Genomic DNA, 131983 nt, shown 5'->3' on the forward strand with positions numbered 1-131983 from the left:
CTTATGATATCATTGCCTCTCTTGCATGTGTGACTTATGATGACACAGAACAGTGAGGCACATACACCTTTTATTCATCACTGCTTCCCATTTACTCAGCACCTTGCCTTACTCATTAATCCTCCCTTTTCACCCATCATCTTAAACTCATCGATATATTCTCTTCACTCATTGTGCTTTTCTTATTTTTTTTTTCTTTGCCTTCATATCTTGTCTATACCTCTTAGTGTTTCCCCTCAGTCAACATCTTCGCCCTCGCTCATCATCACTCCCCATCCTGTCTCATCTCATTCTTCCCTTCATTTTCCCCTCATTTTCTGTCTTTTGCCTCACTCACCGCATCTCTCATACATTGCTTCCCCATTGTACACATCCTCTCAATCACTCTCACACACTCTTCGTCTCAATAGCAGCTTCTTTCGTGCATTCACTACTTTCTCTTATCATATATCCTATACTCACATGTCCTTACACGCTGTTATCTTTCCCCTTTGTGTTATCTTACAAACCTCATCTTCCTTTGGCTTGATCGGTGTCATCTTCCACTCACTATCTTACCCCTAGTGTCTTCCCTACACTTATCTTCATTATCTCCCTTAACAAATCTATTTTTCCCCTCACTATCTCCTCCTCACTATCATCCCCTCCTGCCAATTACACCACCAAACGAGGTCTTTTCCTGTCATTATGTCGTTACCCTTAAATTGGTCTCATGTTTGTTATCTCTAATTTCCAGGGCTTATCTCCCCACCTTCCCAAAATGGAGCGACCAACAAAATTTCAGTATTACTTTCTCCTTATTCATTGGCTCTCTCTCTCTCGCTCTCTCTCTCTCTCTCTCTCTCTCTCTCTCTCTCTCTCTCTCTCTCTCTCTCTCTCTCTCTCTCCTCTTATGAGCTAGTAGGTGGTGGGGCACACACAGAAGTGGAATGACCTAGTGGAAGATGCAGTTCGTCCAGAGTCTGCGTGCGAATCAAACCACTGTTACTGATACCGTCACAGAACATCTGTTACTGATACCGTCACAGGACCACAGTTACTGATACCGTCACAGTACCACTGTTACTGATACCGTCACAGAACATCTGTTACTGATACCGTCACAGGACCAGAGTTACTGATACCGTCACAGGACCACAGTTACTGATACCGTCACAGGACCACTGTTACTGATACCGTCACAGAACAGCTGTTACTAACACCGTCACAGGAACAATGTTACTAACACCGTCACAGGAACACTGTTACTAACACCGTCACAGAACCGCTGTTACTGATACCGTCACAGAACCACTGGTACTGATACCGTCACAGGAACACTGTTACTGATACCGTCACAGGAACACTGTTACTAACACCGTCACAGAACCACTGTTACTGATACCGTCACAGGAACACTGTTACTAACACCGTCACAGAACCACAGTTACCAATACCGTCACAGAACCACTGTTACTGGCAAACTTGCAAATGAATAGCAAAACTGGAATAAATGAAGTGAAAGTCTCACACATTGCAACGTATATCACCCTCCACTCCCTTCTCCCCAGGGAGACTATAGACAAACGTACATGCCATTTAATCCGAATTCGAATGTAAGAAGGAACGCTTGATGAATTTTTTTTTTCTTTTGTTCTCGAATGTTTCTCTTACAAGGAAATTCAAGTAGTGAATAAACTACGTTTCACGTCTAAGCACAGTTCCCTTGGTCTAGCAGTAGCTTTCCCAACGCTTTCCACATTTCAACTTTTTTTCCCCCCTTCCTTGCAAAATATTTGGTGCATGACCAGAATTCTCGGTAGATATGCGATATATCGTTCGTCTGAGATCTAGGCATATTTATTTTTGCTATTCGTTAATTTTCTCGAGTTTCTTCTATACGTGAGGTCCAACATGCTGGAGAATTACTTCTCCTTGGGTATATATGACGAGTTAAACTGATCGAAAAGCAAGGAATGGATGAGGAAAATATATGAGAATGTGAGGGTTTGAATGATACATAAGTGGTTTGCATTTTCCCGAAGAATGAAATAAAAATGACCCATTGATTCCAAACTGTTCAGTATCTATTTTTCTTGAAGAAATGACCAATTGATTTTCAATCAATTCAGTATCTACTTCCTTTTTCTCTTTTTTTTGATCATCTACAACGTCTTCATTCAGAAGGTATGGGCATTTTTCCCCCCCTTTCCCATGATCCCTTCTCTAAGAACCTCCAACAGCCTCAGCTTCAAAGGATGCGCTACAATCAGTAGCAGGGGAAAGGATGGACGTCCCTAGAATGAGGGGGGGGGAAAAAAAAGTTCTTTGATGAGATGGCAAACCCGAGACACACATCTTTAGCCGAGGCAGGTAATGGTGTTACCGGACTCTGCCTGCACGTAGTCTCGTTGAAGAATCTTCGCTACATCAGAGTCCAACCTCGTCCTTCGAAGCTGAAGGAACCGCGTAAAGAGTCATCCAAGCATTTCCCATTCTCAGATTTCCCGTATCACAAATAAGGCAAAAATATGTCCATCCAGGGTCGTCAAATGTCACGTCTGGTATATAATCAGCTTCAATTAACTCTTTGCTTTGAAGTCAGACAAACTGGATCACTATGTTAATGTGAAAGAATCATTTCTAACCTGATTTTCCTTTGAAGGTGCTGGCAGCCTTATGGGCAAAAGGGACATATATAATGAAGAGAGATCTCGATACTCAAGGTTCATACAGTTACCGTCATACACCGATATTCCGTCACACACCGATATTCTCTGACAAGACGTCGAAATACGTAATATCAGGGAATATCTTTTTAAGGTGAGTAGGGTTTTAGATATGTTTGTGACCGGCTGGGTTGATTATTAAGGGCAATATCACCTGTAATGAATTCTTGGGCTGGGTTCTGTCACCCGTCTATCTGTCTGTCTGTATGTCTGTTTGTATAGATAGATAGTTGTTGCTGAAGTCACACATGGTGAGGTTGTATCACTGGAAGTACAGCTTCATCAAAGAGATTTCACATTCCGAAGGAGTCAATATGTCTCTGCTACTGGAAGTAGCAAAACTTTAGAAATTGCCTCTTACTCTCACCCTACACACACACACACACACACACACACACACACACACACACACACACAATAATCTGTGCCCAGAAAATGTCCAGAACCTTACAAACTACCAACCACTGGAGCATCTACCATGCTCGAATGATGATTGAGGATATATATAATTCACTACCATGGTATATTTTCATATCATTACAGAATGTATTGTCACACAAAGAGACAAAAAAAAAAAAAAAAAATGGGTTCTCAAAGCACTGTGTACGTGGATGGTCATTATTCAGTTAACCTAGCGTTATGTCGTTAGTACACCAGTTACGAATGTCCATTAAAAATGATAAACTTGTTTGGGAAAAAATATGACGAGAAAGAAAAAAATGCCCATTTAATTGTTTTTCAGCTTGTTAAATTTTGCAGGATTTCGCTTGCAATGTGTCGTTTTTTTCCCCTCCCTTCTCTCTTTCATCTCTACTGCTTCAGTCATCCTTACTGCCTCTATGTCTCTTTCGTCGTGTTATCCTTTCTTGCTACTCTTCTCATCCGTTTTCACTCTGTGCCTAATATTATATAAGTGTCGATGGTGCAGTTTCGAAAAAGGATAATAATCTCATCTTTCCTAACCTCTCATCCTTGTAAAGATAGTGTTTACAGTTTCTCCTTCACTCCTCTTCCTAACAGACAAGGTTTTCCGCCGTTCCTTCGTTCTAGGGTTTACTGACTCCAATCTTAAAGGTTAAACGTTTCCAAAAAATTTCCATTTTCTTGTCGTTGATCCATTTCACTCGGGTTTCTACGAATGGGCCCTCACAGAAAAATAAAAAAACACATTTACAAAGTCTTACAATATCTATTGTAATTGTTCACCGTTTCCCGCGTCACCGAATAGGCGACACGGGAAATGGAAAGATAAACAATAGATTCATTTGCGCACATCTACTCTCTAGCTGTCACGCAAAATACACCGATGCCAGAGCACCCTACATTCAGTCCAACCTATGGACCTCTCCGTGGTTTCCCTTGACTGCTTCATGTCCCCTGGCTCAGCTCAGTGACGCGGTAATCGGTCGGCAGTCAACCCAGCTGTTCATCCTTTTCTATAGATTGTTCGATGAAATGAGTACCTGACTTGTGCTATTGTGTATACACACATACATGCATATATATATATATATATATATATATATATATATATATATATATATATATATATATATATATATATATATATATATACTATTCCATACTAATAAATAAGTAGATCAAAAAGGAAGAAAAACAAAGGATGGAACCGGATTTCTATTCTGTTAATATCGGCGTAAAGCCTTTCGCACACACATTAATAACAGGAGACAAGAACAGACGGGTCTGTATGCGCTGGTCTGTGTGCTGGCTTTACTCGGTCTGTAACTTCATAAAACCATTATCGCTTCGAACCCGTTAAGCCTTTGTGGAGTACATTCATCATATAACGTTTACTCTGTTGATGGAAAATAATGGTAAATATTTTCCTATATAACATAGGGATTCTTGTATTAAATGTGTATTTACCATGGAAAAAAAAAAAAGAATGATAGTTACGAGATACTGTTCAATGTTGTATTGTAAATACCTTTTATTTTTTTTCTGTACAGGAATACGGGCCAGCATCCATCATTACCGTAATGATATAAAGGGAGCACTAAAGCCTCTCTCTCTCTCTCTCTCTCTCTCTCTCTCTCTCTCTCTCTCTCTCTCTCTCTCTCTCTCTGTCCTCTTACATCCACAGTTTCCATGACATAATGACTCAAATTTTTCCTTCCTCCTTCTCTTCCTTCTTCACCCACCCCCTTTCCATCCACTGCTCCTCATTGCCTGCCTCGCCCACCCTACCATACAGTATGGCTCACCCTCCTCTCTCCAGCAGGTAGGTAGGTAGGTAAGAAGGACGGGGGTAAGCAGGCATCACCCGCAACCTTTCCTGCCTCCCACACATCCGGCGGTGATCTTAGACCTGCTTACGCATGAAGACGCCCACCTGCCTGCCTCCCACACACCCGGCGGTGATCTTAGACCTGCCTACCCCATGAAGACGCCCACCTGCCTGCCTCCCACACACCCGGCGGTGATCTTAGACCTGCCTACCCCATGAAGACGCCCACCTGCCTGCCTCCCACACACCCGGCGGTGATCTTAGACCTGCCTACCCCATGAAGACGCCCACCTTCTTGCCTCCCACACACCCGGCGGTGATCTTAGACCTGCCTACCCCATGAAGACGCCCACCTGCCTTAAAGATGCACACAACATCGGCTCATTTCCTGTGTCTCTCCCGTCATACACTTGTCACTCAACCTGTCGTATGCCACTCTCACAACAACATCTCTCACCCTGGCTGCTGCACACCTCTCACAACACCAAAGATATCTACAATGGTCTTTTCTCACATATTTTCTTTTTCCTCTATTTCGAACGTCTTCAGTCGTACCCTTCACTCTTTCAATTAGGGAGATTTGGAAAAAGGGCAGCGATGTCTGGCTTTGGATGAATATATGAAGCAAGGGAGTAATGAGTAATGAGTAATGAGTGATGAATGGTATTCACTGAACATTTAGACACAATTTCTTGATACATTTGTGCCACATGACGCGCTGTTTCTATCAGGCGTACACCATCATTAGTCAGTGTGTTTCAGTTTCATGTGTTTGTATGTTAAATAAGGTGCATTTGGTGTGCTGGTCTGCGTCTAGATGTCGGCTTGTGTGAATGGTTGTGTGTGTGTGTGTGTGTGTGTGGATAGATAGATAGATAGATAGATAGATAGATAGAGAGAGAGAGAGAGAGAGAGAGAGAGAGAGAGAGAGAGAGAGAGAGAGAGAGAGAGAGAGAGAGAGAGAGAGAGAGAGAGAGAGAGAGAGAGAGAATTAGAAATAACAGACATGTGTAACACAATATCGAGACGAATAATGGTGGAATAAGAACAAAAAGAAGCAAAAGAGGATTCTTAAAAAGATGGAGTAATCGCATTACGGTTAATTGAATAAGGGGGAGACAAAAATGATGTAAGGGTAAAGATGGAAGAAAGGAAAGATCTTGATTAATGAAGATTACATAGAGACAGTTAGTCAGAGGGGGATGAAAAAATAAAAAGAAAGATGTGTGATGATAACATGGTGGGCAGGTGAGAGAAGGCAGGATGAAGGAAGAAGGAAGGGATAACCAATAAACTCTTATCTTATCCTTTAACACTTTGCACTTTATTTCCTATAGCTAGACTTACATCCCCTCTCCTCTCCACTATAAGACTCGTATTCCCTCTTCTCCCCACTACAGTACTCTTAGCTCCTCTCCTCCCCACTACAGTACTCTTAGCTCCTCTCTTCCCCACAATAAGACTCATATCCCTCTCCTTCCCACTATAATACTCTTGGCCCCTCTCCTCCCCACTATAAGACTCGTATTGCCTCTCCTCCCCACTATAAGACTCATATCCCTCTCCTCCCCACTATAATACTCTTCGCCCCTCTCCTCCCCACTATAAGACTCATAGCCCCTCTCCTCCCCACTATAGACTCGTATCCCTCTCCTCCCCACTATAATACTCTCGGCCTCTCTCCTTCCCACCAGCATACATCCATCCTCTTTCCTCCCCACTACCAGACATCCATTCCCTATCCTTCCTGCTACCATACTCTCACCTCTCCTTCCCACTACCATATTTCCATTTATCTCAACAGCTAGTACCAGCTGTAGCGTGTGACACAGACAGTGTCTCAAGCACTAGTTGTAGCGCGGGGGTACGCTGTGACACAGGTAAACCACATATCGAAGCTAAGGTATCATCTAACTCTTCAACAACTGACCCAAATGATCATCCTCGAACAGCCAAACTGTCGAATACTCTCCCTTCGTTTGTCTTTCCTCGACTGCCTTTATATAACTTCTCCACCTTTAAGATTTGGGTCTGCATGCACACGAGAGGAGCTCAAAGGTGAGTCCTTCTTACGTTCGTTTCTCCTTTTACCTGTCGTCTAACTTTTCGTCCGAGATGGCCATCAGTGGGGGATGACTTTACCTTCGCACTGTTAGCCATGAGAAAAAGATACTAGAAGATATAGGCGTTGTGATTTAGTTCCAGTCTTTCGTTAGCACATCATTAATGCTGTGTGCTCTGCAACCCTCTCTAGATCTATGGGGCTTAACATCCTACGAAAATGTCCCTGGAAAACGTTATAAATATTACCCGTTAAACCCATAAGAGCCGTAGCGCTACCCTCAATATTAAAACCAACTTATGGGGAGAGTTTTTAAGTTTTATCATCATGATAGACTCAACATATAAGCAATATAAATTCCTTCTGTGGCCAGTCCTGACCTAAGCTTAATTTTGACTTTACCCTCGATAACTCAGAAGAGTCTTACTGTTAGAGATACACTTAAACTTCTTTTGAATAAGTTCTTCATCAGCTTCTTCAATCTAAGCTTTAATCATTTGGTCTTTATTGTTCTCATTTTCTTTGGCCACACCCTACTCAAATAGATCACATTTTCATTACTTTGCCATTAATGCTGGACGCCCTTAGACCTTTGCTCCTGTTTCTACCCACTACTTCTTTTTTTTTGCGTTTGAAAGGCACTTTCCTCTTCCCATTACCCGGGTGCAATACTGTCTGACATGCAGATGACACCAATCTTCATACGACCCACATGTCGCTCGGCTCATTATCCTCGACTCTCATCATCCTGCCGACCGCAAATACGTGGCTGCCACATTCACTACCTACATATCTCGTGCCCATTAAGCTGGAGGGATGCTATAGCCTTGCAGACCCTCCTCCCGCGTAACTCTTCTGCTGTTGTCCTTACCCCACTCCGATGTGCACGATCTTTCTTGGAAGCAGAATAACCCTGATGTAGTTTCCTTCTTTTCTTTTTATGACTTTCCTCCCTGTCATTCTTCCTTCGAGCTATTCCCTCTGTATTAAGAGCAATCCCCTCTCATACAGCGATCACTCACCCCTTCATCTATGAAGGCGCGTACCATCGTTCTTCGCCATCTTCAGATACCCTCTCCCTCTTCATATCCTTCTATGATTACTCTTTCTTTCCTTATTCCATCACGTATTTCGCTACGAACACTTCGATGACATGGAACAGATGTATTTCCGACCCTCTGAAGATTCGGTAGTCCCCAGCCCGTGCTAGCGAAGTAGTCCAAAACCTGAGACATATGAACGTTATCTCTGCCTTTTATCTTCCATTCCTTTCATCTCTTGACGGTGAAACTCTCTGCTTTTATATACCATTTCCTTCCTGCTTATTGCCTGAAGCTTTTGTGTAGAAGCTTAGCCCTTATCTCAGATGCAGTGGGAGGAAAATAAATATATAAAGCTCGGGGTAAAATGGAGTCACAGTGTCGTATCACTGAATATCTAGTCGATCTCTCATCTACTGTCCACTGGAAGAGAAAAAGGGGGAAAAAGACCAGCTCACACAGAAAACGCGGCTGCCACGTAAAATTACTAACCTTTTTTTCTTTTTTTCTTTTTTTCTACAGTGGACTGAAATACATTTTTTTCAAATGCTTCTGGACGATAATAGACAACGTTAGGGATAGCATCAGTAGGTGAAAATGATGTTTGAAGTTAATGCTACTATGCTGAGAGAGTGAGTGTTAGGATGAAGAGGATTGTGGATGTGAAAGGTACTACAAGCGTATTTACATCAACGATTAACTATAAATGAAACAATGAAGGACCATGATGGTGAACGGTGTACTTGTAAACATTGCATGTACTCAGTGATCAAATCTCGTAAATGTTATGTTAGATCTCACACATCTGCCTTCTTAGCATGAGGTTAAAGAGGCTTACGTGTTAATAACTTGAACTAAAGAGAGGGGGGGGCATGAAAATCCAAGAGATGTACGGTATGAACGAACGGGTAGAGGCGTCATGATAATAGATTTCTCGAGAATACTGGGTGTGAGTCACCATTCCAGACACCCAAGGCGTGTAATAATCACCACAAAAGGACAGACTATATAGGAGCTGTATGTGAAGCGAGCGTACAGCATATACATATTACCAGAGGATTATATGGGGGTCTACAGTAACATCTATGCTAGGCTGTTGGCAACGTAAAGTCTGCTGAGAGGGTCCTTAAGCACACTGCTCTCTTTGAGGTTGAGTTTCTCGTCTTCCTTCCGAAAATATAGACAATATAGACTTCTGATATAAGGCGGGATGCACAAGATCGCTTGTGAGAAGTTGTCAGAGAGTAATAACCTGTAACGATTTGGTGTACATTACAAGATATTAGGAAGCTCTACCATGTCTCGTACATTTCTTCCTGAAACTGTAGGTACTGTTAAGATCTCATTTAAGAAAATTTCGTACGTCATTTGAGTATTCTTAATTATCATTCTGGGAGTTGAAAACGTCTATTTCATCAATGTTTTCATCTGATTGTTGTTGATCATTTCGGATAACAGAGTAGCTGAAATTTTTGCTATTGCATTGTTGATTTGATGATTCGATTTGATTACCATCAATATAGAAATGCTCTACAAGTGTTGACAATGAATACGTGACATATGTTAATTTACTTGTAGCTCTTCTGTTTGTAAGGGGAATATATATACATATATATATATTAAATAAGACATTAATTTTTGACCTCATAGTGGGAATAAGCTGCGTCAAATCACATTTCTAAACTGAGAAAGACACTGTGTTGTAAATCGATACAAATGACAGGAATAATCAATGTTGATATACACACGATATGATAATAGCGTATCTATGAAATTCCCACCGCGTCATGTAGTCACAAGTTCTCAACTTCCTGTGAGAGCAATTTCATGCATTCTTCAAAGGAAAAAAAGCAAAACTCTTCCTGTCTCCCTGGAACATGAAGATAAACTGAGTGATATTTGAGATATTGAAAGCCTCTCACATAAGTAACTTATAGATATCAGACATTTATTCACCCAATGATGATTCAACTCTATGGAAACGCTCATCAGTCTTCGACGAAAGTGCTGAAAATTCTAAATCCTCGTCTACATTATCCATTCCTTTGATGGGATTACCCATGACGATTACGTCAAAGAGAAAGGCAAAGACAAACTAGTAAAGTCTATACTCCGGGAAATCCTCTTGTGGAAACGTTCTTCTCTCATATCCAGAAAATCGGAAATGTGTTATGCGTATATGGCTGGGATGAGGGGGTCGCAGCGGGAGCCGTGAAGCTAAACTCACCTCCTGCTGAAAGAAGCCGCTACTCTTGAAGTGGTCTTTGCATAGGAGATATGATGGTTTGTGGTGATAGGATAGAAGCAGTGACGGAAGCGGTAGCATTTACGTTTGATATGGAGACGAAATGTTTTATGTTGATGTGAATGAAATGGGCAAACATATGACCAGAGAAAATTTATATTACCTTCTCCACGACCATGTGTATATAGGTATGATACAATTGCGCAAAACACATCAAAAATGATATCGCCTCTATACGGTCTATCTATCCGTCTATGTACGTATGTATCTATCTAATTACCAGCTCAATCTGCTTATAATTGGGCCCAAATAGTCCTCATCTATTCCTTTAAGGTGAGGTTTTATTTTACGTTTGATCCTCGTATTCTGGTCAGAAAAAAAATATCCAGTGAGATCAAATCTATGGTGACCAAAGGCAGGGTTATGTAGAGTCTGTCATACCATTTTCCTTCATGTAAAATATAATCATTTGACGACAAGGTGATGATGTCATATTTTTCGTATATTTCGCACAACTAAATAACTTTTATTTACGCCTTTTTTTTCCTTTTCTTTTTTAGATTTTTGGAAATATTATCGTCAGGCTTCACGACCCTGTAGGCGTGATCTACTACCTTGAATGTGTTGGGTTATGGCAAGAGCCAGGTCATGAATTAATGTTCTGGTTTGGATGACTGATCTCCCAGATTGGCAAGTTCATTAGCCCCGAGCGTGAGAGGGAATGACTGACATGCATATAACCTCATCAAACAGCGACGAACTGGACCATCCCGCATGTAGAGTTCCATAGACGACAGGGTTCGAGCGGCAGTTAGAGAGAGAGAGAGAGAGAGAGAGAGAGAGAGAGAGAGAGAGAGAGAGAGAGAGAGAGAGAGAGAGAGAGAGAGAGAGAGAGATCACGAGGGGTCGGTATGAATGGTACACGCTTCATCGTTGAGAACCCTGTGGAAAGAGATTTTGGTTTATATGTGTTCCACATACAGAGGAGTTCAAACACCAACAGACCACTGACTGGGTCCTTTCGAGGCTGTCATTAGGGTCTTTTCAAGGGTTATGATGTAGGTATAATGACAAGATTAAGTGGGTTTTAGTGCAAATTGTATGACATTACATGGTCGGCTGGGTTTTAGGCGGATCACAGGGTAGAATGTAACAGATGGTTGACATGTTACATGCGACTGTGTGACATGATATCTTGATACTACTGATAATATCGTTGCTATGATAATCTCCTGATGATAAAGAGTGGTTGTTAACGAGTCCATACAAGTAGCAACAACAGTATAAACCAATCATATGAGGGTGAGGGATCTCTCTCTCTCTCTCTTGCCCTCCAGAAAAATGAGGAACGTCAATATGATTTGACTTATGGTATCTGGGGCACGACAAGAGATGAGAGATAACAACAATATCATTGAGGAATTAGGGTCAATGGTCTTCTAGAAAGCCAGCAGGTCACCACCCTGTTCCACCCTTTCCCCCTGGATGGTTACCATTTTTGGTGGGTGACCAGCACCACAGCTGTGGCAGGCCAAGACGGCAACAGCTTTGCAACTCGGTGACAGATGCCCCAGGGGCGTCCATGCCCAGGGATCATGTCCCAACCATTCACAGGGATAATGAGCCTACCCACGGATATGTACTGCGTCAGCGGAGAGGCAAGACTTAAGGTAACTAAGGGTTTCTAAAGCAATTCCTTAGTCATATGTATTAATCCTTAAAGTATGTAGTTACCTGATATGACTCAGTGATGTATGCTAATTAAGACGATTGGCATGACCCTATTACCTTACGAAGGAGCAAAAACACAATATTACGGAAATCTGCTGAATAGCTTTTCTCATGAGATCGCCAAATAACAAATGTGGGATATCTCTTACACTCAGCCAGATAAGAAATAGCAACTCATACCGTTCCCTTGTCCCGTGGCTCTGCACCTGTTAAGAGAGTACAACACACTCCCATCTGGTGGGTCTACGCTACATCCCCACCAGATAAGAGGCAAGAACGCTAATCTAGTCCCTGCTCAACTTAACCAGATAAGGAACAGTAAAAAGAAAATAAGGCTTTTTAGGTTTCCGCTGTACTCAGCGTAAAACAGACTGCAACATAGATAAAGACTTTTCTGCTCCCCAGATGACAAAGAGAAAGAAAGCAAATCTAATTTAGGAAGTTCTTCTCCAGCATAAACAAATTCAGGGCAATCATTACGCCTCAGGAGATAAGAGATAACAACTTTAATTTAAGGTTTCTCCAGCCACTGCCACAGACATGGAACAGAATGAGTTATTTTAGGGCCTCTCCAGCAGTCTGGCAGATACGAGGCTTGACATTATCCTGATGGGCAGCACCTGGGGTTGTGTCAGCCACCACCACACTGGGCAGGAACTGGGCCTGTGTCAGGAGGACAGTGTCAGCCACCACCACACCGGGCATTAACTGGGGAGCTATGTCAGGAGGACAGTGTCAGCCACCACTGGGCAGTAACTGAGGACTGTGTCAGGAGGACAGTGTCACTCACCACTGGGTAGTAACTGAGGACTGTGTCAGGAGGACAGTGTCAGCCACCACTGAGCAGTAACTGGGGAGCTGTATCAGGAGGACAGTGTATATAGCCCACCATAAGCATAACCTTTAACAAGGTCGTTGGTCTTTATCAAGAGAGAGTAAGGAGACCCTCATGCCACAGCTATCCTTCCCTCACAACATTACCTCCCAAACTGCCGCTCTTTCATGCTCGCTTAAACAGTTTTGACACTTGTATAACCTTGAGGATCCCAGGGTTACATTATCACAACGATCATGTCACCATTCAGACGTTGTATTTGCATATAGATATCCAAGGTAAGCTTTGGCTATGAATAAATATACTACAGTCGTAATGTTACGTCTTCAAGTAGCGTGTAAGTTTTCAGCATAATTCTGCTGGAATTAGAGGCGTTATGGTGATCACGAAGGTGGCGTAAACATTACATGGAGCAGCTGCTTCCTGGTGAGGTTAACGAGACATTACGTGGACGTTTTATTACTGGTGCTGAACTTATGACTGAGTCGTCCAGGTGAGGCATTCTCACATCTCTCTCTCTCTCTCTCTCTCTCTCTCTCTCTCTCTCTCTCTCTCTCTCTCTCTCTCTCTCTCTCTCTCTCTTAATAAGTAAGTACTCTTACCTTCCCCCCCTCTCTCTCTCTCTCTCTCTCCATTTTCACAGAAAATCATGTAACGTCTCCTTTCAGCCATTTGCATATGAAGTAGGAGTTGTTGTCATTATGAGATAAAAAGTGATGTCCTTAGCTTAAATTAGTAGCACTCACGTGTATAGGGGTAAGAGTTTTCATGGAAGGTGTAACTGCTTCCTTTGTCTTTTCAATGTACACCAGAGTTGGGTGCTGTTGGTTTTGTGTTTTTCGTCGTGTATAGGTAGGGATGTGTCACACCTGCTGTTTGCTTTCCATAAATCAAGGTCTGCGACTGTGATGTTCAGGGTTCGGGTTATTTCTGTGATCACTATTCGATGGTGACTGGTCTACTTTGAGCATTATTCATTTCTCCAACCAAATCCTTGCTTGCCTCTTTCGCCTATGTCTTAAAAACCCAGACTTTTCCCTCCACTTGGAAGCATGCCTTGGTGCAGCCCATGGCTACGAAAGGAGACCGTTCTCGACCCTCTGGCTATTGGAAATATCTATTGTTTTCAAGAGCACATACGCATCAGCTGCTACTATCTATTCGCTGACATCAATACAGCATTTGATTGATAGCTCGGTAGCCGTAGATGTTTCTGTTTCCTTATACTTGGCTTCTATTTTAATATCAATTATATGACGCTATACTCGTATTCGAATGTTTAAAGAAAATTGAAATTCTATCGTTTGGTCGCTAATAGTCATTTCTGTTTAGGGAAGCATCAGCCATCATTGTTTCTCTTGAGAGAGGTTGGGAATCATAGTTGTTCACGTGTAACAACAAAGTATCAATCCAACACTAATTAGCAAGATTTATCAATTTAGTCGTTAAAGACCACATACACTTTCCATGATAGAATTTCACACGACGAACGAGTGTTAAGGTTTCTTTAATAGATATTACGTCAGATTTATGAAAACCGTCGGTCATACTCTACATCAAATACAAACTCATAACTCTATAACTCTAAATAGAAAAAAAAAAAGAGCAGAGACTCATTTAATCCTACACATAAAGTACGAGGTTAATCAAATCCTATGCGTTAAGTCCGAAGTTAATCAAATCCTATGCGAAGTGGAAGACCTAAGTATTTAAAAAGACATCCAATAGACTCTTACCACAGCAAGACTTTCTAATTATAGATACTCAGCACATAATTATCGTCCGTCTGGACAATAGATTCTCATCGCCGTGGAGACGCCGTACGTGACCCAAAGTGTGAGAGGGCAAGCAAACTTCCTTTTGATGGCATTTTAATAGTTTTGTGTCAGCATTTTTCACCGGAGGGCGTGTGAGCACCATTAGCGAAGCCTCGGCACTGCCGGATTAGCACGCCCCATCGCTCTCCTGAGACTCTCTTGTGATGTCGTGTGAAACATGATGGTCGTCTTCTGATCCAGCAATAGTGAGGTGGGGGTTCGATAGGTAAGAAAGGTGTAGGATGAACGCATCCAGAGGTTGTTGATACGCTGACCTGCTCCTACACAGGAGAGGTGGTTAACGAAGGTATGAACTGACTTGCTTCTTCACAGGAGGGGTGGTTAACGAAGGTATGAAATGACTTGCTTCTTCACAGGAGAGAGGGTGGTTAACGAAGGTATGAACTGACTTGCTTCTTCACAGGAGGGGTGGTTAACGAAGGTATGAACTGACTTGCTTCTTCGCGGGAGAGAGAGTGGTTAACGAAGGTATGAACCGACTTGCTTCTTCACAGGAGAGAGGGTGGTTAACGAAGGTATAAGCTGATCTGCTCCTACACAGTAGAGAGGGTGGTTAACGAAGGTATAAGCTGACCTGCTCCTTCACAGGAGAGGTGATTAACGAAGGGGAAAATTAATGAGGAGTCTGTTTGTTCCAAAGTGCTCAGATTAGCTTTCCCAGTTCTCCAATACCAGTGGCTGATGTCAGCCTGTTTCAGTGTCTATAGCTTTTCAAGCTAGTTCGCTATCTTCGTAGTAAGTTCATATTGAATGGTTCTAGTTACATACCGGGGTTTCCTATTGGAGAAGTTCCAGATTGGGCAAATGGGAACGTGCTGGATCAATTTCAATCTGAGACAATCAAAGAATTCATAATGAACTCTTGGTATCCAATCTCCTTTTTCTCACGGCCGGCCAAAGAGATATTGATGACATGGATGCCAATAATAATGACCTATACATATATATACATATACGTACCTATATACTCGTCCTCATGCATGTATGTGTGTGTGTGTGTGTGTGTGTGTGTGTTACCTACATGGGGGGGTTACATCGCCGGCGAAAAAAAAAAGAAAGTCACTTTCGGGAAGGTTGCATCATCATTATGGGATGGTGGGGGAAAAAAAAAACCCTAGACAGACAGACTCGTCAGGAGACCTCGCTCCTGCTGACGCCGTCATTATGCGCTCCTGTGTGGAGTGCAGTCTCGAAAACTGCAGGAGCATCATGAAATGGCTCCTGGAGCTGCATAAAGCAACGGTTATATACACTTTGTTCGTATATATATATATATATATATATATATATACATATATGTGTGTGTGTGTGTTTGTGTATGTGTGTGTGTGTGTGTGTGTGTGTGTGTGTGTGTGTGTGTGTGTGTGTGTGTGTGTGTGTACGTCGTGAGAGCAATACATGGGAGTGGAACTGTTTCAAGTAACTTATCCTTTCCCCATTAATGGAGTTCTGTATCAAGACCATTTTCCCCCACTGCAGTGTGGGAATCATCTGAAGAAGACTTGCAATTTAACCAGGCAACAGGCACCATTATCTAAAAAAAAAAAAAAAAAAAAAAAATAGAAAAATATGATATTACGTGGTAGGGTGGGGTGATTAGAGTTGCTTAATGATACATGTTCTTTCTATAAAGCCATTTTAGGGTTGAACTCAGTGATAACTCTTCTTAAATTAAAAAAAAAGAGAAAAAAAAAATGTAGAGCTATAAGTTCTCATCTGCCATGCACTCCTTCTAATCACAAAGTGGATTGGACTTCGTGATTGGCGTTCGGTGGGGGGCAGCATCTCAGGACGATATGATTAACGAGGGTCCGTAACGAACTGCTCCCAGGTGGAGAATGGACTATATTGACACTCACCTCCTCCTACCTCCCACATCTAGGTAGATCTAGCTGGGTCTCCATTTCACATTTAGGTAGATCTAGCTGGGTCTCCATTTCACATTTAGGTAGATCTAGCTGGGTCTCCATTTTACAACTAGGTAGATCTAGCTGGGTCTCCATTTCACATTTAGGTAGATCTAGCTGGGTCTCCATTTCACATCTAGGTAGATCTTGCTGGGTCTCCATTTCACAACTAGGTAGATCTAGCTGGGTCTCCATTTCACATTTAGGTAGATCTAGCTGGGTCTCCATTTCACATCTAGGTAGATCTAGCTGGGTCTCCATTTCACATTTAGGTAGATCTAGCTGGGTCCCCATTTCACAACTAAGTAGATCTAGCTGGGTCTCCATTTCACATTTAGGTAGATCTAGCTGGGTCTCCATTTCACATCTAGGTAGATTTAGCTGGGTCTCCATTTCACATCTAGGTAGATCTAGCTGGGTCTCCATTTCACATCTAGGTAGATCTAGCTGGGTCTCCATTTCACAGTTTCGGTGTCGGGAATAATGGCTTTCCTCTAAGGTACAGTAGAAAGTCAGGGGGTCGTCTTAAAAAGAAAACGGAATTGAGATCACTCTATGTAAGGGTATACTCAGCAGACTTTACACACGTTCGTGTAATTCCAACGTATTGGCGTACGTACAAAACGTGTGGAGCGAGCGTACTGCGTAAGTTTCACCCCACCCTCCCCCGAGGCGGGCGTATTGCGTAAGTTGCCTCCCAGGCAGGGCTGTCGGGAGAGAGAGAGAGAGAGAGAGAGAGAGAGAGAGAGAGAGAGAGAGAGAGAGAGAGAGAGAGAGAGAGAGAGTGAAATGGATAGAGCGGGAGAGACAAGTCCAAAACCCAGCCACATAAACACACTGTCGTATTTCACCGTGAACACCCAACCACTGCCGACCATAAATTTCTGCCTTCCCCGTTCCCAGTGACTGGATATGCAAATACCAGTTCTCTTTGTGATAGAAAATGGGGGAGAGAAAAAAAAGATTACATGCAATACGCCATAGATACTCCGTTTGCAGGATTATATATGAATGTATATATTTTTTCCCCGTTCCATTGAACGTCCGTCTTGATCATACGTCCTCGAGACACTATCTTAAATACCTCCTCACACCCACCGGATTCTTTAGAAATTATCTCTATTTCCGCTTACTTGCGTTTCTCTGTTTCTTGAGGAATTATCTTAATTTCCGCTTACTTGCGTTGCTCTGTTTCTTGATTTCCATCGCCATTCTTCCATATATATATCTTATATTCTCCGTCTTTAGTGCTTTATCTCTTTGTGATTCATCTCTCTCTCTCTCTCACTCTCTCTCTCTCTCTCTCTCTCTCTCTCTCTCTCTCTCTCTCTCTCTCGAATAGAATTACCATCTGCTCTTTTTTTTTCTCTCTCTCTCTTTCTTGCCTTGTTTCTATGCAAATATGTTTAATCTGTTCAAGGATGTTGTGGTGGGAGAGGTCTTGGAGTGAGGAGCAGCCTTGCAGCCTGTTGCGAGTGGGGGATACTTGGAAGGAATGCCAATTACTGTTTGCTGATGATACAGCGCTGGTGGAAGATTCGAGTGAGAAACTGCAGAAGCTGGTGTGTGAGTTTGGGAGAAAGAAATTCGAGAGTAAATGTGAATAAAAGCAGTGCAAAGACAGGTGAGTTGGGATGTTGAGTTTGAATGGAAATAAAAAAGAGTGACATGTTTTAGACACTTGAAAGCAGTCATGGGAGTGAATGGAACCATTGGAGCTCAGGTGAGTCATACGGTGGGTGAGGAGGCGAAGGTTCTGGGAGCACTGAGAATGTGTGGAATGAGAGATTACTATTTGGAAGGGCGAAGATGGTTATTCATGGAAGCGTAATAGTTCCAACGGTGTCACACCGATTCAAAAAAAAGGGCTATAGATGAGAACATACAAAAGAGGGTTAATATGTTGGAAATGAAATGTGTGAGGACAGGATGTGGTGTTAAGATGGTTGATAGAATACGTCATAAAATGTTAGCAGAAAGTTGTGGTAATCAGACAAGCATGATTGAAAGAGATGAAGAGGGTGCGCTGTAATGGTTTGGACAAGTGGCGAGAATGAGTGAGGAAAGGTTGACAAAGAGGACAAAGTGGAGGGGACGAGGAGAAGAGGGAGAGCTAATGAATATGAAAGGATGGTGTGAATGAGGATTAGAGTGCTCAGTGGTCTGAAAATGCAGTAGAGTGAAAAGTATTCGCTGGATCAAGTGAATTGGAGGGATGTGGTATACAGGGGGCGACTTGCTTTCAGTGGACTAAACCAGTGCAAACGAAACAGTAGGGGAAAACCCCGGAGAGGTCGGTAGGGGGTCTGGGTTGTGGGTAGGGGGGGCTGTGATATCAGCGCATTACACATGACAACTAAGAAAAGATGTGACCGAATAAGGCTATTTCTTCATCTGTTCCTGTCGCTTGTCGCTAACATGGGAAACTGCGAATAAGTATGAAAGAGACAGAATATATATATATATATATATATATATATATATATATATATATATATATATATATATATATATATATATATATATATATAGATAGATAGATAGATATATATGTAACTGACTGATAGCACAAAATTAACTAATGCAGCGTTAGAAAACGCTCTTTAAACGCCTGGAAACGCTGGGGGAGGGGAAAAAAGGACGGTGATTACGAGGTTGCAGAGGAATTAAGCTTTCATCAAAAAGCCATTACCTCTATCAACGGATAGGCTTACCTCAAAATCCCTCTGGTAAATCTACCCGATTGAGGTCGAAAATCAGGACGTAAACACTGCTTTCATCACACGTGGGTAGCGTGGCCGAGCGGTCTAAGGCGCTGGATTTAGGCTCCAGTCTCCCAGGAGGCGTGGGTTCGAATCCCACCGCTGCCAGAACCTTTTTATAAAAGGTCGTTATGGACGGCGAGATACGTTACTGATTGCGGATTACAGACCCTCGGATACAAAGCCTCGGTCGGTTAGAGCAGTATGCTACGGAGATGAAGGGGACGACTCTCTTTCACTCTCCTTAGTTGATCCCGGTGTTAACATGCCTCACGAGTGGCTGAGGTAAGGAGGAACAGGTCTCGGTACATTACCCCTGGATCTCTGAGTCTGGGACGCTGGCACTCGTCTGGTGTGGAAAGCTGAGAGATAGAGAGAAAGTATCCAGCACCATTCCAGTGTGATGCAGTGCTTCCAGCAAATGATTTGCCCATCTATCATCGCCATCAAGTTACTCCTACGGTAGATCATAAGAGTCTTGGTAATAATTTACTCATCTACCATCGTCAAGTCACTCCTACGGCAGATTATAAGAGTTTTGCTCAATGTGCTAATCATATAAGCTGTAAGAGTTTGGGTTGACTGTCGATCATATATGAGAGAGGGGTAGAGATAGTAGGACGCCAACCTTAGCTGCAAGTTAACTGCTCGGTGGTTGAGGTCATGGTGGGTAGAATACACGTAATGTTTTTGAGGATTAATAGGGAATAGGAGAATGAACATTGAGCGAGCGAGAGAGAGAGAGAGAGAGAGAGAGAGAGAGAGAGAGAGAGAGAGAGAGAGAGAGAGAGAGAGAGAGAGAGAGAGAGAGAGAGAGAGAGAGAGAGAGAGTGACAAACGAACTGTCAAAAACCTGAGTCAGGAAATGTGATTTCCATGAATATTGGATGTACAGTAATGCCTGCAATGTTTCAGAATGGAATAAGATTTGAGGTGTTACCAGAAAGCATTTCTATACGTCATTCTATCTATCTATCTACAAATATATATATATATATATATATATATATATATATATATATATATATATATATATATATATATATATATATATATATACGTTGATGGGATGTCCTATGATAGGGTGTTGGATTGCTCGCGACGACTCAGTCAACACGAAGAGCAATGGTGGAAAATCGCTGTTGAGGAAGACATGTGAAAATAATATCTACCAGACGGAGCGACCCAGCGTAAAGATAATCGAAAGGAGAGGAAGAGGAGCCGTCGATGATAAAGCAAGGATTGGGCCCAGACACTCACTTGAATAGAACAAAGGCGTTAGGAACCGTACTTTTAAGAGGAGGGCAGATATAAACGTTCGTAGAAGCGCTGAGGGGTGCAACTTGGATGAAAAGTAAACTTGATCTTTCGAGGGTGTTCAAATACTGTAGAGAGATGAGATATACCGAGGGAAGGAACTTTTTCGAAGTAGACCATGCATGACGATAGCAAGAAGAGACAGATGGTTGGTCGTAGGTGACTGGAAGAACAAGAGTTAAAAGAAGTTCAGAGTGGTGTAGACTGGAACACCAGAATGTTTAGACTGCTCACACACAAGGATGCTAATCAAAGACACTGAAGGAATATCTGAGGGAGACTAAGTACGAAGGCGATAATAGATGCATTAAAGAAAGATATGGTAATGAGCTTCAGTTAAGTGGGGTGGAGGAGGAGGAGGGAGGGAAATTAATTCGATAAAAGAGATGAAATATGGTAATGCATTTAGAGTAGCGTTGGAGAACTGAGAGGTGTTGACTGATGGAGTAGGAGGAGAGGCTAGGAGTTCAACTCCAGGGTTGTGTGTGTATGTAGCCCACACACTCTAAGCCACACCATACCGATCACCACAGTCAGTAGCGTAAGTGAAAGTAAAAGGAACTTCTTGCACATTCTTGTGTATGAGGTCCAGGGGACTTCATGCAGAAGACATGAATTTGGGATTTATTTAAGTCCCGTAAGGAAAAAAGAGTGCTAAACTCAAGGCATAATGACTCCACACATATAGGCGCAAATGAGACTTCGGGTTGGCATAGACACATGCAAGCGATTAAGGCGAAATATATACGATGAGTATATGCAAATGATCATTAATATGGATACAGCTCTTGAAATATACATACCAGGAATAAGAACCAAGTAAAAGAATCTTTCTCTATGTAGATAACAGTATTTAATTTCACTTGTTGATGATTATTCCTATGTTACGTAGATAATCTCAGATTACATGGATTATAAGCTACATGTTTACAGCCAATATATTCTACACTTTGACATTAATAGGAGCTTGTTTGACTTCGGGGCTAGTGACATACGAGGCTACAGTCGCCCACCATAAAACCCTCACAGTTAATGAAAACTACACAACAGTAACTTTAACGACTTTATTCGTTAACTACCAATAAACCCTATATACAAAGGAGGTACATCTAGTAAGCACACTGATGATGTTATACGTTCGTGAAAATGACTCCAATTCAGCCGAAAGAGGGAGCGCAAACTGCCCACAAACATCATAGACACATAGTAAATACATCATAGTCAATACATATATACTAAAAGGGATCGTATTTATATGTTATCAACATTGATAACGCGGTTGATGATTAAACATTATCACTGTCATCAGTGGCGATGAAGATGTGGGGACTCATAGCATTCTCTACCACTGATGAAGATTGTTGCCACTGATGAAGATGGTGACAAGGGAACTGATGATAATGGGGACTACTGATGATTGGTAAGGTCAGGGTGATTCTTCTGCCTCTCTCTCTCTCTCTCTCTCTCTCTCTCTCTCTCTCTCTCTCTCTCTCTCTCTCTCTCTCTCTCTCTCTCTCTCTCTCTCAGGCTAATGATGGTTGTGTTTAATTCCTCCTCCTCCCCCTTGGATCAGCAGAATATCCTCTATCTCTCTCTCTGCCATTCCTCTCTGTCTCTCTCTTTTCCTCCTTCTTCTCCTCGTCTTCCTCCCGTTCCTCCTTACTCTTAGCCAATTTTCATCTGTTCTTTTTCCCCTGCTGCCTCCTTTTATCCCTCACACCATCACCTTCCCCCTCGTCCTCCTTAATTAAACCAACAGTGTCATGTGAAAATGTGGAGAGTCTTCTCTCTCGTGGACATGATGTGAGGGAAGGTATATACACACTCGTCGTGAGAATGGACGGCAGCCAATCCACACACATTCCCACCCCAGCTCACTAGAGGCATGACACACATTTTCCTGATCTATCTTTAGTCCTTAGATGAACGTGGTGTTTAATGAGAAGCAATGATATATATATATATATATATATATATATATATGTGTGTGTGTTTATGGGCTACTATGACAGTCATTTGTTTTCTACTGCCTGACTCTCTAATGTAACAGTATCCAGTGTGTGCCAAAGGACAGTGTTATACAATCTCTCAAACTATCACATATACTCAGCCAATTCCTTGTAAGAATTCATGGTTTACCTTTCCTCTGAATAGGCTTTGTGGACTTAGTGAGTGTATATATCATATATCCTAGAAGAATACGGTACCGATAAGATAAAGAGTTTTATACGATAGAGAATTGGGGAAAAGTTATGGTCATGTGACTATTCTACCATCTTGCCTCGGTGAAACTGACAGAATAAAGAAGTTAAAGAGAAGGAATTGCACAACCTTCTGTTGGGTGATTTTTATAACCACTTCTTATCTAAAGAAATCAAAGGTGAGGCATTACGTAACGTTCTGTTAAGTGATCTTTATAACCACTTCTTATCATCTTTCTCAGAATGTTAGTGTACCTTGCCGCAGCGGAAGGCTCTTGACGCAATTATGTGAAATGTCTGGTTAATTTTTTTTGTCTACGCGAGGCAATTGCTCCCTAAGAGACGAGGGATGTAGCATTTACTATTACGAAGACTGGGGAAGACGCCAGCAGCGATGTACGGGCTTTAACGAGAGTGAAGGAGCAACAAGAACAGTGATTCGCAAGGTGAGCTTCTTTTCTTTGTCTTTAATATCTGTTTTCCTCCCTTACTACTCTTAAGAAGTAAGACCCTTCAAATGTCTCTATGTCTGGTTGACAATCTTTCTGTTTTCTGGGCAGCCAATCAGCGTGGCGCAGTGTGCCTTGTAGAATTGTGAGACGAGGGGAACTGTGGTGGCTGCTGGGGTGGTGGTGGGCGGGAGGTGGTGAGGGCGGCCCTCCCAGGCACAAAGCCTAGCCCAAGTTATGGCAACCTCCACGTTGCCATTCTTCTGCTGCGCCGTCTGCTCACGTCATCGTAATATCTGGTTCGATATTCATTCCCAAGATCTCCCTGTCTGGTTAGGACGTTTGCATTGGTGGTCTGGTCGAACTTTCAGTTCTGTGCTCCTGTGTGATTTCCTTTGATACGACCCCTCTTAGAGACGTTGCTGGGCAGTCCGTCTTGAGCCTTTCTGGGAGTCAAAAAAGACGAGGAACACATCTAAGGGATTTCAGAATGCGAAGCGCCATATGATGTAGATTTTATTACCCGAGAATGACCGAGAATCGACCCCATGGAATGAGGAGGGGCACTTCTATAGAACCTAACTTTGAGAGAGAACTTTTTTTGGGTGAAAATAATACTATGAACACCAACTTCACAGCGATCGTCATTACCATCGCCAAAACCACCGTCGTTTTTTGATGTCCAGCAATATAACAACTCAACGCCATTATCATCTACAAACTTTCATACGTAGACGACTAGCAAAGGTCCAATTTCCCTCATAGACTTTCCAGTAACTTTGATCATTTCAAATGTCTTCGTGGTGAAATTTTCACTTCCCTCGTAATCCAGCACTTGGGTTTTTTTTTTTTTTTCACAAGTTCCTTATACTTCATATTAATTTCTTGCTACTTTCTCGGTAATTCTTTTCTCCTAATCTCTGGAAGCCCGTGTTCATAATGTGATAAGAGTTTTTGAGCTAACTGAACCCAAAATTACTAATCGACTTTTGATTTACGTTACTCGTTTCAGTACTAATTCACAAACGAGAATCACATGAGCATGATTGATGGAAAATATATGTACCGAACCATGCAGAATAGTCGTGGACCACGTCGCGGGCTGAGAATAGTCGTGGAGGAGGTTGTGAGCTGGCAATAGTCGTCGTGGACCAGGTCGTGAGCTGGCAATATTGCAAGTGTTTGAAGACAAGACCTTCCATGTTTACCCTCAGCCAACTCAGCTGGTGTCGTCCCCATGCAACTTTTTCCCTTTGACCTGAGCATCTTATATTGATTTCCAAAGTCGTTTGAAAACTTTAACGTGTGTGTGTGTGTGTGTGTGTGTGTGTGTGTGTGTGTGTGTGTGTGTGTGTGTGTGTGTGTGTGTGTGCAAGTAACAACATCGCTCTCAAGACTATGTCTCTCCAGACAACCCTGTCATCTCCTTACTCACTCACTCGTCCAGACTCACATCACAACACTCCTACTCTCGTTGAGACTCACCTCACCTGTGGCCAACACACATGGCTGTCAATCGTTCTCTCTTGTGTCTATGATCATTTCACCCATACACCACACACACACACACACACACACACACACACACACACACACACACACACACACACTTTTGGTTGTCTCTTTATCCTCCCCCTCACACGTAGCCATCCCCGGTCCACATATCCACGTATTAAGCTTTTCTGATGTATTATAGGATCAAGCATTCTGAGAATTTAAAGGAAATGATAAAGCAAAAGCCAAAGGTGACCATCAGTGATACATTTCTCTTTTCGAGTAATGAAGCTTCGTGCAAATGGCTTGCCTCTGAACATCTTACTTTCCAGTGAACAGCATAGGCGGAATGCCCGTCAGCCAATGTCAGCTCTTGTGTATTTGAAAACCTTTCTTGTATACCTGTCTACCTAACTACATGCGAGTACCTACGACGGTAATATGCGTTGATGCAGGGTTCGTTGCGTAGTGCCGGCTATCACAGTCAATACGTCTCGTCGTCAGAAATGTACCCTGAAATACAATAGTCAGAGAGAGAGAGAGAGAGAGAGAGAGAGAGAGAGAGAGAGAGAGAGAGAGAGAGAGAGAGAGAGAGAGAGAGAGAGAATGGTTCAACATAAAATATTCTCGTTACACACAGTCGTATAAACTATTGTACAGGCAACAGAGTCAAACAATTTACCTCACTACCTTCTATACGTTGCTAGTCTTATTTGCTTTCTCTCTCTCTCTCTCTCTCTCTCTCTCTCTCTCTCTCTCTCTCTCTCTCTCTCTCTCTCTCTCTACCTAACCTCCTCTTCCTCTTGTGCTATATTTTCCCGGAGTCTACGTAGACAATTCTTACTCAGTAAGAGTTGTCACTGCACAAAATTATCCTCAGGAGAGTATGCAGTTTGCAAAGGGCCGTCTAGTGACACACACACACACACACACACACACACTAAACATCTTTAATATTGGGGCTGACATCTCTCAGCATTGCTGGTGGAATGTGTTCTCTGCTCAATAATTCATTCATGGTATTGCTCTGAATATCTTGCTGCAACAGTATGCATTGAGGTCCGGAATACGTCCGTTTTCAAATTTCTCCATGAACACATGAGGACTGGACCAATCATTCCAGTTAACTGTACTGAAAATATCTAATTTTTCTTCCCAAAAGCCTCAAATCCAACGCAATTCATAACGTAAATTCACTTTGTTTGAACGAAGGCTTATCGTTATAACAGGGAACGTTCTCTAGTTCAGACGGTAACAGTCAGTTCCTTCTTCGTAATGAGGCAGTACACGTCACACACACGTGTGTGTGTGTATAAACTCCTCCTCCGTCTGAGTCAATAGGGAGGTCAGAAGCAAGGGCAATCATCTTCATGTGATACCGCCTCTGTGCCTCAGGGTTAAAAGCGACTACGTCGGGAGGCCAGTGCGAGGTATCGAGCAGGCCAGCTTGCGCGTGGGTGGATTGCGTGCATTGCTTCCGCCTCGCGCGGTTAATGGGGCAAAACACAGGAGAGTGTGACTTTACGTGACCTCCTGCGGCCGCCGGAGTTTGGAAGGGTATGCTAATAACAGCACACGGAGCGTGATGGATGGTAAGCTTTGCTACATAGCTTTTCGAGGGCGCACAACAGAGCCTCACGGAGGGGGGAAAACTGGGGCCCGAAGTTCGAGGAATGACTGACACGAAGGAAAAAATAAAAAGAATAATGGCTTCACAGACAATTACTTTGCCATTGGAATCTGAGTCGCTGGTAAGAGGTTAATGCCTCGTAACATCGATTTAACCCAAGGCTCTTATACGATGAACGCACGAGAGGCTAACTGTCCCATCTAAGTATGTATATACTTTGGAGGCGAACTTAAAAATCCTTCCGAGATTCATTCAGGTAGACGCGCTGTTGTCCCCCCCCCCCCCCTTCTCTCTGTCTCTCTGTCTCTGTCTCTCTCTCTCTCTCTCTCTCTCTCTCTCTCTCTCTCTCTCTCTCTCTCTCTCTCTCTCTCTCTCCCCACCCTTGATGACTGTCACGTTACCTTTCACTCGACGTGGACACGACAAGGGGCACACTGTAGCTCATGCCAAGCCATCTACTTTAAAAAAGAAAAAGAGAACATCCACCTACACCTCCTGCCACACGCCGATACCACTGACCTCATGATATATGCAGGTAAAGCAGTAGCTTGTACGTTTGTTACGTGGAATCTGTTGCACATAAGACCTATACTCGGACATGGTCATTGTAGCGGGAACATACGTGCTAACAAGATGGCATTCGGGTCTATCTTAATCTCGAAGCCAAACGACAGACTGATATCTATTCATGGAAACAGGACCAATTAGCCATCCAATTATGGTTCCTACATTCGCACGAGATCTGGAGGGGTGGGGTATTGTACTGAATGAGATAGAAGTTAATAGTCTAAAATCTACATTTATGAAATACAATCATCACTTAGGGATGCATATAACAGTGTTCACAGTGTCTTAATTTGCCTACGATTACAATCGGAAAGACGAACTCCAGAGCAGTGATGCAGGGTAGCACTTTGGGGAAGCTGACTTGCAGTGTTAGTGAGCGACGACAGCCTTTAGCTTGGCACTGTCTGATGACCGTCACTGCCTCAGAGCTTAGATGTAAGGCTAATGACCTCTGGAACATCCCACATGTCCCAGGATATTCGCCGCCGTCAGTACTTGTGTGTGTAGACTTCGACGAGACGCGAGTATTCTTATCATCTGGTCCTATGAATAGATTCATGTTATGAACTGAAGTACCACTGGAGACAAGGTAGTGATGTGAGGTTACCATGATGCGAAATGGATCCAAGATATTGTTCTAAAATGAATGTATTTCTCCCCCTCTCTTTCTTAGGCAATTTAGCGAGCTTTGTTTGAACCAAACACTGATTTCTCTCTACCAGGGTCGTACAGCCGTACTCAGAGAGTTAAGGTTAAGTCACTAGCCATCCTGACGAAGATTTCAAGCTTAAATATTCATAGTTAGGTCATGATGATATAAGATTTTATTTCAATGTACACATAAACGCTAACGATGGGTTTACATCACCATAAAAAAAATGTTTTGAGTCCTCTGATTTACTTATGAGTCTAGTTTTGATAGACGAGGCTAAGGGATGAGTCTCATATCAGAGATCATACAGAAAAAGGGAATTTGCTACTTTTACAGTACGAGATGGGAGCTCTGTGCTCGAATACGTGTGTGTGTGTGTGTGTGTGTGTGTGTGTGTGTGTGTGTGTGTGTGTGTGTGTGTGTGTATGGTCTTCAGCAAAAAGGACCCTGAGGAAATTAGAGATTATATATACAGAAAGAGAACTCGCCATAAATCGACCTTACACATACAGCAGATCACCAACCTTGCATATAGAGTCTGTGTATAACAGAGCTTTTCCAGACCAGACCTTACACAGAGTCTGGGGATAGAGCAACCACTGAGTTGCAACTGACAACTGATGCACCTTGCAAGCTAAGTGTCACAGACTTGGGTAACTCCAGACACTAATGTAGTCTTAAGGGCGTCGTAGAAGCTGTCATTATGACCCCTTCCCCCAGGCTCTGCTTACGTAGAATGACCTCTAAGCTGCTGTTTCTCTCCTATACTGTTGTCATTACGGTGTTACAAGGGTGATATACGACACCATAATGACTCTATTTACTCGGAAGATGAACTAATACGACTACCCTCTGCTTCTACGTTCGTATATGGACGCTGTTTTATATTGTTATGAGTCTGAACTCGAGTTTATATATATATATATATATATATATATATATATATATATATATATATATATATATATATATATATACATATGACTTTTTCATACATATTCATTTCCCTCGCGAGCGAGGTAGCGTTAAGAACAGAGGACTGAGCCTTAGAGGGAATATCTTCACTTGGCCCCCTTCTCTGTTCCTTCTCTTGGAAAATTAAAAACGAGAGGGGAGGATTTCCAGCCCCTCGCTCCCTCCCCTTTTTGAGTCCCTTTATAATGTATATATATATATATATATATATATATATATATATATATATATATATATATATATGTGTGTGTGTGTGTGTGTGTGTGTGTGTATATGTATGTGTATGACTGGTACGGTGTACTTTCAGTATTGCTGCAGGGAGAACAATAGTATTTTAAGGTGAAATTCTGTGAAACACTATCCGCTGGGACTGCATCCTCGCCTAAGGAACATGTCACTCCAGGATGTCTGGTTGAGGTTACAACACTCGACCTTCTATTCTGGTTCACCCGCTGAGGTGGCTAGCCAGCCAGCGGAAGAGCAGTGCCTTGGTGTACATGAGTTGATCAACGTTAGGGGGGGAAAGTGCCATTTTCATTTCTTTTTTTTTTTTTGTAGAAGAATGCTGGTCTTAATGATTGATTATAAGTGTTTTGTATGTCTTTTTGGTACGTTTTATTGATCCAGTTGGGTGATACAGCTATGGGGGATATTGTTTTGTATTAGGTTGATGGAAGATAGTTAGCGCAATACGAGTGAAGACTCTATGGACATTTGGTCTCTAAGAGTAAATTATTTATTACATAGGAATAGTTTATGTTTGACGTGTTCACTTATCATGTTGATTACTTCAACGTTTCATTTTCTGTATCTGATGAGGGATCAGACGCCAAGAAAAAATCTAAAGGCTTTTCTAATGCCAATTTCTTTTTTTTTCTTTCTTTCTTCTTAGGTTCAGATGGTTTGCCAGGCAAGAAGTGAACCTAAGATTAATACTGATGTGCTAAATTGCCCCCATCACAAGCTTATTCATTCTCGGCCTGTGTGTGAGACACATAGGATACATAATGGGCTGACAAATGTTTTCGTGTCTCTCTGTCAGAGAGAGAGAGAGAGAGAGAGAGAGAGAGAGAGAGAGAGAGAGAGAGAGAGAGAGAGAGAGAGAGAGAGAGAGAGAGAGAGAGAGAGAGCTGGGTAATTGTCTCGTGCCCGACGTGAACGTGAGGTAACCGGATCTGGGTTCATCTCGGTATGATCTTGAGGGACAATGGCTGCCGGGGGCAGGGAGGGAAGGAGGGAAGGATAGATGGCAGGAGGAGGAGGAGGAGGAGGAGGAGGAGGAGGAGGAGGAGGAGGAGGAGGAGGAGGCTTCCCTGTCAATACACCCACCACAGCCTCCCCCTGCCATCTCCCTCCTCCTCCCTCCCTGTCGGAGCTCCTGGTCAAGGACTCTGCGTGGTTCCCCAACAATGGAGGAGACACTTTGATCAAACTGGGAAGAAAAGAAGAAAAAGTCGGAGGGGGGATGTATTGTCACACGACCATAAATTCGTAAGTGATGTCTTTTTCCATTCCTTTGTTTCTTCACTTTCATCACGAACGTTTCTTATTTCTTGGTGTTTCACTCGTGCCAGGAGAGAGAGAGAGAGAGAGAGAGAGAGAGAGAGAGAGAGAGAGAGAGAGAGAGAGAGAGAGAGAGAGAGAGAGAGAGAGAGAGAGAGAGAGAGAGAAAGAATTCAGATTACCTGAGAGAGAGCATGTTTGATTAGAGAGGTAAGAAAACAGATGTTACCCTACAGGGATAAGTACATATATATATATACATATAGGAGTCTATATGTTAGACTCCTATATATACATATAGGAGTCTAACAAGATAAAAGTATATAGCGAGGTCTCGTAAGATGATAAATTTGCTTGCCCTTCTTGTTTTTTTTTCTGCTTAACCTCTAAAGACATAATGGACAAACTGTCGTGTAAGCTTCTTGGCTGGCATGGTCGAGTGCATAGCGAATGATCATTTCGTTGTGAAGAAGCTTAGCGAAGCTGTGAAGAAACTGTGGCGAATAATATGAGAGAGTGTAGTCTCGAATACGAGGAAGTGCGATGATGAGGTGAACATACTTATGTGGGAACATGAGGAGGTGTGATGATGAGTAGAACATCCTCATGTGGGAACGTGAGGAGGTATGATGATGAGGTGAATATCCTAGTGTGAGAAACATGAGTATTTGTTAACAAACTAGTGTGGAAACGTGAGAAAGTAGGTTGGTAAGGTGATCAAACTTTACCGCTATACTTTCTACGTTGTAATAGAATGGTCAACTGGGTGTAGGTTTTTCAATAAGATTTATGCACAGACATACACACACATATATCTCTTTCAACATTCATCTGCTGCAAAAATGGCCCATGTTTCTATGGTGACGAGATGTGTCATATCAACTGTTGATGAAAGAATATTTGACTGTTATATTTTTTTCTTGCATTTCCCCTGATGATGTGATTATTATACGAAAATGCACTTGGGAACTTATCGCATTTCATTTCCCCATAGACTCAGAGAAATATAAATAAATAAAAAAAAAAAAAAAAATATATATATATATATATATATATATATATATATATATATATATATATATATATATATATATATATATATATAAAGTTGCAGTGGTCGACGGGAAGAAGGAGAAATCTCGCTATGGAAATACGACTCATCACAGTAACGCGTATGAAGCTGGAGGAGGAGGGTGTTTTTTTTTTTTCTTCTCGTGTCGTCTTTCCGCTTCACCTCCACAATCTACCTCACTTACCACTTGATGATACTTTCTTCCGCAACGCGAAGCTATGAGGCTCATCAAGACCCCCGTGCGTTTCTTGTGGTAATGGGTCAATACCCCCAGCAGGTGGTCTATACATAGCACGAACGCCCGACACAGGCCGCAGGGAACTAACTCACGCGCGAGCTGAACGCATCGAAAGGTTCCGCGAATGCAGCCGGAGAGTGCTGGCAACGCGGCATTGTCGTGTTCTCATTACTTTGTGGAATACGTAAGTGGCCCTGCAGCTGCCACCACTGCTGCTGGTGCTGCTGGTGCTGGTGCAGCTTCTGCTGCCTGTACGGTGCCGCATACTGTCATAGTCCGCGGATGAGATTCACTTTTTTTTTTCTCTTCTTTTCCTTATCGTCGACCGGCACAAGTCATGGGGGTAGGTCGACACGGCAGCGTGACTGAAGCAAATGCCATCATACAAGTGCTCGTGTTATTACCAGAACCTCGACAAAATTCCAAAGTTTTATTTCATTCTAGGATAGACATCTTGTATATCTCTAATCTATTCTTGGCTTTAGTATAAGTGTCCTGGAGATCATACTACTACCAATATGACGGAAGGAAAAAAAATATGTATGGAGGAGATATCAGTATCTCTGATGTTCTGAGGAACTGCTGCTGGTGGAGGGAAGTGGGGCTACAAATGGATGTTGTACCCCTTTCGCCAGCGGTCGAGAAACCTGCTAATGTTATGGATCAATTAAAAGAAAGTTACAAGAAAGAGTTACGGGAACAGTTCTCGATAAAGTATTTCATAGATTTTCCATAACTTTTCAGCAATATCTCATATAGGAAGTTTAAGATTGGATTTTAGTCATTATTTATAGGTGCCATTAGTGGTAATAATGTAAATAAAGTATGCTCTTTCATCTCCCTGAAACAGTGGCATGGCACAGAGCGTAACTGACAACACGGGATTCAATATCAAACCGTGCAGAGGAAATTGCACAGCGCTTACAATACCTTTCACGTTTAAATCTGTTAAAAATCCAATTAATTTCCCGTTAACAGCGGGCGTTTAGGCGGCTACAGCTACACAGCAGGTGCCTTTCAAACTCACGACTAACGTACCTACGTATACCAACCATAGCAGACATCGCTGTATGTACGAGTGCATATCTATCATAGGGCAACGGGGGCCGCTAAGTATACGACTACACATCTATCATATAGCAGGAGCTCAGGTCTCTATATTGAGTCCACGAAGGGGACGATGACTGGATGATTTGATGATGTGTGCTACCATGTTCCCCTCCTGCTCGGTTCGTCGTCCAGAGTGACAACGATTTACTGAGTAAATAACCTAGAGATGCTGGGGGGACTAGTGACGGCAGTAAGGCTGGACGCGAGGTTCATGTGGAATAATCATGTGCCTGATTTGGTTGAGGGTGATTGCGGTTGAAGGTGATGTGATCCGGATCTAGAGGTAAGAGTGTTTCTCGAATTGGACTCTTCATTTTGTGTGTATTCAGTTTAGCTACTGGTAAGGTTGTGGCTAATACTGCTTGGTCTCTTATTCCATTAGCTACCAGTGACCTAAGTCCTGAACGAAGACGAATGAGATCTTAAGGATGATCAACGTTTTGGTGTTGTAAGCCAAACCATTATAGAGGAACAACACGACTCTGTCTAATAAATTCACGTTTCCTCAACACAAATTATCTAATTTCCTAAGATATCCTAAGGTGTACACAGCTTCAAATGAGATGACGTATGTGTTTTGATTAACAAAAGAAAAAAAAAAGCTTGTAAAACTTCATTCCCTGAAAAGGAGATTATTCATTTGTTTATCCATGTTCAGTTGCAATCAGGATTAGATGTTATCAATGGATGGAGACTTGTGCACAGGACATTGTCATTAACAAGACCTAAAAGCATTGTATACGAAGGTGAGACAGCAATCACACAAGCACGTCGTCGGATACCTCATCGGCAGAAGGGGTATATGTATGACTGCGTATGGAGCTGCAGGAGTGTGTGTGTGTGTGTGTGTGTGTGTGTGTGTGTGTGTGTGTGTGTGTGTGTGTGTGTGATCCTCCTCAGCGTGTGGAGTACTCGACTGAAATTGCTCCCATTCGCGACGCGGATTGGATTTCGACTGCGCATTACTATCTGAGATTAGCTTTTGGGAGCACATACACACACACACACTCAAACATGAGCTAAGGAAGGGAGTTGTTAGGTGACCCTGTGCGATTTGGGTGAGTGTGGCCATTGGTGTGCTGGTAATGATGCAGGTGGGAGCTTAACTGTGAACTCGCTTGTTGGTTCATTAAACCATTACCTGCATATTATCGCCTCATGACACTGCGTCAGGATTGCCAGTTTGATACTGCGGTATTGTGTCAGAATTGGTCGTTAGATTAGTTTCCTCTATTTTTACACTTCAGGGGAAAATGAAGTGTGCTTCTTTTGAGCGATTTCTTTCATCCCCTCAAGTCCAATTGGCTTCTTTGTTCTGAAAAAGCCTGGTGGGTGGGGAAAAAAAAAGAGGAAACTCCTTTTCTGATGAGAGTTAGATTTTATAGGAGTTATACGCTCCAGAGTCTGGGAATCGAGAGAACATGATTTAGTTCCATTCTATTCTATTTTTTTTTTCCTTTTGCCCTGCGTCACTTCTCTGTGGTGGACATACCTCATAATCAGCTACTGCTGGGGTGATCCATATTTTTCTTAGTCTCTTTTATATATGCCTATTGCACTTGCGACCTTCACTTACGACCAGCACTTGCATATACGTACACGCAAGTCGTACAGTTGAATAAATCTGCTATGGCAGATAACTTAGTCTTTTACGACGGGTCGTAATTTCCTCTTTCACACTCTCGTAAATACGTATACATACGATCTTGGATACAGTGTTTCATCATCATGGCGATAATGGTGGTGATGTAGTGAGTGGTGTCAGTTGCTATGGTGATGGTGTCAGTAATATTGAGGTTATGTCGGTAGTTATCATAGTCGTGATGGCGTGGTGGTCGTGTGGCGTTAGGGATAGTGTATGGTGGTGGTTGTGGCGGTGCTATGGTCGAACACAGCACCAGTGGCTGGGACATGGTAGTGGCGGCGTGGTGAGTACCACAATAAGTGCTCGGGATGTGGTAGTGTGTGGCATGATTGTGGTAGGTGATGTTTGCAGCATGTTTGGTGGTAGTGGTAGTGGTGAAGGTGGTATAAGCGCCCACCTCGAGAGCCTTAGCTACCCAGTGGTGATGGCAGTGGGGAGGGGAGGGAGCAGCTAACGTGCAACAGTTCTGCGACGTCAGCAGTGGGCCCGGCACCTTGCATTGCTCGATAACTTCCCACTGGAACATTATGGAAACCTAATACGAGGATGGCGTGTGTGTGTGTGTGTGTGTGTGTGTGTGTGTGTGTGTGTGTGTGTGTGTGTGTGTGTGTGTGTTGCCACCTGACGCTCCCGTCCCTTAAGCTCTGGCAACTGGGGTTAGCTGGTCACACACACACAAACACACACAGAGACACAGGCAAACACACACAGACACACACACACACACACACACACAGACACAGGCAAACACACCCAGACACATACACACACACACACAGACACTGGCAAACACACCCAGACACACACACACACACACACACACACACACACACACACACACAGGCAAACACACCCAGACACACACACACACACACTAGGCTATACGGAGGAGAGCCGAGGTGTTTCCCTACCTGATGGTTCCTCGTGGTGTAGACAGCGGCAGCAACCCTGTACTCGAGCTTTTCATGCACCCATAAGGAGGACACTGAGAGAGGTTGGTATGTTAATACCACCAGCCATGGCCGATTTTGGATCAAATACTCTAATACAATATAACATAAGACCTGTTTGATATAAACTTTCTTATATGACATCCGGGAGCGTACAAAACCATGGGTCTACAAGAGCCAGGTACGGACCTGCTTAATAAGGGAATCAGACTACTTGTATACATTCACAGTAGGATCGTACACAGTCATGGGTTAACTGGGTAAGTAGGTATGACACTTAAGTCGTCCCAAGTCAATGAGGTACACAGATGGAAGTGTACAAAGTGTAGTGGAGGAGTGAGGAATCCTCCAGAGATGGTGACTTATTCTCCTTAGAAGGTGTATATACCAAGAGGACATCCAGGGCATGCTTCTACCCAAGGTTAAGCTTGCGTGGGTTCGAATCCTCCCCTGGCTTAAGCAAGTGTGCATGAACAGCTAACAACAGTCTCTTGGCGGCACAGGAAATTGTGAAGTATTCACCACCATTACTGATGAGGCCAGAGAAGATTAGACCAGCCAAACCCTCCTCCTCCTCCTCCTCCTCCTCTGCTCCGCCTGGGGTCATGACCTCACTCAACGACCAGTGACCTGACCTGCAGCCGGCTAGCCAGTCTCATCTCTCCAACCCTGAAGTACAGAACTCTGTATTATCTATTCACCTAACATATTGTGATTACTTTTAAACATGTAACAAATGCACGTTTTGATTATAATGTATTTAGTGTGGAATATTTGAAATAATTATATACCACTGAAGATACCTCTTTGAAGGTGAGACCTCGAAATGATATGAATAATTTCAGTGAAACTGTGTTCGAACGCTTACCCCTTGGTACAATAGTGATAAGAACATAAGAGAACTCGAGAAAGAAGATAAATAATTGTGAATATGTTGTCGAGTGTGCAATACCACACACACACACACACACACACACACGTGTGTATATATATATATATATATATATATATATATATATATATATATATATATATATATATATATATATATATATATATATATATAAACTCCTGCAATTAGTCATTTCCCCTCATCTTCATCTCCTTCCCTTCGAAAGTGAAGGTTTGGTTGGATATGAACACGTGTGTTTTCAGTGAGAGCGAATCATGCTGACACATCTAATTTTAGGCCAGGCTTCTGATGGTTGCTGTAAATGTCAAGATCTTCCCCGAGGTCGTCGTGCAACATCTTGGAGGGCTACGTTAAATGTCACAGCTTGGGATGACCTTGGCAGAGTATTATAGACCTGCAGTGCGCGTTTCAGACTCCAGACACACTCAAGCAGAACTTTCTTCGAGCTGAAGCGGACATTAGAGCTTTGTAGAGGTTATGCATAACACTGAAGAGCTCCATCAGGTTCAGTAGATTTCTCGAGGTCGAGTGGAACATTTCACAGAACTGGAGGTGGAACGTCAGAGCTTCGTCAGGGTTGAGGCAGACCAGTGAAGATGTGACCGCTGCTTTGATGGACACAGGCCATCAAGCGTTCAGTGGTAGTAGGTCGGCAAGAGGTTTACAGGGGCTTGGAGGCGGAGGAGGAGGACGAGGAGGAGGAGGAGGAGGATGGGGAAGAAGTTAGAGTAGGAGCAAGTAGGCTCGGAAGGTAGCGGTGAGGAGATGATAAAAGAGGAGAAAAGAAAAGAAGTGGTTAGAAGGAAGAGACAAATCAGTGAAAGAGTTAAAAGATGGAGGTACAAAATGATCTAAGTATCATGACAAAGAAACAAGACTACAGCGAATAGGAATAATGGAAAGGTAGAAGAGAAAGAAAAGTACAAGAATGGGTGAAGTATGACCGAGGGGAGGGTTACAGTACAGGAGGCGAAGAAGAACAAGTGGAGATTGGAAGAAAGCGAAGAGTGAGGAGGAAGTTCAGGAGGACAGAAGATAAGGTTATATTGCAAAGCGAAAGAATCTTGCTAGTAAGGATGATACTCGTGTAGCAATAGACGAAATTGTAGAAGTGAGGATGGTTGAAGAATACTAGAAGACAAACACACTAACAGGAATAATAACAATCAGAAGTGATACAGTATCCTATCATCTCCAACCTTAACTACACTATCATAATTGATCCTGCAAATATTTTCAGACAATACTAACGTGGTATTCGATCTCCTTATACATACGGAAGTACTAAAATTACACCAACAGTAACGGGATGAACAGGAAATCAAACAGATTGAGTGAACATCACGAACAACAAAGTTAACAAGGGTTATGAAGGGTTTATGATTCCCAGCGGTGAACACAGCAAAGAATGTGGATGACAGCAGCACCCACAGCTGGCAGGACGGCGTTATGCCGCGGAGGAACTCTGTGAGTGTCAATAATATCCACGGTGATATATAAATGGGACAGCTTGAGCAGCTTGACCACTCCAGCAATAGAAGCAAGCCGCTAGTGGAACATTGTCCTTGGGCTTCAAACAGCCTGACGATGCAATAACCTGGACCATTGTGATCACACGACCCAGCGAGCCACACCAGCTCCTCTTGACTCTATCAGTATAGTCCATAGCATGAATTCCCCACGAAGGAAATTATATGGTCATCTGAGTCTCTTCACATTATAATCTTTGATTAGGATGTACTTTGTTGTAGAGTGTGTTTACAACGCTCATAGTGGGCTAGAGGGAGATGACAAGTGAATTTTGTAAGATGAAACACGATATTTGATGAAGGGAAAAAAAATCTGTGTTCTGGTGTTCAGTTAACTCCTTTTCTGTGCAGGAGGTCTACGACCACTGGACAGGAAAAGAGAGAGAGAGAGAGAGAGAGAGAGAGAGAGAGAGAGAGAGAGAGAGAGAGAGAGAGAGAGAGAGAGAGAGAGAGAGCGAAGATTTAACACTTCTTTCACTACTTGCTTCAACCCTGTCTCTATCTACGACACCTCTTTCCTCCACTGGTGGCCCTTCCTCACTTTACTTAGCTTTATCATTCTGTGTTCTACTAGTCTTGGATACTCCTCTGGTTAGGCTGTACCTTTAGCTTGCATAGAATTAGATCCATTTGGAAAGCCATACCAAAGGCGCTATAGCACTGGCAAGTCTGAAACGTCAGGTGAGTCACTCTTCACTGGAATAGTAGTGAATATTCCAGCCCCTACTGGGTCTCTGGAACGATGAATATTCCAGCAGTTCCTACTGGGTCTCTGGAATGATGAATATTCCAGTTCCTACTGGGTCTCATTGAAGAGTGAGATCAGACGTTATATAAAATTCCTTGATTTATGTGATGTTCCTGTGTGATTCAGGGAGCTCACTTGTTTGATTTAGAATGCTCAAGTGTCTTATTTAGATGATGGAGGTGTTCGGATTAGATGACGCAAGTGTGTGGTGTGTTTGTGACGCAAAGAGTAATTCCGATGGCCCAAATACGAGATCTAGACTGTTTGAATAAGGCAATTAAGTGACCTAAATATAGGATTTACGAGACCCCGGTTTATGACCCTACACAATGCAAAAGTGTGACTGTAATGGCCAAAGGATATAATTTATATGGCCAGAGAATGATAATGAAACGAAGCAAAGGTGGAATTTAAATGACCCCCCTTTTGTGTAACTTCCATTTTCTTTGTTGTTCATACCATTTTCGACGCAGTCTTATGGTTGTTCGCATGACGGGTTTGTTGCTGGCCAAGCAAGGCAAAAAAATTCCAGGTTGACTCGTTTGACATGATGACCTTGGAGCATATGATGTTCAGCAAGAGCTCCAACCTAGACTCAGGAGGTGAAGGAATGGCATATCTTCCCTTAATCATCCCTCATTTACCGCACTGCTAGAGGACTTACAGCATGAGGAACTCCTGACTCTCTCTCTCTCTCTCTCTCTCTCTCTCTCTCTCTCTCTCTCTCTCTCTCTCTCTCTCTCTCTCTATGAGAGATGAGCTGCCCGTGGAACACCAGTATGATGCACGGTGCATCAGGAGCGAACAAATGCTGAGCCATAGATCACATATCTAAAAGCAACCAACTTTGTAAACGATTTCTCTTAAGTCTTTTCTATACAACGTTTTACATTATGCATCTTGTATTCATTCCGTCACCGATCTCCCGCTGCTTGGAGGCATTTTATGAATACGCGATGAACAATGAGGAGATAATCACCAATCGAAACTATGTGGTTACTATTCACTGCGGGGCGGAGGGACGTATATATGTGCACGTAAGTTCAACCTTGTCGCCATAGTGTTCTGGTCTTTCTGGCTTGTATAACAGTGGCGTATAAGGTCGGACGTCTGGGTCTCAAGATGGAGATCACACAATAGGGTCATTTAGATGACACATTCGCCCACGACATATACACACACACATATACATATGGGGTCATTATAATGACTCTCTTGTATTTGTGTGGGTCTTAAATCCAGGGTCTTTTAGATTACATATTCAGGTCGTCTACATCCCGTTATTTGGACCATCTAAATCTCGTATTTAGACCAACTAAATCACAATTTCTTTTTTTCTTCTTCCATCACCAACGCACGAAAGTCATCTAATCCACACACGCCCTCTCCATCACCCCCAATCACACACTCGAGTCACGTAAATCACACCACTGGCCTCACGTGAAATACACAGTGGCACCACATACATCAAGCCGCGAAGATTTAGTTTAACTCGTCAGGGTCAACCCAATGGATTATAACGAGGAGACGGAATGCTCCACACATTCCGTTAAGCAACGACATCACCTGACATTCCCAAAACTTGTGTGCGTTAAGAGCACCTCAACTTTGGCTTCTCGTAAATGGAGCCGAGCCAGAGGAGTAGCCCAGAGTAGAAGACCACAGAACAATGGAATTAAGTCAGGAGAGAGAGAGAGAGAGAGAGAGAGAGAGAGAGAGAGAGAGAGAGAGAGAGAGAGAGAGAGAGAGAGCTGAAACATACTGACCGAATCATGTCTTCACTCCCTCTCGGATTCCCTTTGCCCTCCGGCACAACCATTACAATACTCCTCGATCTTATGAACTGAAAAACAAAATCTATAGATTCCAGTAAACATATTCCCTTCAGAAGCGGTAAGTATCTTTTTTCAACCTTAGATCTTTTTTTTTCGTCTCCGTCACTCTTTGGTTTACTTAGAGCATCGTAAACACACTCTACCCTTTGTGTATGGCAGACAATATCGTCATAGATTATAGGTTAAAGAGACGCAAAAAGTATAATTTCCTCTATAGAGAATTCATGTTATGGGGTTAAAGTGATGGAAGGCAGAAAATATTGAATCATAAGGAGAATGAGTATGGCTTTCTAGGGTCGTATCATCACAATGGCCCAGGTTATTGCATCGCCAGGCAGCTTGTAGGTCAAAGGAGAATGTTCCTATGGTCGCTGCATCTGTTGCTAGAGGGTCCCTATCTATGTACCCCTTGCGGATATCACTGACTCTCAGTAGTTCTTCCACTGCGTACGCCACCGTCCTGCCAACTCTTGGTGCTGGCGTCATTCATGTTCTTGCTGTAGTCACAGCTGGGAATCATAACCCTAACAGCGTTTAGAATTCTGTTGTTGACCTTGCTGTTCGTGATGCCACTTTTATACGTTTATTCCCTGTTTCTGTCGGTATTGATCATCATTTATAGAGTTTGGTTATCTATATAGGCTGAATAAACGCGTTAGTATTGTATGAATATATCTACAGGATCAAATACGACACTGTAGATAGGTCAGATGCTGTTTTAATTCGTCTGTGGCTTTTGTGATCATTCCTCTTAGTGTTTTTGTCCCTGTTATTCTTCGACCATTCCATTTTGCTTCTGTTGCTATATCAGTATCTCCCTTACTGTCAATGCCCTTCCCTTTTATACCCTTTATCTTGTGTCCTCCTTTAACCTCATCCCCCCCTCTTTTTACGCTGCTCCTTATCCTTTGTATTCCTTCGTCTCTTCTTTGTGGTCACCCCGTTTGTCGCACACCACTTATTCTAGTAACTTATTTCCCCAAGTTATTTTTTTTGTCGTTCTCTCTCTTAAACATAAACGCATTTACTTGCTTTGTTTCATAGATTTTGGTCTTACCTTTACTTCTTACATTCTTCTACTAACTTATCTATTCCCTCTCTTCTTTTTCCATCACCTTTACCAACTCCATTGCTACCTCCCAGTTTTCAAGCTTCCTTCCCCCTTCTTCCTCCTCCTCCCCCTCCTAGCCACAGATGCGCCTGTAAACCTTATGTGGGACTCCTTCTGCCTAACCCTGACGAAACTTTGACGTTCACTGCAGCTGTAAAACTGTAGTGAAGCGCTCGCCAACGTTATGCATAACGTACATGAAGTTCTAAATGTTCATTGCGGATCGTCAATATTCTGCTTGATCTTGTGAGTTTCAACGCTTTCAAGAATTTTTGATGTTCATTATACTTTCTTATCCCCTGCGTCAATTGACCCCCCGGGAAAAAAAGAAAGAACTTTCATTGCAGTTGTTCAGCGTTCTGCATGGCTCTGAGGAAGTTCTTGAACACACTGCAGGTCTACAGTATTCTGCATAAGCTTGACAGATCTCCGACATTTAGTGCAGCCTTCCAAGATATAGCATGACCCCGAAGAAGCTCTGACATTCACTGTAACTACCAGGCTCTCATAAGATTATGACAAGAATAATCTGCTCTTACTTAGAACCAACAAGATCATTCATATCCCGACCTTCACCTCCGAAGGGAAAAAGAGAGTGAGGTGAATGGATGAAGATGAAGGGAAGTAATTAATGGCGAGAAGATATGCACACGTATATTCACACACACGTATTAATCAGTAGCTGAAATATACAGGCACCTGCTCCTCCAAGCAACATATACAATCTTGTGGTATTCAATCATTGGCACTTGAAGGATTACAATATTAGGTAACGTCGTTTGCTGATGGGCAGTGATGCAATGTCGGATGAACCGTTATAAAAACACGAGATCATTATACCTTTTAGAGAAGAATCCTCGACCAGAGAGCGACATCCCTCCATGAGCAACATGCCCAAAACAGATGACTTTCATAGCGTGAGGCAGAGCGACTTGACTAACGTAGAATACTATAATTGCTTAGAGTGTAGCTTATCCTCTGAGCTCAGATGATTACCAGGGGTGGAGGAGGAGGAGGAGGTTGCTGCTGGAGTTGTCTAAGACGAGGTAACTTTTGACCGACCATATCATGCAAGGGACGTGGGGTGGCGAGTGACGCAGGCGATGGCCATGTTATACGGTCACCAGGGATAAAGTTTGTAAAGAGCGAACACGAAGACTTTTTACATCAACTTTATCACACGTATTTGCTTCATACTTCTGCAGTATCTAACCTCAAGGGAAATCTTGTGTATCATCCTATGTGTTTCATGGCTTTCGTTTAAGTTTCCTCACTATAACTTCTCCCATTCAGCACCACACAATCTCCCATCCTTTCATAACCATACTACATACTACCTAACTTCCCTCTACAACACCGTCATTCACCTCAACGCTTACAAGACATCGGACAAAAATGGACGAACGTCCGGCAAAGAAACTTGAAAGACTATTCACGACAAATCCTGAGACATATTAATACCTCAAGACACATTAATACCTCACCAAGTCTCTCTCACCATCATTCTTTCATTTCGTCCACTACGCTATCACTATATCCCCACGCCCTACCTCTCACCAGCATCAACAATACCGCTATTCGAGAGACCATTATCACCCTTCTCGGGCATCGCACTATCATCCTTCAGTGCCCAGCAAATGATAACATCTTCCTCCCTCTCATCACCAGGCAATTACCCTTGTTCTTCACCACAACGGTACCAATACTAATAACACCGTAACTCACCAGCACACCAACTCCCCACTTCACCACGCAACGCCTTAACTCACCAGCACACCAACTCCCCACTTCACCACGCAACGCCTTAACTCACCAGCACACCAACTCCCCACTTCACCACGCAACACATTGACTCACCAGCACACCATACATCCTCTACCCACTTCACTAAACCATCACACCATACGTTCAGTGCCAGTTAAGCCGTCCCCCAGCGTTCTCATTACCAACCATAATCCCCATTTCTATTTAGCTTTTAGCAACTAGTTGGATCATTAATTTTTCATCCCCTCTTGGCAATCATCTCCAAATCCTCCCAACCCTCATTAAGTTGCGCCATCTTTTCTTTTTCCTTTGTCGTTTAATGAGAGTCTTGCTGTGCACCACCGCTAATGCTAAAGTTCATAACGAAACATCATTTTGATAACTGTTGGGAAATTATCCCAACATTGTCTTAGACAATGTGGTCACTGTCTCTTTCTCCATTCTCTGTCAAACTGTGGCTGTTTGCCTGTCATTGTATGTCTGGTAGTGCGTGATAGGCAACCAGGGAGGTATAATAACGGGACGACCTACCTATCTGAATATCGTGAGGGTTATTGACGGGTTAACCCCACAAGGGTTTTCGACTTTCATTGTACATTCTTATGTCATAATTGGCCATAAAAGGCTTTTTCATTGTATGTTAAAGCTTTCTGCATGGCCCTAACGAAACTCTCACGATCCCCCCTCCCTACATCTCTACAACATTCTTGCATGAGTCTGCCAAAGCTCTGACATCGAGTACAACTCTCCAAGATTTTTATGCATGACTTCGAAGCTTCAGCCACCTGGCTGGGCTAACATTAGATGAGTAAGGGAGGAATTTGCTCTCACTGAGAACCAACAGATCGTTCACGTCCCAACCTTCACCACTGAAGGGAAAGACATGAAGGTGAAATGGATGAAGATGATGGAATACGACTAATGACAAGAACAGACGCGAATTTATATATGTATATATATATGCACTTATATACATCACTGGCTGAAGCATACAGGGAAATGCCCGTCCCAGAAACACACTTATGTAACGTATTGTGGCCGTCGGTCAACAGGCCTTGATGGATCACTGTGTTAGGTCTATGGCTGTTCTACGATGATTCAACACTGGATGAATTATGATGGCAACACGAGATCGCAGAAGACTTCTAGGCTACAGAGAGACAGTGACGCCTCAAGAAGAACAACTTGCCAGGGACAGAAGACTTACATAACGCGACGTAGAGCGAGTCGATTAATAATAGCACACGATGATTACATCGAGGATAGCTTATCATCTGAACTCATGTGATTACCAAAGGAGGGAGAGGAGAAAGTTCCCGGAGTTGGCTAAGACGGGGTGACTTCCGGCTAACTAAATTAAGGTAGAGACGCGGGCGTCTGGTGAGGGAGGCGATAACCACGATATAGTCCTTGTGCTTAAAGTCTTGTCAAGATGGAATTTGAAGTCTTGTTACTAAGCACTTTTACACCAGTAAAATGATCACTTTTTTTCTTTAATTTCTAATCTCAAATTCTTTTTTAGATAAAGAGGGCCTTACGTATTATCATATGTGATTCTTAATTTTTTCCACTACATATTTGATCGTCGTTGCCACGTTAGCAAGGTAGCGCCAGGAACAGAAGAAGAAGAAAGGCCACATCCGCTCACATCCATTCTCTAGATGTTAATGTGTAATGTACCCTATCCACATCAACCAGGCCCACACAGACCTTTCCATATGTTTTTTTTTTCTTACCCCGGACGCTTCACATGCTCTGTTTTAGTCCACTGACAGCACGTCATAATGTAGGTGTATGATTTCTAAATTGCCCCTCATCACCCCTCCTCATTCGCCACCTCGCAATTGCCCTCATATTACCCAACTTCCCTCTAGACTCTCACACCATCCTCACTCCTCATCAACCTCTCTAACATCACCAGCCAATCACTCCTGCTCTTAACCATCACGACACTACCATCACACCACTAACACCTCACTCAACTCAACTGCACACTGTACGCCCCTCAATCTCACTCCACCACATCATCACCTCATCCACTAACCAACCACCGGTTTATGATGACTCCCACCGTTCTCATTTTCAATCATAATCCTCGTCTCTATTTCGCTTTTAGCAACTAATTGAAGCAATCATATTTTTTTCCCCTCTCTTAGTCATCATCATCTCCATCTTTCACATCCCTCGTTAGGTCGCATATATCTTTTTCTAGCTGTGATCGCTGTTGTGAATCAACCTATGATGTTAGCGTTCATACTGGAAATATGATTGTGATAACTATGTGGAGAGTTTTAAAGGTTGTTTTAGAGAACATAGACTCTTTGTCACAATGCTTCTCTGTCTTTATGTCACCCTCCTCCTCTGTCTGTCTGTTTACTGCATCCTCTTTCTGCCTCTGTCTCTGGTAGGTAGGAGGTGGTGGGCAGTCACCGACCAGGGAGGTATATCTATCGGCACTACCCGGCGTGAGGGTCAGTGACGGCTGCGCAGTGAGCCAGCACCTCAGTGGGTGTTAGTTTTCATTCCTTTGATCAAAGAAGTTGTCAATGTTCATCTTACGATGATAGAAAATACAGTTTGAGCTGGTAATAGTTATTGAAAATAACGTTTCCCTTTGACTCAGATAGAAAGTTAAGTTCCCTAGCCTCGAGGATTTCCCAGAATTGAATTATAAAGGCAGTTCCCCCAGTGTTGAAATTCAGCGTGGTTACTGGTGTGGTGACTAGAGGTGATGACAGACTACATGTTGACTGGTGTGGTGACTGGTGTGGTACCTAGGGGTGGTGATAAACTGTATATTGTCTGGTGTGGTCACCGACTGGTGTGGTGGTTGGTGGAGTAATGGTGTATGTTAACTATTGTGCTAACTGACGTGGTGACATTCCGTGTGGTGGCGTGTGATAATTAGTGTAGTGACAGACTGTATGTTGACTGGTGTGGTGACTGGTGAAGTGGTGGGTATGGTGACTGTTGTTGTGAATGGTATGGTCACAAGGTGTGGTGACATACTGTGCAGTGACTGGTGCAGTGAGTGACACCACTACTGCTATCACCACCACTGTGACCCTTCCTTCATTCACTGTTATCACACAGAACAGTTGGATTCAGCCAAAGCAACTCCCCTACCTTCCCTATTAGGCCATGTCTTCAGTAACAGAGAACCAGCATACTACTCTCACTTGTTCCTGTCCTTAAAGACACCAGCCTTATGGAACATGATCACATTCGTCTCCGTCTTTACTTCACTCCATCCTTTCCATACGTGGCCATACCTCTCTAGTCTCATCCATCCCTATCTACAAACATCTAGCTACCATCTCCTTCTGTCTCTTCCACTGCCGTCTACGTAGCCTAATATTGTCCTACAAGATCGAGGTTATCATCGCTAGGAACTTCCCTGGGCTAAAATCTAACCTCAGTAGTCAGTTCTAACGCTCAGATGTTTCCAGGTTTCGAAAACCGGCCGATGTGCATGAAACTTGGATTCTTACAATCTACGCTGATGAGAAATTCTCCAAAAAAAAAAACCTTCAGTAGGTCACTCAAGGTCCCGGGGCCTGGCATGTGAAGGTGGAGGATATAACGTCCCAGAGGTAAGCGATCCCTACAATGCCAGGAGAGCACTAATTCTCCGGCCTCTCGCTGTGAATTAAAGTGAAATGGTTGCGATTCAGCCAGATGCACTCCGAGCAACATAAAGAACTTGGGTTTTAAAAGCGGCTTTTGGTCTTCTGTGCCCCCTGCATTAGCGTTATCATGCTCATTAACAGAAACAAACAGCTTCGTATACATATATATATATATATATACATACACACACACACACACACACACACACACACACACACATATATATATATATATAATTCTTTCCTCCTATAAGCGTTCTTGGACTCAAAAACGATAAGTTTGTCTATAATCGCTTTCAGTAGGTCTTTGTACTCCAGGATCATCATCCCAGACACAACAGACTGTGTTAAATGAATGGGACAGATGAGGCAAAAGGCCAGTGCTGAGGAGGTGGGTCACGCTGAAGACGCGCGGGCATGAGACGAGCATGAGTGTTGTCAACAGTGAGTGAGTGGAGCTGAGGAAAAGAAAAATGGGACCCAGAATGCTTTTGAAGATGCCTCTGTGTCAACCACCACTCTGTAAGCAGCGTGAAAAATATCAGTTGATTATTCCACATCAAACTAGTCACATTCACCATGCAATGATATACTTAATTATCCCTCCAGCTGTGTAATTTCTCTCGCATTTCAGGAATTTTTCTTTGTTTTTTATTTGTTTCCACCCGAGATCATATTCACAGATTCAAAGCTTTTTTGTATTTTTTGTTTTAGATATCTGAGCTGATGATCCCTTAAGCTTAGATATGTGATAGTCACGAACAAATTAATTGTGTCGAGCTGAAGGGAAATGATTAGAGGGAAAAAAAGAATCACGAACCATCTAGTGTGTCAGATGATCAGGCCATCAGACGAGCTCCAGCCACAGTGACCCAACACTGTAGGGCAACAACAAGTGGTCACCACTGGAAGGACCTCTCCTGGAATGACCCCTGACACTGCTATACACTGGCAAGTGGTCACCACTGAAGAACCTCCCCAGAGTGACCCCTGACACGGTAGTACAAGTGGTCACCACTGAAGAACCTCCCCAGAGTGACCCCTGACACGGTAGTACAAGTGGTCACTCGTGAATGACCCCTAGCTCTGTACCACATGGCAAATGGTCAACACTGAGGGAGTTTCCCTAGAGTGACCCCCAGCACTGTAGGGTATGACAAGTGGTCACTACTGAAGAGATTACCCGCCCCCGAAGAATAACCCTAACGCTGTAACCACAGGGCAAGTGGTCAACGTCAACACTGAGGGAGTTCCTCCCAGAGTGACCCTTGCGTTGTAATACATGGCGAGTGGTCACCGTGGCAGTTCTCGGTGCTGTGCATCAGCCGCGTCGTCATTACTCAGGGTTAATGTTTGCTCTAAGGCCGCCCCACTCTCTTATTTCCTTCCTTGCGTGCTCTGTGCACGGCTTCAATTTTTCTCCGTCGCTGCTGCTCTGTGTCGTATATTACTCACACGTCGCAAGCCTCTTTTTGTTTTTTTTTCCATTTCCTCTTGATTGTCTTACTCGTCCATTGTCTCAAATTTATCGTGTTCTTTCCTCCTCCGCTTCCTCCTTCTCCTGACCTAACCCGTCCCACTCTAACATCTCTGGCGCACAGATGTGTGCCATATTTTCTCTCTCGTAGCTTTATCAGTTTGCTTCGTGGGGTGGAAAAGGGGAGGTTCACTCGAGTCCGATGGGATGTTATTATGCCTTTAGTAAAACGTTTTTGTTTATCACAACGGATCATAATATAGTCCCAACATGACCCTAAGTATTTGACGAACTCGCAGGGTAGTCGTTTAAAGGAGGAAAGAAGGAGGAGGACCTGTTCTTGTCAGCCGAAGTTCACAAAGATTAAAGAGGTTTAGGACAGATGATGACGAGTGTTTGGCATTTCTCGGTTGAGGTGGAGGGGGATTGACTGGTACTTAACTTTCTGGGAAGATTCGACATAGTCCTCAAGCTCACTTATTGTGGTCAGCATTACTTTACACTGAATGGAGGATATTGGAACATTTTGTGGCAAGACTACTTAACATTTCTTGGACATTGCTGGTGGTTGTACGTGTTTTTCCGAGTGTGTTGCTTGTATGTATTGCTGAGTCTCTTGTTCCTTGAATTCACTGCATACGAGAACTCGCTGAAGAAATGTGAAGATAAGATCTTTCAAATGAAAAGAAAAAAAAAAAGAATTGATTGAAGAATGGGAACAGAAACTCCTCTCTCTCTCTCTCTCTCTCTCTCTCTCTCTCTCTCTCTCTCTCTCTCTCTCTCTCTCTCTCTCTCTCACTCGTCCAGTGTTTGATCTCGCAGTCTCGTCGAAGGACCTTTCACTCCTGTTACTGTAAGAAGTGCAGCCTTGGAGCTGCAGGGGCTCTTAGAAAAGGTATTTGGGGTAATCATATGTATGCTACTTACCTGACCGTCATAGTTTCGCTGTGTAATGTTCTCTCTGCTACATGAAAGAAATGTATCGTGAAGGAAGAATTAATCAAACTACTGAGAGGAAAAAAAGGCTTTCGCCCCAAGCAACTTAATAACAAATTAAGCTCACGTGAAATTAATTCACTTCTAATATGGACATTACACCATAAATCATGCATGGGGTTAAAGGTAACCTAAGAGAAGAGAAAACCGACTAAAACTCAGCCACTGGTTACCTGAGGGAGCGATGGCGTATGAAGGCAATCCTGATGATGCTGACATCCCTTGTGGAGAGAGACACGCACCAAATATACGCTACGTTACTGTACATTCCTCCGACTCTGCTGTTATACCTTGGTCTTAATTTCTCAAGGGACCAAAGCAAGGATCGCGGAAGTAATGGTTGACTGCCCGCGGTAAATGGCAGTCTGGGTTGCGTTCAAAAAGGCTATGAATGTCGTTGGCTCACATTCCTCATAGATTTCTGCCAGTAATCCTGCTGCAAAATCTGTTGTTTCTGTTTAAACGTAATTCTTCATCACAATTCATCATTTAAAAGATGTAGTGGTGGCTCATGTATTGCTGGACTTTTCTGTGGTTTCTTTTAAGTACTAAAGTCTACTTAGATCCATTTTTGTTGGGCTGGGTTAGACAGCGTCTAGTTTGAGCATGCGCAATACGGAACCCAAAACCTAAATAAACGTTAAAGACTATCCAGTACTCTACATTTTTCTTTTCTTTACCAATTAGCTGTACGTAAGTTCACTGATCTTTTTTTTTTTTTCCAGCCATTCATCGCCTCTCTTTTTATATACTGTAAATCCTTTCATCTTTCCCTCGAATAACTTTACAGTCATCGATTATGTACTCGGTTATAGTTGTTTTTTTTTCCCCCCCTCGTTGGTGTTGTGGATAATTAATAGCCAGACTACCGAAAAGTTGGATGAAGTTTTATTGAAGTACTGTCAGGTGAGCTGGAGTGGTGTTGGTGTGTCGAGGTTAATTCCGGATGAAGGCTAGGGTCTGAGACCGTCTGCAGCTGGGGGTAAGTTTGTGTCTGAGAGGAGTGACTTTCCTGGGGAATACCCTCAGATGGCCTTGGGAACAGGCGACTCTGAGATGCTGTGAGGGACTGGGGGTCGATATGAGTCTGGGGAGGAGCAGCTGAGTGGACCTGTGACGCTAGCTGGGTCAGGGTGGTGGCGGCTTGTGGGAGTGTGGCAGCGTGTGGCTGGGTAGCGGTGTGGGACTGGGATGCAGTGCGTGGGAGAGTATCGGTCGTGTGTGGCGGGAGTGCGGTATGGAGAATGGCAGTTTGTGGGAGGGTGGCAGTGTGGGCTTTGGATGAGGTACGAGGGAGAGTGCCAGTCTGGGGTAGAGTGGCAGTCGGGACCTGGGGAATGAGCTGTATGCTGGGCATCGTGTGAGGCAAGTTGACTGTGTGGATTTGCTGTTGAGGATGCTGTGTCGCGGCGAGAGGCTGGGATGTGGAGTGAGCCTGGAGAGGTGAGTAAGACTGGGATGAAAGATGAGCATGGTGGGTAGATGCAAGCTGAGGGTCAACTGCGGCCCCATTCTGTGGTCCACCCTGAGAACCAGATTGGGGCCCAGCCTGAGGTAGGGGCTGCTGGAGAGCTTCACAGTGGAGAGATATAGGTGGCGAGTCGCGGAGGTTTAAGGCATCGTCTCTCAAGCTGAGTCTTGACAGTCTGGAGGGGGACTCGATCTCCACCGTCGGGGTGGTGATGTCGTCCGCCTCCACTTCCACCACGTGCACCGGACCTCCCCGGGTGGAGGGAGTCCTGGCACGGATAGCCCGAGGGGAGGTGCCCTCGTTGGCACTCCGGGTGGACGCTCGCCTGCCGGGGGTGACCTGGGTCACTACCACAGGGCCAGGCGAAAACGTCGTCAGCAGCTCTGGTCGAGGGATGAAGACGAGGATAAATACCTTGATCACATCACGAAATTCAAGATGGATGAGTTAATCTACTCTACCAGGTACTGAAATGATCTCGTCTGTCTTCAGAGTAAATGGCACTATGACGTTTACGTGTTTAACAGATATGAATTTCATTAGAAAATGCCCTAATTACCCCTAATTAACACATACTACTGATAGTGATTAAAACATAAGTTGTCGTAGAACAGATGCCAGAAAGTATCAAAGAGCGGAAGAACTTCAGATGTATTGAAGTGAAGAGTGTAGAAAATGGAGTGTGGACTGACCGCAAAGGGTGTAGAAAATGGAATGTTGACTGACCGCACGAAGGGTGGCTGCTGCTGCAGGATTGGTATACGGCGGCGTGGGGCAGCTCCAGCAGCGAGTCCTGCCGGGCGTTTTGCTGCTGGTGCGTCTTGCCCGGGGAGGAGGCGTGGGCACGGCGGACGCGGCACGTCACTATGCCCGCCACCACCACCGCCACGCCGACCACCACGCCCACCACACCCGACACCACCACGCTCACAGGCGCCCCGACGCCGCTCCGCGGGGGTTCGGTAGGCGTCAGCGACACATCCCCGTGTTTGTTCACTGTTTGAGCCAATGGTCGAGGTTTAGTAAGGCACAGGTGTAACAACAACATTTCATATGACAATGTCTTTGTCCGATAATGTTTGTTACACTCTCTCTCTCTCTCTCTCTCTCTCTCTCTCTCTCTCTCTCTCTCTCTCTCTCTCTCTCTCTCTCTCAACAGCGGCCACTCACAGTTGACGGAGACCCTCTCTGGAGCCACTTGCTCAGCCTTGGGTGCGTGGGTCTTCATGAGCAGCGTCGTCAGGTGGCCGCGGCCCTTGGCATGGCTGGCGTACATGGCCAGCACATAGTCCCGTCCTGGCGCCAGGGAGGTCATGTTGAACCTCGGCTTACTGTTGTTGTAGGCCGCCACCACCTTCCCTCCCTCACGCACCTGTAACACCTGGTATTAGTGACCCTGAACACCTGCACCACATGGACGTCACTAATTGCTAATTAAACACCTGTATTGCAACATCTGCACCAACCGGTTATGCTGTAACTTGTCACCACTCCTAGGCCTTGTAACGCACGAGATCATTGGCCTGTAAAGTCTGTACCAGATGCTGTAACTGATCACCAATATTTAGCAGTCCCCGAAATACAATGACCCATAACACCTGTGCCGAATGGGCATATCGGCACTTGTCAAATGCACACATGCACCCCAGCCCGTCAGTGTATAGATCATTGCTCTTATATCTGGGGAGGTTCAAACTCGACATACTTACTACTAGGCACGGTTGAGTCTTAGGAGCAGTTTGATTCCTCGACTCTTCCTGTCTAAGCTCATGTTATCACCCACTCTGTTCACTTCTTCCAAAGAGCTCTCTGCTTCTATGTCCCCCGCCTTCAGCTAGACCCCTTACAGATCACCCAGCAAGCTACTGGATCACATAAATACTAAATGGCCGCTGGCAGCTCAAGGCTGGGAGGCCGTTCTTATATCTACTTCTTTCCCTATGTCTCGATGCTTTGGAGCTCTTTACCCTCGACGTCTTTCTCGACAATTTTGACTTGGCCCATTTTTAAAGGTGAGGTGTCTATCCATTACGATGTGTTTGGAGCGTCCAACACGGAAAAAAAAAATGCAGATAGATTACCTAAAATATTTTCTAAAGCATTTTGAAATATCAATCCTAACTCTTAGGTGAAAATCTCATGAGGTTAAAGAAAAATGAGAAAGACGAGAGAAAACGATCCAGAGCATAGCAGTTGGAGGACGAGAAGAGGTATCATAACAGGTTAATGTTCGTATTGGCCAGTCTTTGTACAGAAATCTCTGATCCAACCTATAAAAACAAGTTCCCAATAGAAATACTTCCTTTTCTCTTTCATCTCAGGGTCGTGCTATTTCTCCTTGACCACCACCAGGGATCAATGAAGACCCTTCCCTCCCGCACCACCACCACCCACGTCCCACGAACCGATGGTCCCACCCATCCTGGTGTCCTCCAGGTCTTACCTCAATGTGGTAGGTCTCTGGCAGCTGGCCAGAGTTGGTGCCGGGTGAACAGGTGACTGCGGCCGAATCTGTGGTGACGTCATGGTAGTAGCAGCCAATCAGCGTGCTCGGCTTCTCTGGAAGGAGGGAAACTGGAACTCGTCTTGCGCTATGAGAGGAAGTCGGTGTTGCTAAAGATATTTGAAGATTATATACGTGTGTGTGTGTGTGTGTGTGTGTGTGTGTGTGTGTGTGTGTGTGTGTGTGTGTGTGTGCTGAAAAAAGCCACATGAAAAAGGAAGCACGAGATCTTGAGCGCTTTCGTGTATTAACCCATCTTCAGTAACTGTCCCCAGAAGGTGTGTGAATACACGAAAGCGCTCAGGATCTCGTGTTTCCTTTTCCATCAATTTTTTTCAGCATTCATAAAATTACGTATCTATTGTGATTTTGTGCATATATATATATATATATATATATATATATATATATATATATATATATATATATATATATATATATATATATATATAATGTCCGGGTTACTTGGTGATGTAAAACAAGAATAATATTTGGATCTTACCAACGAGCAAGATGCTGAAGATGCACGGATGGTCAGCAGGTCCTACTGCGTTGCTGGACTGACACTCAGCACGCTGACTCCCACTGCTAACATTGTCAGCCTTGACCCACCCAATTGACGTTAACCCTTCGTCCTTATGGCGTATGGGCGCTCGAACCTGTCGTGGGAAATAGGTTAATCACTCTGCTTTAAGGTGGGGGTATGGTGGGTGTCAGCTGTGGGTAGCTCCAGTGGTCAGGGGAGTTACGAATCAGGTGGAAAAAAAAAAAACACAAAAAAGAGGGTTGATTCATTGCTTCGAATCATCCAAGTCAACTCAAATGAGATCTATATGAATCTAAATCAATGCAAATAAATGAACTACGAAGCACTGCAAAATGAAACGATACACATATGAATCTAAACGACAACTAAGGAAGTTATGAATCATACCACAACTAATAACAGATGATGATAACCAAATGGGCCAGAGTGATCCAAAGCTCAGCCTTACTGTTATTAAGCTGAACCCACCTGATACCTAGATAACACAGTCGTTGGGACAGTAACATCAACAAAAGTGTTTGAATGATTGCTACGTGGTTCGTATATGCAAAATAGGGAACCATGCCTTCACAATACCTTTATTCTATCAAACTGCTCTTTTTTTTCCTCTCTTTTTTCCGGTTTAAAGTCTTTTCAGGTACGTTTAAACCCGCAGTTAATGGAACAACTTATAAAACTATCATTATTTTTACTTACCTTTATCGGCTTTGATAATGATTTTTCCAATATGCAAAGTTGCTGAAATACTGTATTTTTGGCTGTTGAATACATCCGCTGATAACTGGCATTTGTATTTTCTCTCTTGATGATAGATATGAACCGTCTATTTTTATCGTTTCTCGTCATTCATCTCTGTGGAGAGTGTTGTAAGAGCTCTTTCCTGTGTATATGGACTTGCCCAGGTGTCTGATTCCTCTCTCTCCCCTCCACTCTCCTAAGCCTCTTTACCTGTTGTGTATTTAGATTATCTGAACATCGATGTTAATCTTTTTATCCGGTTATTACTCAGTGTGAGCAAAGTCCTCCTGTTTATGGCTATCAGCAGTGTACATTGGAGAACGCGTTGATGTTGCATCCTTTATGTAAATGCTCTAAGAAGGTTTTGAATTGTTTTTCTAACTGTTTTACGTCTTCCAAAAAACACTTCATTTTTAAGGAACTTTTGTGAAAAGTGCTTCTTTATTCCTATATATTCTTTCTAGTTTCAGTGAATCTGTACTGTTCTGTTCTCGTAAATGTTCGTCTTAAATGTTATAATGACGAAAAAGCTGAAGAAGGTGTTCGTTGTCTGAGCGAGGTGGTGATGCGAGGCCGTGTCGTTGTTATTGAAGAAAGAGGAGTAATTTGTGGAATGTCTTCTTCTTCGAAAGAAGTCCATCATTTCCTTGCTCCTGAGATGCAGGAGCACCCATGAAAAGTAATCCTGGAGTTATATGATATATATAGTCATACATAAACTGTTCTCTGATTTGTACAGGAGTTATGTATGAAATCATTTGTGTTGGATTCTTGGTCAGCTGGACTAATTTGCGTCATAAACACTCTATCATGTCAACAAACATCATCGAAGACTCGGAGCTATATTGTACTCCTCAACATTCCATTAGAGATGAACAGACTAACATTACCTTCACAAACTGTTGAAGAAATATCCAATTCCCTGGTGCCCATGATCTACAATTTCCAGGTTCTTTTTTTTCTTTAAAATGTTCGCTATTTCCTGTAGGAGCGAGGATGCGTCCAGAACAAATGACTGAGCCATAGAGGATAAAGGATCCCCATTTGGCTCTTTCCTCTGTTCCCTTCTTTTGGAAAGTGATACAGGAGGGGAAGATTTCCAATAACCCCCAACTCTTCTCCTCCTCCTCCTCCACTCCTGCCCTTCGACGTCGCCTTCTACGACACGCAGGAGATACGTAGGGTGGTGTTCTTTCTCCTCTATCCCGAAGGATAACGATTCACATCGGCTCCCATAAATCAACGATTAAAAACCTGAAATTTAGCAGTAGAGACCATTTGCCTGACTTACCACCTTCATAATCGTCTCGCAGATAAATTACTTTTTTATTTCATTATTTTCCTCGCCTGATCCAAAGACATGTAATCACCATCTGTCTTCCCAGCGGATCCCTAAGTGTGTTTTCTTATACGTACAGGGTCTTATGTACGTCTTTCTGTGCTGTGTTGTCCTAGCGAGAGCAATGAACTTCGAGCGGAGTTCTGACTGAAATGAACTCCTCGAGTTTTACGCAACAGATCTCCTCTGGATATCTGGAAACATGACGTTCCACCGGAATGGAAGGAAGACAGAAGCAAAACCTCGTAGCAAAATTGTCACCATCCTCTCTATAAGTCGTCCCTCCAAAAGATGAATTGAAGATACGTAGAAAAAAGAAGAAAAAAAAAAAATCTACTGCCTTCCTTCTCGTGAAGAACTCAGCAGTACACACCTCAGCTCGAGGCCTACTTAAACGCATCTTTACCACGAATTAGCTACGTTTATTTCTACCTGTTTTGACTCGAAGTCTTGTGCAACCGCGTTCCAGCTGCGCCACTCCATCTTGTCCCCTCCTCCTCCCCCCCACCTTGACCTCCTCTCCGCTGCTGCCTTATCTTAAGGAGAAGAAAACCCCCCTGACTTTTCCATTCTCTTGATCTGAAATGTTGATCCCAAGCCATCCGTCTGAGGAACCTAAATTCGACTGTCACCACATCATGTCCAGCCCGAAATTATCTGTCCACTGCGTAATGTATGACCTCAGACAATGGAACCTCGTTAGACATCCGGACGTGAAAAAGTAATTTTTCTTCAGTTTCCAGGGATGTAACCATTGATTCATTCATGCTGTCTTGAAGATATTCAACCGCTTATCTTTCCACATATTCTTCTTCCCACTCTTTGGAACCTTTGGCAACATTTCACGTAGCTGTTCGTAAATCACACCACATAAATCACACTCAAAAGGTTACGAGAGTTAGTTTTAAACTCGACCCTAATTTTTTACTATATATATATATATATATATATATATATATATATATTGATTACCAGTAAACCTAAAACACGATTGTCAGTCAATAGACTGTATTAGACTACACAACAGTCATCCTTGTCGTCTGTACCTCCACACCAGGTCAATATAGCCACAATCCTTACTTGGTTATGTGACCTCACAGCCATTATTCCACGGGCTAAGATCTGCCCCCGTATGCTGAATACAGAGAGAGAGAGAGAGAGAGAGAGAGAGAGAGAGAGAGAGAGAGAGAGAGAGAGAGAGAGAGAGAGAGAGAGAGAGAGAGAGAGAGAATGTACGTAGTAACCACTCTAAGCAAGAAATAACATTTCAACCTTTGTCCCCTAACAACACATTTATTTTACACATTATCTCGTCATCACTTCCTGACATACAGACAACCAAAAACTTCCTGCAGGTGTCATAGTTAAATAATCAAAATCCTGATGAACACAAGGACTTGGATAGTTCATGGTCACCTCTGTCTCCTAACAACTTTGCAATTTTCCTTTCCCATCATTACCATCGTGTCTCACATGCGCTCCTGTTCTCCCATATGCCAAACTGCAAGAGATAGCTGTAAAACATAGTATACGTCTGTCCTGTATGGCAACATCTCTGGTTAAATGACCTTCCAGTGTTTAGAGGTCACTAAACCCTAAAAATGCCAATAGCTGTAAGGCACTCACCTCATATACCTCCACAAGCTTCCTTGACAGTACCAAATCCTGGTCCATTGCGACCCATCATCATCATCATCATCATCATCATCATCATCACCATCATCATCCCTTCCTATCCCATTTATCTATATCACGCCCCTCGTTGGGAAGCACTCTATTCCCTCCTTAATCTTCACACAGGACGGTCATTGTCGTGAGAGAATTCAGTCTATCATCCAGCCACAGCTTAGGATGCGGTGGTGAGACGGTCCCTCGAGCGTGTGGCTCCTTTGGAACAAATCATCCCATACAACATCTTGATATTCTATATGTTCCTTACGAGTGGGTTACACCACCAAGGCCTTCAGCTTACACGTGAATGAGAGCGATTAAATTTCCAGGCAAAGTCAAGAATAGCGACAACGATAGATAACGACCACTCGATTTCTTCATGTTCTCATAGATATGAATGATGAATCACCTGCCTTTGTAAATCGTAGAATAAATCAGCATTTCCTTTTTATTCTTTGATATATATGAGTAAGTCTCTCCCTCTCTTACTCGCTTCATTCTTTGTGTTTTAGAAAGTCATATTTGTTGTGCATTAAAGAAGAAATGAGAGAAAGTATAAAGTCTTTTCTTTATATTCACTCAACATCGGGCATGACCTGCACGACTCCATAACCTATGATCTCGACAAGGAATGTTTCAGTTATCATCATATCCTTTCGTCTGCTCTTCCTCCAAGCACCACCTCCACTTCCGCAATTCACCAAATACTTCTCCGTCATTTTCTGTTTCATCCCCCCATCACCACCACATCACCTCTGTACTCCTCGGAGGTCATCCTCAACATTGCCTATCTTCTCCAATAATTTTAGAATTAGTCCCACATTTCACTTTCACCACCAACCCCAACAGTCTCACCTTACCCTGATCTCGTTCCTTACCTGTTTCCCCCACCAACTGTGCCCTGTCCCCACCCTCTCACAAGTTACCTCTCACCACCATCATCATCATCATCTCCACCACCTCCTTACCATGACCAAACTCTTCTCCAACGTCTCCTCCTCCGTTCAGCCACCTCACAGTAACAACGTCACCAAAAAAGCATCCGCTACACTGGTTCACCTGATCCATATTGGTAACGACGGTGACACTTTCCCAGATGTAAGAGACTTGTGGGGGAGAAGCTCTGACGCGACAGTCCATCTCCACCATCTCTCCAGCCACCGCCAGCACTTCCCGAGCTCCCTCCCATTCACACACCGGCGCATCTGCGTGGGTAGAGAGAAAGAAAGAATAAAAAAAAAGCTGATTAAGTTACGAAGCGAATTTTTTTTTTCTAAGTCAAAGCATCTTGTTAAGAGATACCGAGGGAGGTTGTGAATGAAGGGTGTGGGTAGAAAGAACCATGAAAGGTTCCCTGGGTGAGCAATGCCTAGGACACTCCTCAGGGTTGACTAGGCATGTCGCACCGTATCATGACAAAGTGAAGTTATAAGCAGGGTTATGGGAGGAGTAGATGCATGAGCTGAGGACCACTCACTGTGTGCCTAGAGAAGCACATGCGAATAATTGAGAGGGTCCACAGGACAGCACAACAATCGTAGACACTTGAGGTATGGAAAGTGTGACCAGAAGGATAGAGAAGGTAAGGAAGGTTGGGATTCACTCTAGACGAATGGGACGTCCCTGTGAAAGTTCTATGGTGAGGCAATCTCAGGGAGGATTACCTGAAATCGACGAGTGTGAAACAAAGGCTAAAACAAGGAAGGAGTTCAAGAGCTTCAAAAGAAGTCTTGAGACCAACAACATGGCATCAGATCGCCATCCAGTGCAAGTGGAAGCAGATGAAATCAAAGTCTCAGCTAACGATCGTATATACAAATGCTACTGGATCGCTTCCGAACGGAAAGGAACTTGCCTTTAGCGATCGAGTGGATGACAGCAAACCAGAAACCAATGGCATGAAGTGAGAATAAAAAAAGGCAAGTACGTTAAGCCACAAGTGGCCGTTCTCACACGACTGTATACTAATAAGAAAAGAGAGACGAGGTGAAGAATGGGTACGAATAACCCTCATGGTAAGTGATATCATTAGTTTGTGAGGGGTAACCACAAGCAGTGAACTTCTTTGCATATGTTTCTTAGAAGATCTGCTCAGTAACCTTGCTTATAAACAAGGCTCATGACTAAAATTCATGCATTCAGTACAGGATGAAGCACATCATGAAGAGTGATGGCATGAAATTATTAAAATCAGTTTCTTTACATATGAAGAAAAAAAAGAGTTCTTTTTCACCATTCTTCAAGCATATGTCATGGGCCAACCCTACATTCCAAATTCATGGTTATGAACATCGATCATCAATATGATTAAAAATAAATATACTGTGTTTTCAGTCGCATATGAAAGCCAGAAAACGCACTCCAACCCTTTACATCATCTTAAAATCCTTTAAGATGAATTTTTCCTTGAGTTCACGCAAAACACCATCGTCTTGGTGATAGAGACGAGGCAGTGCTTAACGTAATCTTTTAAAGGCGAGAGATTCTCTCCTGGTGCTCTATACTCGCCTGTACACTCAGTTCTCTCATTATAACCTACGTATTATATGCTCCTGGTGTTCCATGCTCCTGTACAGTCTCAGTTCTCTCATCATAACCTACGCACCATATGCTCCTGGTGCTCTATACGTCTGTTCACTCTCAGGTCTCTCATCATAACCTACGCACCATACTCTCCTGGTGCTCAATACGTCTGTACACTCTCAGTTCTATCATCATGACCTACGCACTATACGCAAATGAAATCAAGGACGACGTACAAGCAATCAGATATCTATCATCAATATGATTACGCTATCTGCACGGTCCTTAATCACCAGATTTGCAGATAATCAAGGTAAAAAATTGTCCAGGCATGGAATCCGCTTATCTAGGTAAAATATTTCCATGTACGGAACGTAATTTCATTTTCTTTCATCCTTTTTATTTTCATCTGTGAAACTCGATTAGAAATTTCCTCTGGGTGGTGGGTCATCGCTCATATGCACACAGGATCCTCCATGAGAGCGTGTGGGTCATCATCTGCCCTTTTCCCATCGTGGTTCAAGGCAAAGCGACCTCAGTGCTCCTCTGCTTGTCCCTATCTCCACACACACACACACACACACACACACACATTCCTTGTTCGCTAGGCACACATACACTTCCCTCATTCTATCACTCTACCTTACCCTCTCCCTCTTACTCTCTTATATTCATCATCCCTTCATCATCCGTCTTTCCCTCTTGCCTTTGCTATGCTCGAATTCCGTCTTTGAATTCTCTCTTCCACCACTCCTATGCCTCTCTCTCTCTCTTACACTCCTTTTCGAACCCTCGTCATTCAATGCACTTCACATTTAAACCTTTTAGGAGTATTTTCTCTACATGACACACTTCTTCCCCGTGGACGTTCTTCCCCTTCCATCGCACCGACATTTCAAATCTTATATATCAGAGGAGGCAGAATTATCCAGCACCTTCACGTTCTTATAAAATTTTCATGAATATAATTTCCACAATACCTGCAAATTCCAACCTCCTCACCAACCGCTTACCATTCAACACGTTCAACTTTCAAAAATTCTCTCCTTAAAAAACACGACTTCCTTGCCTGTGTTCACGTTTTATGAGTTCCCACTTTTCCCAACCCATCCAGATGGTTTTCACAGTGGTTTGCACTTCCGTGATATATAACCACACGCTGAGGATGGTCCACGTAAAACAGAGCATTCACCACCTCAGAATCATCTACATATAACGACAGACAACATCCTGGTGTTCAACACCCTCCGACCCCCTACATTGTCTATAATGGTCCGTTGTTGCTGTCCAGATTGACGCTCACACCAGTTACCTCTGTCTCAGCTTGTCCTTCCCAAGGCTTTCCACCACAACCCTTCCCTTTCCTTTAGTCAGCTTCCTCCACACGCATCGTCCACCCTTAGCCTATCCTACACTCTACCTCCCTCCAGCTCTCATCAGCTTCTTTTCAATAATTAAGTTCGTAAAGAACAACTGTACTTTCTTTTCCTTTTCATATATTTTACGAAAATTTCACATAAGAGCGCCCAGTATATGTACTCGATGCATGTTAAATGTCACGTGTAAAGAACTCTTTATATGTCATGTTGGTTTCATTTGATAACCTCACTTCTGATCACTTCCTTTAGCTTGCTGTCTTCTTTTCTTTTTTTTTTTTCTACGTTTCCTGCCATCCCCTGCATCCCTCTCTGCGTTCTCTGGACGATAAGACGGTCAGACACTCTTCCTTTAAGATGCATCGCGATTCTTGCCAAAGGTCATTCATTTTTCACACAGTTTTCCTCGAGCACACAGCCCAGCAGTGCTCTCATCTCTATTGATTCCTACCAACCATACACTACCAAAATCAATTCATATACGAAGGAATAAGATATATGACTAATACAGACGTTTTCTTTTTCGTGTATACAAGTCCTGTAAAGGCTATCCACTTCCAATCCTCCCTCTTAAAACCCTCTCTAACACTACTGCTTACATCAAAAGGGGATTCCAACCCTTCTATTTTATATCAACCAACGCCATAATCATTACCTCTACTGAGCCTCATACTTCAGACTTATCAACCCCCATAATTACACTTAAACTCCTTCATTCTATTTAACCCGAGGCCGAAAGCAGAGCATTAACTTTATCTTCATTTCTTCTATATTTTTTCAAGCCAAACTCTTGATAACCGCAAAGTAATTAGCCTAAATCCTTTCCACGCTGTGCACCACTTATTTTTCACACACACACACACAAACACACACACACACACACACACACACACACACACACACACACACACACACACACTGAATACATCTTCCTGTATTCTCTGTCTGTTCCTTTCTTCTCATACATCCTGGAATGGACTGCCTAGCTCTAAACTTCTTCCTTTTCAGCCTTTTACTATTTATCGTATGTAAATATCCCGTTCTGAAATGTTCACACACACACACACACACACACACACACACACACACACACACACACACACACACACACACACACACACACAACACATGCAACACAGGCCGCAATCCTCAAGTTTCAAGCACCACCACATAACGTAATATTTTCATCTAAAGAAAACTTAAACGATTTTCGCCAGCTTGTCCCACCCTCTCCAGACTAGAGCAGGAGAGAGCTAACTGAGGTCAAGGAGATAACCCTTCTTGGGTCCAGTGTACCATCTTTTACCAGACACTGAGACTATGCACCAATTTCCCACTCTCCCTGGGTCACTGACCTGTTGGCTTGGGAGCTGCGCTTTAAAAGGCAATATCCCTGACTTTGTCCCTCACGTTTGAAGAATTAGCTGAGGAGGTATTGGTGAAAAATGAACGCCAGGAATACGTCTGTGTGTGTGTATATATATATATATATATATATATATATATATATATATATATATATATATATATATATATATATATATATATGCAGAGTGATACATACCCTCATAAACGCGAGCGGGATATTGAATGACTCTGGCATGTCAAAGAGGACAATGATATTGTCTTGTGTGTCACTCAAAACCTCCATATGAGCGATGAGGGAGGGCCAGCTGATGGGAAGGAAAACACGGCATATACTAGGGTGAGGAGTACCAAGTGGTGAGTGAAGGACAGACAGTAACGGGAGGTAAATGCCCGTGCTATCAGTTGGGAATGCCTGATCTGGTGCAGCACAAGAAGCTATTACGTTCTTTCCCACCATCATGGCAACTGAAGTGTGTTGCTAAGAAAAAAAGAAGTAACTCCACTGCAAGTTTCCCTGCTGTGATATCTAGCATTATCTTCATGACTCGTTTACGAAAAAGATTCCCATGAGTAAAATGATCCTCCGGAGCTCAGATTAGGCTATGATAGATTAAAAGGACAGCAACATCCACCTAGGAAATGGGTAAGGCCCTGTTAGAGTATGATGCTGGGCAAGAGAAGAAAAGAAAAAACCTGGTACAAGACCTTTATCAGAATGAGATCCTTACAGAAAGATCAGAACTCCCGCCAGTGTAACACATCTGCTGAGATGAGACTAAAAGCAGATATACAATGAAAGGAAACCCACACTGAACAAAACTAGTAATAGAACACAAAATACACCACTGAAAAGAAATATATATATATATATATATATATATATATATATATATATATATATATATATATATATATATATATATATATATATATCCCCACTAGGGTAGAAAAATATTAGAATCCTAAGAAACATAGTTAAGACACGACCTTCTTCATAATCTCAATCTGTCATTATGCTCATCCATTATTCCCGCAGGACGCCATCGAGTACTTACAGTCAATGTGGAGGGTGACGGCGTTGCTCTGTCCATCTCCCTCGGGGTTGGAGGCGACGCAGGTGTAGAGGCCAGCGTCCCTGTGACTCAGCTGCAGCAGAGTAAGGCTCCTGCCGCTCCTCACCACATTGGCTCGGTGCAAGGGGCGACCCTGGAGGGGGTGGGTCACATCCAGGGAAAACTTTACACAACATCTTTATAAGATATAGGAGTAGTGTGTTACCCTATAACCTTGTCTGTATAAGTTATAGTAGTAGTGTGTTACCCTATAACTTTGTCTGTATAAGTTATAGGAGTAGTGTGTTACCCTATAACCTTGTCTGTATAAGCTATAGGAGTAGTGTGTTACCCCATAACTTTGTAAGTTATAAGAGTAGTGTGTTACCCTATACTGTTCTCTTTATAAGATATAAGAGTAGTAGTGTGTTACCCTATGATGTTCTCTGTATGTTATAGGAGTACTGTGTTACCCTTTACTGATTTCTTTATAACTTATAGTAGTGTGTTACCCTATTATGTTGTCTGTATAAGTTATAGTTGTGCGTTACCCAATAACGTTCTCTTTATAAGTTATAATGTTCTCTCCAACATTCATGAGGTTCTCTCTCCAACATTCATGAGGTTCTCTCTCCAACATTCATGAGGTTCTGTCTCCAACATTCATGAGGTTCTCTCTCCAACATTCATGAGGTTCTTTCTCCAACATTCATGAGGTTCTTTCTCCAACATTCACGAGGTTCTGTCTCCAACATTCATGAGGTTTTCTCTCCAACATCATTGTGTTACTCTATATTGTTCTCTACAAGCCATGCAATGCTGTCACCAACATGTCCACATAAGTTATTGCAGTGATGTAATAATTATGCTCTCGCCGACAGCCTCATACATGTCACCAACACGTCTATAGTCAGCATATCTGCGTGCTGCTCTATCATGCTCCTACCAACAGTCTTATACAATTATCAGAAACATTACCACGCTCCTAGAAATTAGCGGTGGTCAAATATTCTCACTTCATACAAGCGACCATACATATTTTTCCACTGTCTAAATCTGAAATCATGTCCCCACTGTATAATTCTGAAATGCCTTCACCATGAAAAAAAAAATGTTAATCGAATGGTATTTTCCGGTGTTGTGTTCTGCTCCAGTAAGCCTCCACCAGTTCATAAACAAGGTGTTCACTAAGGTTCACTCTGCAAAGTACTGTTAATAAATCTAATTTTGTTTTATACGAAGAATACTTAAAACTGTGTATATCTTTATTGCTCACAATGTGCATCTGACAATAAAATAACCTCCAGCCACATCACTTTTTACTGGGGAAAATAATGTCAGGTCAATATCAGTAAAGGTGAAATATTGGATTTTCTCTTCAGGCCTCGAATTACCATGAAACATGGTATTTCCACAGGCACATGTTCTGAGTATTAATCTTCATTAAAATCATTATCATTCATTCTATATTTCTTGTTAATTATGAACTACAAACTTTATATATATATATATATATATATATATATATATATATATATATATATATATATATATTATATATATATATATATATATATATATATATATATATATATATATATATATATATATATATATATGTTGCATACGAATGCCCACTTTTTATAGAACACATAATGCCCTCCAACAACAAGGATTCGAACCCTGCACCATTTGCGTGATTGCTGGGTACGCTAACCACCCGGCTATGATCGCCCCTAAAAAGGTTAGCGTACCCAGCAATCACGCAAATGGTGCGGGGTTCGAATCTTTGCTGTTGGAGGGCATTATGTGATATATATATATTATATATATATATATATATATATATATATATATATATATATATATATATATATATATATATATATATATATGTCAGACCGGAAAAACTGTGAGGTGATACCGGCAACTTCATGCAGTACGCAGTGATGACCACAAAAATGTGATCTCTATGCACTGTCATGAAAATGATCACCTCATAAATCTTGAAAATCTCGTTATTCTATACCCCTCTGTTGATTATGTCACACGCAACGTCATTGAATCTGTCTTAATTGCTGATACTAAGACCGTTAATTTGTCCCGAGGTAACTTTATTAAAGCCTCTCCTAGCATTAACCAAATCATTATGAGGGATTTGACAAAACTCGAAAACATGAAAAATGTATTTAAGACACACTCAGCTACCGAGGTCAACCACCGCCACGTGACCCTCCTTAATCACTCCCCCTTTTAATGGTTTCTGGCGATCAAATCAGACAGTGCTTGGTCTGCACTGGATGGCGGTAGACGGCGGTACTCCGGTGTGATGTTGGGATTCAAATAACTTTTAAGTACTGGCACCTGATGAGGTGGATTGTCTCCACGAGACATGTCGTGCCACACGTAAAGAAAATTTACATATCAAATGAAATTTCATGAACTCCTAGTGAAGTGCGATTTCACCTTCAGATGTATATATATATATATATATATATATATATATATATATATATATATATATATATATATATATATATATATATATATATATATCAAATTAGCCCCAGTAGATAAAGTGCCTCATAAAGAGAGACTAATTCACTCAAGTGAGGACAGGTTTCACGTTCCGCTAAACCTGAGTATATGTTGAAGTCGGTGTGTGTTTTTGCTTTTCCCTGCCATGGTGGTGGACGGTGGCGGTCATGAAAAAGGGAAGGGTTAGGGGAGACATACAAAGAGAAAGAAGGATGAACGAAGATGAAAGTCGAAGACAGAAAGAAGGCGTAAAGAAAAAAAAGAAATGTTTCTTTTTTTTTTTTAGTATGTTAGAAACCCAATGTTATAGGGTTTCAAGAATCTTATTTTGACTCAATGTTTTTTTTTTTGTTGCATATCTTAACAGAATCCTGGAGGTGAATATGATCGCCTTATACCACATAAAATCACAGTCAATAGGTATATCAGGGTATATATCAGAGACATATTGATTACACAATATAACCGTCTACCTTTACAGACCACCTGTAGGAAAGAGTGACCAGCGGTACTTTATAAGAACATCACGAAGCTAACTTGTGGAGCGTGACTGCATCCAATTCTTTTTTCCTGACAACCTCTCGCTAGCGGGGAGGGTTATGAGGACCATGTAACAAGATGGGGTAGAACGATATATATATATATATATATATATATATATATATATATATATATATATATATATATATATATATAAAAGTCGATGAAACACGTTTAGAAATCGACAGAATCTACGAAAACCTCACCTAACTTCTATAAGCTTAGAGTGAGATTATATACGGCAATCTAGAGTAATATCGGTTTACTAGCGTCGTCTATTGGATGTTGCCTTTAGATATAAGCCTTAGATATAAACATATCCGCCGTAAATGACGACACAATCACTCTTGAAACAAATTCCATTTGTAGCATCGTCGATCCTGTTACAATGATGCCCTATAGTCTGGATGAAATGCATCTTCCTCCTCCTCATTCTCCTCCTCTGTTTTTGGGTGGAGTTCATAATGTTGATGTCATGGGTAATAGATGTTTCAACATCCAATCTCGTGCACGATTCGATATCGTATAATGGCATTCAGTCTCATCATACTTGATCAGCTAACTAAAGAAGGTATTTGAATGACAGGCAATTACTCTCATTTCTATGATAATATATCTTATTTGAATGTCTGTGATTGATGGCGTCTCTTGCCAGCCAGCCTTCCATCAAGGGTGCGGAGCAAGTCGAATGTGTTTCAGGAAGTTCTGAATTACGTCTCGCATGCCGAGACAAGGAGAAGATGGCGCCGTTGTTCCCTGCCCATAATAAGATTGCTCCAACGTGTATTTACCAGGATGTTCCACTCAGATATTCATTAGAATCGGGAAAAACTTGCAATTCTAATGTTACAGAATACGTGAACGGCGAGAAAGAGCCACGAAGTTCAACAAGTTCAGGTGTGGTTTCATGAACAGTGGGTGGATAGGTAGACCTGCGTTAAAACATTAGGAAAATGTTATTGTTAACATACTGACACATATCATCGCTTCCCTCTGCTCCCTGTGTAACAGTAAATCCTAATTATGGTAATACATTATCTTTTAGCATACTTGGCAGCTTCCTTTTCTCTAAGTTTCATTCACCACATCTATCCACTCTCTCTCGTTTTTTTTTTTAATTTTCCAAAAGAAGGAACAGAGAAGGGGGCCAGGTGAGGATATTCTCTCAAAGGCCCAGTCCTCTGTTCTTAACGCTACCTCGCTAATGCGGGAAATGGCGAATAGTATGAAAAAGAAAAAAGAATATATACACACACACACATATATATATATATATATATATATATATATATATATATATATATATATATATATATATATATATATATATATATATATATATATATATATATGAAGAAGAGCGTACTGCCGTGAATGTGTATGAAGATAAAACCGAACTTCTCGCAAACTTGCTTTTTACGGTACCAATACAGTCAGTGTTGGTCCATCGCGGAGGTCTTACTCAATTCATAGTAACAATGGCAGAGAGGGGGAGGGACATACATACAAGCCCAGGTAACCTTTGCTTCTGACTCGCATATGAACCGGGGAATTCTACATTACCCCACCCCACTGTGACCTACCTGAAATGTTAAGGCCTTGACTAGACAGGTTGGTGGGTGCCTCTCTTGATTCCCTGTTAATCCTGCCAGATTCATGACTTAATTTCTTATTCATTTGTTTTGACAGAGGGTTTCCCCGCCTCCTGTATATTTTTGACATTTTGAATGGAGCATGTTAGGCTGACCTGAACAAGTCCTCTCTGTTTATAACTATCAGATCTGAAAATAAAGTGTTAGGTATTTGGCAGGCATGGCCCACTTCAGCCCTCATGGTTCCATTCGCTGCTGTGTCTAAAACATCTAAAACACTTCACTTCCTTCAACTTTCCTCCATTCAAACTCACACCCCAACTAATCTTTCCCTCGCCACTGTTAAATATTGTTTTTTTTCCACATTTACTCTCAACCTTTCTTCACACACTATTCCAAACTCAAAAACCAAATTGCGCAGTTTGTCACTAATCTGTCACCAATACCGTGTCATCAGCAAACAACAGCTGACTCACCTCCCAAGCACCCCACCACTTCTAGACTGCAAATATATCCCTCTCCCTAAGACCTCATTTATTTAAAATCCTCACCGTCCCATCCATAAACAGAGAGAACAGCCATGGTGACATCATACATCCCTGGTACAGACTTACCTTCAAATGGAACCACTCACCCTCTTCTATTCCTACTCGCAAACACTCCTAACTCTCTAGATAAAAACTCCTTACTGCTTCTGACAGCTTTCTTAACTTACCATACATTCTAACACATTCCATAAAGTATCTCTATCAACCTCATCTCATGCTTTGCAAACCCTTCTGGCTTTCTTAACACTCCTTACCCTCTGGCTGGTTATTAGCTAACCTACAGTTCTGTGCTATAATGTAATGATAAAGAATGCTTAAACTTCACTATTCAAATGACTGATTTTTCAGTAGATAAAGACAGTGGTTGGTCCCACCATCGTTCGCACAAAAAGCCAGCTAGAAATACTTTAAGCATACAACGCAACTAATTCAGTGTAACAGCTGTAGGAGCATCAGCAGTAGCCACTGGAAGGGGATTGCCTCCGCTACAAAAGTTGGAGCTTTTGTTGATAAGCAGCGCTAAGACAGTGTTTAGTGGGCTGGAGCGGGCCGCTTACTGCTGCTGGCGAGTGGAACCTGAGGTCGTTGTGGTGGGGAGACGAGGGAAGCTTTTGCCTTGGCCATGACCTGCATAGTTGCGAGGGAAAATACTCTCTCTCTCTCTCTCTCTCTCTCTCTCTCTCTCTCTCTCTCTCTCTCTCTCTCTCTCTCTCTCTCTCTCTCAAATTCTGTACTCCATATCATTCTATCTTTTTTTTTTTTTTTTGGCCATTTCTATTTCGCGTTGAAATCACAGTTTTACGTTAATGACTGTCTGCACTTCCAGATGGATGTAATGCTTGCAAACACCCCCCACCCTCGCTACATAGAGTGCCAATATACATCAAAACAGGTCGGCTGTTGGGGAATATAAAGCGAGCAAACTCGTTCTGTTTTTTCAAACGAGATAGGGCCAGTAAAAATAACTCGTAAAACTATGGAGGTGACCCTGGCAGACTTTGTTCTTTTAAAATCCATTCCGTATGGGATTCGTTCTTTTCATTTTCTGTGATGATCTACTGGGAGATAGTTTTGGTAGCGAACTTCGGGAAATCTCATAGGAATGCTGTAGAAAATGTCAAATTATGAAATATAGGAAACCAATCAATCTTATCAATTTATGGTTAAATCAGTCTATATGACCGTGTCCCTGAAACCGATGTCAGAACAGGGACATCAGAGCTGTGTCCTCTCTTAATGATGTCAGAGGAGTGATATCAGAGCAGTGTCCTCTCTTAATGATGTCAGAATAGTGATATCAGAGCTGTGTCCTCTCTTAATGATGTCAGAATAGTGATATCAGAGCTGTGTTCTCTCATAATGATGTCAGAAGAGTGACATCAGAGATGCGTCCTCTCTTAATGATGTCAAAAAAGTGACATCAGAGATGTGTCCTCTGTTAATGATGTCAGAAAAGTGATATCAGAGCTGTGTCTTCTGTTAATGATGTCAGAATAGTGATACCAGAGCTGTGTCCTCTGTTAATAATGTCAGAAAAGTGATATCAGAGCTGTGTCTTCTTACTGTAATCAGAATTAAATGTTGCACAATAGTGAGGGGGAGGGGAGGTCTTCGTGACACAGGCAATGCGCAGTAGTGAGGTCTACTGACGCAGGCGATGCAGACAATAGTGAGGTCTACTGACGCAGGCGATGTAGACAATAGTGAGGTCTACTGACGCAGGAGATGCACAATAGAGAGGGGTGTTCCTGACGCAGGTGATAACACGTGTTTTTCTTGTGTTTTTTTTGCCCCCTTTTTTTTCAGTTCATCATTTTTCACTCGAAACATAAACGGTTTTAAAGTGATTATCATAATTAGGTGATTATTCATAATTAGGAAAATGTACGTATGGCTATCAATTTATAATTAGTGCTTCAGGTTTACAACATGCAGGCCCGTATCTGTCCAGTGGATTTAAATTTATTACATTCTGGTATTTATCACGTAAGTTATTACGGTGACTAGTGTTGTAAATGCTTTTAGCACTTTGTGGACGATGGCCTGGAAATAAATGTTGGATCGTATTCCATCGAAAATGCAGTTTGAGAGTATGGTAGAGATTATATATATATATATATATATATATATATATATATATATATATATATATATATATATATATATATACAATCTCTCGACGGTAGGTAGAGAAGGGAAGTTTGCCATCACACCCAGCGTTCTGGAGGTGACAGGGTGATAACACGTCTTCTAACCCTATGGAGTGGCCCTCAACGATGGTTGGTGGTGGCGGTGTATCTCACGCCACTCAGAGCACACCACCACCACCACGTGCACACACACACACACACACACACACACCACCACCACCACGTGCACGGTGGCAGCACGTGCAAACGGGGTTAGTTTAGGAAGCACCACGCTGTTTCAGACTGGGACCCTACGGGGAGAGAAATCCTCCCCCCAGGGGAGCTCAGCATTACGTCAGGGAATACTAGGCTCCATGGGGAGTTTAACGGAGCCCAGCATCATAGAAGACTGGGCCCCTGGGGGAGTCTAAGGAGCCCAGTGTAAGAGGAGACTGTCCCCCTTGGGGGGGAAGCGAAGGGAAGATATTAGGAAACACAAGATTGACTCACGTTGAACAGGAAGGTGAAGTTGTAGGCTGGCGGGTTGGCGCGGGCGGCGCAGGTGAGGGTGGCTGAGTCGCCCGCCCGCAGACTGCCTGTTCCAACCTCTCCACCCACCCGTGCCAGGCTGATGGTCGCCTCAGGTACATCTACACCCACGGGGGAGATCATCAAGGTATTACCATTCAAGTAGTGAGGTGATGCAACAAGTGGGTGGAACGGTTAAAGGAAATGCTGAACAACACATTTAATCTCGGTACGAAGTAGGAATACCATGAAAATGTTTTCTTTTAAAGTAATTGTATGGGTATACTTACAGGTCATATCATACACGCTTTCATATATATATATATATATATATATATATATATATATATATATATATATATATATATATATGGAAATAGATTAATTAAATTGATTTCAACTCTTATTTGCTCTGAATACTTACATGAATGCGAAAAGTTTTTGAAAGAAATTATATAAAAAGAATTGGTATATTATATGAAAACTCTGCAAATGGAGGACAGTAAAATTAATTTCTTAGGTAAATGGATATTTCGCTTCACGTTAAATTCCCTCAAAAAGTTTTCTTATCAAGAGAAACTAAAAACCTTAATGGCAAAAGGAATATTTTCTCGAGAGAGAGAGAGAGAGAGAGAGAGAGAGAGAGAGAGAGAGAGAGAGAGAGAGAGAGAGAGAGAGAGAGAGACATATCCCGGTACATCCCAATAAAACAGGAAAAAGAGAGAGAGAGGAAAAAGTCTGGGTTTTTAAACAGGAACGGAAGAGGTGAGATAAGGATGGGTTCTGCCTCCGAGGCACACCCCCACCTGGAGCCTGACACAGACTACTTGGAAGAGCCTGCGCGAGGGAGGAAATAGAGACATCCTGGAACTAGGCAAGACGCCACAGAGTAGTGCCCTTCCTCACTGCCCTCCCTCTCCCCTCAGGAAACTCACAGTGCACGGTGAGCCTGGTGGAGTCTGTGGCGGTGAGGTGCGGCAGAGTCGGGGCCGCTGCTCGACACTCCAGCAGACTACCGTCATCGCCAGCGGAGGCCAGCAGACGCAGCCTCGACACCGTCGAATCCAAGCCCAGCGTCTGCTGCAGGGGAGGAACGGGACACATATGCGTGGATCAACTGAGTCATTCAGTGTACGGTGAGTCTGGCGCTAGTACAGAGAATACGAGTGTTAAAAAGACGAAAGATACGTGCAAAAGCAAACCTTATTTTGCAAATGTATTCAGAACGAACTAGTAATCATCTCCTCAAAGCCCAAAGAGAAATGTGAAGAGGAAATCATAAGCGGGTCGAACATCGCTACAGACAAAGGAGAGAAGAAATTAAATAACTCTTATACTACTCGTAGTAGAGAACATGAGAATACAAAGAGCAAGTTCGACACAGTGCATTCACTGGAGGGGAGCCACCTACCACATCCGTGTTGCGAGTTAGGCGCTGCCCACGGAGCCACCAGGTGAGGACAGGAGCGGGTCGCACGCCTGATGCCTCACACTTGATGTCGTACTGGTGACCGCCTGACAGTGTGCCAGATGGGGCCGTCATCTGCACCTCCAGCCGCGAGTCTGAGGGAAGGACCCAGGCCTTTACTATACCTACCTAGTTGTCCATAGTTGCCCTACTGTTGTACACTAACTTGTTATCATCGTATTGACGAAGTATGGAAACATTTTGCTTTGGAGAGTGGGGCACTGTGAACTTACTGTAGATGGCAAAAGACGTGTGTCATTTGGAGAAGGATTGCTAGTCTTTCTATACTGAAACTGTCATAGATATCAAAGGATATATGAACTGCTTAGCATAGAGCTTTAATCAAAATGGGATCTGTAGCTCAGGCAGAAGCATTGACAGTAGACCAGTAACATGTTTTAATGATCTTCACACATCTTTTCTATTCCTGACTACTTCTAGTATCTAAACCTCATGTTCATTATAATATTTCCTCTCAAAAGCATACTTAAGAGGTTTACATGTACTTGATGATACGAGTTCACTTAGTGTTAAACATACCATAACATGATTACAGTTATAAACTCTCTAATTTTGGACTTCGCCGTTAATTAGTGTTCAGGTTGTGTGTCAGCCAGAGCAGCGCTGACGCACATACCTACTGCAGACATAATCATCCTCACAACGAATGACGCACATGTGTTGTTGCTCTTACCCGTCTGAATGAGCAGGACTGAGGCAATTAACGATGGGAGAACAGGAGTGTTGGTCGCCATGCAGGTGAGGTTGTGTGTGAGGTGGTGACGCGTGACGGCCGCTAGGTTTAGTGTGTTGGTGACGTAGGCGGCGGTGGTGGTAGTGGTGGTGGTGGGCGTGGCAGAGGTTGTCGACGGACCGCCTTGTCGTTCCTCAGCCTCTGCGTCCAGTAGTGTCGACCCTGACCACCAGGTCACATTGGGAAGTGGCTCGCCTGTCAAAACATAATGTACCTATTGGGTCGTACTGGGTCACCTGAGTCACTTGACCTTGGAGTATCATTAGAGTATAATGCACCCCCTTGATCACTAGGTCATGTATAGGTCAAAATACAATGGGTCATGTCTATTCGACCATAAAGGACCTCTTGACCAACAAGCCCTCAACAGGAGCACAGATAAACTACACCATAATACCTGACAGACGCAACAAGTGAACTTTTGGGACTCATGAACGTAAACCTTCAGGTTATATGTTAGACTGTAGCTTGAGATCGGATGATGTACACTCAAAAAGTATTGTGAAGAGAAGAGGGCGCTTGTAGTTACGAGAGTTGTGAAAGAGGCGAGACACGAACCTCCTGTAGCTCTGCAAGAGAGGGTCAGGGGGTGGCCTTCCTGCACGGCTGCCACCTCGTCGATCAGAGCTCCTCCTGGGCTGTAGATACGTAGCTGCCGAGGAAGATCTGCAGACAGGGGAGAGTGCATGTCTGTATCTTCACACGGAAGGTAAAGTATACACGTATACATATAAAGTTGCGCGTTGGTGAAACGATAAATGATTCTACCAAGTTATCATATACCCATACAGATGTTCCCATGTCAACAAACATCAACACGAAGGCCATAAAGAAACTAATCGCCCTCAGAGAGTTCTTCCTCCGCACCTTATTTAGCGGTTCATCTGCTCTTTTTAAGGCAAATATAAGTGAAATACAAACCACAAGAAATGGCAGTTATAACACTGATGCCTTAGTAACCACAAGCATCCAGCACAACACGACGGAGCAAAAATACTTCCAATACAGGTCCCACCTTCAGGTGCTCAGCACCCAGTTCTTCCTCAACGACTTCATAATCACCCACCAACCCTTCATGAACTTATCAAATGCTGATCCTTGCTTCAAACTCACCAACGTATATCTACAATTTCACCCAGCAAACAGCACAACAACAAAACATATTTACACAAGCACTAAACATATGTTCCCCTCGTTCCCAACCCATTCTCACTGGACGTAGCCCTCGCTGAACATACACTCCCTGGATTTTCTCGTCTGCACTCATCTCTCCAACATTACAGGAGTCAATTCATCATGCCACAATAATCCTCATACCCAAGATGCAACTCCCACCACACTGGAAACAGTGAACACCGAAACTCCTCACTTGCGTAGCTCTCTCCCTCCCAAGACTAACACTCAACATCGCTGCACTTCTTGACGTGTGATCCTACCCAAGGGCGTATCACGTGGAGGGTGTTAGCGTCTCTTATCTACGTGCAATATTAAGGACCCGCTCGACTTGGTATTTCACGGTCAGTGTGGTCCTGCACGGCGAGCACTTTTCATGCGATCAGAACAGCCTTATGGTCAATGAGCAGGTGAGAACCCGAGCGTAATTATCAGACATGTGAAAAGCGGAGGAGGAAGAGGGAAAATCGATAATGAGGGAGTGAGGGAAGATTATGAGAATAATACTGGAGAGAGGTGGTGATAGGTTTAATAGATAAAGGAGAGAGGAATGAAAGGAAATATAAACTAAAAGGAAAAGACGTAGGTGAATTATAAAGAGGTGAAAATGAGAAGTAAATAAGAGGAACTGGGGTGAATGAGCAATATCAGAGATAGACACAGAGGGGGTACAGGGCAGAAGTGGAAAAAGAGGAGAAAGAAAAGTAGGAGGAGGGAGCAAGTAAGATGAAATAAAACAACAATTTAACCCAACTCTTCAACTGTATCATAGGTCACCATAGTTAACATACATATCATGGAATCCTAGCGTTATGGAACGTATCATAGTGCAAATACTATAGTAAAATTATATGACTACCTTCTATAACCTCATAGAGTTACAACACTTCGCTATAATGCATCCAGTTTTATAGGAACATCTCCATTACCCAAGAGGTGTATGTGGTGGTGGTGACTATAATAACTGACAAATGAACCAGTAAAACCAAAATGCGAAATGGTGTTGGGTTACGATGCTCTGCTTCAGTATTGACAACAGTGCAATCAAAACAGTGTATGATGATAAGCTGCCATGCTTCAGTTTGACAGCTATATCAATGAACCCAAAACGGGATATGATGGATGACTAATTTGATATTATATATATATATATATATATATATATATATATATATATATATATATATATATATATATATATATATCAGTCTAAAACCAAAGAGCGTTATTACGAAAGGCTAACATGCTCCAATTTGATGTGGTAGTTGACAGGAAATGCAATAGTCATTACCCTCTTTGGTATTCCACTTGAGCATGACAGCAGACTACAAATACGAACACGTTCAGAACAGGAGACAGGACAATGGCAAGATGTAGTACTACCAATTAGCAGCAGTAAACGGCGTCTACCACGACCATGATTTAGTAACATGGGACACGATCACCACAACAAAAGAATGATCAAATATAGTCACGAGGGAGGAAGTGTGCGCCGACACGCAATGGGAGCTCACCAACTACATGGAGGTGGACTCTGGCGTTGTGTGTGGGCGAAGACTGGAAGTCCAGGCGGCAGCGATACTCCCCTTGATCGCTGAACTCCACTTGCCGCACTTCCAGCGCCCAGCTGCGACGGCTCTCCTGGAGTGTGGCGCGGCCCTTGAACACGTCCGACACACGCGTGCTCCCGCTGCTCTCACGTTGACCCCGCGCCCGCGAGTCCACACTGTAAATGAAAGGCACCAAGTGTTTGCAGGGCTACTATTCCCGCCTGGTATGAGGTTACGTATGATATATGCTGTCACTTCTGATGTACGCATGTCTCTGTCTCTCTCAACAACATCAGGTGCGTTTTCCCTGATACGGTCCTTAAATTCCAACGTTTTGTCATATACTACAAATTCTTCTGCATTTGTATACATTCCTCTCAGTCTATTACCATCACCTATCGTCCCTGACTTCTTTCCGGTGTGTGTGTGTGTGTGTGTGTGTGTGTGTGTGTGTGTGTGTGTGTGTGTGTGAATAAGAGATAAACATAAAATGGTGGCAACTAACCTGAAGACTGGGGTCTTGGTGCCATTTTTATACCAGAGCACCAATATGACGGGGTCCTCAGGTTCTGTTGTCAGGTTGCAGGGTAGGCGAGCCGTCTGGCCCCTCACGGCATACACAGCCACCAGCGGTGCTGTGGGCAAACGACACAACACATGTTACGGCCTACTATCTTGAGACATGATGTGCTATGAGCACAAGTCATAACATTCTTTATAACCCGTCACCTTGGATCACTGTTAGTGCTGTGAGAACACAGCATGACAAATACTACCACACTCCTATGTTAGTATTGTAGGAACACAGTTCACCAAACATACATTCACTCTTGTGTTAATACTATGGGAACACGGGATGCCATACATACCTTACTCTGCACGATGAACTAAGCTGGAAGGAACACGTCAGCACCATCATCAATATCTTCCATGTAAAGTCTCTTAGATTTTTTCCGTAGACTCAAGACGCTGAAACTCACTGCTTCTGAACACCTACACAACATTCATTTTTCCCATCCTCACCTATACCTACCTTTCTAGGCCTCATTCTTCCACACACACAACCCAACAAGGGTTAGTAGAAAAGTGCACGCAAGATCATCTTTGATCATGGTAATCCTACCTAGCAAGAGGCGCTAAGGAAACGAACCCCCTCAGCTGTCTCCAGCCATCACTTGGATGGACCTCAACCGAAAGTTCGAAGAGAAACTACTTACCCATCCTCTCCATGGTTATCTCCTGCCATCAGATACCCCTCTTCCTTGAGTTGCTGCTATTCGGCAGTAAAACCGCATCGAGAACACCCATGCTCGTACAGAGAGGACCCGCTCTTTCCAGCCATTGAGAACATCATATAATCATTAATGTATGTATAAAAGCTGTTTATTTGACATCCCCTTTCCCTATTACAACCCCGATACCTCTATTTTCTATACATTCTCTGCATATTTCCAGCCTTTGGCTGCATTTTCATTCAATAAGCCGATATCTATGACAACAATGATGATAATGATGATAATAATGATAATGATAATGGACCTTCATGGTATAGCTGTTAGCATTACTGACCGTAACGGATGCATGGACGAGTAAAACGTCACCTTTGACACGGCTGTATCATCGCCAGCAGTCGAGAGAGAGAGAGAGAGAGAGAGAGAGAGAGAGAGAGAGAGAGAGAGAGAGAGAGAGAGAGAGAGAGAGAGAGAGAGAGAGAGAGAGTACATTCCAGTCAAAGAGCTTCTAGCTTCAAAGGGATCCATCATGTCCCTGCTACTGATGGTAGGTCAACCATGAAGGTGTAGGATTCCATGGAGAGAGAGGGATGCTCCTGTGCATATACTATTCAATCCTTTATTTCGAGCTGAACTTACTTCTTTGGGTCTTGCGAGATACGTTATAATTTGACATTTAAGACGGAACTCTGATCTCTCGTTGTCTTCAAACCCCTGAAGATAGGGGTAGGCGAGGCATTATGGATGCTGTGAAGGCAGCACTCTTAATGAGATGAAGTTCTCTAATTGTTAAGTGTCTAGGGAATAATGAAGTAACTTAATAACTAGGTTCCCCTGTCTGTGCTTAAGACCTTGGGGGATACTGAGGTAAGTTAATAACTTACCTCTTCCCTTTGTGGTTAAGTGCTCGGGGAATGATGAGGCAACCTAATAACTAGTCTCCTCTGTCTGTGGCGAAAAGTGTGCATGAAAGTGAGGCTTTACTTTTGATATATATATATATATATATATATATATATATATATATATATATATATATATATATATATATATATATATATATATATATATATCCCTGGGGATAGGGGAGAAAGAATACTTCCCACGTATTCCCTGCGTGTCGTAGAAGGCGACTAAAAGGGAAGGGAGCGGGGGGCTGGAAATCCTCCCCTCTTTTTTTTTTTTTTCCAAAGAAGGAACAGAGAAGGGGGACAGATGAGGATATTCCCTCAAAGGCCCAGTCCTCTGTTCTTAACGCTAACTCGCTAACGCGGGAAATGGCGAATTGTATGAAAGAAAAAGATATATATATATATATATATATATATATATATATATATATATATATATATATATATATATATATATATATATATATGCGTATGTGTGGAGTCACCTCCAGCGAGGACTCTCTCACACCAAAGCAGTCCCTCATTGCCCTGCTCCTGATTGGAGTGAAGCCTCGAGACTACAGAGGAGTCATATAAAACGTTGCCCACCTGGGTTACATTATCAATCATTCACATATAGCATTAAATAATGCTCTTGTTTTGGGGGCCTCTTAAGCATTTCAAATGTACTAAAACATTCCGCATTTAATCGACCATCCAGTCTGGGCAGAGTACTTGGTTGGCAAAGGCGCATATGCTTTCACGAGCAAGAGATTAAGAGAGCATGTCCTTTGGTATGGTACAGCAAGTCTTGCTCCATCATACCCCAAACTTCTTAATCTAAAACTCACGTCTTAATCACGAAGGAAGTTTGGATGAAAAGAAGATGATTACATGTCTCAGCTACAGTCTGAATACAGGTTGATAACTCTTCCCGGCAAAGCTGCTGGACAGTACACACACACACACACACACACACACACACACACACACACACACACACACACACACACACACTGAGGGGTGAGGTTCAACACTTCCTTTGAACTAAATTATTTTTTTTCATTTTGAATGTTGCCGACGGATTTCAGTAGACAGGTATTGCAAAAACTTTACCCTGAACGCGAGCGATCACAAACACCCGACGCACTCCAGAGTGGAGAGAGAGAGAGAGAGAGAGAGAGAGAGAGAGAGAGAGAGAGAGAGAGAGAGAGAGAGAGAGAGAGAGAGAGAGAGACCCATTCTTGGATAATGTCTTCAGAAAATCGCAAAACCAAGGCCACTGCGTTAATAGACTTCGCGTTTTTTCTTCTTCTGTTTTCACCAGAGCTTCCTTCCATTCGCATGCATTAAATTAAAAAAAGAAAAAAGAGTCACTGATGAGCACGAAGGATTGAAAAACTATCACGTAGACAATGAGGAAAAGATCTCTGCTCACAAACAGTTCCATCTATATGTTCTATGTTTTGAGAGGAGGAGGAGGAGGAGGAGGAGGAGGAGGAGGAGGAGGAGGAGGAGGAGGAGGAGGAAGTCTCAACACTGATTATCAATGAGCACAATGTACCATTGTGTCGTGGCAATGATTATTACATTTTTGATGGTCACTCTGTCTGCGAGATTCTAATTAGAGGAAAGGTATTACTGATACCCTCAGTGTTAAATCCTTTTGTCTTAAGCAATAGAGAACTATTCCCCTTGAAGAGATTTACACATAAGTGCATTCTCGTGTTTGTGTGTTTCCCCCCAGTAAATATATAATCGTATTTAGAGAAGAACAGCAAGCTCGTATGTCACACATCAAGACATGTTGATACACATATAACCCCCACCACTCTTTTTTTTATTGGGCTCTGGCTGCCTCTAGGCTGCGCTACAATATAAAACAGGTGTGGGGGAGGAGGGAAGAGAAGTTCCCTGTTGGAACCGTCCCGTTCCATCCTCCGTTCATGACACTTGGCCGTTGAAGCGAGAAACGCTGGAGAAGCACACACACACACACACACACACACACACACACACACACACACACACACACACACACACACACACACACACACACACACACACACACACACACACATATGTATAATGACAATGATAATGATAATGATAATGATAATAATGATAATAATAATACTAATAATAATAATAATAATAATAATAATAATAATAATCCTATCTACTTTACTGATACACTAGCTTCATCTTGCCTGCATGGGATGGGATATCATTAAGCCCAAAGATGCGGAGCGTCAAGTGGGTCAACATACATACATCCACTAGGGGGGAACACGACGGCTGCAATGCGCACACCAGCCCCTCATGTGGTGCATCAGGAAACATCTGTTAAACAGCGGAGACTCACAGACGCTTCGCGCCCACTAGCCCGCCCCCCCAGACGTGTGTGTGTGTGTGTGTGTGTGTGTGTGTAAACAGCTACGGGGCCCTACAGTATTTGTATACTGGAAAGCCATGGGGTCAGAATTTTACCGAACCCCTTTGCGCCGGACCATCGGCCGAGTTCAGACCCATCATATTGAATGTACAAAACAAGAGGAATGTAATGAGGAATGAGACTTGCGGTTCTCTATCTTATATATTTTTTCTGTGTTTCTTTGGAGTCGGAAAAGAAAATACTGATATCTTAGATTGATAACAAGGAGGCCAAGAGGCTGCTGTAGCCACTATGATCTATCGTAACCAACAACTTTAAACGTTTATGTTGTATCGCATTTGGTTAGCCCAGAGCAACCCCACATGCGAACTTCAATACGTTTATGTTGTATCGCATTTGGTTAGCCCAGAGCAACCCCACATGCGAACTTCAATACGTTTATGTTGTATCGCATTTGGTTAGCCCAGAGCAACTACACATGCGAACTTCAATACGTTTACAGGTGGTACTCTTAGGCTGCGGCTCAGACGGTGTGACACTATTGTTCAAACTCCTTTTCCTCGCTTCTCTTTCACCCCGCTAGACACCACCCACCTCCACCCCTTACCCATCGTACACTCTTTACCCCCCACGCCTGGTACACTCTCCCACATCCGCTTCCCGAGTTATCAGATCTCTCGTATACTCTTCTCTGAACGTCGCATCTCTCGTAAACTCTCTCTTTCCCACACACACACACACACACACACACACACACACACACACACACACACACCTTCACTCCATCTTCACTTCTTATCTTCTGTCGTCCTTCCCTTCCCTCCTCCTCCTCTTCTTCCTCCTCCTCCTCCTCCTCTCTACACTCGAATGACGTGTAAGCAGCTCTCCCCAATATTCATTGCTTTCCCATGGTCATACATTCTTTTGCAACCACATCTCTCCCATTATCGGCGGTTCCTCTTGCCACACACTCTCGCTCTCTCTCTCTCCCCGCACCTTACACTATCGGGTGGCTGCAGGCAACACCCCAAAGTTCTAAAGATAAATCTTCAAGTTATTCACTCATCTCCTCACTCCACTTCCTGAGGCTCACGCTTCATTTGCATATATACGTCCGTGGACGACGTATGGCATACTTCCTTTCGCTTAGTGACCAGACCGTCACCGTAGCCATGGAATGGACAGTGAGGGTCACTGCTGCAGGGAGAGACCGTCACCGTAACCATGGATTGTACCGTGAGGATCACTGTAGCAGTGAGAGACTGTCACCGTAACCATGGATTGTACGGTGAGGATCACTGTAGCAGTGAGAGACTGTCACCGTAACCATGGATTGTACGGTTAGGACCGCTACAGCAGTGAGAGACCGTCACCGTAACTATAGATTGTACGGTGAGGATCACTGTAGCAGTGAGAGACCGTCATCGTGAGGATCACTGCAGCAGCAGAACCATCTGTGCGGTCTGCAGCTCCGCCAGGCCTCCAAGTGACCACTTTAAGCGGGCTATATTAAGCGTCGCTCGCTCTCCAACACAATCAACACGAGTCACACTTTGTGTGGGGCGACTCCACTCTTTTGTTAGCAAAATCGATGATTCGAAGGTGCCTTGCTCCTTCCCACAGCCGACCCTCCCTCCACACTACCTTCCCTCCACACCACCAGCCCTCCAAGATACCTTCCCTCAACACCCCAAGCTCTCTATATCACCAGTCTTCCACACCACAAGCCCTCCACACTTATCTTCCATCCACACCACAATCACTCCATACTATATTCCCTCCACACCACCGGACCTCCACGCCACCAGCCCTCCACACTACATTCACTCCACACCACCAGCCCTCCACCACCAGCCCTCCACACGACAAATCCTGCAGGCAAATACTGGGATCTGTTCAGAAATATTAAACAATTAATTTACCAACCATTAAGCAAATTAGAATTTGTTAATTACTTTTCCTTGCAAAGGATATGCACCATGTTTACGGCTATAATGGAGTATTCAGTAAAAGTATATACCATAATATGAACAAAGAGACATAGTATACCCATGAAAGGCTATGCATTAAACAAAGCCCTATTGTACATATTCGCTATGTGTTCTATGCAATGTTCGTTATTGCAATACGACACGTCATTCATTATACGTTATTCCGCTCATTAAAACATTGTAGGATATAGAAAACAGATCTATACCGAAGTGAATCACGTTTTGCTGTATACTATCTCTAGTAAATAACAAATACTCACTTCAGTGAAGGTTTCGCACGACCACTTACTTACACTTAAAGTAAAGTATGATTACAGATGCGTGCCTGCATGGAATATACTGATACTTTGGTTAATAGTTTCTCTATACAATCGTCGAAAATTGTAAGTAAAGAAAGCGAGTAAAACGAGTATGGCTTATGTCTCAGATTTGTGTATCTATTAATATATATATATATATATATATATATATATATATATATATATATATATATATATATATATATATATATATATATATATATATATATATATATATATATATTCTTTCCCATTGGAGCAAGATAATGTTAGAGACATCACCCACAAGGAGCACATTTGCACGGCACACATCCGGTTTGTGTCTGTAATACAAAATGTAACGGAACCAGACTGCCATCCATCTATCTACCTTTGTGGACGAACCTAAACCAGCACCAGTTACATATGATGTTAAATGACACGAATAAAAAAAGAAAAAAATTCACTTGAAATAAAAGACGGTCCCTTGTGTCATTTTGAATCTTTTTTTTTTCTTTTTTTTTTCGTTCTCTTTCCATGAGTATTGTTCTGGACGACTGCTATGTCCGTGCTTGCAGGCAGAGGAGCTTCATGTTAATGTTCGGAAGGTCTTTGTCTTGTGGTAAGGTAACTACGCTAATTGTAGGAAACTCTGGAGTGTTTTTCTGGCCGTGAGCTGAGTGGTCTGTCTGTTCGGCTGAGCCGTGAATTGTCTATCTGTCTCTCTGTCTGTCTATCTGTTTGTCTGGCCGAATTCTGAACTCTTTTTTTTGTGGCAGATCCCTTTAGTGTTTGTCTAGCCGAGCCTTGAGTGGTGTGTCTGGTCGAGCTCTGAGCGGCCAGACTCTGCATTGCCTCTCTGACTGAGCCCTGAGTTGTCTGTCTGGTTGAGCCCTGAGCTGTGTGTCTGGTCGAGCTCTTTTAGTGTTTGTTTGGTCGAGACCTTTTTAGTGTCTGTCTGGTCGAGCCCTTTTAGTGTCTGTCTGGTCGAGCCCTTTAGTGTCTGTCTGGTCGAGCCCTTTAGTGTCTGTCTGGTCGAGCCCTTTAGTGTCTGTCTGGTCGAGCCCTTTAGTGTCTGTCTGGTCGAGCCCTTTAGTGTCTGTCTGGTCAAGCCCTTTAGTGTCTGTCTGGTCGAGACCTTTTTAGCGTCTGTCTGGTCAAGCCCTTTAGTGTCTGTCTGGTCAAGCCCTTTAGTGTCTGTCTGGCCGAGCCCTTTAGTGTCCGTCTGGCCGAGCCCTTTAGCGTCTGTCTGGTCAAGCTCTTTAGTGTCTGTCAGGTCGAGGCCTCTTAGTGTCTGTCTGGTCGAGCCCTTTGGTGTCTGTCAGGTCGAGGCCTCTTAGTGTCTGTCTGGTCGAGCTCAAAGTTGTCTGTGTGGACGGGTCCTAAGCGTCTCCCTTCTCTGTCTTGGTGCCTTACACGTGAGGCCTCTACTAGTGTCATGCATGCGCTTTGCTTGGAGGAGGAGTTTGCATGTGAGACACTGGTGGATATTCGTAGGTTTGTGTAAGTTCTGTTGCTTCTCTACAAGCCAGGTGTGGTCATTAGACTCCTGTCTCTGGCTTTCCCTCTGGACCTAATGAGATATAAGTTGGTGGGCCGCTGGGACTGGTGTAAACTTGACGTACGCCCATCGACCAGGCTGTAAACTTGACGGACGTCCATCGACCAGGATGTAAACTTGATGGACGTTTATCGAACAGGATGTAATCTTGAGGTATCCTCATTGACCAGGATGTAAATTTCAGGTATGCTCATTGACCAGGCTGTAAACTTCAGGTATGCTCATCGACCAAGATGTATACTTGACGTATAGTCATTGACCAGGAAGTAAACTTGAGGTATGCTCATCGACCGGGAAGAAAACTAGAAGTATGCTCATCGACCGGGATGTAAACTTCGAGGACTACTCATCAACCACGATGTAAACTTCGAGGTCTACTTATCGACCAGGATGTAAACTAAACACTCATAGAACGGATGTAATGTAAGAGGATCGCGGTTCATCTGGTCATGATCCTGAGGAACAATGATTACCGCTGGGTGTTGGTGGGTGAGGGGGACAGAGAGCTCACACCCCCCCACCTCTAGCTCTCTTCCCCTTCATCCACATCCTCCTACTCCTTCTCGAGGGCTCGACGTGTCTCCCTGACAATGGACGGGACTCTGTGATCTCACAGTGAGACGAGAGGTAAGCAGATAGAAAAAAAAAAAAAAACTATAAGGGGCGAAAAACCTTCGTTGAAAGTCCTTACTTCCAATTCATATCTCTTTAGTATCCCCTTTTGAGATATCTCTTGTCTCTTTGCAGTATCTATACAAAACGAGTGAATGAAAAAAGCAAACGATACTATCTGATTCTTATTAGCTGAATCTGTATTGGGATTCTAACCAATGAATATCATTCTCTCGAATGTCTTTTGCTTCATAAAGTCAATTTACATTTAGGGAACAGTATAGACGTGGTCTATTCTTCTCGTATGATTACTACACTTTCCATACTAAGATTCTCTGTATGTCTGTCCCTTACGAAGCTCACTTGCTGCGTTCTGAAAGATAAATCATGTGGATTTGTAGGATTTAAAGTGTAACGGTATCATCTGGGACACGTTTACAAAACGTTTGTTGCTGATAGAGTCTGAATATGCGCCCCTTTGATAATAAATGTCAAGCCCTCAAAAGTATTATCGTCTGGGCTTCCTTACTGATTGCCAGGTAAAATGGAAAATTGTTTTAGAAAACGGTAGAGAAAGGAAACCGACGTAGATAGAAAACAGATGGGCTGTTGACAAGGTGTTTCTTTTCGCGTGTGGCTGAGAACTGTTAAGTCGTTACCTCGTGGCTAGGCTAGCCGCGCTCCTCCTGTGAGGTGTGACCTTACGACACAGCAGAGTCTTTTGTACCCCTCGTAACACAGGGAAAGTGTTAGACTTAACGAACTAGAAATCTGAAGGCTGGTGTCGTTATGTGAGGCTGTTGGCAGCACAAAAGGGAATACTCCCTTATGAATATTGGTTTTGGTTTACACAATCTTTGTTTTTGTATAGCTCTTTACATGGCACTGTTTTTGTTAGATTATCATACACATTGCTGCCATCTGTGTGTGTGATTACTATCTGTGTGTAACGGGGAAGAGAGTGTTACACTCTTATATGTGTAGTTACCTATTTGTACTGTACGGGGAGGGAGTTTTACACTCGTGGGGCCTCCATCTCTTGTGTGTGTGTGTGTGTGTGTGTGTGTGTGTGTGTGTGTGTGTGTGTGAGTGTGTGCAATATACGAGGTATTTCAATACACATGTGTCACTACGATTTACACTCGGCCTCCATCTCTTGTGAGTGTGTGTGTGTGTGTGTGTGTGTGTGCAATATACGAGGTATTTCAATACACATGCGTCACTACGATACAGTCGATTATATAAAATACTCCTCTTTAATAATAACGCAAACGGTTTATTCTTTTAGTGAGGAGAGTGAATTTGTTTTGGTTGAATCGCCTGAAGAATTTAAAATTGAAAGTTTTCACGTGCTATAATCCCATTAAAGAATGAAAAATCACCCATAATCCTTGTGGTTACACTGTCCAGTTTTCACCTGCCTCCCTCCCCCCCGCGCCGAAAAGAACACCTAAGAGTAAACAGATGACTGTTTGCACAAGTCCTTACGTACACGAGCCTAGGGTTTATACCGAGTGTTGATGTGCTCGCTGCCACCTTCACTTAAGCTCTGGTACCGCCTCCCTCACAGTGTGAGTGTGTGTGTGTGTGTGTGTGGGTCAAACGTACAAGGAAAAGATGAGGAGATCTTCCAGGTACACGAATGCCGTTGCTGATGGTCTATGACGGTGAGTGAGGTCAGGATGTTTCTCTCTCTCTCTCTCTCTCTCTCTCTCTCTCTCTCTCTCTCTCTCTCTCTCTCTCTCTCTCTCTCTCTCTCTCTCTCTCTCTTGTTTTACGAGGTCATTATGCAGAAAACGTAGTAGGTGTAATCTAATCTTCGCTTCGGATATTTTCTATAAAATCACATCCAGCTATCCTGAGTCTTTTTTTTTTCATTCATTCTAATTTTTGATGGTTAACTTCATTATATAATCATATTGGTTTTCTTAGTTTCATACTCGTCCGCTACTCTCGCGTTAGTGGAGTAGCGCCGGGAATAGATGAAGACAGACCGCATTCGTTCAAATCCATTCTCTAGTCATGTGGAACGTAAGGAAACCACAAGTCACATCACATGCCCTAGTGCAGTTCACTGACAGCTTATCGCCCCTTGTATACTACATTGTTCCAATTCACTCTATCCCATGCACATCTCTCATCCTCCCTCATCTTCAGGCCCCGGCCACTCAAAACATCTCTCACTCCATCCTTCCATGTCCAGTTTGGTCTCCTCCTTCTTTTTTTCCCCCTTCACTTCCGACACAAATAACTTCAGATTTCCGGTTCAGAAAATATCACAGGAAGTGAATCCTCCAAAGGCCATAGAGAGAGAGAGAGAGAGAGAGAGAGAGAGAGAGAGAGAGAGAGAGAGAGAGAGAGAGAGAGAGAGAGAGACCTTAGGACGATGATTATCCCGACATTACACTTTCAAATATTCTTTGGTTTTTCCGCTCAGGGTGCAGCAGCACTGGTGGTTAAGTCTGGCTGCTTTTACCTGAATGAGTTTTATGTACAAGTAATACCAAGAGATTAACTCAAAATTTCATTAGTTATTTATATCCAGCCCACTGCAATTACGGTAATGGGTGGGACAAGGGGTCGTTAATCAGGGATGGTGCAGGTCGACTGGTTAGTCGAAGATGCCTTAAGGATATTCTTGGAGTCTGGGAATATAATTCTGAGGACCTGTAACACGGAAGACATACCTGAGACCCGTGTGTGACCCGCGAACCATGTGTAACCCGTGACCTGTGTGTGATCCGAGACCTGAGTGTGACCCTTGACCCGTGTGTGACCCACGACCCGTGTGTGACCCGTGACATGAGTTTGACCCTCGACACGTGTGTGACCCACGACCCAATGTGTGACCCGTAACCTGTGTGTGACCCTCGACAAGTGTGTGACCCGCGACTCGTGTGAGACCCACAACCCGTGTGCGACCCACGATCCAATGTATGACCCGCGACCCGTGTGTGACCCACAACCCGTGTGTGACCCACGACCCTTGTGAAACCTGAAGAATGACTGGTGCATGACTTTCATGATGTTTGTAGAAGTCGTATATGGCCGGAGTGGTGCTGTTAGCGTGACATATGACCCTAAGGATACTGTTAGGGCTGGTATATAACCCTGAGAGATGTTGTTAGGGCTTGGAATGTGACTACGAATAGGGTGGACCTATTTTTGCAGGAGTGTGTGTGTGTGTGTGTGTGTGTGTGTGTGTGTGTGTGTGTGTGTGTGTGTGTGTGTATGTGTGTGTGTGTGTGTGTGGAAAGTGGGTTGGGGGGGTGAGGGACGAATATTGTCTTGAATTTCAGCAGGTCACTGCCATCTGTAATTAGTTTTGGGAGTACATATCCAAGCCAGGACTTAACTGTGTTCAGTTACTGCGAGATGTGTGTGTGTGTGTGTGTGTGTGTGTGTGTGTGTGTGTGTGTGTGTGTGTGTGTGTGTGTGTAGCTGCGTGATGTCAATAGCGCGGGTTACATCGCAACCGACTCGTAGCTTCACCATCACAGTATTATCTGCAGGAGGAACGCCACACTACACTTGCTGGCATATACAGATTACCGGCACTACATCGACTGTGGCAGGTCATCAAGCGATGCTATCTAGCCTACTAACTCTCCAGAGAGCCTTTGACCCTCACCCATGCACAACTCCCGATGATTGATCATTGAGGTAGGGGGGCGCGGGGTCGGGGTCACACTTGACCCTACTTCGATGGTATTCCTCTCGATCATTCAATTCCTCACGAGAGAGTAAGATCCCATTGTCCGTCTTAGCCTCTATATTCAGCAACATCTAGTGACACGAACTCTTGCTCTCTACCATCTCTTTAGCTGACGTCTCTCTCTCTCTCTCTCTCTCTCTCTCTCTCTCTCTCTCTCTCTCTCTCTCTCTCTCTCTCTCTCTCTCTCTCTCTTTCTTTCATGGAATCTTTTATGTCTTCGTTAGGGTGATTTCCCGTTTTCTTTGTTCTTGTGTTCCTTTGTCCCCATGTGATGTATTATTTTTTTTCCTTGTTTCATTGTCTCATCTCAGATGAACACGGCTTCAGCTCAAAAAAAAAATCCTGGTTCTTTGAGAAAGGGTTGATGAAGAAATGAACAGGTTCTGTTACTTCAAGGATTAACATATGCATCAAAATAAGGGTTTCAAAACATTTTTTCAGCGTTCATCATAAAGTTGACTTCATGCCACAGGCTTTGAAACCTCAGGCATTATTTCATTTTTTTCTCTTGCATAAAAATGCCTTTCTTTAACAAAAGTCTTAATAATTCATCCAAAAGAAAGCACCTATTGACTTAACTCATATGAAGAATGGGTACAGATAAACACTTTAAAGAAAAAGTGTATATATATATATATATATATATATATATATATATATATATATATATATATATATATATATATCACATAACATCTTCCAACAGGAAGGGTTCGAACCCAGGAACTTTGGCGTGGTAGCCAGGAGCGTAGCGGCTAGGCTATGAACGCCCCTGACAGGGAAATGACTATTCGATTCCAAGTAATCGAATACTCTTCATCTCACATCCATGAACAACTCGAAGTCCTCCCATCAGATGAAAATCGAAATGCAGAACGAGGTCCATGGTCAACATGTGTTGCTGTATTGACTGGCCCTCCACAGACCGCACAGCATTGTCTTAATAGACCAACTTCAGGTTCTGGTGGGTCGCGGATGCTCCTTAGGGTCATATAACTCTCGCACTTGCGTCGACGGAATCACACATTTGGGCCACCTAGTATATACCCTGGAGTCCTATACATCACACTGGTCAGGTATCTAAGAACTGCCTCCACGTATGTTACCTCCCTAATCCTATACATGGGTTTACTAAACCACCATGGGTCCCCTCTCCATCGCACACAAGGGTCTAGACCACATACACTTTTATTGCACGCTTGGGTCATCTAAACCACACAATCGGGCCATCTTAATCACACACTCTGGTCACCTAAATCATGCCCTCTGACCCTCTAAATCACACCTGCCCACCCAAATGATCATAAATTCACTGTCTCGTGCAGTTCCTTACATGAGGCAAGATAAACGTCAGCTGCTTGATAATCATCTCTTTTGTCTACTAAACTTTGTGGTTTGGCCAACAGTCAGAGTCAACGGAATATAAAGACTGGAAGAGATCTGATGAAACATATGATTATGAAGAGTAGTTTGTCCTCTCTCTCTCTCTCTCTCTCTCTCTCTCTCTCTCTCTCTCTCTCTCTCTCTCTCTCTCTCTCTCTCTCTGTGTAACAGAGTAACAATGTTCTGTAAGGATCTGGGATGATTACAACACCTACAATTAAGAGTTACTGCAGTTAAAGGTATTTCTTTTCAACATCTGTGATCATTGATTTTATGATACTGACGTTGCCCTTGTAACACGTAAAGTGAGACAGACCCTCTTCCGAAGTTACCTCCGTACACAAGGGACTAGATCGGTGTGGGAAAGACAGACAACAAGAGGTCCCGGTTGTGGTAGCTATTAGCATCGTGCTCTTCATCGTACCACAACCTTGAAGACCATAAAGGCCCACATAAGGAGTTCCTGGGTTATATGATAGGTAATCAAAGACGTTAACTACAAATGTGCTCTGGAGAGGACATATGGACCTCAAGTGTTGTAGTGGTTAACGTTCCGGACTGTGACGCATTCATGGGTCGCCCAAGGTTGAGTGCACAGGTTCGAATCCATATGGCAGAGGTGGGTCTACAGTCAACCCAGCTGTTCATCCTCTCCAGGAGGTTGGTCGATAAGACAGGAATATGCCTTAGACATATACGTATATAACATTAATGAGATGCCCTTGGTTAGGGCATTCCCTTTCCCGCGCTGTCTCAGTTAAGATAAAAAAAAAAAAAGAGGAAAAATACATATGCATTTCGATCCCATAAGATTCCAATCAACTTAAGGTTAATTCTCATGATCTGGAAGTCGATGGATGTGAACGCATTCCACTCCTTCCCGACGTCCACCACACCAGGGTGGTATCTCCAGGCCTCTCGGCTCAGCTCCCTTGACTGATGACTGGCAGGAAGAGATATTTCCGATCGATGGTGTGTGACCTTACGGTGAGGGCGGAACCACGCCATCTGTCGCTTGCTCTCTCCTCAAGTTGAAAGAACTTGGGTTGATATTGATTGAGGGCCGGGTGTAAGAAGAAAAAAAAAGAAAGAAACTTGAGAGAGAGAGAGAGAGAGAGAGAGAGAGAGAGAGAGAGAGAGAGAGAGAGAGAGAGAGAGAGAGAGAGAGAGAGAGAACAAAACCAAGGTCACAGATACCAGTGGGTTTCGGGATATTCCACAGATATTTCATATTTTCGTTGTATATCTTTTCTTCTTTTCTTTTTTTTTTTTTTAAACAAACGCTGCGACACGGAGCTGAAATCTATAACCACTTACACTAAAACAAAAATTCTGAAAAAAAAGAGAAAGAAAAAAAAAGTAAACGAAAATGTCCCTCCCAAAGGAAAAAAAAGAAAAAAAAATACAAAAATAAAATTAAAACGAAAAATTCTTGCTTGCTATCGCGTTTCTGTTCAACTCGGCTGAACCAGTTCTCGTGCCCTTTATGGCCAGTCATGTCACCGTGAACAGGACGACCACACGTTAGCATACAGCATATTCTCTACCCCTGTTAACAGTTCGACTGGTGATGAGGCGACGGTATCAGTCTCGTGTTGAGATATAATGTGACCTTATCGTGTTCCGAGTTGGCTGTACACACACACACACACACACAGACACACACACACAGTTAGCCACCAGCACACAGCATCACACTCCGGTGGGTGTGTCTGGCGTTGACCGTAGTGGTTCTGAGGGCTGACTTTATTTTTTAGTCGCTTTTCTGTTCCTCAGTAAGTTTAGATGAACTATCTATCATATAGATTAAGATAGACATTTTTTCCCCCGCACGGGTGAGCGTGTCTAACAAGTTTTCTAGTTTTCCTCTCTTTCTTAATCTAAATACGAATTATAACCTCATCTCTCATTCTCATTCATACTAGTCATCTTCCTTGCCTCCCTGTAGAGATGGTATAACCTCTCCCTCTACATTACATTCACCCTCCTCTATATGATTCTAGAGTTCAGTGGCAAAAGAAGCGGGAAGGGAAGCAAGAGAAGACATTGTGGACATAAGGAAAATATAGAGGACGGGGTGTTTGGTATATACACTACACTCTGTGTTGAAGTTACGTGGCCTCCTTGCCTTAACACAGAGTCCATTGGCCTCCTCTTAACACGGAGAACTCTAATGGCCTCCATGTCTTCTTGACTTTGTTATAAAAGATGAAATTTGAACGTAGAATATTCATTGGCAAATACTCCAGACATTCATAATATGAAATTAAAACATTTCATCCATAAAGACTCTCACATATTCCACTCAGCATGATAAGTTAAACTTGTTAACTATGACATCGTGACTCACATGTGTTCATTACCTGTTGTCAACAAGTGACTAGACTGGAGAGCTATCTCTCTGAAAAGATATCTAATCAGATTAATCGTCCAGACCTGGAATATAAAGGCTTGATGCATATGCCTTTTCCATGTACTTGTATTAAGGGGAGGAGTGTTCTATCTCTGTGGTGTAGTAGCGATATTCTCTTTAGATATTTATCATTAGTACAAATTGGTCTTCCTAACATCACCCGAGTCTCTATGATGAACAGCTGTGTTGAGCATGGTCGACCAAAACCACGATTCTAGATGATCGTATTCATTCATAGCGATTTTGGTTGGGACGTGTCATCTTTGGGAAAACATCAGTTAACTCAGGATCTCAGAATATTGTCAGAATATTGACGAAACGTTTCTTCGAAGTCTAAAAGAAATACTCCTTCTAGCACGAGATTGTCTTCACACTAGATGGCGAGATGAGGTTACATGTGCTACTCTGGCACAATCGTTTGTGTTAAGGGTGATGCTTATAGGGCAATGTAGTCCAGACGTCACAGATTTTGGTAGTACTAGCAAGGAGGAGGAGGAGGAGGTCATCATCAACACAACAAAATACATAAGCACATATGTCCTCCATGTGGCACCCAATTTACGTGACTACACCCCCCTCCCCTAACGGTGGACAACACGACTTAGTGAGCTATAAGTCCGACAGTACATCATTCCATTTTGATATCTCTTTTACAACGGTGATACGAGGTATATAAAGTAGCCATAATGCGCAGATAATACGATTTATCTCCCCTTTTAAGAGCTTCGTAATGCCTATACCTTTGTCGATTGCCTTTGATACACGAGAAGAAAAAAAAAAAGAGAGATATCATAAAAGCGGTTAAAGAGGTAGAACATTTGGAAGCCCTTGTAACGTGCAATAGCCAGGCCTAGATGAGCAAAGATGACGGTAAATATATAGGTTCTATTGTGTCTACCCTTATTCTATTGTAGATACGGTAGATCAGTAGATCTGTAACTCATTTCACCCGTCCATATGATCGATTAAGGAAGTGTTCTACGATTAATGTTGTTGTTACAGGTTAAGGATCTCCTACGAGTTAGCAGGACAGAGATGAGTAAAGTGGCGATGACGGCAGATGAAAGAAGGCAGAACATGGGAAAGAACAGAGGAGAGTCGACTGGACAGATACGAATATGATCTTCACAAACCAGAACCCAGATTGTCGAAAGAGAATACTGAATGATCAGTGTGAAGGATGTCTTCTGGTGGGCAGTTCCCCAATGTTGTCAAAGAAAGCAACCATGTAAGTGCTTAGCACTCAGGGGGAAGTAAGGGTACATTTCCCACTACCAGAATAGCGATTTTTGAAAAGATTTGACAGAGCTATATGAAATGATATGGCCAAGGACATTGTCTTGGTACCACGAACGCCTTTCTTTCCTCTTTCATGTCACCTCATAAATCATCGGCCCTTCTTTTGTAGAGAGACAATGGGCTACTCTTGACGCAGCGGTGCTATTATGTCTCTTTCTTCTAATCATTTTGATAGCCTGTTCATGGTGTGCTCTCCCGCTGCGTCTGATCTGTGGAAGCCATTCAACCCCTCCCCAAGGCAGCCAGCGTCCTCACACAGATTATCCCAAAGTATAGATTTATTCCTGAATCCTCTCGCGGAGTTGTTCAGTCTCCGTAAGCATCTCTGAGTCACTCCTCTCCTCAAAGAAGAAGATTATGATGTATATAATCATCCACCTCATAGTGTTGAAGAGAAGCATGCTTGCCTTGCCATATGGAGAAGAGGCAGAAGAGAACCTATTCAAACCATTTCGATGCTCATTACTCAGTAAGTCAAGGTGGATAATGGCACAGAGGGAAACGTATACTGCATATGAGGTTTCCTCATGCAAGCTCGTATGCTTATCGAAGTCATGCGAGTTTGCTTTCATCTTCCACCTGAAATTATCCCAGAGCATGTCGTTCCCACGGCAGCTCCCCATAGAAGTGTCCTCCATCATCAGCCTCTTTATAGAGGTCAAGATGGGCAGGTTTCCCCCCCCCCCCCCCCCCGGCAGGTAGTCCTCATCACTAGTGGCATTTAGTCCCTGAAGAGGCCAGCGTTCAGATGATGGCTCTACCAAATCGAATACGCCACACAAGATTCATCACATTACTGCCACAAACCGAAGGTTTGTACAGATACATATACCTCCCTTACGAGGAAAGACTACTGTGTACAAATGAGATTAGGAAAATGATAACGTATTTTTTTCTTGGCACGCGAGGGAACCAGGAACCAACATCAGATAGTGACTATAAAATCCAGGAACAGAGTATGTACGCCAACGCTGGCATCTCCTTTGGTCGATTTGTGATAAGAGGGCTTCCACGAATTTAGGTCTGGAGGCGTCCTTGGTGGTACGTCTTTTTTTTACCTTTTGACACTTACCTTTTTGCCTCATTCCAAGAACCACCAGAACCACCTTCCTCTCTCCCTCAAAAAATAAAAAAAAACTTTCATACTGGTTGTTCTCTATTCAGGAATTATTCACGAAGGGATGAGAGTGTGGGAGAGGAGAAGCGGCATAGTCCAACAGTTATTTTTCCAGACTTATGAAAAGGAGGAACCTCCTGTAACCCCTCGTCCCACTCCACACGGGGAAAAGCCAGTCGGAGAAGATGGAACAGTGAGGGAACGTTTACATTCACTCGGGTTGGTTGGCGGTGTGGCCAACCTCGCCCCAGCATCCTTTGAGGCGGTGCCTGGATTTGCCAGACTCACGCACTCCTCTCAAGATTAGAGGGAGAACAACAAAGCAGGGAACTACCTCAAACATACAGTGAGTCAGTCCTCTCGTCACATGCAGGAGGAGGAGGAGGAGGTGGAGGTGGTGATGCCTGCCCGTGTGGTATCCTGGCACGACACAAAATGAGGTGACAGTTGTTTCTTTCTTTCCACAGTCGCACCTCACTCTCCTCCTTTCGTCTCACGACACGTCAGTCACTCGGCTGATTTTAGATTCATCTTTTATCTCCGACACCCACCGTAGCTTTCCCTTTCCTATTTCCCGTGGAACGCGGCCGTTCCCTCCAGAATCTGAAATATATTTAGTTATTAGGGGGGCGCCAGTGAAGTCCTGCCGGAGGTGGTTTCCCGGCGTCAAGATATGACCACACCGCCTCTGTGATATTTCAGTCAGAATTTCGTCTTCCTGAGGAGGGAAACGAGTCTCTGGGTAGACTGGCTTCTTTGATTAGCTAATCGGTAGACCATCATTGTGGGACGGCATTTGCTATAAAAAAAAAATTGACTGCTATCATAAAACTTCGATATTATGACTTAGATGACCAAATAAAATGTTTAACTAAGCAATCGTTCATATGCCTTATCTATAAAGTGATCAAGTGTGTCTCCTTTGGTGTATACTACAAGCAACAGTAGATATATCAGATCTTCAGTGAAGATAATCTAAATCAAATCGACCAAGGGACGTAGAAACCAAGCGGGAGAGGATAGTAGTGCATGCGGTCATATCATCAAGGTGTACAGTGTATATATAAACCTCCCTCAGGCTCATCTGGGAAGGCAGCAACATTTTGCTGCCTGTCACGTTCGGTTCCTCTCGGCCACACAACTATTCTGATGTCATGTCAAGAACAGCAGAGAACAACACACGACAACACATGGAACAGAAAAGTTCTGACAGAACCTGACCCCCTCCCCACAACAACAGACGACGAGAAACTAAAACAAAGGAAGTGTTCATTACAACTTTTGCAAAGTTAGCGGCCATAACACATGACACACAGCGGTAAACCAGTGTAAACCACTAGGAAGGATATACTGGGACATAAGTCTTCATCCAGGGAAAATATAGACTAAATTGTACAGTTCGCAATGTCAAAAGCAATTCAGCTGACTCATAAGGTTCCACATGGACACACTGCCTCACTGCTATCAGGCTGGCACTGGTAAACCAACAGTTTAGTATGACTTTATCTTTGCTTTAATTTCAGTGTAATGAAGAAGAGTTCTATCCCACGTACAGGCAATAGGACAATGAAGTAGAGTTCTATCCCACATAGAGATAATAGGGTAACGAAGTAGAGTTCTATCCCACATACAGGCAACGTACTTTGTTTTGGTTATGACAACATCGTGTGAGAACGGTTGATCTATTGAAGTCTTGCCTTGACTGGACTGGATGAGGAGGCCAGGTAGTCTTCAGGTGAGAACTCGGTAGGTATTCCCTTCCTCACCTGGGGACGTCCTCCTTTGTCGCACCCCTGACCTTTTACTGGTATCGGTCACCCTTACAGAAAAGCCTCTGTTATTACAACCTTGATTGGCGCAAAACACGCACGGCCGCCTTAGCATACTCAATGCATACATCACACATATATATGATTACGCTGCTATACTGAATGACAATATTAATCTTAAGAGAAAAAAAAAAGATGTAGATCATCTACAGAAGAGAGGAGGCAATTATATCAGTCAGGATAAAAATACATAGGAGTCATTCATCGTCCAACTCAGGGTAACTGAAAACATCCTGGGAGACTTACCCTACTGAGTTTTACCAACGGGAAACCAAATCATTCCTTCATAATGTGTTTATAACACTGATAATATCCTATGGGTGTTTCCCATTTTCTAGGATGTCCTCCATTGCCTATGTTCGTCTATCACAATATGAGTGACTCTTCTTGTCCATAGAGGGTGTCCGGTACGATCTACGCTCATCATTTACGGCTTCTAGTTGTCTGTGACAGATTCTGGACCATCGATCATGGTATCTAGATGTGTGTCAATGGTCTCAAACCCTCTATCGTGGTCTCTGGCTGCATATTATGGTATCTCATTCCCTTCCATCGTCTCTCGTTTTCTGTTATGATTCTCAGCTCTACTTCATCTCATTCGAACCTCCAGTGTATGAGGTTATCCGCAGAGGCATATTTCTCTCTTTATATCGGTAAGTCGGGCCATCCCTCTTTCCTCCCTGCTGTTGCTTCACCATCGCCCTGAGTAGAGTCGTGTCCATTCTTCATTTTCCCCAGAGTTCACACCACCTACCTACCAGGAATCTCTTGCCCTACGGCACAAACACATTCTCTTGACGATAATTCATCGCCACGTAAGTTTGATTAATGTCGTGGTATTGGAGGTCAGGCGACGTTTGATTCCTCTCGAGTTGGAGAAAGTTTTCAGAAATTCACTGCTTGGCACTACGCGTATCCAGAATTTAACTTCCCTCTCGTTGTGTCTGGTGTCTTGAGGTTCAACAACAAACCATGTTGGAATACAGTACCAACTTGGACTCTCGTTTCGTGAATTTAAAAAAAAAAAGTTTATTCTCTCTCTCTCTCCCGTTATGATACATCGCCTTTTCTTCATTTCCCAGAAAGCAGCGGTCATCTCTCTATGTCCAACCTCACGGACGGCCTCGACACTGACTTTTTTTCCACAAACACGATCCTTTTTCTTAATACATAACATCCTGGTCTTTATCCTTGCCATAGCTCTTATGCCTTTAACCATATACTGCCCAAGCTTCACTGTAACTTTATCTTGTAATTCCTTCCTGATTAGATAACTTGGCTCATGGCTCAGCGAATATGGTCAGAATTCTTGTATTGAGCGGTATTTTCACTTTGCCTTCCTGCCAGATACTAAATATATATGTATTAACACCGAATCTTCTTTACTGACCTGGACGCCCCCGGCTTTGCTGCCCTTATAACCAAGATCATCTTGGCTGGGATGGATACGTGTGTCACCTTCCACTCAGCCTCTCTCACCTCGATTATAGTTTGATCGCCGGTGCTTTTGATGCCTTTTTTTCTTCTTCGCAACAGAGACAAGAGCGCGTCTGGCCGTGATATTCTTCTCTCCCTGTGATTCTCAATTTGCCCTCTTCTCCCTCCCTGGGATCTTTATAAATCTGTTATTCATAGAGTGAAGCATGTTTTCGTCAGAGGAAAGTGTGCTGACATTGACGTCTTCTTCATCTCTAAATCTGAGTCAGTTATGTCTCCCCACTTTTCATCCACGCCCATCTCCTTTAACCCCTACTGAACCTATGTTCTTTCTTATACGTTTCCCTCGAGCAAGAATCCTCTTGAGGTCTCTACCAGACACAGGTGGGCTAGACGTGCGGCTCTGAATGACATACCGACTCGCGTATTCAAGTACTTTGCCGCCGGGCTTAGATATGAAACTTACTCGCCTATTTCATTTTCTTTCTAGAACACCCAAACCTTCGGGTCTTCTCAGGAGCATAGCTTGGTGCAGCCCATCCCTCAGAAAGGAAAGAGTCCTAACCTTTCTGTGAATCGCCCCATCGACCTCATATCATTAAGTCTTATAGTCTTCAAATCTCTTGCCCAAAGCTCACTTTCTTATGCGCTCAGAATCCCATATTCTCTCTCTAAGAACGTCAGCATTGCTTGCGCTGTGCATGGTCTACTGTTGATCTGGTAGGTGACACACGGAGGCTTCTCCTTCTCCTACATTGATATTTTGGTGAACATTTTCTCGTCGCTCTGGTCATGTCGACATTGCTTTGTCTTCATTCTCTTTACTCTGTGCTTCCCCATCGTTTATGCTCCCTCCTTCCCCAGTTTTTAGCTACCCATCTCTGGCTCAGCTCTTAATTCTCTAACCTTTTCTGCCCTTCTCTTTTTTCCTTACCTCAGCCGACCATACAACACTCTCACAAGGACTCTCTCGCCTACTCTCCTGTTTGTCATTACTTTTCCCACTGTATTAGAGATCCATTTCTCCCATATGCTCCTATCCCTACGTCTGTTTCTTAGCTCTTTCTGTCCTCCACCATCCCACCCTATCCATCCTTTCTCGGTCCTTCTATTTTACCATAATACAGCCTAACTTTATCATCCATCTACTCACAATTCGTCCTCAGCTTTACACTCGTTTCTTTCCTCATTTCTTTTATTATCTGTCCCTCCTCAACCTCCCTTCCATTTCCTCACTCCATACATTCTGTTTTCGAAGTATGGCTCCACTTCCACCTTTCTACATGCCTTATCTCTCTCTCTCTCTCTCTCTCTCTCTCTCTCTCTCTCTCTCTCTCTCTCTCTCTCTCTCTCTCCTTATATCAACTCTCACCTCTCCCTCCGCTCTCATCCGTTCCACCTGGTACTTGAGAGAGGCCAAGCCCCATCTCTATGAAATTGCCATTCGGGGCGACGATAAACCTCGCGCCTTGAGTAAAATTGATTTACCTCCCGCGTCAAATGTTTATGTCGGCGGCCGTGGATCAAAGGGGGACGACATCCACCACAGCCTCCCACCCGGCCACAAGATGGTAGAGTGGGTCTGTCTGGGCACCCTTGAGGTAGACACGCTATGAGAGAGAGAGAGAGAGAGAGAGAGAGAGAGAGAGAGAGAGAGAGAGAGAGAGAGAGAGAGAGAGAGAGAGAAAAGACTGATATCCCCTGAAACGAAGGTGAAAATTCCCATTATAGACAGATCGAATGAGATATGACGAAACGACAAAAAGGAAAAAAAAAAAAAAAAAGGAAGACAATTAAAGAAACCAGCTTTTGTAAACTTCATCTTCGAGAGAATGAAGCAGAGAGTGACTTGTCCTCCCTCACTGTAAGGCGTGTCCTTGAGTTCGTCCACTCCATCAAATGGCCCAATGCCAAAGGGGTTACTACGAGTAGGCAATGTGTGTCAGCGTTCAGTCAATACTGGTGATCCACGGTGGTACGTTGGGGGTAGATAAACATCTTCATAACACAGGAAAAAAGTATTGGTTGTAGGAACTGAAGAGGAGAAGATGTTCTTTCATTTTTCTCAACTTTGAGTTTTGAAGGCAAGGTCACTGTTAGATCATAATGCTTTGGCTCTGGAAATTTGAAGTCCTTGTCAGTTGTGTTGTTGGACTTGGGAGGCCAAGAGACACTCGTACATGCCTTGATATCAGAGGTAAGTCCTTGCTTAGTGAATACAAGTGGGCTAAAGTAACAGGCCTTGGGTTTGGTCATAAACGTGAGTTCGGCTCTGTGTATTGTAACACTCCTGGGAGTCGAGTCTAGCCAGTGCATTATAAATGCACTCAAAGTCAGGTTTTGGCCGTGTATACCAGGCCTCTGGGAACCAGAATCTGATAGTGAATCTTTGAGTGCTTGAATATGAAATCCTGACAAGTGTGAATATTTTTCTGAACTCAGTTTTTATTATATTGGAAATTTAACATTTTTTTTTTATCATTTCAAATCTCTATACATGAAAAGAGCGAGATATGGATATAACTTAGGCTATCTAAATCTACATATATTATTTGTGTCTGAAGCTCTCCATAATAAACTCTACAAATTGTACACACACACAGAGGATCACAATCTGTATGTTGGGGTCTAGATATAGTTGGCAGCTTTATGTTTGGGTTCTTTACCTTCTTACGATGTCCATTTGGATTCTGTATGTTTGAAATTTATACTTCTTATTTCATTTTGTCTATCTATCTTCATACATGCACACACACACACACACACACACACACACGAACCGACAGCTTTGGGTCAGCGTTTGTATAACTATGTGCATACGGCCACACATATTCACATGTGGGTTTCATGATGATTAGATAATCTCTACAGTTTAATATCTAATTCCTTTCAGTCATTAACTCTTTCTCAATCTGTCAGAATCAGTGCGCCTGGAGCCTTCACGAATGGAAAACTCTCTTTCATAAGTTTCATCGTCGTAATTGGATGTCCATGGATATACATATTCTGAATCCTCCAGCTTTGCAACTTAGAAACATTTGGAACCTTAATAAGCAACTTGGAAACATTTGGAACCTTAATAAGCAACTTGGAAACATTTGGAACCTTAATAACAAGGTCCTTCACGACTGGATTCCTTTCGTCGGGATTGTAGAAGGTTTAAGTCTTTACAAATATGTATCCCACACAGTGGCAAGGAGTCACGTAATTCTGAAACTTTGTTCATCTATTTCTTTTCCCCGTTTTCATTTCCTTGTCTTTCTCTTATAAACACGTACCCTTACGTGCCAGTTTTCTTTACTCTTTGACTCGCCGAACTGGAGCTTGGTAAGCATGTATGATGGTCCATTTTAGCTGAGTTATCCTTATCATTATAGTTACCATTATCATTCTTGCGCAAAAGGCCTGCGCAGGGACGAAAAATGTGTCGATGACTCTTCTTCGTTTCCTTATACATTCCCATTATAGGAGGACTACATAATACGTACATTCCCAATATAGAGATCTTTTATAAATCTTGATATTTAGGAATCCTATATTCTACACCTAGAAGATAACTCTGAGCCACAATTTTCTTTTTCTTAGAATCTATATTCACAAACTTTATTTTGAGTCTTTTATATTCACAAACTTTATTCTGAGGGTCTTCCCACTGAAGGCCTAATTTAGTATCATCACACACTCTTAATCATGAACGCGAAAATGCTCCAAGCAAGGCATTCGAGGGAATGATTACATAACCCTGTAGTTAGACGTGTGACCTTTTCGTGGCTTACCCACTCCACTCATAACACATAAAATCTCTGATGATCTCTGCCCAGAGTGAGGGGAGTCCTCGTCTCTGGCACCTGGGAAGCGTTGTCAAGCTCCGGGACTTTGTACGTGGCGTTATTGTCCCTTCCAGTCTGAGATGTGGAGGTCGCACTTCTGGAACTTATGGCGTGACAGGGCTGGTGTGTATGACAATGAGCCACGGACCCCTTGTGGTTACACAGACCACTGAATGATATTTGCGACGAGAAAGACTTGGCTTTCGTATGTCTGTCTGGGAAATCATGTATGTACTCGAAATATCATACGCAGCTTTGTACTTGAAAATGAAGTCAGCTTTTGTGTTGAATATACGTAAATAACACACGGATATTCCAGGAAAAAAGGGCGGGGAAAAAAAAAAGTAGAAGACAAACTTAGCCACGACTGAAGATTATAGCACGGCAGGAGATTCCTGAATTTACCAGGGGGGGGTTATAATATACTGCATATGGCCACACGTCCAGCTCCTCTGACGTGGTATATCTCATACGTCAGCCGTCCCTTCATTATTCAGGAGTAATGTTTGCTCTACGGCCGCCCCCACCCTCTTATTTCCTCCCTTGCGTGCTGGGTGTACTAAGACCATTTTTCTCTGCTGCCCTTGGTGCGTCGTGTGTGATTTTTACGTCAACAACCTTTTAATTTCATCTTTCCTATATATTCCTTTTTTATTTTACGTCGATTTTCCAAATTTTTCTCACTCTTTTACCATATACTTTTTTCCCCTCTTTGTGCTACATTTTCCTCCTCTTCTCCTCCTCTCTCCTTCATACCCCAACTTAAGTTTTTTTTTTATACGTTGCAAGTCGGGGTCCCTTCAGAGTTGCTGCGACATTCTGAGGTTATGTAGCAACATTCTGTTGCATTTCCGACAGCCTCAGTCTCCGCTCCCAGCGTAGTTCGACCGTAACACGAATTCACTACCTCGTTGAGCGTTCGATGCAGACGAAGAAGACTTGTCCTCGTCTAAAGACAGATCTTGTACGATTCCAGAGGACGGTCCGCTTGTGTGCGTGTGTGTGTGTGTGTGTGTGTGTGTGTGTGTGTGTGTGTGTGTGTGTGTGTGTATTACTGCACTGTCTTTTGTACTGTTCTCCTTAACCCCCTCACGTCTCCTTAAACGAAGAGTTTATTGGCCAATCTGATAACGTTAAAAATATAAAAAAAATTCTTTTTATCGTTGCATAAATGTAATTGCATCTTTTTTTTTGGGGGGGGAGGGGGGGCAGGATAGGAAGATATCAATTTTGTTAATTTGTCGTAGTGTTTTATCTGTATTTGATTAACGGTGCTGCATGTAGGTGGTGTTTACTGGCTTTTTTTTTTCATTTATTGGGTTTCTTGTTAGTGCAGAGCAAATATGAAAACTCTCTCTCTCTCTCTCTCTCTCTCTCTCTCTCTCTATCTATCTATCTCTCTTGCTCTCTCGATACACGCCAGCGGTACTTCAAAGCATGATGACTTCGTCGTAGGTACTCTCGTAGGTACGTAAGTCACTGTGTGGTGGTTGCGTGTGTGTGTGTGTGTGTGTGTGTGTGTGTATGTGTGAGTGTGCAACTGCGAATTACTGTTCTAGTCAAGGCAGGCAGGCGATAATAAACAGCAGAGAGACTGAGTGATGTGTGCACGCTACCTCATTACAGAGCCGAGGGGACGTACCTGGTGTACACAAGAGACACTAGATAACCTAAACGAGATAAGAGACATTGAGTCATGTTGACTTGTGGTCAAACGCAGACGGTGATAAAAAGGTGACCTTCTGGCATCATCACTAATTGAAGAGGGTCATGCTGGTGGCACACATCTTATTTACACTGTCTGTACTGTAGGTAGAGTGATGATAATGAGGATATATCATTTACGTATGGGTTGCTGAGGATTCGAACCCAGATCCTGTCGCGTGGCAGGGCGGTGAAGCTAACCGCTCGACCACAAAATGACAAAAAGAAAACTCTTCTTCTCAGACCAACTAAAGGTCCTTGAGAGATTCCCCCCTCCTTCCCTTCCCTTCCCTTCCCTTTCCCTCTATCCTCTCCTCCCTCGACCTCGGGTCGTAGGTCGCGTCATGTTAACCCTCCAACACTATGGTCAAGTTTGTCTATACCTCTAACACGTACTGGAGACGTGAATAAATGATAACTATTTACCTGTGGATGACTGATGTTTATCCAGAGTAATTTAGAAATGTAATGTCATGATAATGTGTGACAGAGGCATGTAAGGGCTGTCTCCAAGTTAGGCTCAACACGTTTCATAAATTCCTCTCTGAAATCTAATTAACTGAAACAACAATTTGCAGCAATTTATTAACCCTCTTATTTATTTTTTTTTTCTAGTAGCATGACTGATTATCCTTATCATTTTTTTTTTTTTCTAGTATCGTCCTTGAAGTAGCTTGGTATTCCTGTAAGATCATTAGGGTATGTTATGGATAGCCCTACCCACCCCCTTCCCCAGTACCCCCCTTGCCTCGCGATCGCAATAATGGCCCGGTTCCCTCGCGGTCTCGGGCGCGATGGCAATTAAAATGCAAGATAATGCTAACATGCAGTAGTGCATTCGGGTCATTATGCTATTGATTGTCACTTTGCAATGATACATTGTAAGTACGTGTCCAAGGGGTATTCAACCACGGCCATTCTGCTGAATGAGAATGGAGTGGGGAAGGTGAACGTCAGAGTGCACTCGTGTGCCTGGAGTGTGGTAGGTGAGTGTGAGTGGCAGATGAACGGTATCCCAATCTATAAAGGCAAGTCCTTTACGTCGATGTATGAAGTTTGATGGAGATGTTTAGAGAATTCGGGATATATGTATATATATGTATGATATTCCATGTTCTAATTTCCCTAATGTCTCCCATTTTCTAATTTTTCTTTATCTCTTGTCTTTTCTACCGGTCTCTAAGACATTATCTATCTTTCCTCCTTGTTCTTCATCTTTTCTTTGCTCCTATGATGTCATCTCTCGCTTTTCTCCTTGCTTCAAAGACATTATCTCCCTCATAGCTTCTATTTTTTTCTCCTTGTCCCCTAAGGTATCATCTCTCTCTATCTCTTCTCTTTGCCCGTAAGACATTGTATCTTTTTTCCTCCTTCCCCTTAGAACAATTTTAGCTCCTCGTGGATGAAACTTAAGTCTCCATTTCCCCCCACCCGATAACCAAGAAGTTTCTTCACCTTAACTCCAAACAATCACACACACACACACACACACACACACACACACACACACACACACAACACACACACACACCCTCTGCAGCTGAACTCCACAAAAATATTTTCTCGAGAGCGTATATATCTATAAAGTTTTTATAGGAGAGCGTTTATACAAAATGTGCTCAAGTTGAAGTTCGCAGACCATATTCTCCTTTTTTCAAACCGATCTTCACGACAGTGGCTGTTCGTGAACAATATCTTTGACGGTTAAATGAAAATGTTGCGCTGACGTAACTCGGTCCAGTCGCTACGCAGACGTAACTCGTCCGTGTCGCTACGCAGACGTAATTTACCCCTGTCGCTACGTGGGCGTAAGTCGCCCCTCTCACTGCGCAGACGTAACTCACCCCTGTCGCTACGCAGGCGTAACTCACCCCTGTCGCTACGCAGACGTAACTCGCCCCTGTCGTTACGTAGACGCAACTCATCCCCGTCGCTAGGCAGACGTAACTCACCCTTGTCGCTACGCAGACGTAACTCACCCCTGTCGCTACGCAGACGTAACTCGCCCCTGTCGCTACTTTCCGAGCCAACATGTCTCACGTAACTTCTGCCCGTGTTTAACTTCATGAAAATTTAACTGTATTCCAGTTCAATCCAGCAGCATAACTTCTTTTTTTGTACCCGTACACCTCGGAAACATGTTTTCCATTTACGTATTTTTTATATTTTTTATTATCTTTTCTTTCTTTTTTCTTTACTTCTCTTTCGCTGAATCGCTCCAAAGCACTTTTCTCTCCCTCCTCTTGTAGCATTTTCCACTGTTAGCAGTATAGATGTTTTTGAGTCTCTCCTGTAGCGTCATGAGATTTTTATTTGCAATGAACTAAATTCAGGATTCTCGTATGAAATGTATCAAACACACACTTGAGTTTGACATAAATGTGTAAAAGCAAGAACACTGGACAATGAAAAGTGACCGAAACCCAGATCAAATGCAAATAAAAGAAAACGATCATGTTTGGAGCCTTTATACCACACGCAAACAAAGGATCTGAAACGATAATTTCTATACAAGCTACGCGTAATTATGTATATTAAAAATATCTTACAAAACACCTAACGATCGTGGGATAAGTTGAAGCGTTTCGTTATGCAAGAAGCCACAAGTTCTGAAGCAGGAATAATCCGTAGTTGAAGTCACTTCTAAAAAAGACACCTCAAGTTTAAATCTGGTTCTGGGATGCAGGTTTGGGGCTGGCTTTGCATCGGCGAAGCCATCCGGGCCTCTCTCTCTCTCTCTCTCTCTCTCTCTCTCTCTCTCTCTCTCTCTCTCTCTCTCTCTCTCTCTCTCTTTCTCTCTCTCATTGGCAGCGCGCCTTAACTTCGGCGGCTGTCAAATTACACACTTTTTTACCCGGTCAGCTGTCTTTTCTTCGTGCCTCACCCTCACGTTGGCTGTTGGCTTCCAGTCCTCAAACGTACACTCTCAAACACCCGACACATAACATTTGACAAGACGCAACTCACAATTCTCGGTCTTCTGAACCGTAGATTTTCCTGTGTTGACTGGGGACCACTATACTCTAGCCTCATCTTTTAGGGGATTGTCCCATCTTAAATCCTCCTTAAATCATTCACTTGTTTCCCTCAGCCACCTCCTACCCGTCCCTGAACAACCTATCTTTATTCAAGTCTGTTATTTTCCCTTGATTCTTGTAAGTCACAATATGATCCACCACTTTCCTTTCTATCATTAAGGAATATAACAGTACACTGTTCTTAACAGATGAACAGCCAGTTCTCAGTTCTTGAAAGACACGATGATAACGAGCTGTTTGAACAGACAAGTAACAGTTAGATGTTCCTTAAGAAGCAGGTAACAGTCACGTCGCGATGACGCTGCTTTAAGAGATACGTCAGAGTAACGCATTACCAACAGACAGCTAAAGAGGTCATTCCCAAAGTAAACAAGTAAGAAGAATATACAACAATGATGGGATGGATTTTCGTGGGGGGTCACCGGCGGTCTTTAAGCAAATCAACTTCGCGTTCAGAGGAGAAGCTGAATAAATGAATACCATGAATGGGTTAAGAGGGAGACACTTCAGAGGAGGTATCTAAGAATGAGCGAGTATGAAAGACAAAGATTAAAAGCGGGAGTGATAATATGAATCAGTTTAAATGAAAGGGATGGCATGAATGACGCGGTTGAATGGAATGTTCCTAATGCCGGAATTCAAAAGCTAACACTTTGAATGATGGAGCTTATAAGCTCGTCTTTGAATGATGGTAAGTGTAAAGGTTATGGTTAGCTTCAAAGACAAAATTTGATGTTTTGTGTTAGACTGAATTGGTTTAGCTTTAGAACTTGCGTTTGTGAGACTGATTTGACAAGTCTCTGTTTAAGTGTCGGATTTCAAAATTTCGTATATCTAAGGTTCAGCGAATAGTGTAACATGAAAGGTCTGTATTTCAGTAGTTTGGTGAATGGGAGAACTTAAAGGGTTGGTGTTGAAACAGCAGAAATTAAAGGGTTGCGTTCGTCTGGTGGAGTTCAGAGGTTCACGTTCAAAACACTAAGTATACGTGACAGATAATGAAGAGATTTTATAACTGTGGTGATAAGAATTAACGGTGACTTCCAGGCTACCAGTGCAGGTGGAAATGGTTCGAATCCTCGCTGTGGTGGACACTGTATGCACCAGGGAAGGGCGCATTGTTCAAGTTCTATTTCATGTGGGTAAACCGTACCATCGTATTTGACAGTGAGGATCGCTAAAAGGTGAACAAATAGCTATTGTACGCCAGATGTGAAATGGCCGGTGGAAATCCTGTTGCTTATATATATATATATATATATATATATATATATATATATATATATATATATATATATATATATATATATATATATATATTTATTTATTTTATCATACTTTGTCGCTGTCTCCCGCGTTTGCGAGGTAGCGCAAGGAAACAGACGAAAGAAATGGCCCAACCCACCCCCATACACATGTATATACATACGTCCACACACGCAAATATACATACCTACACAGCTTTCCATGGTTTACCCCAGACACTTCACATGCCTTGATTCAATCCACTGACAGCACGTCAACCCCGGTATATCTAGGACAAAGCATTTTCGATCACTTGTTACTAATGTCATTATCACATACATCCTCAAAACACCCGTCTATGGGGCTCCTGCAACTTCAAAGCTATGTTCCACGAGGGAGTAGGATAAAGTGGGCTCCTACGGAGAGAGAGGTTCCTTGATGAAACTACTCTCTCGATCCGCTCAAGATGGTGCTGCCTTGTCGAAGGCGATTTCTTGCGCAAGGTATAACTACCTGCAAGGCCCATAGCCTAGCGGTAGCATTCCCGCCTGTGGCACAGGGGTTCCGGGTTCGATCCTGCTGTTGGAGGTTTGTATGTTCTATGAAGGTGCGCGTTCCTATGCACTTTGTTCGTGTGTATATATATATATATATATATATATATATATATATATATACATAATCACTTTACTGGATTATGTATTAGTTAATAGGCGCACAAAAGAAAGACTCTTGGATAAAAATGTGCTGAGAGGGCAGCTGGCGTGAAGTTTGATCATTACCTGAGGGAGGAGAGGGTGAGGGGTTGTAGAAGCTTAAAGAAAGAAGAAATGATGTGGGTGTGAAGAGGGCAGTGAAAGTGAGTGAGCTTGGCAGAGGCAGGCTTGTGCGAGGAGATACCAGGATGGACCGAGGGAACAGCGACATAAGGTGAGAGTAAATGAAGCTAGCGGAGTTGGAGAGGAATAGGAGGGAAGCAGAGCTGACATATGCGAGAGAAGTGTGAGCCATTCGGACGGTGGAAGGTTAAAAGGTGAGAAATGGTAGTGATTGGTGGGATGACGAAGTTGCCGCTAAAAGAGAATAGAGAGGCGTTTGGGGTTACTTGCAGGGATAGAGTGCGAGTAATTGGGAGAAGTACCAGAGAAAGCGGCAGGAGGTCAAGAGGAAAGTGCAGGGCACGAAAAAGAGGGCAAATTCGCGTTGAGATGGGACTGTACCAACAATTTTCAGGGAAAATAAGAAAAAAGGTTTGGAGTGAGAAAATGAAGGATTTTCAAAATAGGATTGGCAGTATATGTCTTTTTAATGCCACTCTATGATGTCAAATGGGATAAACCTGAATATTCGAATTACAAAGGTATGTTGAGTGTACCGGGTAAGTTGTATGCAAGAGTGGTGATTACGAGGGTAGTGTCATGCACAAAGCATCTCGGAAACAAAAATCCGAAAATCACGTAAGATAGTTCTTCAAAATGTAGCTTGTGCAGTGAATGACATACCTGCTCTTCAAAACTCTTTCCTAGGTTTATAGATTACCGGTATATATATATATATATATATATATATATATATATATATATATATATATATATATATATATATATATATATATATATATCATATTCCAATTTAGTTTTCAAATAAAAGTGAAAGCAGTTAATAGCAAGGGCTTTTCATGTATCCTCTTAAAAGATTTTCTTTAATAATCCAAATACTTATTCGCATCAAAAAGGTGAACACTTTGCAAGCAGCACGTCATTGATGTCTTTTCCAGCTGGAAGAGATCTTTCTATAAAAAGAATATTTCATGTAAAATATATTCCTATAGACACCTGAACTCTAATATGCGACGTACCGTTACTTAATAAAAGTGTAAGTCAAGATATCGTAACCTTTATCCCACATACGACTCCACAAATTGAGCAATCACGACCCCAATACAGGTTTTGACCCCTAGTTTTTTTTTTTGTGGGGGAGGAAGGAACTTAGTGGTATAAACCTCGTGAGGGTGTGGGGCGTGACGACCCGTGCATGACCTTCATCGACGTAGCCACCACACATGATGTAATGACTCAAGCTTGTTAATACACACATATTCCAGATAACCCAGGATTTTGTGATTATTATAAATGACAATTTTTTTTGCATGAGGTAAGAAAAAATAAGAAAAAAAATCTTGCACTCTGATATTACCTATCAGAGTACAAGATTTTCTTTTTCTTATTCTGGATATTTAGTGTACAAGAAAGTAACTGTATTTATATCATGAAATCCTTTATTAGAGACAAGGATTGAGTGCTGGAATAATGCGACTTATATCTGCTCCCAGAGATATCGAAATCGGTGATGGAGAAGGTATACTGACAATTGGGCACACTTCCTATAAGACCAGTATGGTACGTAAGGAGAGCTGTGAAGGAGTAAATATCCTATTCTATTAAGAGAATTATATACATTTTCCCATTTTTTATAACATCCTAACCTTTGCGTTTTCTATCTCTGGTACCCACCTACCTTCCTTCATGGCTTTGAAATATGCTCACGCCTGATTCTCAAATACACTAATATGAAGCTAATTACTCTCTGAATCAAAATCACTTGAATATACACCTGGATCTTCTTTATTACATGAGCCATCTTTATCATCTCTTTCTCTCTCTCTAACAAATCTTGTGACACAGAAAACTAAACACAAACGGCATAAATTTTTCCACGGGACTTTGCTACTTACGTATTCCAACCCGTGGGGACAACATTTTTAAAACACGAAAGATTTCAGGGCAACTTTATAGAGCGACAGTGGTGGTGCTTCCAAGGTAGGCCATGAACGTGATGTGTTTGCAGTGTGTGCATAAAGAAAGAGGAGGAGGAGGAGGAGGAGGAGGAGGAGGAGGAGGAGGAGGAGGAGGAGGTGGTGGTTGTGGTGGTGGTTGTGGTAGTAGAAAGGGTGTGTGGGTGAGGCAGGGGTAAAACTTAAAAAGAAAATGATGTGAGAAAGGCTAGAAGTATGTGTGCTTATCTCAAATATGTGGTTTTCTATGCTTTTCTGTGAGTATCTGTGGGAGGTATCATATTTATATATATATATATATATATATATATATATATATATATATATATATATATGTATATATAGTCGCATGCCTCAGCATGAAAGAATAATTGCTTACCTTGTATTCATCCGTTTCAAAGGCCAATTACTTGCGCGCGCGCGCGCGCGCGCGCGCGTGTGTGTGTGTGTGTGTGTGTGTGTGTGTGTGTGTGTGTGTGTACGCATAATCATATGAATGTGATTACTATTTTTCTTATATGTCTGTAGAAGTTTCCACTCATATTGCCGTGTCTCTTATTCTTATGTATTATATACCATTCTGTACTCTTATGTACACACACACACACACACACACACACACACACACACACACCACAGCCGAAGCCAGGTACTCGTTTGACGACCACCTGGGTTGGTTGTGGGCTTAGCATTCAAACCCGGGCGGGGGCCAGTGAGTGAATCATGGTCAGTGACGTTAATCACCCCACCACTGACACTCGTGTATGAGTGTGTGTGCCTGTGTTTGTGTGTGTGTGTGTGTGTGTGTGTGTGTGTGTGTGTGTGTGTCATTACCCATTTGTACGGGAAGGTGAGTTCTGCATCTCTCGTGCGTGTATGTGTGTAATTTTGCTCTTATATTTCACGGGTGTGTGGAGTTCAGCGTCGAAGACCTGAATCCTTGCCGCACACAGCACGTCTAGGATGCTCTCTGGCTGAACGGAAGACGAGTGAAAAATTTATTGGTATGGATTTCCTAAAGGAGAGCATCCAAGGGAGGAAGGATGGAGAGGCAAATAACGTAACAAGGAAGGAGATGAGAGGAAATCGGCGATAAAGTAGGAGGTCAGTAGAGGGTGATAGTAATAAAAGAAAGGAGGATAAAAGGAAGTGAAGGAAAGGACCCGGCTTCAGGAGAGATACCTAAGAAAGAGAAGAAAAAGAACGAAATGGATGATATGGATTTGTAGTTCACGAGAGATAGAAGAGTGGAAAAAATCTACTCGGGAAAATCTATCTATGAAGTAAAAAAATCTACTCAGGAAACTCTATCTATTTCATGAAGTAACTGAGCAATGCTATGGACGTTGAGGAACAAGATGATAAAATGATCATTAAGAACATGGAATAAGCAAGAGGAATAGGAGAGAAAACAAGTGGAGAGCATGGCAAAGAAAACCCACATTAAGATAACAAATCACAGAAAAGTTCACTATGAACATACCAAACACAGGCTGCAAAAAAATTAGTGTTCTGAAACTGGTTATTCTATTGGAAGAAACCGTTGCTACCAGACCCACCCCTTAGCTTGGAACAACTCTCTCCTCTCTTCCTCCTCGTACACATGCCTTATAGTCCTGATAAAATCTCCTCACTGTATTTAGCAGCTTTCCTCCCACGCCATACATTCACAACACTTCTCCATAGAACATCCATATCAACCGCACACCCATATCAATCACACTCTTTCTTCAGAACCATATTTGCCGCAGAAGTATCCTCTCTCTCTCTCTCTCTCTCTCTCTGTTATATACATGAGAGAGAGAGAGAGAGAGAGAGAGAGAGAGAGAGAGAGAGAGAGAGAGAGAGAGAGAGAGAGAGAGAGAGAAGAGAGAGGAAATAGAGAGAAATTATAAAAGCTTCACAGTTTTACCGAGTCTACAATACCGACGTGACAGTCAAACAAAAAATCATGAAAGATGAATTCTGTGAAGATAAGGACAAAATGACGCGATCTTAACGTGCCTCATTAGACCTCCTGCTGACATGGCTGGAGATTTTCTAAGATTTTCTAAGGTTATTAGCTCGTTTAAGAAGTTATTTTCCTGGCCAGAAAAAAGTGCCCAAAAAGTTTCGGAAAGTATAGGCGTCAGTTAAGTAAAAATGATTTCAAAGATGATGGTAAAGAAGTAGTTTTAAGGGGGAAAAAATTCTTAGTGGCAGCGACTAGAGCAAACATTAAGAGTTAACGTGACTCTGGAGTTGGGAGTATATATATATATATATATATATATATATATATATATATATATATATATATATATATATATATACATATATATATATATATATATATATATGCAGAGTGCAGGACAGATGAGTAGTAAGTGCTCGGTGTCTTTGCTGTGGCAGCTGATGGAAAAAGGAGAGGCGTGTGGGTGTTATTGACAAGGAAGGAATGCGAGTGATTGGGAGACGTACAAGGAAAGTGGTAGGAGGTAAAGATGAAGGTCCAGGGGCTGAAAAAGAGGGCAAATGGTAGCTGGAGTGAGCAAACTTTAGAGAGAATAAAGAAAATGTTTGGAACGAGGTTTGTAATTGTTTGATAGAGAAAAGAAAAGAGGAAAATGGAAACTTGGGTTAATGGGGCAAATGATATGTGAAAACAGGCAGAAATGAGGTAAAGAGATGGAGTGAGTATTCGGAAGGACTATTCAATGTGTTTGATGATAGAGTAGCAAATATGTGGGCATGTGGGTCATGAAAGTATGCAAGGTGAGAGATTCAGAGCAAGTGGTTTGTTAGAAAGAGAATTGGTGGTGAAAGCCTTGCGCTAGACGAAATGTGGCAAGGCTGGAGTGGATGATATTACAATTGAATTTCTTTGAAAAGGGAGTAACTTTGTTACTGATTGGTTATCGTGGATTTTGATGTATGTATACATCATGAGGAAGTGTCTAAGGATTGCTGGAAAGGCTGTAAAGCGCCAGTGTATAAATGCAAGGGGAACAAAGGTGAGTCTTCAAGTTACACAGGCAAAATTTTGTTTAGCGTACGTGGTAAATCGTACGAGAGAGTGGTGGTATGCACACCGCATCAAACTGGGGAGGAACAATGTGGTCTCAGGCGTAGTAAACGATGTGTGGATCAGGTGATTGCTCTTCTGAATGTGTGTGAAACAGAAGGGTTTACATGTGGCATTTATAGATCTGGAAAATGCATATGACGATGCTGGTGAAGATGCTTTACGAATGGTGTTGTGAATATATGATGTGGTAGGCAAGCTAATGGAATAAGTGGGATGTGAGTCAGCTGTTGTTTGCTGATGACACGGCGTTGGTGGCAGATTCAAGTGAGAAACTGTAGAAGCTGGAGTCTGAACTTTGGAGTGTGTGTGAGAGTAGAAGGTTTTGAGTAAATGTGAATAAAAGCAAGGTTATTATGTTTAACAGGGGAGAGACACGTTTGGTGAGGTGTGAGTTTAAATGGATAAAACATTGGAGGAAGGGAAGTGTTTTTAGATACCTGAGAATGAGAATGGCAGCTAATATAACCAGTGGGAGCTGAAAATACCCATAGGGTGGGTAAATGGGCATTAAGAAGAGTGTGAAAAAAGAGACCACAAGGCGAAGATGAGCATGTTTGAAGATGGAGCAGGTTCGACGGTGTTGTGTGGATGCGAGGCATGAGCTATAGATGAGAACGTACGGAAGAGGGTGAAAGTGCTGGAAATGAAATGTTTGAGGAAATTACGTGGCGTGAGGAGGGCTGATCGTGTACGTAATGACAGGGTAAGAGAGGTGTGATAATAAGAAAAGTATGGTTCAGAGAGTTGAAGAGGGAGTTGCTAAAATGATTTGGACATATGGAGCAAAATGAGCGAGGAGAATTTTCCTATGTAAACATTTCGATGAAGCTTATTTACATCATCAGGTCTACACACTGAAAAATTGGCCAGTTACAGTTTGCAAATATTAGGCTTCCACTTGTGAGAAAGCTTAAAATGTTATGCTGATACAACTTTAGATGTCTAAATAAGGATACGCTGGCAAAAAAATAAAGGACAGTATTAAAAGCAAACGCGGGAGACAGCGACAAAGTAAAAAAAAAAAAAAAAAAAAAAAAAAAAAAAAAAAAAAAAAAATATATATATATATATATATATATATATATATATATATATATATATATATATATATGTATCTATCTATCTATCTATCTATCTATCTATCTATCTATCTATATATACCTATATCCTACTGCCATCTGTACTAAATATTACCACGAAAACATCCAGATCTTTACTGACTAGACAAATATCATAATGATACGACCTTTCTCTTTCAAAATTGAAGTTCTTGCTTCCAATTGCATTTCCCCTCATCACCATATCCTCCAGCACGCCTTGCTAAACCAGCCGACCACATTCCCTGGATCACTCTTGGCGTCAGCTAATATCGTAGCGCCTTTCACTTTCGCTCATTGTCAGGGTGTTCATCACATGTTGCCTTAAATTCAGCCTCCCTTTCTTTCGCCCGGACACTTTACCATTTTCACGCCCTTCTCCTATATCACAAAACATGAGGCTATCACTGCGATATTACAGAAATCACAGATAAATATTTATCGATTCTAATTTCAGACTAATGATTTCCTCTGCTCCTAGATGGCTGGGCTTTCTATACTACAAAAACTCTCCATTCAATAGCATTTCAAGCACAGACATCAGAACCAGGACTTCTATAGCACAGTATCTTCTAACTTTATCATGTGTTTTTCTCTAAGTTTAGAAACACACCATATATTTTTCTTTGTTTTTTTCCTGAAGTTAATCTCTCTCAAGATGCCGATGCGCAGAAAAACCCGAGCCACACAGAATCTCCATTCCCTAAATCCTCCTTCCACCTCAGTGTAAGAGGATCTATGATACTTTTCACACGACCGCTCAACAAGCAGGATAGGTCAATCACCAGGTTCTATAGAAGATAGAAGATCTAGTCCACCAGGGAATACAGAGGAAGGAGGATCAAGTCTACCAGGGCATACAGAGGAAGGAGGATCAAGTCTACCAGGGTATACAGAGGAAGGAAGATCAAGTCTACCAGCAAATATAGAGGAAGGAGGATCAAGTCTACCAGGGAATAGAGAGGAAGGAGGATCAAGTTTACGAGGGAATAGAGAGGAAGGAGGATCAAGTCTACCAGGGAATACAGAGGAAGGAGGATCAAGTCTACCAGGGAATACAGAGGAAGGAAGACCTAGTCTACCAGGGCATACAGAGGAAGAAAGACCAAGTCTACCAGGGAATACAGATGAAAGAAGACCAAGTTTACCAGGGCATACAGAGGGAGAACCTAGTTTACCAAGTCATGAAGAAGAAGAAGAACCTGGTCCTCCAAATTATACTGAAGAAGGAAAGCCGAGCCCATCAGGTCAAACAGGAGGACCTAGTCCTCCAGGGTATCCGGAAGAAGGATAATGGAGCCAAGTAGGCCACATAGGAATCAAGAAGTTCGAGCCAACTAGGACAGACAGACAGACAGACAGACACACACACACACACACACACACACACACACACACACACATTCACGATGAAAGATGAGATTACGAGGATTCGTCATCGCTAATACAAGATGAAGCGAGCTAAAAAAAAAAAAGGCAAGATAATTCTTACCTTCTGTAGTCATAACTTCAGTTATTGGTTATACAGTAACTTTATATGCGCGAGTCATATATGAATAACTGTAGGAGAGTCTACTGTAGGTTTATACGCACGAGCGAAATCTACTGCAACACTATACGCTCGAGTGATATATGACTACCTCTAACTTTATATAGACGAGTCGTATATGAATAACATCAGCAAGCGGCATAATACTGGAAACTTCATTTGAGTCCTATATCTATTCTGGCGATTCTTCTCCACGCGTATAGGCAACTATAAGAGGGTTGACATAAACAGGAATATAAAGATTAGTCTAGTAGAATCAAAAGTACACAGATGTACACAAGAGTCGAAAAAAAAATAAGAAATTGAAAAGGTAATTCAGAAACGTCATTGAAAATGATATACCAGATCTCCGTCTTAAGATTGGTTGGTTGGGTGGTTGGGCTATAAACTACCTGGGTTATCAAGGTCGTTAATATCAAGATGCATTCACCAACCCCACCAAAAAAAACATCCTTAAAAATCCTTAAACACCTTTTTTATGTGTTGGGGATAACTGTAAGACCACATATGCTCTCATAGTATACATGGCTCAGGTGAACTTGGAGTGGGTTAGGGGGTTGGTTGTTTAGGTGTTTGGTAATTAAACAACCTATCAGCTAACTACTTGCGTCATGAAGGTCGTTTATATCAAACTACATCCACCAACAACCCTCCCCCCCCCCAAAAAAAAAAAGCTGTGTCCACTAACCAAAAAAAAAAAAATTCTCATACGCCTTTTTCAGATGTTAGGGATAATTCTACCACCATATACGCTCTCGCTCCCGCGTGTGTATAAGACCCGTGTGCCTTACCCTCCTACATCAGCGGCGTAAAAATTAAACTAAACACCCGAAGTAAAATTACGCGATTTAAAACATTTACCGCTCGCCTCGTCAAGGCGACAACGATGTGAAAAGTAAGGCGAATTTAGAAGCAAATTGCTTCTGTTTACTAAATATTTTCCAGCGAGATGGGGGGAAAAAAAAAGTCCCCCCCCCCCTGGAAATGGTGGAGGCCCGTGGAGTAGCAATTACTAGAGGGAGGAAAAGGAGGGGAAAAAAAAAAGAACTTAATTAGTCCTAAGATTTTTTTTCTTTTTTTTTTCCCTAGGCATTGACTAATAAAAGAGGCTTTCTCTCTCTCTCTCTCTTCAAGACCGTAAAGAAGATGTAGAGGCCAATGGGAGGCTTAGGAGGAAGGATTTACAGGACAATATAACGTGGTTGAAGGGAAAACTTACAGGTGATCCATTAAAAGAAATAGGGGTTTAAAAAAAAGGGAGAGGGATTCAAACATGGCAGTTATGAGAGCTCTGAGTTGCCACTCATTTTCAAAAAGTTTGATTTTGAGTCGGGGAGACATAAATGCAAGTCAAGGGTTTCAGATACTGTTGAAATGAAATAAAAGAACGTCGTTCTCAAATTTTTTTTTTGGTTTTTATTGAGAATTGACTAGTAATACACTGCTGTAATGGGGTTTCAGAGGGAGTACTCACACGGGAATGGAGTTTCTGTGGGAGTTCTTACATCATTCGATTATAAAGTAAGGATTTGATCAAGACCAAAGTGTCGTGTTCACATGAATATTCTGTCGTTACCTTTTCCTTGAATGAGGATTTAAAGACCAGTGTGCTGTTCCTACCAAGGATTTAGTGATGATATCCCGTGGGAACAGGGATTTGGAGAACAAAAATATGGCTGCAGTGAGCATTTTGGAGTAACGTGTTACTATGGAAAGGAATTTAGGACAAAAGTTCTGTTAAAGTACTTTAAATAGCGTAATTATTTTTAGTAAGGATTACGATACTTGTGTGGTTATAGGAAGGATATTCAAGCACGATTATGTACTAGATTAAAGAGATTTCAAGATCATTGCTATGGTTTTTATAAGTATTTTCAGACAGTCTTATCAGAATAGATGTTTCAATCCACAGTATGGTGGCAGCAATAATTTGCCAAGACGAACATCCCAGGAGTAAGACTGGGCAAATGACGATGTGGGGAAAAAGATAATATTCTAGGCTTGAGTAATGGTGTGTGTTGATGCTTGAGCTGAGCAACGGAGACAAGAATGGTGTATATCTATATAGGGAACACACACACACACACACACACACACACACACACACACACACACACACACACACACACACACACACACACATTCATACACACACACTCATACTTACACAAACACACATACATGCATACAAACATACACACAAACACATACACGCACACACACACAAATAAATATATATATATATATATATATATATATATATATATATATATATATATATATATATATATATATATATAATGATAATAATCATAATAAGAATGAAACAAAACGAAAGTGTAAAGGGAATAACCAGGATCCAAATTGACGTCAGCTGGAGATGTTCCAAAACCTGACAGATATATCGGGGCAAGAGAGAGAGAGAGAACACACAGACCAACGCACAACGTAATAGATGCCAAAGAATGGAAGATTCAACCCTTAACATAAGAACAGTGAGTCGTGCTATTTGACGCAGGGGGAGACCAACCATTATATAACCCCGCAGAATACTCACACCTTTCGTTGATGACCTTTGGCTTTCTCAAAATAATGATAAAAAAACATCAACTATCTACAGTAAATTCAATAAAAAAAAAACACTTATTACATAATAAATAAGAATTAAAGCAGGTGTTGAACGTATTCGTAAGTTAAGCGCTTTAAACGCATTATTTGAATGAACATTTGCAGGAGAGGTAGCAGTTCCTAACTGCGATGAAGTTGAGGTGATGCAAATTTAGCGAAATAACGCAAGTTGGGATATATATATATATATATATATATATATATATATATATATATATATATATATATATATATATATATATATATGAGGGAAAATAGAAAATAATTATTCTATTATGCATAATTAGTGTCAGTATCATCAATGTATCTTCATATAATAGAAATCACGTTTATTTCACCTGGGAATGAAATTTATTGTCCTACCATTTCAAAGAAAATTTACCGTCCGTATCTACGAAAATGTACACTGGCTGCGTTATTACAGAGGCTAATTCATATTCTCCCCAACTGACACTCGTCCACTGGACGATCAGATGGTTATGACTGTCCTGCAAAATGAAATGACTGACAGACTATCAGGCAGACTAGCGATGGGTTATCAAGGACAGTAAATAGGAACAGCATCAGCTTCTTCAGTGTACAAAGTTATTTTTAACTCCTTCAGCCACCCGACACCTTCATACATAAGGAATCGAGACCTTTAAAAAACTTTTCGCTCGGGTAGAACAACGAGCATTTACTATCAACAAAGTATAAACAAAGCATTGAGCATCATCATAACCTCCTGAAGAGAAATTATATATACTTTAACGATTTACTTAAATTCATTATTGAGTAAGAATTATACTGTTTTACTTCTACCAATGACTCTACTCACATAACTCCATACTAGATGATTAAGAAGACGAGAAAGACAATTCCTTAATCTACTTCCCTGAAAGAACTTTCATTCCATGTACTGGAGCACCTTATGGGAAATGAAAATCAGTGTGACTAACCTTCTTCTGTAGCTTGGGTTGGTGAAGTTCTCCACAACAGCAGCAACAGCAGTAAGTCCAGGAACTCTAACAGTACCATGGTGCGTTCACCTCCTCGCTAAAATCTTTATCTTTTTTTTTTTTTTTTGGTTTTTAATATACACTCTTGTTTCACTGCAGATAACCTGCTATTGAGGCACTTTCTGAATGCCTATCTACCGTAGTAAAAGATTTGTCTAAAATATATATATACATAAGCTAGATGTATGGGTTGTATAAAAATATTGGCCATTTGAATTCATGATCAAAAAGCCTGTATTTTTAAAAAAATGTCACGCACTCAAAGTCTTCCTCTTTCTTTTTGGAATATATTGAACCCATATGTTCTCTGGTGGTTGTCGCACATCAAAGAGAGAAAAGAAAACTCCATAAACTTCTTATAAGAAAGTGAAGAAAATACGATGGGGGTCAGAACAAGAAGCACGGAGGCTATGCGGTTCAATAGCCACATAAAAGTTTCATGGTGACGGTGGAAGTAGTCAATGTCGCCAGCAGCAGCTAGGGCTTCTGGCAGTGCGAGGCGGCGGTCACTCCGCCACCACTAGTGGCTGCTGCTTCATGACCCGCTCACAGTGGCGCTCCCTCGACGACGCAATGCCGGAGACACACTGAGCCTGGGACGGGGCTGGTGCTCCCTCTTGCCTGGCCTGGTCAGCCGCACATGCTCAAGCCCGGCCTCGTGCACAGGCGCCGCTGCCGCTGCTATCCGTCGGCCCCGCCCTGTATCACACACGGATTTGCTCAGGTGGTTGTCGTTCGCTCAGCCATGCACAAGACTCGGGCGTAAGGGAACGAACGCTTTGACCTGAGCGCAGCGCTTGAGCACTCAACTCGTACAAGTGATTAATCCAAGAGTCAAAGCTGCCATAGAACTGCCCTCTCTGTACGTCCTGATTATAGACACACACACACACACATAGTCCATATGTAGCGTCACATATCGTGCTCAATGCTTCGCTTCGTGTTAATATAAGATTCCTTATTCAGCTCGTAGTTAGCGGCGCCAGCCTCGACTTGCCACAGCACTCAGCGTGACGTGCGGGTGTTCAGGCGTGATGGGCCAACATTCCCGCACCCGCCTTTGATGCCTGGGTACAGACCTGTCCTGCCAGCCCACAAGACGGCGAGGTTATTGGCTACTTAAGCAGTCCTCACGCATTACGGCCACCGGCACCAGTCACACAACCTGAATATGCCAACACCGTCGATATCCCATGCTTCCAACCCTACCATCACCGAGCCAGGCTCTCATAACCAACGAACCCTTGCCAACAACACCTAGGGTATTCCGTGCCAACAACACTACTAGCAATCTACTGCATTGTTCAACTCTCTCTGAACCATAGTTATAAAGAAATACTAACCACTCATCACCCTTATAGTTCTACGCCATATTGACACCACGACTACCATACCCTGTGCTCACTCACGCCAAGATGTTGGGTTTTTGTTCTAAGTTACCGTAGGAAAAATATGCCAAGGACACAATGGAGTGCCTGGATCATCCTTGTGAAAGGAGGCGAAGTTTTAATTGCAGTTCCGTGGACATAAAAAAAAAAACGCTCGAGAACTCTCCGAAAATACACGTATATGAAGACTCGAAGACGTATATAACTGTTCGGAAAAATCTTACAATAAAATATCGCAAGAAATATAAAAGATTTAGAGTAAGAAAGTCTTTCAGGCGGTTGCTCTGAAATTTTGTAAATCCCCAGCATCTTTAAGATTGTGCAGACACGTGTAAAAATCCCTGGTCCTGGAGTGAGTGAGGGTGGATGCACGCACACCCACCTCTGAATTTTCGTCACAGGGAACCCCATTCTCTTCGTCGAAAATGTTGCCAGTGCGGAGTGCGCGCGAGTGTGTATGTATGCTGTACTTTGTGAACACACACACACACACACACACGCACACACACACACGACTCAGAAGTTAAAGGATATACAGCGACGGGTTCACAGTGATAGTGGTTAAGGTGGCAACATCTGAATGGTAAGCGTTTCGGCACTGCATTCGGCAGCCGGCCCACAGCGAACCCAGCTGTTCATCCTTCCGCCTCAAGTTGGGTCGACAGCTGAGTACTTGGCGCAGGCTGATATATATATATATATATATATATATATATATATATATATATATATATATATATATATATATACGGCCGTAGTTTCTTAACATACGGCCCGGATATAAAGTCCCCAGAAAGTACGCCAAGGTGAACGCTCCTCCATCATCAAGTCTTCCATGAAACTTGTGTGGTCGATCTTAGGCGAAGTAACAGAGGCATCGCTGACGGAGGGAGGGTCTTCCTTAGCAGGATGGACAGATCGTGTCACCAAGCTATTGAAAAGTCTCCACGGTTTTCTTTCTTTTTTTTTCTCCTCCAAAGTCTCCATTTTCTGTCGTTATGAATGTCAAGATTAATGGAGGCAGCTCGATCCCAATTAGGTCACAGTACATAAACGTGTCTAATGAGGTGCTGCTTACCCCCCCCCCCCCCTCTTTTTTATGCTATTCCTCTCTTTTTTATGCTTTAAAGTAGAAGTGGTTTGGTACATGGAATATTCACTATATGTAGTTTTTCATCGTTTCGCCTCAAATACCAAAACACATTTCTTTCTTTCTATATCTTACGAACTGTTCCCATAAATTACATAACACATTGAATAAACAATATAATATATATATATATATATATATATATATATATATATATATATATATATATATATATATATATATATTTTTTTTTTTTTTTCATACTATTCGCCATTTCCCGCATTAGCGAGGTAGCGTTAAGAACGGAGGACGGAGCCTTTGAGGGAATATCCTCACTTGTCCCCCTTCTCTGTTCCTCTTTTGGAAAAATAAAAAACGAGAGGGAAGGATTTCCAGCCTCCCGCTCCCTTCCCGTTTTCGTTGCCTTCTTCGACACGCAGGGAATACGTGGGAAGTATTCTTTCTCCCTTATACTACTATATTACTATTACTATATTACTATATTACTATAAGAGCTATATTTGAAAGGAGTAACCCTCTCTGCAGTACCTTACTGATCCCTCACTTGTTATAAGCTTTTCCTATTCATGTGTGGCTAATCTCCTTTTCTAATTCAGTAGCTTACATTTCTCTTGTAATAAATATGATCACGTAAGGACATGTGAATCATTTTCCATACCCGTTCCATGTTAATGTCAATTGTAACCGAGTGTAATAACTGAGTATAATTACACGTTTGTCTGTACTTTTATCACTGCATTGTTTTTTCTTGTTAAGACCCAACGTTTGCAATATCTGCTTCGTGTTAGTGTTACTGTTTATGGCTTATTTGCTAATTACGTTGAAAGTGTATTCCTCTTTCTTAATTTCTTCATCCATTTTCGGGTCTTAGGTTTTTCCTATTAACATTCATGTGGTATATACCTGTTATTCCATATCAAAATTTTTGTTTCAATTATGATACGATATTTGTTACATACCTGTTATTCCACATCAATGTTTTTGTTTCAATTATGATACGATATTTCAGGTCTAATTCTTTCCATAGTGTGGTGGCGTTGCCTCACGAGTGCCTTTCGCCAGACGAATGATCATATTGACTGTGGATGGTATTAATTGATCTTTCTCGTTACTGTTTATGTTCTGATATAGTCTTCATTTATTCTCTTTTTTCTTTATATTCTGTTTTTCTGATGCTTTTATGAACTGCATTTCTGTCACTCATTTTTTCCCTAAAATGCCATACAATTGTTTTCAGTTTTTTTCTCAATATTTCTTTGGCGGACACTCAGACGACCCCAGCCTGAGCGTTTGAGGAGAATGAGGACTCCTCGCTTGGCTCCTCCTCCTGTTCCCACTTCTCGAAACTGAAATACATACAAGAAAGGGAGGATTTCCGGTCCCTTTGCCCCTGTCACTTTTAAGTGAAGGGAAAGAGAAAAAAGAAGAGGGAGAGTAATGAGGGACAGAAGAGGCAATGTGAAACTAGAACACTCCTTTGGTTATCACGAGAAGACCTAGAGAGAGAGAGAGAGAGAGAGAGAGAGAGAGAGAGAGAGAGAGAGAGAGAGAGAGAGAGAGAGAGAGAGAGAGAGAGAGAGGCGAGAGAGCGGCGAGAGAGTAGAGAGAGAGAGAGAGAGAGAGAGAGAGAGTGGAGGCGAACGTTTGAGTAGCACACGCAGTAAATTTCATAGGGCAGATCATAAACCTGGCATGTAGTCAACACACCACACAACACTAGTTATCGATCAGCGAGCCACCTACCTGCACGCACCTCTACCAGCACACGTCTGCCTGAAGAAGCTTACATCTATTATTAACGAGAGAGAGAAAAAAAGGTTCCTCCATGCTCCATGGCTATGTTCACTGCAGTAGCGGTTACGTTCGCATAAACGTTTCTTTTCTGAGATGATATGTATATTACATATATAGATTCCATGTATGCTTGCAGTTTCTCGAGTTAGTGAGGTAGTGCTGGGAACAGACGAAGAAATGGCGTCATTCGCTCACATCTACTCTCTAGCTTTCATGAATATTGCACCGGTACCAGAGCCTCTTATCCACAACTAGGCCAAACAGACCTTTCCGTGGTTTCCCTTGGCCGCTTCATATGCCCTGGTTCAGAAATCAACAGCATGTTGCCCCCCCCCCCCCCCTTTATACCACTTGAGCTCCAGTTCGCTCCATCCCATGCACGCCTCACACCCTCCTGTAAGTCCAGGCTCTTATATCTTAACGTATCTTTTATTCTATCCTTCCGTGTCGTCCTTGATCTCTCCTTTCTCCTTATTCCCTCCACTTCTGATGAACTGTGTCAAATTTACATATCTAACAAAAGTCTATTCAAACCGACGGACTTGCTTGGGTACCGTGGAAGACCTGCTGGGTTACTGTTGAAGACCTGCTGGGTTATTGTTGAAGACCTGCTGGGGTACTGTTGAAGACCTGCTGTGGTATTGTTGAAGACCTGCTGTGGTATCAATAAAGACCTGCTGGTATACCGTTGAAAACCTAGTGGTGTACCAATATATACCTGTTGGTATAGCTCTGAAGGCCTGCTGGGGATCGAATGAGGAACCCGTTGATGGACTGTTGAAGACTTGCTGGGGTACCGCGAAGGACCAACTATACACCAGAGTTACTAATGTTTAAGGCAGCCGGTGGTGGGGTCGGTATACGGGAACACCACGAGTGACGCAGATGCACTGGTCTAGCAGCATGACCAGCTATAGGACATGTCGGGGGTACATTGGAACCGATGATTGAGGCCGACTTTCAGGGGTTATTTACACACATGATCCTGATAATCCCGGATGGCTCCTTAAGGGAGTACGGAGAGGCACCAGATGTATACACCATGATAATGGATCAAGGTATTGCAGGTCCTCCTCAGTGAGAGATGTATATGAAACCTCGACACTGGTAGGTTTCCAGAACACTCCATTTTCCTCGCCAATGATGTATATTCATGATTCGGTCTCGGGTTTTGCCTTAAATATGTCTGTACGAGGTGATTTCCTGCTTTATTACCACCAAAATATGCATTGTTATGATACTTGGTGCTTTTAACGTAAATATATATATATATATTTCTTTATTTTTCCTGCACTGGATATAGATTGCTTAACTGTCTGCGCTGTAATCCAACTGCACCGTGCCATTTCCAGTCATAACAGTTATGTTAGCATGGTAAAGTGTCGAATAAAATGTGGAACTATTTTTCACACTCCCTGTACACTCGGCTCACACGAAGCAGATTAATGGAATACAAATAAAGATAACAGTAAACTCAATTTGCCCAGGGAAGTGAATTTTACCATCACTACAAGTTGGCTGCTGCTTTATATTCTGAAGATCAAAATCGTCATTCCCCTCAAAGTTAAGTAACTAACTGCTAAAGTCTTGAAAAAAGAGAGAGAGAAAAAAAAAAGGATTTAAGACATAAAAAAAAATTTTTATGAATCTAAGAACTGTGTGGTGGTGGGTCAAGCCTTTGGCAACTACGTCACCCTGCCGCTCGCGGGCCGCATATCTAACGTCTCGCCCCGTGTGAGTGAAGAGAGCTGGAGGGAGGGACGGAGGGAGGGAGGGAGCGCTGCTTTGTGCAAGAGTGGCGCTTTATACGGTGGAAGGAAACCTACTCTCACTGGTGCATCCGACGACTCTGCCAGCCTTACGGCTTTACCACACTATATATATATATATATATATATATATATATATATATATATATATATATATATATATATATATATATATATTATATTTCTTTTATCTTTCAAACTATTCGCCATTTCCCGCGTTAGCGAGGTAGCGTTAAGAATAGAGGACTGGACCTTTAAGGGAATATCCTCACCTGGCCCCCTTCTCTGTTACTTGTTTTGGAAAATTAAAAAAAAAAAATGAGAGGGGAGGATTATTCTTCAAAGCCAGATTTAACTTGGGTAATCTGGATGCCATAGCAAGGTGACCCATATCTTTTTCCTCTCTTATGGTCATAAATGAATACGTAACGTCATCTCATCACCGCCCACTGAGATCATTTGACGCGCTTGATGCACGTATCATTGTCTTTCATCACTCGTTCCATGTTTCCAGCGGCTGAGCAGCCTTCCAGCATCCTCCCAGATATGAGAGAGAGGGGGCCTTCACAATCTAGGACACAACAATATCTAAAATTCAAACTCCTTCCATTGTTTCGGAATCAAACGCATTTCACGGCTGGACTGAATTTTTCTTCTCTTTTATCTTCTTTTTTTTTTTTCAACCTCAACTACGATTTTGTTTTTGTTGCCAAACATATTCAACGGCGCCACAAAGGCTTTCATCGCCCTGCTATTCCTTTTCAGCCTCAGTCATTAGAACAACGCCCTCCGCAACCGACAGCATTCCTTTCAGAATTCTTTCAGGTTTACTACCCTTTTGTAAACGCTGTAGAACCGATCCTCACACACACACACACACACACACACACACACACACACACACACACACACACACACACACTGGCCTCGATCGCAGACACGTTCAAACATTAATACTTCATGATTTTCGGTTGATCTCCTTTTGGGATACCTTTATGATTTTACAGTTTCGCCAGCTAGCTGGTTTTTTTCTTTCGTTTATATCATCCAGTCCTTATAACCCTAATCACTCTTTTTGTCTTGTATCTAAAGATTGTATACCCTAAGTTTTCTCGGGCACCATTAATTCTCATTCGTTGTAAACTAACATTTCTCATTCTGTCATGATGACAATAAGTTCAATGACCATACTATTACACCAGTACCATCTATATAAAATAGACAATTGCTTTTGTGAATTTCAATTACTTTTGTCACAATTCCTGCTTTGAAGCAGTTTGGCAACTCCTTGCATTCATATCTTCCAACTAACCTCCTTCCAAACTGTATTGCAAGAAAACACACATTTCAAAAGCCTTTCTTGAGAATTTCCACTGCAGTCTAATCCGCTCCAGCAACCTTGCTACACTTTACCTTATGCAAGGCTTTCACCACCTTTTCTCTTTTCACTAAACCACTTGATATGCTGCTCTATCTTTGCGTACCTCCTTAGATCAAACACCTCATATCTTACACCATATTATCAAACACATACAACAGAATCTCTAAACACTTGATCCACCTCCTCTTCATCTAATTTCTACATGTTATCACTTTCCAGTCTGCTCCTGTGTACCTATCTATCTAACTATCTAGAGATAGATAGATAGATAAATAGATAAAAAATAGATTGATAGATAGATGGATAGATAGATAGATAGTATAGACAGATAGTTGGATGGTTAGATATAAACAGACAGACAAAAAGACAAATCGAAAGGTGGAACAAAGAGAGAGAAATAGACAGAGCCATAATCAACTCATAGAATACAGGAAAATACCGATAGATACTGAATATGGGTAAAGAAATCTCATCTCGGATATGAGAATGACTAACAGCACGTCGGTGGTGGAGACTCACTGAACAGGTACAGGAGAGGAGGAGGAGGAGGAGGAGGAGGAGGATGGTGGGTGACCTTGCTAAACATACCGCCCGTCTCTCCTCGATAAGCCGTCTCCCGTCGTAGAGTGAATCAAGAGGAGGCATATCCAGGGAGATGGTCCACAGCTCCCACTGGCCACAGCAGGAAAGATCACAAATACGAGTGGATAAGGTAAAACGCGAGCAGATTTCACCTCTTGGTTGGGTTCAAGCTTGCACCTTTCAAACTAAATGTGCATAGGATTTATCTATTTGCAAAGCCTTTAAAAGAACCGTTGCCAGCGGGAGGAGGAGGAGGAGGAGGAGGAGGAGGAGGGAAACATCAGAGGCCAACTCTCTTTTGATCGTCTTGGAGGCAACATCGAGTTAAAACGTTTAAAATCTGTGTTTTAAGTTTTGCTCTTTTTTTCTTTGTATTTAAGCGTTAGTGTATATATATATATATATATATATATATATATATATATATATATATATATATATATATATATATATATATAGCGTCCAGAATAGATGTCTGAGCCTTTGAGGAGAAAAGATCCTCATTTGGCTCTTCATCTATTCGTGCGTTTGGAAAGTAATACCAGAGGGGAGGCTTTCCAGCACCCCTTCTGCTAACCTCGGTCGTCATTTACGACGCGCTGGAGATACATAGGCAGCATTCTTTCTCCCTGTCCCCATGGATGATATATATAATATATATATATATATATATATATATATATATATATATATATATATATATATATATATATATACATATATATATATGAAATACCAACATAAGGAGAAAGATACAACACCTCAGATATCTTAAAAGATTGACAAGAAGATTACCAATCTTTAAGTCTACAAGTGACGTTATTTATGCGCCCCCGTTGAAAAAATAAAAGAGCATACAGGCATTTTTTCATATATCATCCATACGCTTTTAAACTCTCTTTACAATAAGCACGATCTTTCCGATCCCCTATACTAACACAAACAGCCTCAGGAAGAAGAATAGAATCTGTTGTTCCTTGAGTTCCATCACAGTTCGCTTTGAGATGCATCGAGCAGTGGTCTCGTGGAGATGTGAACCTGTGTTAACGTGAATGATCCAACCAAAAAACTGACGAATCAGAGTCAAGACATTACGTCGAGATACTTCAAGTGGGGAGTGGAGTCTGATGAGCTCAGAACACACCCACCGCAGCAGCACACGAGACACGACGATAAAAGATGAAATTCGGCCTAATTTTGATGTCGAAATGCCGTTTTCCATGCGATGATATTGTGGAGAATTGCCAATATCGCATCTAATGGCCAATCGCCCGATTGCGTCCACGATTCCCGCACTGCAGTAAGTGCAGAATCTGTGTACATGTAAATATATTACATTATATATATGAATATATATATATATATATATATATATATATATATATATATATATATATATATATATATATATATATATTGGAAAGGATCACAATTTTGTGTGTGATCAAGATATTCCTATGAGTCCATGGGGGATAATGAAACACGATAAGTTCCCAAGTGCACTTTCGTGTAATAATCACATCATCACGGGAGACCCAAGAGAGAAATATATGTCAGTTGATATACATCGAAGAGACGAAGCTAGGACGTCATTTGTAACCTCGAACAGGTAGAGTTCGGTGTGTGTGTGTGTGTGTGTGTGTGTGTGTGTGTGTGTGTGTGTGTGCGAACAAAAAGCATACAAGTAGCGTGTGTACATAAAGTGAAGGTAAAAACCACAAGATGACGGAAAATACGAAATGTCAACCGCTTTCGTATATTACATTGTCAAAACTGAGTAATGTACGAAAACGAGAGAGAGAGAGAGAGAGAGAGAGAGAGAGAGAGAGAGAGAGAGAGAGAGAGAGAGAATGTTACCGGACTCTGCCTGTTCGAGGTTACAACAGCTTTGGGGTGTAGGAGCCCTAAGAAAAGGTATAAGTACTATATATATATATATATATATATATATATATATATATATATATATATATATATATATATATATATATATATAATGTTTCACCTGATTCCCCCTGCAAGTGGTTACACCGGGAGTTAAGACGTCACCTCTGGTGAGGCTTCACCACTATCATTTGGTTGAAAAGTTTACACTTTCGTCGAGGATCTTTTCTCCAAAAGAGTCTGTCATTTTCCTGCTCCTACGTGGAGTGCAGCCCCGTTGAAGCTGCCTGCAGCTGGGGGCCTTAAAAGGAGTCCTTCGGTTACATTTTATATATATATATACATATATATATATATATATATATATATATATATATATATATATATATATATATATATACACACACACACACACACACAACAAGGGAGTTCTTCAAAGGAAAAATGATATTGCATGTAATCCTTCTTTGCATATCATTTAGAAAATATACATTTACTTGGCTTTGCCTCCAACTACGTCAAAATATGATACTGAAACTTGTTTTCTTTTTATTCTGAGCAATGACTCTATTCACTTAATCTTCATATCACATGACAGTAAGTCGAGAGAAGATAGAGAGAGAGAGAGAGGGAGTCTGTGAGTATGAGAAAAATCTTGTAAGGGACCGATGTGCATGGGGAAGATATAAAGAAGGCATGAGAAAACAATGAGGGAGGAAATTGAGGCAGGAACGCCAGGCGAGGTCAAAAGGGACTAGAAAAAGAAATGTAGGAAGCGAAGGGAAATGTAGAGGAGGTGATTCTCGTGTAGGTACGAGAGTTGAGGTGAGGCGGAGGGTTGAGGGAAGAAAGGGAAAAGTGGAGAGAAGATAGAGACATGATGGGGCTGAGCGATGGATGGAAGGCAGAGAAGGGGAAAAAGATGCATGCACTCTGCTGCAGAAATATAGCAGAACGGCGGAGGGGAAGAACGTTCTGTCCACAGAGGGCAGGCAGACCCTGTTGACCAACACGCTCCATGGCTGCTTCCGGCACAGAAATGAGATACCGACATATGGAGAGTCCTTTCTCTGTCAAGACAATAGGTTGAACTGTATCCTAAACACAGACAGCATAGAAAAGTATGGGGCATTATAAACATCATCATTGATTGAGAGGAACTTGTTGATCTAAACAAAATGATTTTGACATGTAAGTGATCAAAAGAAACGTTAAGACAATTACAACTGGTTCAGTATAGAATATTTCCCTTATTATACGTCTCCGAAAGATATTTATTGACTTTGATAAATGAAAATGACTTTATTACTGATAGCATAAGTGGTCTACCATTTCTTTTACCTTAGATTATTATCAGATTAATATCTAAAGAATACTTCC

The 131983-nt window shown here is 42.5% G+C and overlaps 1 protein-coding gene and 1 non-coding gene across 2 annotated transcripts; one reads left to right on the forward strand and one right to left on the reverse strand.

The window, feature by feature from the left end:
• Nucleotides 1–19405: 19405 nt before the first annotated feature.
• Nucleotides 19406–19487, forward strand: TRNAL-UAG (transfer RNA leucine (anticodon UAG)). Its single transcript has one exon. It is a non-coding gene; the product is annotated as a tRNA-Leu (tRNA).
• Nucleotides 19488–49960: 30473 nt separating this feature from the next.
• On the reverse strand, nucleotides 49961–121294 carry LOC139760907 (uncharacterized). Its single transcript, XM_071684680.1, has 15 exons — nucleotides 120635–121294; nucleotides 77098–77227; nucleotides 76557–76768; nucleotides 74428–74535; nucleotides 73810–74064; nucleotides 73059–73210; nucleotides 72583–72727; nucleotides 71630–71769; nucleotides 63776–63926; nucleotides 58513–58658; nucleotides 53661–53817; nucleotides 53099–53214; nucleotides 51826–52027; nucleotides 51382–51651; nucleotides 49961–51038 (listed from the first exon to the last, which is right to left on the reverse strand). The coding sequence occupies exons 1-15, from the start codon at nucleotides 120711–120713 to the stop codon at nucleotides 50050–50052; spliced, it is 3252 nt and encodes a 1083-aa protein (XP_071540781.1). The 5' UTR covers nucleotides 120714–121294; the 3' UTR covers nucleotides 49961–50049.
• Between the last annotated feature and the right edge of the window lie 10689 nt (nucleotides 121295–131983).

Source organism: Panulirus ornatus, chromosome 38 (assembly GCF_036320965.1).
Source record: "Panulirus ornatus isolate Po-2019 chromosome 38, ASM3632096v1, whole genome shotgun sequence".
Lineage (NCBI taxonomy): Eukaryota > Metazoa > Arthropoda > Malacostraca > Decapoda > Palinuridae > Panulirus > Panulirus ornatus.

Coding starts and splice junctions, on each gene's coding strand:
- LOC139760907 (XM_071684680.1), bottom strand. CDS start 120,713: ATGGTACTGTTAGAGTTCCTGGACTTACTGCTGTTGCTGCTGTTGTGG. Junction 74,536..76,556: donor AGTCCACCTCCATGTAGTTG/GTGAGCTCCCAT, acceptor CCCTGTCTGCAG/ATCTTCCTCGGCAGCTACGT. Junction 71,770..72,582: donor CACCAGGCTCACCGTGCACT/GTGAGTTTCCTG, acceptor CCGTGGGTGTAG/ATGTACCTGAGGCGACCATC.